This window comes from Podarcis bocagei (genome assembly GCF_964188305.1).
Source record: "Podarcis bocagei genome assembly, chromosome: 8".
NCBI lineage: Eukaryota > Metazoa > Chordata > Lepidosauria > Squamata > Lacertidae > Podarcis > Podarcis bocagei.
Window position 1 is genome coordinate 43,091,773 of NC_138133.1, and position 130,832 is coordinate 43,222,604.

The following is a 130,832-nucleotide window of genomic DNA, read 5'->3' on the forward strand; positions in this document are numbered from 1 at the left end:
ATTTTAATCAAAATGTATTAAGGTCTAATATAACATGGACTAAATTTTTGCTCATGGTCTTTGCCACCCCTTTGCAGGCATCACTGTCTGAACATTTTCTACATGGGCTAGTAAAATAGATTCATCTGACATTATGCAGGCCCAGGCATTGAAAGATACTGAAGCATCACTGTGGCTTAAAACTAAACACTGCACACTGATAATAATGGCTACCAATCAGTTCAGTCTTCTGTGCCAGGTACAGAATGTCACATTGGCTGTGAGAGAACAAGCAAACATACCAGTCTGGGCTACTTGTAAAAGTGATATACACTTATACAGCATTTCTCTAGTGTTAAAATTGTTTTGGAATATGAAGCCAGAAGCTTTAATGTCATGCACCAAATGCCAGCACTTCCCATATTGCTGAGGGGCATTGCAACCCAACCCCCTACCCTTTGTGCTGGACTGGCAGGGGGTTAAAGTGGGTGGAGGTGTCTCTCTGCTTAGCACTCCCAGCCGCTGCCTGTAGACTGCTGAGAGAGTTACTCCACTGACATGAGAATCCCTGTTCTGCCTGCTGAATGGTTGGGAAAGCAGGGTTTGGATTTTACTGCAAGCCTTTGAACCTGTGTAGCAGTCACCTAGAGGAAGTGACAGCCATCACACAGCTACTTGATAAAAGAAGCACTGGGTTGAGAAGCTTTCAATGCTGATTCAAAACATTTAGCACAGGTTCATGTCTTATTCCTTCATTGCCAACAAATTGTCAGTTGACAGACTGGAGGAGACTGAGAATCTAATTCATTCAATGCATTAGTTTCAGGCATCACACCTCTTCCATGACTTGAGCTGCTAGAAATAAGAGAAATGCAGAGAAATGGATTAAACAGGACTAACAATTTGAAATCGATAATTCTTTATCTTCATGCCTAGGTTAGTTGATGTGGTTTTCGCATGAAATTGGCATTCCAATGTAGTGCTTATTGTGATAACCATTTATCAAGATATTATCGTGCACTCCAGTGCTATCGGTTTCTATACATGTCCCAAACATTACCCCACCCAAGAAAAAAGTTATGAGCATGGTGTATGACTGTCTAGAAAATGTACATAAAATAAGCATACAGTGGTACCTAAGGTTAAGTACTTAATTCGTTCCGGAGGTCTGTTCTTAACCTGAAACTGTTCTTAACATGAAGCACCACTTTAGCTAATGGGGCCTCCTGCTGCTGCTGCGCCACCGGAGCATGGTTTCTGTTCTCATCCTGAAGCAAAGTTCTTAACCCAAGGTACTGGGTTAGCGGAGTCTGTAACCTGATGCGTATGTAACCTGAAGCATATGTAACCTGAGGTACCACTGTACAAAAAGGGAATGGATTCAGCAAAGGCTATACACTAAATGTGACTGATTTTGACATGGGCTCCAAATTCTACTGTGGAAAGAAGAGTTATCTAAAATTATGATAAGGGAAATGGAAGGCTTGTCTGAAATTGTAAACCAGTGTTTTGGGCACATTTCAGCTGAGAAATAGCACAGATTTTCACAGAAGGATATACATGCTTGTCCGTTTGAAGAAGATTAGTTCAGTTATTATAGTACCTCTATCTGGTCCTTTCTTTGTCAGAAGTAAAGAAATATAAAATATAGCAGTTAGATCCTGTGCGAGTTTTAAATCAGAAGCAGCTGTCATTTCAGGATATGCTGTGTAAATCAGTTCATATTGCCCAAACCATAGTAACCTTGAGCACAGCATAGGAGAAATATTGGCAGGAATATCTTGTGCCAATAAATAATAAATGGAATAGAAGGCTTCTGGGTGATTGAAAAACAGAGCAAAGAAAATCCTTTTATAGCATATTTTTAAAAGCTCTAACAAATGGATTCTTCCCTCACAACTTTGGCATCTCTGTGTATGTGAACCAAAAGATTTAAACTCACCACCCAGCTTGACTCTGTGCTTGAGGTGGGAAGAGAACAAGGAACTGAAATGGATGGCTTTGATAAATAAATGATACATGAGCAAGTTGGAATTGTAAGCAAGTAGGCTTCATTCCTGAATTGGCAGTGCAAATAAGAGAAGAATATCCTTTAGTTTTCTTCACTGATAACTATGCCACATACCCTGTGATTTTTCCATTACTTTACACTCTCTATGGAGAGCAATGATCACATCAGCAAATTCTCTTTCTCAGTAAGTGAGCAACGTGACTCATCGCATCTATGTTACTACCTGAGCAGGGGGAGAAGAATCAATACAGTGCTTTCTGCTGCCACAGAAGTGTGCATATGAGAGCTCAAACTTAATGGATGTGCTTACCCTGCCAGCAAAATGCATTCTGCATTATTTATTACTGATAGATAATTTGCTAGAACACTTCCTAATGTGCCAGAGATGCATTTATAGTGATGCCTTTGGAGTACAGTTTAAAATGGATTATTAATACATACATCATACACACTTGCTAACCTCTTCATGTAAGTTTGAAAAGAGAAAGAAAGGAAATCTAAATTTAAATTACATCAAACAATATTTGCTACCAGGGAACAACAGTGGGGTTTTTTGTGTGTGATGGTAAATCTTCCATTCTTGCTAGCTATGGGAATGCACAGTGCTGTCTCCTAAGATAATTAAATTACATTATTTGCCGAAAGCAAATCTTGACATCCGAGCATATGAGGTAAGACTCCCTACGGAAGCATGAGCTCAGGGAACCAGCTTTTCTTCAAGATTTTGTATCTCTCTTGACTGATCAGAAATCAGAATAGAGACCTTTTCTTCCCCATCACTAGTTATGTACTTCCCTACTTTGACTGAATAGTAGACCTGGGTGATAGCAGAACCATTCCTACTTTTGAAGAGGTATTAACTGGGAAGGGGCCATGTGTCTGAGGGAGATATGGTGTGGACAGGTGGATGAGCCAGACTCTAGTTCTAATATTATATGTATTTATTTCTTTATTTTAAAATTTGACGTTTCGTCCTTCTTGCTAGATGGTGTTCAGAGCACTGTTTGGTCATGGAATCAGTTTAAATGTTTGCAGATGAAAGGCAGTGGAAGATTGGCAGGTTGGATCCTAGAGGTAGTTAATGAGTCATTGTGTCACCATCTTGAAAGAGATTAATTGGTAGCCCCTCTTTAAAAAGCCTTCTCTGGACCCACTGCTACATGATAACTATGGGCCAGCTGCAAAACTTCCCATTTTGGGCAAGGTGCTCTAGGGAGTGATGCCTGGTCAGCTTCAGGCATTCATGGCGGAGGCCCATTTCAGGCTCCAGGTTGGTACCAAAACAGACTTAGTCACATTGCTTTATGCACTCCTCTGGGAGACAGCAACTTTTGATACCACCAGCATGTTATTTTACCAGTTCTGTCAGTTGAGAATGGGTTGGGGGAGGGTACAATATTGCAGTGATTCTGCTCCTACCTACAAGGCCGGTTCAGAAGGATGGCATTAGAGGACTTCTGCTTGACTCCATGATCCATAGCATATTTCAGGATTCCATTCCTCTCCCCGTGCTAGTCAACATCTATAAGGATCTACAGAGTGAGGTCCATCAGGCGATTTAGAGTTGACCACTGAATATAAAAATAACAATCTCTAAGTGGTTTAGAAAGTAAAGAAACACATATTATGAATAAAAATCCAGAATCAAAATACTGAACAGTGCAATCTTTAAAAAGGCCGGCTTTGACAGGCCATCATAATATGTTTTTTTCTTCAAACCACCAAATATTTACTGATGACTTACTGATGTTTTTAATTATGTTTTTATACATATTTATAGATTGATTATATTGTATTTAATATGTTGTAAGCCACCTTGTTATATTTTATGAAAGAGCAGATTATAAATGTTTAAATAAAAAAATAAATAAATACATAAATACATAAATAAATGATATCTAAAACGCATCATAGTTGACACTTCTAGGATTGAATGGGGAGGGTGCTCCAGATGTTGGGTGCCACTGCAAAAAAGGTCCCTGTCTGCTTTGCTCATTATGTAGGTAGAGTTTCTGAAATAGGACCAGTTGTGTTAAAACCTAGTTTAGGAAGTGACAAAAATTCTGCTGGGTTTGTCTCCACACAGTTTACTGACTAGGGTAAATGCACTGAGCAAAAATTCAGTAGTCCTTTTTCACATTATCTTTGAAACATGTCAATGCCTCTAAAATGTTCTTCCTAAGGCAGCTTCAGAGCACTTATGTGTCTCCTCTCTGCCTGATGGGTTTATTTCCTTTACAATTCAACAAAGGCAAGGGCCTCAAGCTTTCTTACAATTCTTCGTTCACCAGAAAGAAAAGCATTGGCTTATAGCAACCACACAGTAATATCACTCAAATGGTAAGTGGTGATGGTTATTCTGTTTTGAAGTAATTCTAAAAACCATCTTTTCTTACTTATTTATTATCTCTTTAACCTTGACTATGATATGATAGCAGGAAAAGGAGAATGTTTGGAGTCTGGCCAGTGCAACAGATGCAGGATCCTATTAACCTACCTCCTCTAAAGATGGACAATCTGTCAATTCCATATTGGGTTCCTAAAAGAAAGTCTGGCCAAGAGGTGTTTTTTTACATATTGATAATGGTTCATTCCTCTTCTTCCTCTTTCAGGGTGTGTGTGTGTGTGTGATCTGATACAAAAATAGCACGATCCTATGCATTCCTATGTATGTCCTACTTTGTTCAATGAGGCTTACTCCCAAGTATGTATTCATAGACTTTACACCCAAAATTCATAACAAAGGGGAAAAAATTACAATAGCTATTGTCTAAATTATATCTTATATTCATGGGAAAGCCAATAACTAGCAACTATCATGTTTGAAACATTTCTGTTAATTGTGTAGCATCTTTTGAATGCATATTTTCAATCAGTTTGGCAATGCCAACCAACTCCCACTAAAGTTCAATTGAACTCCTTCAATGCAGGAGGTTTAAGATCACCACATTTATTTGTTATTAGTATTCTGGTACCTACCAAAAGGTTTCAAATCAATTTGTAATGTTCAAGCTGTACTGCACCTTCCAGGTATTCAAGCAGAATGTTCAATGGGTTGAAAGATAAAGTGTAATTAATTATCAATACAGGTCTTTCTCTCTCTCTCTCTCTCTCTGTGTGTGTGTGTGTGTGTGTGTAGTTTCAAAAATATTTTTATTTGAGACAATGCTAGTGGTGATGAGAGAGCAACCAATCATTATTTTATTTCTTAGAATATATTTAATTGATAAGGTCTTAAATGTCATTTAAAAATCTTATTTCTCATATGCTCAATAGGGAAATAGTGCTTTTTGTTAGCATCTTTTGCGAACTTCACAATGTGCTCCTACATAAGTCTACTCGGCATTCAGCCCCACTGAGTTCAATGAGACTTGATTCTTATGGCTTGCATGTTACACATGATATAAGCAAGGTCATGCATTCACATCCTTCAAACTCCCTCTTCTCAAATCAGTGTTATGTTGGACCTGGTCAGGATGTTGTCAGCGGCTCCTGGCTGGTTGCCCAGGAAAGTATAAAGACAAGGAAAGGTTTCTTACCGTCCTTTTTTATTCAATATTTACAGAGAGAGGTTATAGAACCCAGCCTCTTGGATAATGGTGTTGTCTTGAGTGGAATCTCCACCCTCCCTCTCTCCCACATCCTCATTCATCACTTCTATGGGTGCTGCTACGTGCCCTCTGTTTTTGAGCTCTTTGCTCTCCTACTTTCAAGGCTCACCGGGTTCTGGGAGATGGAGGGACTGGAATGCATTCCAATGGCACCATTTCAGTCAGCTGTCACTCTGCTGCCTCCTCCTGTCCCATTATTTCCCAGCTTTCCCCCTCATCTGCCTCTGAGCTGTGACCTCCCACAAACTCCTGTTGTAAATCTATACTGTCTTCCTCTTCCTCCTCCCTGGAAGGGTCAGGATGGGGAGGAGGTCTCCACCATTCCTTCTCTGCCCAGTCCCTGACAGACCTCTACATATAACAGGAGGAAGTTACTCAAGGGGGAAAAGGAAAGTTTATGAATTTTTTTGTCAGTCTTCAATATTTTTTTTTGCTGGTCTCTGGATGAAACTGCCATATAGGCACAATTACTTTGAGCTATCCTCAGAATGTCAGCTCTGCAACAACTGAACAAGACTGCATATAAAGCCAATTCTTGTAGTAAGTTTTGCAATGTAAAGAAACCTGTCCTAAGTCCTGGGTATCTGAACTGGTATAGGAGGAATAGGAGAGCATCTGCTTCTAACATAACAAGATGAACCCATTTATTGAACAAGTGGGACAATGCCCACTTCATCAGTCACCCCATTGTGATAGATAATTAAAATGAAGTATTCAAAGCCATGACACAGTTTCCATGAACACCTCCATCTTCCACTATTCACCCAAACCCAGCTGGGTTCTGTAATGTTACCAATATATAGTAGTAGACTCCGTCTCACTAATCCATTCTAGCCCAAATGGCTTACTAATTTCCCAAATTATATTACTACATCCCTGTATTATTATTGTTTAAGAATTTTTTGTCAGCAGAAGAAACACTGCATAAAGAGTGACTGCAATCACAGGGCATAGCTTGTTAAAAGGCATCAAAGCTTAGATTCTATCTATGGTTCTGCTGCTATATTAACATATTTTCCTAAGGCATCAGAGATACTGAAGGAACCAATTTCCAGGAATTGCTTTGAAGACCTCCTTGTTGCAACACCAGACATGAAAGACGAATAGCAGCCCCCACCCCCGGCTCCACTTTCTTTCACACTGTGATCACCATATGTCAGCATACAAAGGACGGTGTGGAAGACGTTCAATTCTGATTTTTTACACAAAAAATGGAATAATAATCATGATGAATTATGATTGGCAACGACTCTTTCAAACCAGAGGCATAAGGAAACAGAAATCTATGATGCTTCTCTGGTGAAGTGGGGAGGGGAAAGCTGTTCACGAGTAGTATAGCTTCTGGTAGAATTGTTGAAAGTAACGTATAATATCCTTTGAACTTGTGGCTATTTTATCTTTAACTGCTTTATTATCAGTATCATTGTTGTTGTTGTTGTCATCGTCGTCGTCATCATCATCATCATCAGATTTCATTGGTCAACCAAAAACAGGTTATAGCCAAAACCAAACAAACAAAAAACAGACAGCTATTATGGGAACATTATAATGCACATCACAGATATATCAAAATGGCAGGAAAGGGTGGAAGACTCAGGGCACAAGACAGGACTCTTGGCCTTTCCTGAGCTGAGAAGCTTTTATTGCAAATACCTTTTACCAGTTTCAAAGTTCTCACTTGTTTATCCTTCAAAAAAGCAAGTAGAAATCTAGAAGGTTTATTTATTGTCATATCCATACCATTTTGTTTCATACTATTTGTATATTTCTCTAGTTCCTCTTTGTATTTGTTGATGTAATGATCTTAGAGATTTAGAATTTCTGGATTATGGGTTAGTTTATGTCCTTTCCTTATGATATCCAATATACAGTAAGAGCTTTATTTTTCTGTTTAGATTTTCTTTGTTGTTTGATTGTATTCAGTATGAGGACCCCTCTCATACATGCTTTAGCTGCATCCCGTATAGTTGGCCACTCTTCTTCTGAAGTAATGTTATGTTGAAAGTATATTTCCAGATGTTGTTTTCCAGTTTCTCTTATTTCTCCATCTCACAAAATTAGGTTATGCAATCTTTATAATTTATTAGTTTGATTCTCTTGTAATTGTAAAGTGATAGCTTTATTTGGTTGTATGACCTCTTTTAATGTTAAGGTGTTCAAAGGATCTAATACATCTCAAGGTTTATTTAATATTTTAGCTGTTTTTTTGCCCCATTTCAATACCTTCTGTTGTAGGTATTCAAGGGTATACAGTACCGGTACCTTTTTTCTAAAAGCACAGAGTCTAGTATATGATTATAGTGTTGTACTGGGGTCTGGAAGACCACAGAACAAATCCCCATTCACTCATGAAACTTACCAGGTGACCTTGATCTACTTACTGCCTTTCATCTCATTCCAGAACAATTATTTTGTTTACCTCAGAAACTACACATGGGAATCATAAACAGTAAAGACAGGCTGAACAGTAAAGCTGAAGTCCCAATTTTAAGTGACACACATACCTCTCCCCCTTTTTGCTGCATATATTTCAGCTTCTGCTGTCTTCCAAGGATGGGAAACCTGAGATCTTGCTGTGGTGCCACCATCCCTGACCATTGGTCTTGCTGGCAACATTCGGAAGACCACAGGTTTCCCCATCCCTGTTTTAGTAGTTAGAATTTATATCATGTTGGAAAATCTTCTTACAGATCCATTGTAATATTGGAATGGAAGAATATGGGACTAGGTTGGCCGCCTCATAGCTGCCTAAGGGGTACTTCTCACTCAGCAGTTGCCAAAGAAATTTCTGTGCATAATGCATTACTCTCCATTAAAATACCTGCTTCTAGGTTGTAATCACACCACCAGCATTTCTATATGCACTAAGTCTAATAACCTTCTCTGCTAGAATTCTCTGTCACTTCTATGAGGTAATAAACTCATTGGAAGTCTGAGGTAATGAATATCAATGTTAAAAAAATGTCACAGGACATTGTCAGATGTGTGCGCAGTTGACATTTTGTAAGCTTTTACAAAAGGATCTCACTGTAATGGCAGCAGATGTTTAACAACTTAATTTACTATCATGGCTAGGTCAAAATGAACTTAGGCAACATTTAAAATAGCTCCCATAAGGTTTGGAGTTAAAGGAGTTTCCTTGGTATTACCTACTTTTATATCAGGATTTCCTCTCTTTTGTGGGAAATGAAAAGTGTTAAAAATCAGAGCTATGTAACACATATCTTCCTACCACACTACTATAGTGAACAGTCTTTTTAATTCCTTAGGCTGCTGCTTAGGGAACCTGCTCATCATTTTCCTTGCTGCCCCTTTCTCAAGACTTTTCTGATTAGAAGAAATGATTCTACTAAATTATTTAGTTCAGCCTATGAAAGAAGCTCTAATTATTTGCTGCTTAAAAGATAAGCTACATAAGTGCCTGGGTGATTAATGCTGACATGCCATAGTGGAAAGCTGCAGTCTATGTGAATAAATAATGTGCGTTTTTGCTTCCTTGGCCTTAAGCTTAATAATTCAGGAATAATGTCACATTATTTTTTTCTATTACAAGCTAATAACTTTGACCTTTGAGATGGCAACAGCTGGTGGGTCAGTTCTTCACACCAAGAATTCAGAAAATCAGGCTGTACATGTGGCAAGTTGGCAATGATATCTGAGGTCACAACTGCATTTTCTTCAGCAGCTGTGATCAAAGAAAGGCCTGCCAGCTCTTGGCATTTTGAATCACACTGCACTATACATTTAAAGCAGTATCATACCACTTTTTAAATAATAATAATAATAATAATAATAATAATAATAATAATAATAGTAATATATTATAACAACATGAAACAAAAACCATTATATCCAGGCAACCTTGCTTCTCATGCAGAAAAAGTAAACAAATGAAACAAAAACAAAAAAGACAAGAAGCTGACATATGAAGAGGGTGGAGTGACAACATAACAGAAACTCTATAGTACCATGAATAAATTAAAATGAAAAATAACATTATTTACACATTCATTCCAGAACTGTAAAAGCAAGGCCCACCTCTCAATGAATTTGTTTTCTTATTATGTATTTCATTGCTTTCATAGGTAAGCTTTCTCATTAAGATAGTTTGGCAAGTTTTCCATAACCAGCCAGTTATGGTAGGATCTTTATTTCCCCATTTTTGTGCAATACACTTGTCTCACTGTTGTTAGCAGTGTAGTAACCAGGCATAAATCAGTATTAATGACTTCTGAATGAACTATCAAAAGGAGAGTTATTTAGGGTTTGTTGGGAGATCATAGCCTGTACAAGAGATTTCCAGTTGGAGCAGCAGCCCAAAATGATTATTATCTGCAAAACTTCAGTTGTATGTGAAAATGCTCAATCTTCATACCCATCACACACAGCCATAACAACCCAACAACATCTAACTATTATCTACATCAGGTTTGTAAAGAGAAAATAAAAATATAACTTATTGGAGGTGAGAAATGATATAACAAAAAAGCAAAGGGAAGTATCATATTGAAAACCTACACCAGTCTATTTATTTGTTTCTATCTAAGCTTCTGCTCAGTCCTTCAGTTTGTAATTCGCCAGCACAATTGCACCCAGTGGACATCAAGCTTTCATAAAGCTGAGACAGAAGTTACCTTAAATCTTTTGCAGAACATATCAATGTTGCAGAACATATCAATCATATTAACAAAGAAAATATATTTGTTGAAACAGAAAAATAACGCTGTCATAATTAAAACGTGAAAGCCCACATGCTTTTAAAGATCTTGGGCGACATATTTGATACTGTTGTGCTCAAGGATTTGACCGCAGGGAACATAACGTTACATTAATGTGGGTTTCAGATCTTTTGAAGCGCTTTCCTTATGCATTTGGCTCCCTCTCTTCTTTTCTTTTCTGGCTCCTTGTGTTCAGCCGGCCTCTTGTATCAGTCATTCCTGCAGTTATGTAAGCAGTTTACTTGACAACCCATGGCAAGCTGCTTATCCTGACACACCTTACTATTTCAGGATGGCTAAGGACTAATCCGATGGCTTGGCTGTGTGCACTGATTTCAGAGAGCAAACATCGCTTCTGGGAGTCATTAACTAGTTATGTGTGACTCTTTCTCTCTCTTAAGGAAGATCGATTATGAATATTCAAAGAAGCCCTAGGCTGCACTCCTTATAATCTGTTTTCCCATTTGTATCTTTCTATATAGGAAAAAGAGAGCTTATGTTTCTGGGATATCAGCTTCATCTTTTTTTAACCTGAGGAAATAAAGAAATGAAATTACATCTCCTGGCCCAATGCATTGGAGTTAATTGCAGAGGAGTGATTACACCACTGCAACTAGTTCTTTCTCTTTAATCTGATTGACTATTTATTTAACAAAATGTATACACCTCAATTGTATCAAAACCTCCAGCAGATAACAATATCTATCAAAAAGACTGCACTATCCAAGGTGCTTATTTCATAATTCTCATCTGAGTTAGAATTATCAAATTACTACTGAAATTCATCAGCTGAATCAACCCGTTTCTTTTGAGATTTGGGTTTGAAAAGACTGGAAATATCTAATGGAATCGATCCTTTCTCACTTATCAAACCATCTGAGACATCTCTGACTGTAAGATTAACAAACTTTTCCAGTACACATTGAGATACTACTGTATTGCTGATTGGGAACATAGTGTACAGCATCATCCCTTGAGCTCAAAAAATCAAAAGAAACGTTGGTATCACAATTAAAGAATTATATGTGTGCCTATTCACAAAAAAAGACACAGAAACTGTAAGTTAGGGCACTTCTCTTAGCTTCTGCACCAACTTAGCACTAAAAATGATCTACAGTCTTCTTGTGTTTCCTTGCAATGTAGCCTCCATACACCACATTTCCCCTTTCTCTTTCAGCCCCTATTGTCTTCCTCTTTATGTTGTCCCTAACAATTAAAAAATGTGGAATACTTGACTAGGGTGCCAAGAGGCACTGAAGGGCAAATACCCAGGAGGCCCCTTTTAAGTGCTCAGAAGTTCTGATGTGGCCTCTGGGAATGCAATAGGAGGCACAGTTGAAAAATGGCTCAAGATCACACAGCACTAGTCATCCTTGCGTTGTCCTAACTGCCCATAAATGCTTTCAGAGCAAAGATACTTGTAAGAAAAGCAAACGTCTGCCAATTCTTACCTGGTATGATACAAGAATGTGTTAAATCTGGCTTTTAAGTCTGGCTTTTAAATTTTGTCTGTTTTGATAGATGGTATCAGCATATGCTCATGATCAAACACTAAATATCAAAGGAAACATAAAAAAAGAAACTGCCACCCTAGTGAACTAGATTTTTTCTTTCTTTTGCAAACAACAAAGAACACTCCCAACATAGTTCTTCATACTCTACAAGTTCAGCTTTTTGGGGGGAGGGGGATGTACATATCCATTTGTTCATATTCAAATTTTTCTATCTTGTTAGGGATGTTTGCTAGCATTCATGTAATAGATGGGAAACAGGTTTAGGAATATCAAGCTTCAAACAAACACCAGCATTTTGTAAATACTGAGGAATTTATTTCCACACCACATGGTCTCAAACAGACTCTTAAAACAAGGCCAGTTACAATTTAGTATGCCCAGAGTTCTCAGTGCTTTCCCTCAAACAAGGGAAGTTTTCAATAAACACTGTACATAGTCAGTTGAACTGTTTGAACAATTATTTAAAAATCTTTTTTTGTACAATCAATGCAAGAATACCAACATTAAAAGTACAGTACAGATAAATTCACAACAATATAACAGGGAAAGAAATTGAGACACGGATGTGACAGTGAGAGTACAGTAGCAGTGTGTACATGCACTAAAGTGCTAGGAACCTAATGACATGCAAATCTTTTGTGTGTGTATGTATCGTACAGCTCACTTCATTAAGACTGTCTGAGGTTCCCCCCGCCCTTTTCTAAACATTTCATTCCATATTCCCTGCATTCCCCTCTAGTTTATTTAAGACAACTCTAGTCAACTAGTTCAATGGCTTTTTCACTACTTAAAAGTTACTGCTTCAGACATGCTAAAGCACCTCTATGAATTTTCTTTTTCAAACTGATAACCAACATAATTAACTTAAAATTCTAATTTTAAAAACAAAAAAAGAGAACCAGAACAAAACCCAAACCTTAACGGTGCTAATATAACAGAAGGCAGTCAGTAGTCGGAGAGCGGGAAAGAGAGAACACATTCAGTTTCCCTTGAAACATAATTCATGTTTTATTTAAAACCTTATCTTTATCTGCATATTTTTTAGATCCTAATATACTGTGTGTAGAAAAGATGGAGGCAAAAATAGTTTTCTGAGCTATGAAAAAAATAAGTTATTACAGGCACATTAACTGTTTCATTCTAGAAACATCTGTTTCTCAGGTACACAAAGCAGCTGCATTCTAGAACATTCTTTAACCTCTGCAACTTGAGCTCTCCTCACTGACAGAGACTGGCCATGGTAATGGTGCTACTATGCAAAAGACAGTGAATTATTCTGTGATAATTCATGCAGGCTTGCATCACTGGTTTGGGTTCTCCAACGGCAGTTCCATGCTTCCATATTCCTCCCCAGTTAACTGAGATAGTGAGGCAGTAGGGGAATGTGAGGCCCATCGGGAAGGTGGGCGTCGATTCGCTGGTCTCTCTGGTCGGGAGAAGCAGGATTCTAAGGATGGAGCAAGTGCGGAACAAGGTAGTTCCTTTTTTGTGAAAAAATGGAGAGGAACAAAATTACCAATTTATATATCACACAATGAAAGTAAGCTAAATCCAAAATCTAAGCATATGTAATTTGGCAAGGAAACCAAAGCAGCAAAAAAACACATTTTTTGTACACAGCTCTTAAATTCTTGACTTTTGCCTGTAACCAATGAAGCAAAATATGAAAGGATGAGGCAAGCATTTAAGTGAACTGATGTCTCTGACCAACATTCACTGACTAGAATTTTGGAAGAAAATAACTGAGATGGCAACTAGAGGAGGCCCAAACAGAGTCCTGCCAGTCTCCTATAATACAAGGCTGGAGGGGGGGGGGGGAGACAAAATTCCAACCCACCCCGTTTTTAATACCAGTTTTATCCCAGTGAGGTTTACTTCTGATATTGGAGTCACCTCAAAGGTTACTTAACAACAACAAAGTGCACCCAGGAAGAAGACTGGTTGAATAGGGGAGATTTCTAACACCTCATCTTGTCTACTTATGCTGCTATTCAAATTGCACCTTCCCAATGAGCTAGAGAGATTTGGACCTGATTCTACACAAAATTCTCTTGCTGTCACATGCAGTCTGGCTCAAAATGTTCACATTCAGAAGTAGTCTACTGTTTAAATATGTTCATAATTATAAACACTGGCTGTAGGCATAACTAAAATACTTGATGTGAGGCAGTTCCATCGTGTGACGTGCCCCCAAGTATCTTTAATACGTTTTCAGTGACGCTGGATGTTACATTTGCTAGTGAGAGGACAATTGGTCAGGTTTGTTCAAGTAATATTCTCTATAAAATTATGATATAATCATCAACTGAAGAACTCTCAGAATAGAAAGCATGATTTCCTCTCAGTGTACTTGGATTTAAAAATAATTTGGACCAAAAAGCAATGGTAGGCAATTGCTAAACAATATTACTGACTTAAAACTGACCTTTATAACTGAACTGAAAGTAGTAAAACAGACAAGCAGCTCCAGCTAACACCGGTCACTGATATCTATTTCCTTGAAGTAAAAAAATGAAAATCATCCCCCAACCTCTGGCTCCACAGTTCTTAATTGGAGCACCCCTCCCCCTTTTGTAATTGCACAAAGAGATCGATCAATCCAAGTAGAAGGAAAGAGTGCCACTTTTAGAAATCAGTCACATGAGGCACTACTTCAGGATGCTTCAAGGCCTTGTCAGCCTTGGCCACAGCCCAAATCAATCTGCAACCCAGGACTACTGAAGGAGAAAAGTTAAAGACCGGAAAAGTAAACTTAATGCAAGGCCTGGTTGCATTTGGAGTACACAGCCTTTAACTGTGATGTTTCACACTGACAGTTTATTTATATTTTAGGACTGATGATGGCAGCTAGTAATTACAGACTTTCCTACAGAATGGAGAATTTTGCGTACAATTTGTACAGAGGTGTAAACTTGCCAAAGCACATAATCAGGTTTCCACTGTGTACCTTTAAGAATCTAAAAACAAAAAGTGCTAAGATTATCAACACATAGAAGAAAAAGGTTCACAATGAGGGTGTAAATCACTAAACAGGTGAGAGAGTGATATGTAAGCTATACAAAAATCCAAATCAAAATGTACCCTGGCAATATACAAAGCTGGAAGTTATATACCACATAGTAAGAGTTATGGAATAAGTTACTGAATAAGAGCCAAAGACACATGTTAAATGGAGTGAGAGATTTACCACACCATGCTATAAAAATGGAACAAAGGCAGTAAAAGACAGGAGGATGCTGAGCCTGGTAACATGATATAAAGCAGACATTGACAGTTAAGTATTTTGCTCCACAATCCCTAGTCGTGTAACTCAGAAATAAGTCCCACAGAATTCAGGGGGGACTTACTCTCAGGTAATTGTGTACAGGAAAGGGCAGAAGAGACAGAAACAGACTGAAACAGGATGCACAAAACACAATGTCATGGAATGAAGAGAGGTTGCACTCGTGTTACTGTCTTCAAGCTACCCTTGAAAAAGCCCTTTCCCTATGGAAGGAAAGGACCACAACACTTTATGGGGGAGGGTGCCTTGAAACTGAATAAAGAGGTGGTATACATTGGATACATATTCTGTATGTATCGGGCCTCTAGCAAGTGCCGAATCTCTTTAGCTCCAGCGCTAGAGACAAAATGTTACCCTTCAAGATCCCATTAAATTGAGAATTCCTAGCATTTTAAATCAGTAATAGAGCTTTTGTACTGGAAAGCTATCAAGAAACATCCAGTAATAAGGTGAAGAATACATTCATGCCAATTGGAAAGAAATTATAAGTCTCCATCTTGTTAAAATATGGTACAATACTAAAACCATGCCCAGTGTCTACCATAAGAAAAGATGGACTGAGACTATGTTTTTCTAGATGTAATTATATGCACAGCTCAGTTGAATTTTGGTTACTCTGACTTATTCTTGCTAAATACATGGCCACATTTATTAATTTATTTCAATGATGTTACTCCTATTTCAGACAACTTTCTATTGCAGCTTTAAGAGAAAGGCAGAATTAGGCCCACATTTATTTCTGAACTCCAATATGTAGAACACACCATTTATAGCTGCTTTCAGTGAATAAAGGACTGGCAGGTTTTGTTTTGCCATACATGGTTATGTTTAAGTCTACTGCTTAGAGTGTCTATAATATGAGACGGGATAAGTAAGATGCTTCAGTGCAACCACTTACTAGTAATGGACAGCACTGGCCTGGTTCACACATAATCCTAAATGCAAATATGCCTCAGTGTGAACAAGCAAATGGGCAGACCCTCAGAGTGGAGATCACAACTGCTTGGCTCCTCTCTAGCTGTTTTGTTGCTGTGCAAAGCTAATCTGTGGTTTGAATAAAACCAGACTTTCTGTTGTTGCTTGGTCAAAGCAATGCAATTTATGCAAGCAACATTTCAACATTTGTCCCGTTTCCATTTGCTTCTTTCACAACACATTTCATCCCACAGGGGAAGCCCACCTTTCTCCCACAGTTGCTATGCCTTTGGCAGGCATAATAGCAAGTGGCTTGAACTGACCCAGTAATCTATCTTGCTCTTCCTATATGCTTTGTTATTTTGAAGTGTTGCATGCTTATTTAGGTCGCAATGCTAAACGTCTTTACTAGGGTAAAACTCCCACTGAAGTTAATGAGATGATGAACTCAGTGAGATATAAAAATGCATAGGATTGTGCCGATACTCAATTTGTGTCTCTTTTTTCTTTTTCTTAAAGCAGGACCCATTTTAAAACAGATGAAAAGCTGTGAGGGGGAAAACTCATGCCATCATCACTTCCAGCCAATCAGTGCTGTGCACAGCCAACTTTTGCTGCAAACACAAAGAATGGTTTTTCATGTGTTTGTGCCTGCGCAGAAGTTTGCATGTCTTGAACATGTAATGAATGTGCACTCCCAGGAGCCCTGCCTCTCAAACTATGTATGTTCAAATACATCTGTAGGACAGACTCGTTCAGTGAGGCAACCATCTCACCTTGCGAAGCTTTCTTCCCATTTCCTTTCCATCTGAGAGAAAAGGAATGACCCACCATGCAATGAAAACTTTTGCAATGACAACGCTATCATGCTGCAATGGCAAATTCTGTATTTATGAAAGTCTGAACGCAACATTAGTCTCGAAACTAGGTATGTAGAGATTCTTTCCATTTTACTCCCAGCCTTCTGTGGGGCTTTTACTGACCTTGTCCTGTGGATTGGTCTTCAGCTGCCACAGCACAAGCAATGGAGCATGTTGCTGCATCTAAAGCATGACCCTAACAAGGCAGCTGCCTCTGCCCTATTTATCTGGAAACTGAAGAATTATATTAACAGGTGCAATAAATGGTGGAGAACGAAAGAACAACAAGTAAAAATACCTTCAAAACTGCACTGTGGGCAGAATCCTATAGCTAGCAAAGCTGCGTTAAAACTAATTTGGTTCAACTTAGTTCCATGGAATGGACCTGGTTGAAGAGGAAACATGCTGGTTTGAGAGTGTTCATGACAGTGACTAATGAATAATATTTGGTGGGAAATGTTTTAGAGGACAGAGCTATATGACTCAAAAGCTTCATTCTCTATTTGGAATCCACTGTCAGCTCATGCCAGTGACAGGGAATGCTGCTGTTTCTTCGGTTTATACTTCTACACCAAGGAAAAGTTGTTGTTTTAAGTAAAGAATTTTGGAAACAAAGGTAGAAAGGACTTACAGCAGTGAGGCAGGCAGGGTTAGGGTCCCCAGGGGGCAGTTAGTAAGACAGTTTGGTTCTGGACATAGACAGACAGAGGGGAAAAAAGAGGAAGTAGGTTGGAAAGAATATTTAAACCAGAGAAATGTAGTCAGCATTGAAGAGCTCTCCATATTTCACTGCTAACATTTATTATGCCACAGCCATAACTGGAGAGGCTATGTGAAAGATGCAAGTAAACTGCTAACATCACACTGAGAAAGCAAATGGGAGACACCCCCAATTTTTAGCATTGTCTTTACATGAGGGTATGGCATTAAAGACTATATCTGATTGGTAAGCATGTATTCCACTTGTTCCAAATGTATTCCAAAGTCCGAATAAGTTTTGAAATTAGAAAGTTTCTGTCTATTTTTTTTAAAGGCAAGGAATGGGTTCATATAGCAAGAATCGGAAAGACTGGGTGACAAATCACATCTAGTGGATATGAATTTGCTGTTTTGTCTTTGCCTTTAAGGAAGGGGAGAAAAAGCAGAAGCAAAAAAAGAGAAAGCATTCTGATGCCATCTGTTCTAGCGCTGGAAACGGTTGTCAGCAGAGAGGGCAGTATGCAGTGAGGGCCACGCAATTAGGAACAGAATATGAAGCATGACACAGCACAGCAGCTACAGTAGCTCTCTTGCCAAATAATGTGGTCTGCTGGACTTTCTTCAGGAGCTCTTCTCTTTCCCAGCTTCTTGAATAACAGAACTATGGCGAATGTATGCAAAGTTCTTGGCAGCTCAAGGAAAAACCAGACATTTTGTTTTTATTGTGACCTGAAGAAGTTTCTTGTATATAGATGCCATGACTTCCTAATCAGATAGACGTTTGGCAGAGGTAGGGTCAGGGCAGATGTAGAGGGCATTTCGAAAACAGCATTTTGAGGATACAAAACTTATCATATTGCCCTGGGACAGAGCAATATATATATATACATATATGAAAAAAAACACCAGTGTGTATTTAACATGTGTATACATAATACACATATGCATGTGAATGCACACAAATATTCTATATTTTAGCAAGTATCACAGAAGGCATCCTAAATGGAAAATTTGAAGAAAACAATTGTAAGAAGCACAAATGAAATAGCAACAAGCTTCTAACTGGCATTCCATGCAGGTATTCAAAAATCAGTGATGCATTATTCCTGCACAGCAGAAATAAATTATTCTTTCAGTATGAGCAGATTGGCTAATTTGGAACAGATACGTAAGGCACTCCCACTGCCAGAATCAAGAAAGGAGCAATACTGACAGGATGCTTTACTTCACATGGCATGCCATTTTAAGTTCAGCCCAGCCACCAAACGAGCAAAAATGCATTTGGAAATCTGAATAGAAGCCATTAGCAAGTAACTTCCTAAACTGACTTGCTCTAAGTGATTATTCCATAAACTTTTCATCGGGCTATCACATTTTAAACGCCCATCCTTTGGACTTGAGCCTTTCAAAGTTCACCATCCCACATATTTGTGGAGCATTACTCAGGGTGCTTCTAGAAAAGCATTTGCTGTGGGAGTGGTTCTCTTCCTGCATACATTTTTGCAGCGTCCCCACAATGTCACCGCCATAAAAATGCCAGCCAGTATCCTCACTCCCCAAATTAATTTGGATTTACCGTTTTTGAGGAAAATCCAGTAAGTTTAAAAAATAATAATTGTTTACAACACATTTACAATATTAAGACCTGTCTGGAAGCACCCTCAGCGAGACTTGTATCTTTTTGTGGAACTATGGAAGTGAGTTCAAACAACATCCAAGCAACGGAAGTCAGTTCCTGTGAAGTAACTGCCATTGTGAAAAGATGATATAACAAGAGTAGTAACACACCACACAATGGCAATATTTCTTTTCCCCTGTATGTGACATTTGGTTATAAAAGTTGCCCACACAACATGTTTGCCTTTATGTAACACTTCTTAATTATTACTTTATGTTAAGAGATTATAAAATGTGTATATTTAAGGTTAACTTCAGTTACTAGTTTTGGAAATTGTAGTGCAATTCTATACATGTCTACTTAGAGTTCAGTGGAGCTTACTCCCAAGTAGGTAGGTACAGGATTGCAAATGCAAATACTGCACTTATTCAAGAATAACAAGAGTTACCATGACATGCCCCTAAGTGAATTCTTTGCTGAACTGGAATTTAAACCTTGACCCAAGACAACTTCTATCCATAAGACCATACTTGATCATCAATAAACCTTTCATAATCATCTTTATACATAATTTTCACATAGGAGAAAAACCATACAACCTTGGGTGAAAATCACATCTATTGTGCTGCTCTGCTTTCAAATACATGTAATCCAAGGTGCAACCCTCACATAGTTTTCAAACATGATGGCACAGGTGAACTATCCAGAAAAATATTAACATCTGGAGCAGCTCAAGGAGCAATACAGCAATGTTGCAGGATACTTATGAAGATTATAGAATACCTAGGGGTTCAAAGATGTAGTAGGAAGATATTTGCTGGGATGCATTATGGACAGTGTATCCTTCCGTAAATCTTCTAAGACCAAAGAAAGAGGCCCTGCTGAAAGTTTCCTCCATCCCAAAAGTAAATTTGTGGGCAAATTTGTTGTAGTCAGTAGCTTCCAAAGCTGTGTCTGGAATTCATCACTAGCTGACCTCCAGAGTGCTACCACCTTCCAGACTTTCAGAAAGGCTCTGAAAACCTATTTGTCTCAGGAGGCTTTGGCTCACAAAACTGGCTAGTTTCAAAGCAATTGTGCATGGATACTCGAGTGTGGCAAATAGTGCCTTTTGTGTATATGAAATCTCCAGTTCCTAAAACAAACTTTCTATGTTCTACTGCATTCAGCAGAACTTACTTTTGATAAATAAACTTGCTTAAAATTGTACTGACATCCATTAAAAATTGTCATGGTGTTACTGTATGAAATACAAGTTAATTAATATTTTAAATTATACCGCATATGAAAACTGCTGTGTTATCTTTCAAATATATTACAATGAAACACTCCTCGATATGATCATCTTATGGCTTGATCCATCATCATGGTGCATTCATTTAAAGACCCATTGCTACTTATATCTCTATTATATACAAATGCCATGTCCCCCCCCCCCAAATGTGTGTGAAGCATAGAAAAGTGTTGCATTAAAGTTCTTCCAAAATGCAGTCTCAAAGAAGCATACATTATACAGTCAATTCCCTTTTGCTTAAAAATGTTTGCACATTTATATTTTAATCAACATTCACAAATAACATTCATCATCTAAAAAGGTTTACTATACAAGGATAAAACTCATTACCTCAATGGACCCTGGTTCAACTTTGTTTATTTCTCCTGTGCTGTTCTCATTGCTAAGACTGGGAGGGCTATATGAAGCTAGCCTTTTCTCCTCCTTTAAGGCATGCTCCATAAGTTTCTTGTTGAGAATTCTGGCAGCATTTTCTGTAAGAGTATATCCTGGAGGAGCTGATAAGTCCTGCCTGATACTTGTCGTTTCAGCTCCTTCATCCTTTTGTAGCTCTGTGCCAAAACGGAGGGGACTGGGTGACCTGCCACGGATACTTGTGCACATGTCTTGCATAGGACCCAGTTCTGACCTGGGTTCTGCTGACCTTGATCGGCTGCTGGACCTGGAGCATTTTTGGAGGGTGTCATGAACCACAGGGGTATGGTCAATGATATTGAATAAACTGGAGAGACCATCATTGATAGTAGTATGAACTGGACTCTCCCTTGTGGTGGTTGATCTGGCCCAAGCAGATTCACTGAACCCTTTCTGAGGTGTGCTTGGTAATGTCCTGTTATTTGGCTGATCTGATTTGGAAAAGGCTTTCTTCTGTAATTTTGGGGAGCCATATTTGGGAGAACAACATGTGCGTTCAAATTTGGCCTGGACCTTTTCAATAGCAGGTGCCACCTGCCTGCTCCTTAAGCTTCTTGATGGTGATGAGACAGGTGTAGTACCCCCTTTTGGTGTCAGACACCTGTGTGGACTGCTTGTGATACTACGCAAAGTTTCTGTCTGTAAGCCCACACTGATAGTTTGAGTGGTCTGTGTGCCCGTAGTTCTCAACCCATTAGTCTGACAAGCTGTGTCTTTGAACTGAAGCTCTGTTGAATTTGAACGTATTGCATTTCTGACAGAATAAGCGACCTCTTTCATGTCATCACTCATGTTTTTGGACATCTCCAGGCTGTGCAAGGACGACGCAAAACCCAAAGTAGTGCAAATAGGACGTTCAATAGGATGAATACCACTCTCCAGGAAATCGTTGTGGTGTTTGGAGAGGTCAGAAGACCATCGCCCAAACACTTCTGAAGAAGCACCTTTTGTCTCGCCCCCATTTCCCTTAACTTTGGTCATAGGGAACAAAAAGTCTGGTTCTGACTGGCTTTTCCCTTCATTGCTAGCTACCACTGAGGTTTCAAACCTGCGAACAACTGGTGGACTATGAAAGACCTTAACTCCCATTTTTTCTGCAACAACATGACTCCTCAGTGGTTGTTTCTGGCAGTGCTCAGGGCTGGTCATGGTATTAGTTGTCATAGTAACACTGGTGGTGAGGTACCATGAAGGTGGTTGGAATGGATCTGGAACTGAATTATTGATTGCCTTCCCAATCTCTGTCCTCTCTGCCCAAGTATCTCCAGGTCTTTCGACAGCTCCACCATTTTTTCTGGTAGTGTTGTAATCCCAAGTTTTGTTGAATTCCTCAATGTATTTCAGATCATCAGGAGACAGAGGAGGTGTTATCTCCTCCTTGCTGCTGGAAGAAGGCAGAGTCTTTTCAGGAAGAAAAGGAGAAATGTCCATCAAACGCTTGAACTCTGACATAGAGGAGACAGACATTGCCCTGAAGAAGGAAGCACATAACGTCAAATTAACAAAATTGACAGGAAGTCTGTATTGAATTTGTTGTATCATTTAGGGTAGTAGTAACCATATAGTGTAAACGTTCTTATTTAAAGCAACTTTAACAAAGTGAAGTTAACCGTCTAGTTTAAGTAACCATACACATAAGCGTCACCACCTGCCAATATCACTATTTTAAAGAAAATGCAATCTGCTTTGTTTTCACTTTATATTTGAATCTCTGTGCTGTTTTGTCCTACACTTAACCACGGCTATTGATGGGTAAACTGAGGAAGAAACTAAATGGCATGCAATATATTAACAAAGGGATTCAAAAAATAAGAAGTCATCATTAAGGGAGGAAATCACATGTGTGACAGCTCTCCATAATATTATGTTACAGAATAGTGGGGAGTTTTATTCACAGTAAAATTCTAGAACTGAACCTCTGGTATCTAGTTTTAAGATCTTGAAGCCAATTTAGGGTAAGTGTGTTAATATAATTCATGTAATTCATTTTGTGCTATGTTTCACCCCACTTTACTCACCTTTGAAGATTTCCCTTGTGCATTTCTTCTTCCTGAAAGCAAAAAAACTGTTAATTTTGAGCCTGCATATATGCCTATATTGGGCGCCTGTGGGCTGTATTTGCATTAACTTTATTCAATATATCAAATTCTTGAAAACCCTTTGAAGGCATATCTGACCCCCTCCATGCTTCCAATACTTGGATAATTAAGAAGGATTTTTTTCTTTATATGCATCTGTGTAAAGTATTCCCAGTTGAACTGACTAGTATAAACAAATAACCCTCACATTGCTAAGACCAGACACACAGATTAATTATCTCTCAATAGAGCACAACTTTTTTTTAGTTCTAATAATTATAAAGACAACTAGTACATATCTCGTATTATATTTGCATGTCTGAAGCTGCTTTTCTATGCTGCTCTCTTTGATATTAGTGACCTTGCAGTGCTGAGATCAGATAAAATCTACTTTTTGACATTATTTCATTATAAATTTACTAGATATCGATAATTAGCATCAACTGAAACTCATTATACCATTGCTGTTAAATGTGTAGGCAGACCATTATGTTAATCATATGGGGAATACCATAACAATTCCTCACAACATGCAGTGTAGGAACAACCTCCCCCTAGTCATAATTTTTATGACTAGGGGGAGGTTTTAAAAAGCCCAGCTTTTAAAAACTTCTATTTTATGGAAAGAGCTTGTTCTACAATTTAAAAAGATAACTGTTTAGAGCCCTATTAAGAAGACACAAATGATAAACAATGGCAAAAATGGAAGTTCTCCATAACCAATTCTAATTTTAATAGCCTAGATCAGGGAACACAGTCCCCCACCAAACCTCTCCTTATCCATGGTAGGGATGTGAGATTGTGGCATCTATATCACAATATATGTAGGGCTGGCCTAAGACATTCTGGCACCTGAGGTGGACCTCAAAATGGTGCCAGGGAAGAAGCAGGTGAGGGAAGAGATACATCAGAAACAAGGCGGGTGGGGGGGGGGAGAGAAAGATCAACATCAGCATCAGCTGCCCCGGTAGATCCTGCTGCCTGAGGTAGTCGCCTCAACTTGCCTCATGGGTGTGTTGGCCCTGGCTATATGCAGCATAATGTTTGAATAGAGTCACTGCAAGAAAGATCCAATATGCATCTGGCTAAATCACCAGAAGGCCCTATATAAACAGCAGTGGAAAGCACCCTTTGACAAAATAGCAGGGATGTGGGATTACAATTGAGCTGACAATACAAAGAGCAATGGACACACCTCATTTGCACAAGTTAAGAACCTTTCTCGTTCCAGTTTCTGAGGCTGCCGTTCATCAGAATCATCTGGAGAATCAAGGGACAGTGTTTCCAGAAAGAGGTTTTCTGTGGCAGTGCACCTGTCACTTTCCTTCAGTTTCGACAGTGATCGATCTTCAAATGGCATGGTGTCTGAATCAGAGTAGGATCTTGACCCCATTGGGTGAGGCACTTGATTTGAAAATGAATGAAGGCTAGTTTCTTTTGAGTCACAAAGAATGTTGTCTCCTCTTTGTGGATTTGCTTTCTGAAGCTGAGAAAGAAATTAATCATACATCAACTGAATACAGAGTAGCTTTCACAGTAGTTGTCTACTTATTTCATCTTATCCCACTTTAGATATAGATATATATGAAACTTAAATATCATATTGATGTTTTCAAATAAAAAGGTAGAAAGATTGATTATTTCCATAAAATCGTTTCAACTCAGATGTTTCAGGATAAGGTAGTTCCTAGTTTGTGTTTCTGATGGCAAGAGCACGCTTACATGGAAACTTCTTGTTCAATGCCTTAGGTTTCAATCCTAAATACATTTAATAGGACAAAATGGGATTTACTTTCATGTAAACATGCACAGGATTGCCCTGTTAGGCTGCATTCAAATGGCAGTATCCTCCAGCTGCTTTAGTGCTATACTTAGGAGGGGAAGGAAATATCAGAGAAGGTTCCAACTTGTCTGTACCATCTGTTCTCAACCCTAATATTTTTATTTGGACTAACACAGATCAGTGCAACAACTAGTGCAGTGCCTGTGTGGATTATAGGTGTCAGGCATAATTATTTTGTTCATGCTGGGAAGAGTAGAAAGCTGTTGGGGACACAGGCACCACATTAAGTGGGATTTTAGCATCTTTCCACCTGGTAGACCCTGCTATCAGCACTTCCCCTGTCTGCTGTGCATGGGGTGAATCTGTGGTCAACACAGACACAGGAAGACTTGCAGGGGTGGCATATGCTGAATCACATTTGAAGTCTATCACTAGTCTTCAATATATGCACATGTTCAAGGATTTGGCAATAAACTGTCTGTGTGTACATAAATATACTAGAACAGCAAAAGGTTCCTCTTCATAATTAAACAGCAAAAAAAAAAAAGAGCTGTGAAATAATTAATCTGAAAACCTAAAAGCGTGCAGTCACCATCAGTACAAAATTAGGCTTGATGTTGTGTCTCAAGAGATAACACTGTAGCAGTGAGCTTGAAAGAGAATATTTGGAAGCCTTGAGAAATGTAGGTCAGCATGCTTCTATTTCCACAATTATCCTAAATGATCTATTTCATGCTTCATAAATCTGGGGATGTTTTGCTTTCCTACATTATGGTTAAAGTAAACAGAAAGAAAAATGGTCAGTGATTATGGTGAATACATATTGATTATGCCACAATCCTCTATTTCTGTTTTTAAATGCTTCAGATTATTTGCCTTCTTGTTTTATGTATATATTGTTGTGATGTCTCCAAACATACAGAGTGCCATGCAAAATACCAGAGATAAGTTAATTGCTTCCACATAAAGTACCATCTAGCTAACTGCTAAGAAGCTATATTGATCCAAAGATGTACAAATTTCTGAAAGTTTCCTAGGTTAAAGAGGAGTGCTGCTGCCTAGGGATTAACATTATGAAAATGAATTTAAATGCAAAAACGTTGTTCTGTTTATAAATTATTTGGTTTGTGAATAGTCATTTCCCCTTCCTCAGTGAACTGAAAGTTTGCTTTATTGAAGCTGGGAGATACAATGTACAGGGTTTCCCCCCCAGTTGGTAGCCTGTCATGAAACAGCTATGCTGATACGGTTACTAAAGAGGTGACTATCTGTCTTGTGAGGTTTTCTGTTATAACAGCTGACAATAGAATTCAGCTTTTATATGATTCAGTAGTATCCAAAAGATCAACCTGAGGTAGGATATTTCATTTGGACTATAAGTAAGGTTCAATGAGACGTAGAGTTTTCAGAGACAGCCTTGCAATTGGTTAGAGGGTTATGGCTCACACATCACAACTACTCACACTAGGAAATCATTCTTGTGAGAGGAAACCACAGAATTAAAAATGAGAAGTGGACTACAATATGCAGATCTTGATTTTTTAAGAAGGAAAAGGAATATAATTTTGTGTTCTGAGAACAAGAAAGCATTGCATTGTAAAGGTCAGAGTGACTCTGCCTTTGTGGGAGAAGTGAAATGACAGGAAATAGCCTTTAACCTTTAACTAATTTCCTATACACTAGTGAGGCTTCTAAAATTAGTTTTGGAAGCATTCTTCCTTAGGTCCCTTGGGCTTCTGTAATTATCTGTTATGAGAAACAATGAAACAGAGTGTTCACCCTGTTTGTACAGTTTTTTGTTTTTTATATAAAGAAAGCCGTATAGTTCCTTTTTAATTTTTGCAATATACCGTAGTTGTGCAGACACATTCCATCATGACCTGACATCTGAATTACCTGCTCTAGCCTTCTCAGCAGTTCCTTCTTTTGCCTCTCCCACTCCTGCCGGTCCTTGCTGAGCTGCTCCAGAAGCTCTACCTTTTCTTTATTCCAGTTCTTCTCACTGTGCTGGATTTGCCACTGCAAGTCCATAACTAATCGGTGACTGTCAGCCAGCAGCTTCTTGTGCTCCTCCCTCTCTCTCTTGAAAGCTGCTTTTGCTTCAAGACCAGTCTCACTCTGTGCTTTTTCGCTCTTCCCTTCCAGCTATAAATGAAACAAAGGTTGTTAGTGTCAACATCTCTTTTGATGGCAGATGTAAAGGCTGGGCTTTGCTACCCAGTTGACAAGGGGATTCTTACAAACATGCCTTAACATTCTGAAGCACAGCTTTGCTCTAAAAGAGGCAGCTATAGTATAATAGTCATACAAGGACTCCATACTTGCCTAATTGCTAGATTAAGGCTGCAAATCCAATTAGACATGTCACCAAAATTTGTAATTCTTTGGCTCTGAATACAACCTCAGCAACTCATTATATTTGTCTTCAATCTAAGGCAAGTATTACAATCCACAGCTTTTCTTGCAGTTCAAGCTATTATCTGAGCTGGAGGATAGCTGTATTATGAATCAGAGTAAGCCTGTGAAGGGGGTGTGGGTGTTCTCCTATTTCTGTATCCAATGCCCTGTTCCTTGTAAAGATGTCATATTGAAATCACAGAATGTTATGCAGCTCTTCCCAGCAGTGGCGTAGCGTGGGTTGTCAGCACCCGGGGCAAGGCAAGTAATTTGCGCCCCCTAACCTGTGGATCTGTGCCCCCTAACCCGTGGATTTGCGCCCCCTAACCCTACCCCCCAGATGTTTCGCCCGGTGCGGCCGGGCCCCCCTGCACCCCCCACGCTACGCCACTGCTTCCCAGCCCTATAAACACATCCTGGGAGCTTCCTTGTTCATTATCAATAATTAGGATTACATTCAGCTAAAATATCTTCCAATTGAACCAATACCATGACTCTGGAGCAGTTTCAAAGAAGTGATCTGTCTGTATCTATGCAACAAAGCTGTGAAGCAGTCATCTCTGTCTGCTGTTCTAGGCATGTGTCATGAATAGCTTGATGGAGATCTTACATAGTCTCCCTATTCTTGGTGTCTATGGTGAAGAACTTGTGCAGGGAAAGAATGAAGAATCCCCATTCACTGGCAATCACCAGTTGCAGACACAACTGCATTTCTACCTAAGCTGCAAGATTGCTATTCATGCCCCCCCACCCACTTAATTTATCATTCATTACATCCAGTAGCTTTCTGACTTTTATCCTCACTGAAATTAGGTAATGCTACCAAACGAATTTTTTGTAGGGCTCTTGTCATTTTTGCTCTCACCACCTGTGCCTGATGTAAAATAATAGCATCAAATAATACATTTGTTATGGCTTAGAACATGCCTGCCACAAACCATCTGCTCTAATTTGTAATACTTTACTGAATAAATGCAATAAAGCACAATTAATAAATTACTCAAACATAAATTTTTTACATTAAATTAAAAATCAAAACCACTTACAACAGGGAGACACAAAACCACAATTTCTAGGACTTAATAAGATTCTACAATTTAATAAGATTAAATAAAAGCAAAATGTTAATACTGTCTACTCCCATTAAATAGCTATTCCAAACAGCATCACATCAGGGAAACCATCTAGAGAATGAGGCACTAGTTATTTGAGTAAGTGCACCTGAATCCATCCTACAATTTGATTAAACAATAATAAGAGCTGGTGGTTCATTCAAAGTTGTTGTTTCAGACATATTTGCAGCTACCTTATTTGTGTTGGACAGCTGGTCCATCTAGCTCAGTGGTCTACACCCACCGGCAGCAGGATTTGAAAATATGGCCTTTCCCTGCCCTACCTGGAAATGCCAAATATTGGACCTAAGGCCTTCTGCATGCAGAGCAGATCCTGTGCTGCTGAGCTACTGCCCTTCCCCAATGGGGACTGTACCTGCTCCAGCTGACACTTCAGTTTAGTCCATTCCACTTCCCAAGCAGCTTTGTCAGTGGCATACTGCTGCTGGAGGCCATGACGTTCTCGTTCATCATCCCGGAGCTCGGATCGGAAGTCATCCAACAGTATTTTTAGGGCATGTAGAAGCCTGCGGTTTTCTCGTGCCTGCAGAAGCAAAAGCTATTTGTAATTTTAATACATTAAACTGTATTTTCAAACATCTCGGGATAAATAAGGGGTGGTTGGGTTTTTGTTGTTCTTGTTTTCTACGTTCTTGTCAAGGTGATTAGCTGCATGAAAAACACCCCTAGCTTCCTACCAAAGAAATAGGAGGAAAAAAGCCTCTGAAGCCTGGCTTGTCTATAGTGCGATTTCCTGGTTTATAAAATAAACAAAACGATTCAGCCCACAACTTTAAGATACCAAGTCAAAGATGTCCATAATATCAAACTTGGCTGCATCCAAAGTGTCTTGGTGCCTGGCACATCCACAGTGGGAACCCACACCCTTATTACTATATTTTCAAAACCTTTTCATCTCATCTTCTCTGGAATGCCTAACCCAGTGATTGCAAATCCAGCACCTAAAATGAGAAATTACCCTGCTGTACTGTTTAAGTGTTTTCATTTGCCCCTCACTGACCACCCCCCAAATCCTGTAGATGCCCATGTCAGTGTGAGAAGGAGAGGCGTACTTGGATAGAGAGAGTGTGTTCATGGGGATAAATGTTCATATGAAGTGTGTGTGTGTGTGTGTGTGTGTGTGTGTGTGTGTAAAATCAATACTGTGATCTCCACCATCAGGACCTGCAAGATGTAGCTGACTTGAGGTTATCTGGGGCCGGGGGAGCAACAATGACTCTAAAGCCTCTAATTTTGTATTATGTCGCCACCACTGCCCGCCACGGCAGTCATGTTGTGTTATGGCAAGTCTCTACGACAGTCATTTTGTGACTGAGGCCCACGGCACTCTCTCAAAATTCAAAATATGCCTGCTGGTTCAAACAGGTTGCTGACCCCTGGATTAAAGGAAGCCTGCACCATAGCTCAGAAGAGAGATGAAAAGAAAGCATAAAAGGATGCTGCTTAACTCCTATGCCTGTGAAAAAATGTTACGGAAGAAAGTACATTTCTATGAAAAGCCATGAAATAGAGTCTATCATTGTGTGTAACAGTACTATGATGTCTGAGAGGCAATTCTCAGTGTGCTCTAAAATCTAGGTTCCTTGTTCAAAAGTCAAATAGGACCTTTGTTTCACTTCTCTCATGAAGCAGGGCTGTTGCTAGATCTTGCCTCTGCAGAGTCACAGAATGATAGAATTGCAGAGTTAGAAGGGATCCTGAGGATTATTTGGCCCAACCCCCTGCAATGCAGGAATATGCTGCTGTCCCATGTGGGGATTGAAGCTTGTATTTATCAACACCATGCTCTAAACAACTGAGCTATCCAGTAGTCACTGCAAGAATACATTCCTCTGAAGGTAAGGACAACTCTGAGGAAAAACAAGGATATGTGCCCTGGTGCTTTGCACTGTGGTGACGCCCTACAAGATAGGCAGAGTGAAAATACACCAAGGCTAGCACCCATGGACATGGGTGGCACTGTGGGTTAAACCACAGAGCCTAGGACTTGGTGATCAGAAGGTCGGCGGTTCGAATCCCCGCGACGGGGTGAGCTCCCGTTGCTCAGTCCCTGCTCCTGCCAACCTAGCAGTTCAAAAGCATGTCAAATTGCAAGTAGATAAATAGGTACTGCTCCGGCGGGAAGGTAAATGGCATTTCCGTGCGCTGCTCTGGTTCGCCAGAAGCAGCTTAGTCATGCTGGCCACATGACCCGGAAGCTGTACGCTGGCTCCCTCAGCCAATAAAGCGAGATGAGCGCCACAACCCCAGAATCAGCCACGACTGGACCTAATGGACAGGGGTCCCTTTACCTTTACCTAGCATCCATGTTTACGTTTTTCTACTTTTGTTGTTTATCCTTTCCATTCACAATGAAACATTCAGCACTGTAGCGGTATGTGAATGAATAAAAAGCAAAAGTTCACATGGAAGCCAGGACTACCCTGCACTGTGCAGGACTATATAGCTTGATGTTTCTTCTGCTTATTAATTTGGACCAATGGGGTGGTGGTAGGTTCTTCCTGAGGTCAAATGATATGGCTTATTTCAAGTCCTGATGAGTCAAAACTTAATGTCTCTGGGCAACCACTGTTGCTCCCCCATCCCTCCCTTCTCTCAAATTGATTCTAAAGAAAATGCCCTTTGTGGGCCAGAAGAGAAGCTTCTGCAGATGTTGAAAGTGTCAGACAGCCTATAAAAAACAACACATGGGCTACCCTAGAGTGGCAGTTACATCCTTTCTTGTTTTTGACCTACTTTCACAGAAATATCATATACTGTAGTCCATTTGTTCAGGAATGCTATTCTGTGTCTTAATAGTCGCTGGATTACTACTGTCAGGACATCCTTTCTATAGGCAAAGGTTCTAGAGACAATGAGTCAGGGAAGTATTGCCCAATTTTATTTCCATAATTAAAAATTGCATTAAAGGACCCCTGACCATTAGGTCCAGTTCTGACCGACTCTGAGGTTCCTGCACTCATCTAGCTTTATTGGCCGAGGGAGCTGGTGTACAGCTTCCGGTCATGTGGCCAGCATGACTAAGCCGCTTCTGGCGAACCAGAGCAGCGCACGGAAACGCCATTTACCTTCCCACCAGAGCGGTACCTATTTATCTACTTGCATTTTGACGTGCTTTCGAACTGCTAGGTTGGCAGGAGCAGGGACCGAGCAATGGGAGCTCACTCCATCGCGGGGATTCAAACCGCCGACCTTCTGATTGGCAAGTCCTAGGCTCTGTGGTTTAATGCAGTGCATTCTGAGTAAATATAGCAACAGCCGCCAATTTTACTAAAAATGATGTTACACCTAAAGCAGTCCGAGAATGGGGAATGGTGACTACTCATTAGGATGCCTGAGAAGGCCTTTTTCATTACAGCCACAAAATTGCAGACCATCTCCCACAAGAAATCCACTAGTTCTGAAAGTATGATCTTTTTATTTTTAACTTTTTTCCAAATTAGCATTTGGTTGCTAAATATATCAGTGCTGTAATTGCTGCTTGTCACTGCTGTTTAAAATAGTTATTTGCTTGTCATTATTGTTTGTTTTTATTTGAGTGCTTTATTGAATTGTATTAGTGTCATTGTATTGATAGTATTTTTTTTTTTACTGCCTTTGGAATATCTTATTAAACAGTGAGTTACTTCCCCTCTAAATACATAATTCTGACTCGTATATTCATCCTGAAATAGAGCCTTTTCAAAGACTTTATATCAAAGAGCACTGGATAAACAGCCAATGATTTTTAAAGGCTCTGCATTGCACCCCAAGTCACTGCTGCTATTTGGGAAACCACACTGCTGATTTAATGTATCTATTGGTATTTCCTGAGGCCCAAATGCTGCCTATGAATCTAGGTCAAGCTCAAAATAGGTAAACCTCTCAATCCACTTGGGGTGGGGGAGAAGATATTAACATTAAGTAGCTTGTTTTAAAAGCACCCATTGCACTAAAAGGGTTTTCTTCCACCATATCTATCTTTCATTAAATAAATTAAAGCATATGTCTCCTTCTTTAATTATTTATATGAAATAAAAAGCCCCCCACACAAATGGTTAGATGGTACATTGCTATGATGCTTAGGTGGTGAGCCTGTAGATATTGCAAACCATCAGACAAATATATATGTTTCTGAGCAATAAGCCATGCTAGGAAATGGAATATTTCATTTAAAGTATCAGTCAGAAAGGCACCAGCAATCATATCATTCCTTTTTATCCTGATTAATAAGTGAAACACATTAACATCACTATGTAATTAGGATCACTGGCATGCTGTGATTAAATGAGTTTTACATATTGCAGAACATGAGGGATTATAACCAACCAAGTTCTACTCAGAGCAAACCCATTGAAATTAATGAACCTAAGTGAGCAGTGTCCATTAACCTGAGTGGGTCTACACTGAGTATGGTTAATGTTGAATACAATTCAAGGGAAGTAAGTATCAGACACAGTAAGCACCTGCCTTGGTACCTGCTTTTGATGCTGCAACAATTCTGCAGTCTGCAGTGGTGGTCCATGGTCCATTATCTCCACGGTGGAATGTTGGGAGTAGTCTGCCAGTCCAAACACTTCCTCCTCTTCCTCTTCGTCCCGTTCATCATGCTTTTGTTCAGGCTGAAAACTGAATTCTGGCAGGGACTCAAGGTGTTCCAACTAAAATAGCAAGTGAATAAAATCAAAGATAACATTGCTGTCTGAATGTTTGGATCCAGAAGTTCCGAACAAGCATGTGTTACACTGCATGTGCAGGGTTTCACATTCCCTTCCATGACTTTATTCCATAAGGAATTATTCATTCCTTAGAAGATAAAGTTGGGATGGGAAGAAGGCTTTGTGCACACATAGCTTTGGTTCAAGCTGTAAATGTGCAATGGCAAATGTATATTTCAGATTCAAGGAAGAAGATCATTACCTATTTTAAACATGCCATTTGTTTAATTTTAATAATATTAAACAGTGTCTAAAACCTTGAAGAGATTTTGCTTTGGCATGGTAATATTAAGTGCAGACTAACTCCATTATGGCCAATATGCATACAATAGGCATTATAAATCATCATTATTAGTGATATGGCCACTACAATAGTGATGGAAATTTTATAGCATATATGGAAGCTTAAAAAATGTAAAATTCCACAGCTCAAACCCTTGTCTCATTCAAAAGGTAACATATTCTTCTCACTTTTGGTAATGTAGATACAGTATCTAGTTTAGTACAAAGCCAACAAATGTGAACAAACATAGCAGACATGATAAACATGTTAGCTACGTGCGAGACTGAATGATTTGGATTCAAAGGGTAATTTCCCCCTCCTGAGGTGGTTTAGTAGAGTAGTCTCAAAGAGCAATATGCTATTCTCTTCCTTCCTATTTTCTATAATGCATTATTTAGGAGCTGCATAAGAAAACAGTTCACTCATGATAGAGCCAAATATTTTGAGGGTGGAAAACAGAATGAATGACAACCACTTCTACTTCCTCACAAAATGCTGTTTTAGGACTCTTCTGTTAGTTTTCAAACAAAGCGCATTTTCATTATTCAGAGCACGTTTTACCTAAAATGCACAATATTGCTATGACCTCCAAACTGATCTGAAACTATTAATAGACTGATTATTGCAAATCTTTTCAGTTCAGTGCCAGGTTCTTGGGACCCTGGGTGTTGGGTGAGGAAGAACGGCCTATAAGGCTATTGATTTGCTTCACAGATTTGTGTCAGACAGGATTGATGTGGAGATAAGTAACAGGTAATTGAGAATAGCTGTACAGCTAGGCCCACACTGCAAATCTCTTTCAAAAAAAATACCAGAGACAGGTAGCTTCAGATTCCACTTCAGGATTTTTCTGCTCTATAATCAATGTGACACTGATCCCAATACTACAGTTCAGGATGCTCTGACACCTGAACTTGAAGCAAGGTTATCTCTTAAAATCTATTTTGTTCCTAGCAGAACTATCCACATCACTTTTCCTTGTAGTTTCACTCCATTAAATGACACGGGACACTTACCTTAAGAACATCCTCTCCTTGCTCCTCCAATTTCTTGCCTTGTCGCCACTGTTTCAGCAACCCTTTCAGTTTGGCATAGAGGAGAAAGGTGTTCTGCTTGAAATGCCTGAGTTCTTGATGCATCAGGTTTTTCTCCTGACTCCAGGTCTTCTCTTCCAATTTGTTCTGCAAAGTTAAGCTTTGCACCTCCAAGTCTTTCCTCCGTAGGCTCTGCAGATGGTCCTCTTCCAGCTTTGAACAGAACAACCATGCACAACATCAACAGGATATCGCCCTTGAGGGTTCATTCTTGTGTGTGTTTTTAAAATCTGGGCAAGATAAACCAAGGTTGCTCATTCTAATTATCATCAGCTAACTGTGTTTGGCAGCGGATCTGATTTTTGAGGAACCTGAAGAACACAGGCTGTAGCCTTAATTTAATTAAGCGTATGTGAATAATCTACTGAGGAAATACACAGCTCATTTACTTTAACAAGCTGCATCAGACTTGTGCAGCATAAACATTTTTATGCTCTATGTTCTCTTCATTGTATCCTTTCAATATGCTCACCATATGACGCTGACCCTGCTATTGAGGTATGTGAATTGCCTTTGCTAAATTTATTTTTGACTAGTCATATTAAGGCACCCAGAACTTCAATAATTATAGCTCCTTCCTCTCCCTTTCTCCTTTCTGAAATATTACTTTCTCTGACTTAAGGAGAGAGAGCTACTTGCCTTCCAGGACCAATGATGCTAAAACAATAAGGGACTCATCATTGGAAGCAGAAGAAATCCTATTGAGGGAGAATATGGCTACTATTGTATGCTATCTGCATATATCCAAATAAATAGCCTGGGAGGACCCAGGCTATTTAACCAACAAATAAAGAAATAAAACAGTCCACAATCTCAGAGTTGCCATAGTTTTAGAATATTTATGCTTCAGTAGGAAAGCATACTTGCCACGCAGTCACATCTACCACTTTCACATCTGTTTTATCTCTGCCAAATATTACCAATGAAACAATGAAAAGAACAAAAGAAAACTACTTTGTGGTAAGTTTCTGTTTGGAAAAAAAGTTATTTAAGTCCTATCCTGACTTCTGATCCTGAAAGATTTACTTTTAACATATATTGATTGAAATAATCATGTACATTTTAGTTGGCTGTAAGCAAGGGGGGGGGGAAATGTAACAGAGGCCAAATCTCCATGTCAATTGATTTAGACCCAATAACGAACCAGATAAATTTAATGCACAAAAATAGTTCTAGAACATACCCTACAAAAAACAATAATACTGTTTTCAGAGGCCATTCCTTTCATTAGATTCCTGGGCTATGTGAGTTTTACAACATTTTCAAGAGGTAGAATTGGGCTATAGAGAGTAGGAAAACTGCAGAACCTTACAGCATACGATATCTATGGATCTAGAAATATCCTTGTAACTTTGAGATTTATCATCTTGGCAATATGACTGAAAGCCAGAATTATAGTTCCTGTTAACACCAATTAATTTTCTCTTAATTGTATTTCCACAAGTCTGCCAATCCACAACAAAACTATCTATGAAACAGTACTGAAACACATTTAAGCAACTTCTAAATTCTTACCACAAACTAAGGAGTTTCTGATAGTCAGAAAAACAGACAAAGGTCTCTTCCAACAACCGCATTATGCATTTACCTGAATTATCTTTTCTGTAAATGTTTCTTGCTCCTCTTGGCGAAGTTTCACCTCTTGCTCAAGTTGAGCCTGAAGCTCCTGAATCGAGATATTCTGTACAGGTAAAACATGGCAGTTCCTGAGCTGATCAGCAGGACAAAAGAGTAAGGTTCTAACAGGTGTGACAGAACTACAGGACAGACATCACTGAGACACACAACTACACAGTGAAAAGACACTTCAAATATGCATTGTGTTCATATTCAGTGAGATCTAATTCCAAATGAATGAAAAATCTGCACACAGATTCCATTGCTGGATCAGGAACTGCACATGTAGACCTGTGCCCTGGGTCCATATTAGGATACACATTAAGACAGAGGGCTTTCAGGCCTTTTCTCATTTGCACTGTTGAGAATAACATGCACATCTCAGACTGTGTACATGTTGTGAAAAACTGTATCTGGATCAGAGACTAGGTATCTACTAGTCTGTGTGTCACTTGAAGGTTATGGAGGTCAACAAAAAGTTACTTATGTTCTTAGGGGCTCTATTTTATTTGATAGTAAAATGTCCAATTGATAAAAAAACAAGATTATCCATACATCTAGATTTTAATTTGCAGAATTTCAAATAGCCAAATTTCTATGTGTCATCAATCACAGCCCAACATCACGTTCGAGCAACAAAGGTAAAAGTATAATTAAATTTAAAATGTTAAATCAAGTATATATTTAAAGGATCCTTCCTGACAGCCTTGGGCAAAATCTGTTCTCAGCCTGGATCCTTGGCTGCTTCAGATGTGTCAATAATTGGGCAGGAGGAGATACAGAAAATGCAACCCCCTCCACATTTCTTGTTTTCCTGCATTTCTGTGTTGCTTGGGCAGACTGATTGTTGTATTCTGATTTTGGAAAATGCCAAAGGGGAAAAAGCTACATACAGCCAACTTGTAAAAATAATAATAATCAGATGATACTAGTGGGCCATATCCAGGGCAGCTCTACTGGTGAAAAGGACTTCTGTGCATGCAACAGAACTTCTGCCTCCTCTCCTCTCCTCTCCATTGCATGCCCTCAAAATTGGCTTTGGACGGCGGGGGACCCTCTGCAGCAGATTTTGAGGGGGGAAGGAAAGGAAAAAGAAGTTTCACTGTGCCAGTGGAATCCTGTGGGGCACAATGACTTAAGATTGGAGAAATATTCAAAAAAACAAATATCAGAGTTCTATTAAACTCATGTTAAAACTAGATTATTGTATTTTTGAGATAGCTGAATATGGTTTGAAAGTAGGATGTCTGCTAGTGGTGTGTACGCTCATTCTACATTGGCTTTGGTCTACAGGTTTTATATCCCCCCACTAAAAAAAAAAACCCAGGTGATGAGGACAAACATGTATGCACAACTGTGAGAAGTGAAACTACTTTTAAATCTCTTTAAAAGTATTGCCTATCTCCAGCTGAAGATCTGTCTTAAGCATGCTTACATGGAGGCAAGCTCCACTGAAAACAATGTCTTGCTTCCAAAGGATGTATCAAAAATATAGAAAGCACAAGTTAATCTACATGAATAAAGGAGCATGCTATACTCACAACACATGAACACTGCTCACCAAAAGTAACTGAAGTACATAAAGCTATGTTAGGGCAACATGTTATGACTATGATGGAGATAACATAAGGTGTACTGTGCTTCCCTATGCAAGTGACTCCTATCATGAGAGTTCTATGTCAGCAAAATGTAAAAGTTTCAAGAAATGAGGCTAATCTGTGAACTGCTTATGCATAAGTTTATTGCATTTTAAATGAAATGTTGTTAGCTTCCTTGAATACAGCTTTAATAGACACAAAGTACATGACTAAAATCTTTTAATTAGTAATTCCCGTCTCTAAAGATTTCTAGAGAGCCTGATCCTCAAGCGCCCTTTAAGCAGAAGGGGAAATATGCATACCAGTCTCCCAGTCTAATAAATAAACAATGAAGAGCTAGTTAATTAGTTAATTAATTAATTAAAGTATTTTGCTGAATTTATATTGTTCTGCTCATTTGGAATGGTTTTTGCGTATTTTATAATTGTAATGATTTTATTTGTTTTATAATTGCATTTTCTGTTGTAGTAACCTGCCCTATAACTTTGTAGTGAAAGGCAGTTTCACTATAAAAAATTTAGAAGATTTTTAAATCTTCTAAATAAAGATATAACACATTATTATTTATTAGCAACAATAACTGGAGGAAACAATATTTCTACTGGCAAGTCTCGGCATCAGTGAGTCTAATATTTGTGGTGTTTACAGTGTATTGTATACACAACATGAATAGAATCTATACTTCCATGGGTGGAGTTCATTTAGAGAAAGTTGGACTGGAAGAGGGTGTGAGTCACAGTAGGTGTGAGGTGGGAAATGATGGCTGAGAATGGCAGATGAAGAGTTGGGATAGTTCTGTAGGGACAGAGAGGAGAGGGAATGAGATGGCAATAAAAATGAAAGTATAATTCTTTTAAAAAAGAAAAATACTATAGGAAGAATGGCGACATACCAGCAGCTCCTAAAGGAAGAACAGGGCCAATTAAAACTGAGACCATATGAAGATGTGACCCAATACTGTACTACATGGTTACAATATCACCAAATTGCACAAATCAGGATAAAGTAATAGGATTTGAAAAAGAAGAATCAAAATTACAAAAAGTATTATTACAAAACTCAAAAAAGAATATATCCAAAATGTATAATTTATTATTAGAATGGGAATTAAAGGATGAAGAAGTAAAAGAAGTTATGATCAAATGGGCATGTGATATAGGATATGTAATTCTGCTGGACCAATGGGAGAAATTATGAAAATATGATATTAAATTCATGGCATGTTATACAATAAGAGAAAATTTTATGAAAATGGTGTACCAATGGTACTTAACTCCGGTAAAACTGGCTAAAATTTACAAATTAAAATCGAATACATGTTGGAGATGTAAAAAAGAAATAGGAACAATGTTTCACATGTGGTGGGAATGCTGACCTATCGAACAATTCTAGAACGAAATTTATGAAGAACTCAAAAAGATGTTTAAAATATCTTTCATTAAAAAACCGGAGGCATTCCTTTTAGGTTTAATTACAAATGATATCCCCGACAATCAAAGGAAAGTATTCCTTTATGCAACAACAGCTGCCAGGATGCTTATAGCAAAAAACTGGAAAGGGAGAAAAATTCCATCAGTGAAAGATTGGCAAATTAAATTTTGTGAATACATAAATCTGGCAAGACTCACAGAATTCATAAGGGGACAATTGGACCAGAAATTATTAAAAGAATGGGGTTGTGCTAAAGAGTATATGAAAAAACATTGTTCTGGAGTAAGTATGTTGGTATGTAATGAATGATGCTTTACAGGGTTAAAGAAAAAAAATGGTGTAAAAAAAAAAGTACAAAGATGGATGTAATCTAACCAGACACAACAATATAGTAAGAGTAAATTTTTTGAGGTCTTAGAACAAAGGAAGGAAGTCAATATGTGTATATGTACGTAATGATATGGTTTTTTTCTGTAGATGTGTGCTTTTCCGTTTTTGTTTAGTTTAGTTTTGTTTCATTTACTTTTTTTTTGCTTTTTCTTTTCTGCTTTTTTCTGTATATTCCGTTCTTTTTTGTTTGTATAGTATTATTTTGGATTCAATGTTTGTAATTTTTGTTATGATTCTGCATTGAAAAAAAGAAAAGGGAAAAAAAGAAAAAGGAAAGTATAGAGACCTAGGATAACTGTAACGGTATGTTAGTTTAGGCTATTAGCACTATTAATATTACTTGTTCCAGATATTATGTTTCCCAGTTAAATATATGTTTACATTTTAATTATCTGTGTTCTGGCCTGGGTGGATACTAAGGTTAGTATATCTCACCCCATATTGTATTGTGTGGATGTATTCACATAAATGGGAGAGGGCCTTCTGAGTGGCTGCTCTCAGACTTTGGAGCTCCCTTCCTGGATAATTTAGACTTGCTCCCTCTCCTTGTTGTCCTTTCACTGGCAGGTGAAGACTTTCTAAACCACTTGAATCCAGACTTAACATAACAGCTGACCGATTGACCCCCTAACCATCAGAGGACAGAGTCTTCTAAGGGATCCCAGGAATTTCACACAAATATAAGGTATGTTTCCTGATTTGTCATGAAAGCTGAATTGCTGAAGCAACGATACATTCTTATAACTCTATTCATCCCTATTATTCCCTTTCTTTCTTTTGAGTAATTATATATTTGATGCAGGTGAGGCGACATTCATCATTATGACCTGGTTACATCAGAGGGAAAAGGGGGGTGGGGAGAGTCACAGCCCCAGAAAAATAAACTCATACAATGCAGACTATTGGATAGCAGAGTCTACCACAGCACTGTTGAACATAATGCAAATGCAGAACAACACAACTCACAGGCATCCCAATCCAGGGAAATGGCTGTTACTTTTACTGGAATCAATATTTTTACATCTCCTACCACATCCATAGCACCAATCCATTATTGGGAAGATATGAGCAGGGAGTAGGGGGATAAGAAAATAGGAAAAACCTGACCTGAGTCTGGCCACACTACACTACTCCCTGCTCTCAATCCACCTAACAACATATCAGCACAGCAGAAGGTTTCTACTCTCGTCCCAATCAGCCAAATGGGAATGCTGTTGCATTTGTAGTTCCTAGATTAGGTTCTAATGCACTGAACTCTATAGATTCATTTTAGAAAACTCAACATTAATTTACAAATATTTCTTTTTACATTTGTTGTTCAATTTCAAAGCTTGCTTACTAAAAAAAAAAGTCCTCCCACTCCTAAATCCATAACAATCTTAAGACAGTCCTTTAACTAGGGCAGTTAACTAGGAAGAAGGATTGGTTTCTATGTTTTCACTGCTGAAAAGTCTTTTCCCAACGCTTTCTGATTATAGAATAACAAGAAAACTTTGGTATGTTTCTTACTCTCCAAAAGCTATAGAATTTTGTAAGTTTGATGCACAGTGAAAATCAAAAGAGATATACATAAAATCAAGAGAGAGACACACAAGAAACTGGTGGAAGGTCACTTGGACTCACAAATTAATGTACATTCAAATAATGATGAAGAGTGTTGCCATTTTGGGTTTGGGGGGGATGGCATCCGTTTTTAGCCCATGTGCAACTATTTTGAAAATTGTATTTCATTGATTCAATTTCAAACATGCACCAAATAATAAAAAAGAAAAGCTAAGAAAGTATTTGGGGAAAGAAAAAGAGATGAGCAGTTCCAATCCCTGTTTGCAAATATAAATAAGTAAACATATTATGCTTTCACTGACATTGTACTGCATACCATGCTCTTATTTTATATTAACGTGATATAGTTTTAGCCTTAAAAAAGTATCAAAATGAATTAAAATGCGCATTTTAAGATAAAGTATCTTCAGAAATGCACAAAATACATATCTGAGTTTAAATTTTCACACGTCCTTTTAAAATAAAAAAACACAATATGAAAACAGGGCCGAACATACTTAAGAGTAATTACATCTAAAATTGATACGAATTTATCTTACCATTCAATATTACTTCATAAATCCAAGTATTATACATAAACTATATTTCATTTAGTTAAAAATAAAGTCCAGATTCTAACTCTAATTTAGAACATTCCACTTTATGAAATATAATAATATGATAAAAGCTAATTTGGTGCCAAGCAAGTCTATACCTGAAACTTTTGCCAAAATGATGACCGGGGATGTTGAACAATATTATGCACCATTTTCTGAATGTGTTTAGAGTTTGAGTATCAAAAATGGTTTTATAATGGGCATTCCAAGACTATTATTTTGTCAGCTTCATGCACACTCTGGCACATATGTAAAGTATTTGTTCTTGCTGTTAGGGTTTTTACTTATGATTGCATAAATGTTTCAAGCTTATCTTGAAAGTGAATTTACAAGATCCACATGCAACCATTTAATTGGTGAAAACATGCAAATACATACACACAATCTAACACAAGAAGGGAATGTCTACACAGATTACCGGTAGCTGATGGTTGTGCAACAATGAAAAGGCTATGGAATGTCTAATGAAATATGCTATTGGAAATAAAACATATATTCATATAATACATTCTATGAAAGTTGAAACCATAAAAGAGGGAAATTCAAAATTTTTAGGTTTCAACTCAGTCCAATGTGATCTTTTATACAGAGAATTCCCTGCAGATACAAAATGAAAGTTAACAAAACAACAACTCTGATTTACAGATACTTGTGTTCTAGACTGTTACTTACAATACAAGCATATTAAATAACAAAACAATATATTCATCCATTTTGACTAAATGTCTTTACTGTTTCTTATTTAGATAAAAGGCATTTGTGCTTTTCTTTGCTACCACTAAGGTAGGGCAAGGGAAAGGAGTTTCTCATTTCACTATACTTTTCTTATGCTTGGTTCACAACATGCTACATGCTGTTTCAGCCCACCGGGCTGAATTGAATCTACCGGTAATGTGTGAAGGCCAACCATTAAGCTTCAACAAAATTCATCCTTGCCCTGTCTAAGCTGCACTTGAGAGACAGAAATTGAAAGCACTTGTATAATGATGAAAGGTGGAACCATGAAAAGCAAGATATTCCCCTTGGTCACAATTCCATCAGATATTTATTGGCAACACCATAAGAAGAAACAGGATACTAAATTAAAGTATTATAGTTTTGAACAGGAAGATTTCTGTTCAAAATCTGTAGGTACTCACTCAACAGTAGAGCAAAACTTTTACTCCATTTCTTATTTTAGAAAACTAAGGCTCAAACTGCATGCCATGAGGAGATTTGTGATATTCTTTTCTGCAGTTTTATTTTTATTTTTAGAATCCCAAAGCCACCTGGGACAGGCTCTATCTAAGCAAAAGATGGACATAAGTAAAAAGGCTGCTTAACTCTGACTTTTCTGGTCCCTTTTTCTAAAGCTAAAAACCACAACCTGCCCAATTTGCTTCCTGTGCAGTGTGAGGAAATTTCTGTTTGAGAAAATACCATCCCAAGGCACACAAACAGAACCAAGTAGCCCTGTTCTTTTGTTCTGTGCTATTTTTCTTCTTGTTACCATTTCACAAAAGTGTTTATGTGACACTCCCTTCAGTTTCAAAAGTAATTTGTCATGCAGAATGGCAGAGGGCTTGTTTAGGAATTCCAAACATCTTAGGGCTTGTGGAACAAGCAACATGCTTGCTCCACATTAATGAACAATGTTATAATAATACTTAGTTCTGTCCCACAAATTAAAGTATTTTCTGAGACAGCAGGTTCACAATTCAAAAGACACAAAGAAAGAGGAAAAAGCAAGGCAGTGAAAGGACAATTTATGAAGTGGGATGACTGGCTATGGATCCAAAAGTGGTTCCTGTGTTCATATTTGATATCTGGAACCTTAAAGTACACTCCCAATTGTTGTTTGGGAGCAAGGATTGCTGTTAGTGCCAATCAGCTGGCATAAAGCCCTGCTGGAGTTGACAGGACTATGGAGTTCCCTGGCCAAAGTGGGGATTGCTGTGATTGGCAACTAGCCTATCAGCACTTGCTAGAAATGCCTCCTTTGCCCGTATAGCTTGAAATCAAGCCACATGGGCAAGAAACATGTTTCCTAGGGAAACACTTGACCTTTGACATCAGGTAACTGACAGGTGGGTAGACTCACTGACCTGTCAAAGTGGCCTGTGAGCCACTCTGGGGGTGGGGAGTTGGGACCTGGCCTGCCAGCTGAGCCCCGTTACCCTACTCCTGCACGAGAGTGTTGTAAATGAAACCCAAATGTAATCTTCTGCAAGGAGAAACATGAGAACTATTACAGAATCCACATCATACAGCACAGTGTATATAAATTCAATAAAGAAGAAGAACTCCTACTCCAGCACTTGCCCAAGGTTTTGTAGTCAGCGCTACTAGCTATTTCCCTTCTGCTTACAGTTCCTCGGAGCCAATAGTTTGTTCATATTAAAGATTTAGAAATGTAGTTCTCTCTCGCACAATAGCAGGGCTCTATTCTATCTGTGAATAATGAGTTGAAATGTTTCAGTAGGAGCTTGTCTCCTCCCCTGTGCTGAACTAGTTGAATGACTAGCTTTAATGAAGAAAATAAGAAGTCTGCTCTTAAGACTTTTTTTAAAAAAAGACAAGTTTCTTTCAAAGCATATACTTAACCCAAGAGCTTACCTACTAATAATACTGTATGCTAATAACTACTGGTGCAGCACAAATAATGGCAGCAATTTAAAGTAACTTAAGACTAGAGGGTGGTTCCAAATTAAAGACAACAGGCTTACATTGTCTGTCATCTAACAATTAATCTACCACAACACTATGTATAAAATAATCTGCAGTGGGAAAACAGACCTAGAAATTTTTTTTTGGGGGGGGCTTCTTTTTAATTTTTTTATCTTCCATCTATTTTTATTTTATTTGCAAAAAGAAATATGTATCATCAATAGCAAGAAAAAATAGCATCAAATCAATAATTTAATTATACTCAAAAAGCAAGTTTAAACCAAACTGAGGTTCACGTCCCCGTATCCATTATTTATATGCCCTATCCAACAAGATGAAAAATCTACAGATTTCCTAAGTGGCCAATGCAAAGACATTTATTCAGAGCAAAGCAGCTAAAAAGTTCCCTTTTGCCATTTTGATCTGGGAGAGCATCAATGGCACATCTACTTGGGGAAGATAACAAAATAGTGCTATCTTCAACATCATTCTTTAACAGTTTACTTCCCATTTTCTATCTTCAATGTATATAATTTTGCTCAGTTAAAATATATTTTGTATCAACAGATTGGCAAATTACTGTGAACTGGGATATCTTCTATATCCCTGCCAATGAAGGAGAAGAGGTAGGATTAATGAATCTAGAATAAATAAATTCATGGGTCTGTTCTCATAGTCACAAATGCAGATTGGAATAACTGATCCACCGTTCAGGGAAAGTTCTGAAGGAGCACTTAATGCAGATTAGTTAAACTTTAACATCTTGAAGCCACTCTTTTTCAGAGTCTTCTGTTACTCCACGTCTTTTATTCTTGTCAAATGCAAGTGGACTATTTTTCCCACAGTCACAAATGATAATCACCATTCCATGCTTTAAAAACACTTTATATGGCTAGTAAAACTCCAGTGCTTTCCCTTCTGACTGAATAAACAATGGGCTTCGTCAAGTGTTAATGCCCTCATAGCTTAGTGCCCATAGTTATGAACCAAACTATGTTAACACAAAATCTAAAATCAACACTCAAAAATAATTTCGCCACATGCAAATAACCGTGGTTTCCCTGTTTTATAATGGCAAAAAAATGGCAAATTAATGCTCTTCCTGGGATCTCTAAACTTTGTGCCATTGTATATAAATTTAATGTCAGCTTATTATAGTACAGTATAAAGTTTGATCAGTTGTTGACGTGGCCTTAGTTTGACAAAACATAGAACTGATTGCAAAACCCCCCCAAAACTCTTATCTCAGGCAAACAGGTGTGTTTTGTACACTTTTGATCCATGGATTAAAGTACAGGTTTTATTACCTGTAAAGGACTACCCTGTAACAAAAAAATCTTATGTCATCTTGCAATATTGTGTCATATACATGTCTGAAATAAATGGGTAACATTTACTTCATATTCGTATTCTCTGGGATAATATTTTTTTAAATACACTGACCAAATTTATTTATAATATCTATGCCCATCTGCATGTTTGCTCATCCATCGGATACTCCCTACTGATGTGGATAGATTCCTCCAAGTTGGTAGGCCCACCACCTGCCTCCTTGATCCGTGCCCGTCTTGGCTGATTAGGGAGTGTCCAGATGTTGCGCGGACCCCCCTGGTTGAAATTATCAATTTGTCCCTTGACACGGGGACATTCCCAGGGGAACTGAAGGAAGCAGTGGTGCGTCCACTCTTAAAGAAAGCTTCATTAGATCCCTTAGACCTATCCAATTACCGCCCAGTTTCAAATCTTCCATACCTGGGTAAGGTAATTGAGAGAGCGGTTGCTGAACAGCTTGGTAGGTTTCTGGAGGAAACATCGGCATTAGATCCATTTCAGTCCGGTTTCCGTCCTGGTTTTGGGACGGAGACGGCTCTGGTTGCCCTAACAGATGATATCCGTAGACAACTGGATCGAGGCGGGTCAGGACTGCTGATCCTTTTAGATTTGTCAGCAGCCTTTGACATGGTCGATCATGATCTTCTGGACCATCGCCTTGCAGACGTGGGGATACAGGGCATAGCCCGTAACTGGTTGTGCTCTTTTATCTCTGGTCGGGGACAGAGGGTGGCACTAGGGAGGGAAATGTCGTCACGCCACTCCTTGGTGTGTGGAGTGCCGCAGGGCGCAATTCTCTCCCCAATGCTTTTTAACATCTTTATGCGCCCCCTTGCCCAGATTATCCGGAGCTTTGGGCTGGGCTGTCATCAATATGCTGATGACACTCAGCTCTATCTACTGATGGATGGCCACACCAACTCGGCCCCTTACACACTGACCAGATGCTTGGAAGCTGTGGCTGGATGGTTTCGTGGGAGCCGATTGAAACTAAATCCTTCGAAGACAGAGGTTCTATGGCTAGGTCGGGATAGCATGGGGATGAGGGACCAACTCCCTTCTCTTGCGGGGGCCCAATTAGTGCCATTGCCTTCCGTTAAGAGTTTGGGTGTAATCCTTGACGCCTCCCTTTCCATGGAGGCGCAAGTCACAGCAACAGCCAAGGCGACATTTTTCCACCTTCGCCGCATCAAGCAGTTGGTCCCTTACCTTTCCCGCCCCGACCTGGCCACAGTGATCCATGCGACAGTCATCTCCAGGCTTGACTACTGTAACTCGCTCTACGCGGGGCTGCCCTTGAAGCTGTCCCAGAAACTCCAGCGGGTACAGAATGCTGCAGCGAGGCTCCTCACAGCGTCTCTGCCATGCGAGCATATTCATCCAGTGCTTTTCAAGCTGCACTGGCTCCCGGTGGAGTACAGGGTCAGATTTAAGGTGCTGCTTTTGACCTTTAAAGCCCTTCACGGCCTAGGACCCTCGTACCTACGGGACCGCCTCGCCTGGTATGCCCCACGGAGAGCCTCAAGGTCCATAAATAACAACACCCTAGTGGTCCCAGGCCCTAAGGAAGTTAGATTGGCTTCAACCAGAGCCAGGGCCTTTTCAGCACTGGCCCCAACTTGGTGGAACGCTCTGTCTCATGAGACCAGGGCCCTGCAGGATCTGATCTCTTTCCGCAGGGCCTGTAAGACAGAGTTGTTCCGCCTGGCCTTTGGATTGGAGCCAATTTGATTCCCTCCGCCCCCTTTTTCTTTTTTCTTTTCCTTCTCCTGCAATGAGGCTCCATTTTAATATTTTAATGTTCCATTATTTTAATGTTGTATTTTATTTTTGTTTTTAAGTTGTAATCACTCATCTTGTTTTTATTATTGCTTGTAAGCCGCTCTGAGCCCGGCCTTGGCTGGGGAGGGCGGGGTATAAATAAAAAATTATTATTATTATTATTATTATAAAGAAGGAATCTGGTACAGAGCTGGCAAGTCTGGGCCCTAAACAGACTGTAAAATAATATGTCTGTTCAACACAGGCCATTAGAACAAACTATTTAGCGTAATACCAACATGCTTCCAAACTCTGCTTATTTCTCATTGCCCTCTTTCATTTCCCTAATTCTGATTATGCCTATTCATTCTGTGCCTGGCTGAACCACAACAAAAGTTAATACATGTTGTGCACAAACATACATGCAAATTGAGGCTTGCTGCATTCTTCTCTCCTCTACATTTCAAATCTTCCTCCCCACCTGCCAATCTAGGCAATGCATCTGACAGACTTGCTGGACTGTGAATCAAACGCTGATTTAATTGTCTTATCTTGCTACTTCCTCCATGCAATCAGCCTTTTTGTAATTTTAAAATGCTGCATGTAAACTTAAGGAATCAAATATACATTCATACCCTCTTTAAAAGGTTTAAAACACTTTAAAACTGCTTTTGGAAGGTGAAGAGAATTGGGTTAGTGGCATCACTGCTTTTCAGTCAGTAAGGACTGGGAACAGTTTCCTGTCAACTCAATCCAGGATGAAAGTCATACATCTAAACAAAATGTAGTGACTGCTATTCTACAGAGATCACTACTCAACATCTGTACATACCCACGATTAAGAATTCAAATTTGGCTGGTTCCAGAACACAGCCAGATGGACTATGATGGAAACTAATGCTTTTGCAACCATTAGCAGTGACAGCTCACAATGTATCATCTATGGATAAATATACAAGTCATCATACTTATGATGCTTATGTATGCAAGCTGATTGTTGTTCTAGAGAATGAAAGTGGTTGATGTATACAACAAGAAATAGTTCTATACTGTCAGGGAACTGACATCGGAGCTAGAGGCAAGGGAAGGCTCTCAAATGATGCTGGAGAAGGGGCCAGCAGCGAGAGAGGCAGCTCAACAGATGGGGAAGCAAATCAGCGCAACACCAGGGATAAAGGGGGGCAGATGGGGGAATCGGCGAGAGGGCTCCAGGACTCTTCACCGGACACCAGTGGGGAGATCACGGGTCCTCCGCTACCCACGCCCTCCCTGCGCAGAAGACTTCCGCGCAGGGAGAGTAGGAGGAGACTTGGTGTCAAACAACTTTTATGTTGGAAAAGGTTTAAGAAACGCCCACTGACGGATTCTGCTAGCGACTGAGGCAGCCACGAAGTGAAGGGCTGTCCAGACAGAAAGGTTTAACCAGGCAACATAGCTAGGAGAGGCGGCAACTTACGCACGAAAAACCCATACTCATTACAGCAATCCGTCAGTCCCTGACGTCGCTCGTGCACAGTGACAGGCAGGGAGCATCATGAGCAAAACCGGAGAAGCTGGCGCCACGGACGGAGCAGCTGGAGTGCAAAATCTGGTGGAGAGGAACCGAGATTTGGAACAGCATGTGGCTCTTCTGACAGCGCGGCTGGACGAAAGGCGGGCTCAGGATGCTCAGGTCAGACCCACCCCCGTAGCAAGGAAGGTACCGGGACTGGTACACAAATTTGGAGGGAAACCCCAGGACTACAGTGCGTTCCGAACTGAAATAGAGTACGCGTTGGAGCTGCAACAGAATGATTTTGCAGACGATGGGGAGAGGGTTGCCTATATTGTCGGACATCTGCAGCATGGGGCCAGAGAATGGATCAGGCCCCTAATGGTGGGTAAACTGTATGCCATGTCGGACAGGGAGATGAAGGAGTTGCGGGAGTTTATTGACAATAACCTGAAAAGAGGTTTCATAAGAGAATCAAAGGCGGTGGGGAGCAGTCCGGTGTTCTTTGTGGACAAAAAAGACACCAATCAACCCAGGCTCGTTGTGGACTATAGGGCCGTCAATTTGGTGTTGGAACCCGTGACCTTCCCAATGCCCAGGATTGACGACATTTTAACACGGGTGAGGCAGGGGAAATTTTTTACCAAGCTTGACCTCAGGGGAGCATACAACTTGATTAGGATGAGGGAGGGGGACGAATGGAAGACCACAATGTTCACACCCCTAGGGGCCTTTGAGTACCTAGTTATGCCTTTTGGATTACAGTCGGGCTCCGCCTGTTTTCAAGCTTTCATGCACCATGTGTTGGGGTCCCTGCTGTACAAGAACTGCGTAGCCTTCTTGGACGACGTCTTAATCTATTCAGACAATGAGGAGCAACACGTCAGAGACGTCAGGGAAGTGCTAAAGAGACTGCAGAAGCACCAGCTGTGGGTCAAGCTGGAAAAATGTCAGTTTCACGCCAGAGAAGTCGAGTTTCTGGGGTACAAGTTGTCAGACAAAGGCCTAGCGATGGACCCAAGCAAGGTGCAGGCAGTGCTGGAATGGAAGGCCCCCAAAACCCGGAAGGACGTGCAGAGGTTCTTAGGGTTCAGCAACTTCTACAGGAAGTTTATCAAGAACTTTGCCCACTTGACAGCGCCCATCACAGATTGTCTCAGTAGCAAAAGGAAGTTTGTCTGGACAGAGGAGGCCCTGCAATCCTTTGAAAGACTGAAGAAGGCGTTCGCTTCAGAAGAGTTGATCTGGAGAAACCCATGAGGCTAGAGACCGACGCGTCTGACAGAGCCATTGGGGCGGTTCTTTTGCAGCCAGGGAGGAGCAAGCAGGAATGGAAACCGTGTGCCTTTTTCTCGAGAAAGCTGAGCAAGTCGGAGCAAAACTATACTGTGTATGACCGCGAACTGCTTGCGATCTATGCGGCGTTTCGTCGGTGGCGACATCTGCTAATAGGGGCACAGCAGAAGATCCAGGTTTGTACAGATCACAAAAACTTGGAATACTGGAGGACTGCACGGGTACTCAACCAGAGACAGATTCGATGGGCACAGGAGTTCTCCAAGTTTTCCTTCGAAATCCGATACGTGCCAGGAGAGGAAAACGTAAGAGCAGATGCTCTCTCCCGGAAGCCGGAGTACATGGAAGGAGAGGGACCGCCGGAGATACGACACGTGATCCCCGAGGACCGATGGGTGTGTGGGGGAACCTTGGTGGGGAGACGAGAACTGGCCGGGCTTACTAGAAACGATGTGTTCGCACAAACTAAAATCCGGGAACTCCGGGATGGAAGAGAAAACCAAGGGGGATTTGAGGAAAAGGAAGGGGTGCTGTACTATAAGGGGGCACTGTATGTACCAGGGGAGACCCTGAGGGGGAAGGTACTCAAGCAGCTCCACGACAACCCCACAGCTGGGCACTTTGGACAGCACAAAACCATGATGCTCGTCACCAGGCAGTTCTGGTGGCCAAGGGTGAGGGAGGATGTACGGGAATATGTACGGAGTTGCGACCGCTGCCAAAGGGCAAAGGGGGAGCGGGCTGCCCCCGCAGGATTACTGGAACCTTTACCCACGCCGGGAAAACCCTGGGAGGTGGTGTCCATTGATTTTATGACCGATTTGCCCAAGTCCCGGGGAAAGACAGCAGTCATGGTAGTAGTCGATCTACTGACAAAGATGTGCCACTTCATAGCTTGTTCACATGCGGTGACCGCTGAGGAGACAGCCAAGTTGTTTGTGGATAACATCTTCAGGTTGCATGGGGCTCCATCGAGGGTAATTTCGGATCGCGGGAAACAATTTACTTCCTGGTTCTGGAGGAAGCTCATGAGCTTGCTGCAGGTAGAGGTGAGCTTCTTGACGGCGAGACATCCGGAAACCAACGGGCAAGCAGAAAGGGCGAACAGTATACTCCAGCAATACCTACGCTGCTAGGTCAGCGAGAGGCAGAACGATTGGGTAGAGAAACTAGCGCTGGCTGAATTTGCGTACAATAACGCGGAACATGTGTCCACGGGAATGAGCCCGTTTATGGCCAATTATGGGTGTCACCCTAGGGCCTTCCCGGGGAGTGGGGAGGAAGGGTGGAGCGTACAGGCGGCAGAGCAGTTTGTGGAAGAAATGGAGGCCCTGCACCAGCAACTTAAGATGAACTTGGAACGGGCCAAGGAAATTTACAAGAGGCAGGCAGACAAGCACCGTAGGGAAGGAGAGACCATACGGGTGGGAGACCGGGTGTGGTTGTCCACCCAAGGGTTACCCTTTAAGGGGGGGTGCAAGAAGTTGCAGCCAAGGTGGCTGGGACTGTTTGAGGTAACAGAGGTGAACCCCGTGGCATTCAAGCTCAAGTTGCCTGACAGCATGAAGATACACCCGGTGTTCCATAGGTCCCTACTCTCACCGTACGGGGGGGGGGGGCGGGAATTCCCGGGACGAGAGGGAGAAGTCACCATGCACCCGCAGATAGAAGAGAGGGAACACCACAACCTGGGCACGGAAATACTCGATTCAAGGTGGCGAGGACGCCAGGTGGAGTACTTGGTAGCTTGGGAGGGCGAACCCGGGTCGGAAAACACGTGGGTTCCCGTGGAGGCAATCAATGACGGGTATCTTGTGGAGGAAATCCACCACTTGTTCCCGGATAAACCCAAACCACTAGCGAGATTCTGGGAGGAGCAATTTGGAACCACAGACGATGAAGAGGATTTTGTGGGGTTTCCTGCCTCCGAAGAGGAGGGAGGAGAGGCTTCGGAGGAGGAAGAATCAGACTAGGAGGCCCGCCCCGCGGGAAGGGATCAGAGCAGGTGGGAAGCGGGTTTTGAATCCTCAGAGGATGGCGACAGCTCCTTCCGGGGGTTCCCCGCATCGTCGGCCGAAGAAAGGGACGAAGTTGGATCAAAAAGTCGGGCTGGGGGTGGAGGGGGTCCTGGGGGGATGTCAGGGAACTGACATCGGAGCCAGAGGCGGAGGGAAGGCTCTCAAGTGATGCTGGAGATGGACCCAGCAGGGAGAGCTCAGCTGGGGAAGGAAATCAGCGCAACACCAGGGATAAAGGGGGGCAGATGGGGGAATCGGCGAGAGGGCTCCAGGACTCTTCGCTGGACACCAGCGGGGAGATCACGGGTCCTCCGCTACCCACGCCTTCCCTGCGCAGAAGACTTCCGCGCAGGGAGAGTAGGAGGAGACTTGGCGTCAAACAACTTTTATGCTGGAAAAGGTTTAAGAAACGCCCACTGATGGATTCTGCTAGCGACTGAGGCAGCCACGAAGTGAAGGGCTGTCCAGACAGGAAAGGTTTAACAAGCCAACTTAGCCAGGAGTGGCGGTAACTTACGCACGAGCAACCCATATTCATTACAATGTCCATAAAATCACAACTATTTATATGCTATCAAGCATGGAAAAAATTACATGGGCTTTCTGAAAGTTTTGTTGGTGAGAAATACAAGGAACATACTACACTGCAACCTTGTAGTGACTATTGCTTGATATAGTGTTGAGGTATATAATTTAACTTCCAATGATTTTTCAAAGCCATCAAGGTGAGCAACACACCAACCACCCACATTTCACACATGGCATTCTGGCTATCTGTTTCTTTCCAGGTCAGTTACAGGTATATCAGGGGTGGCCATTAGGATCACAGAAGTCTAAGAGTGCAGAGGTTTTAAGCAAACATTGTGGGTTGTTGTGGTTGGCTTTAGCTCAAGTTCAAGTCATAATAGCCCATATGAATTATTTCCCACCACTTTGCCTTAGCTTCTGTGACAAGCACTTATTGGTCCCTTTGAGGGCAGCAAGAGCTTTTTAATAGGCTGTGCTAACCTCTAGACTGAAACAACCCTTGTTTCCTGGCCTGTAGAGTTTAAATTCTCCATCAGCTCTGCAGTGTGGTTCGGTGGTGCCTCGTTGATGATGACTCTCTCTCTCGTCTCCATGGTCTTGGCTGCGCTGCCACTCCATCTGATCCCTCAGTTTGGACTGTTAGGTGCATGGGTGGGGTTGATAACACAAAAAAACAAAGGACAGGAGGAAATAAAAGAAAGAAAAATGGGTAAGGTAGACGACTGAAAAAACTACAAGACAAAGAAAAGCATGAACAGAAAAACCAACTTAAATGCAGTGGCATAAGAAAGTGAAGAGAACAGAACTAAAATGAGGATGAGCAAAATAATGGGCTGAAATATCTGAAAAGCAAAAAAGAGAAAGAGAGGGGAAAGAATGCACACTGGTTATGAGGCGCATGCAATGAGGATGCATGAGTCAAACCAACAGCAAGCATACAAGTTATGGAGGATATGGGGATACAAGGCTCTTCCATCCTTACTTGTGCTGTGCAGAAAAGCCATATCCAGTGTGGCAGCTGTGGCAGTATAGACATGAGCCCAGGGGAAACGGGTTACGAAAGGCAGTCCTTCGCTGGCTACAGTGCTTCTTTGCTCACCCCTCGGTTATGTGAGAGAGCTGCAAGCAGGCTTAGCAAGAATATCTTATTTTATTTTGGATTTTTATGTTTAGCAAGACCTTTTGAGAAGACATTTCATTTAAGGAATCAGAATAATAGGAGGGGAAAAGGTAATTTACACATTCATTAGCAAAGCTGCTAATGGCGTATGAAAAGAAAATGTTTTGTGATGGTGCCTCTCAGTAACTTTTTTAAAAAGTTTGACATCAGAACAAAACGGCCATGAATATAGCAGATCAAGGACGGAGAAAATGAAAAGATTCAGATGCCTTTAGCTTCTGTTAGCTTTTTTTGCCACGAGGAACAGCTCTGTAGCAAAGTAGAAGATAAAAACCTAAAAAAAGTTTTATCATTTATACTTCAAAATCATAACAAAGCAGCCATGTGTAAAAATAGCACCAGTGCAGCAGGAAAGAATTAAAAAAAAAAGTGAGGTGACAAACAAGAAGTCCACCTACCTGAAAATCTGAAATTAGCTCCCTTCCCTGGTTACCAATGGGTGAGTCTCGGGATAAAGATGTCATTGTGGAGAGAAAACTAGAGGATTCTGTAAGGTGAGGGAGAGGGGAAAGGTCTTCCATTTGGTCTTTGAGGCCTTCCCCAATACTGTCAACCTTCTCTAGGAAAGTCTGCAGTTCTTTCTGGAAATTTTTCATTCTTGAATTAATATTATCCAAAAGTTCCGGCTCATTCTTACTCTCCGGTTTTCCTTCATCTTTTTCCAGACCTTGCTCAGAGGAAGTACTGCTGGTTATGTGCACTTTTGATTCATATATTAAACTATCCGTGTCAATGATGAGACGGTCAACAGCTCTTTCAAGCCTTTCAGCCTCACGCCTGATGCTGATCAAAGACTCTGTATCCTCTTTGGCCCTTGTTAGTTCAGTGGAACAAAGATCACTAACTTCTGATGGCTTCCCACTCCCAAAACCTGATGTCTTTTCATATACATCTTCTGAGTCACTTTCACCCCCAATGGGTCCCTCTCTCTTTGGTTGAGGTAGATGGCCCTCTTCGTTGTCAAACTCTTTCTTCCCTGCATCACTCTCAGCATCACTGTCCCTAGGGCTTGAAGTCCTCAGGCCTAGATGTGAGGCAAGATCATAGCGCTGTACATTGGATATCAATACACGATTCTCATACTGGAGTTTCATCACTTTCCCACTCAGTTCATTGATTTGAATTCGAGCAGATTTTAACTCTTCTTGTAAGGATCCACTGCACTTGGAAGCATTTTCATCAAGCCAGCCAGACTCTTGTCCAGGCTCAAATTTGAATTTATTTAATTCATTTGTTAACTGCTTATTATGATCTTCAATTTCAGAGATCGATCTCCTCAGCAGTTCTGCCTCTTCTTCTACAAACTGCAAATGACGGCGAAGCTCTGCTGCTGACTCCAGAGAGTCACCATAAGGTGAGGTAGGAATGCTTGAAACATGGTCCTGGCTTAAACATGCTCTCTCATACTGGCATCTCATATCCTCCATCTCAGCCTTAATACCTCTGTTTTCTACCTCCAGCTCCACTAATTTTCTCCCCAGAATGTTAGCTTCCTCTTCTACTAGTTTCAGACGAAGCTTCAGTTCAGCTTCTCTTGTGCTGGGTGGTCCTCCAGCTTCCCCAATAGGGAGTGGACTTTCCACATCTCCATAGATAGACTTGTACTTTTGAAGTTCTTGTTCCAGTTCATCTTTCTCCCTGCCTAGTTTGGCCATCTTCTTACGCATCAATGCTGTTTCTTCTTTGGCAAACTGAAGCTGGCACTTTAAATCAGCGCTGTCTTCCTGCCAAGAAAAATATCCCAAAAATGAAGAGAGAAAGAGGAAATTGTTTAAAATACACACACAATGGCTGTAACTCCATAAAGCAGGTATAGGGAAGATGTGAGTTGTAGCTCAACATCTTTCTCTCTCTCTCTCTCTCTCTCTCTCTCACACACACACACACACACACACACACATTCAATGAACGCACAGCTGGTTAAGTGTGGAAAAATTGCCACCTTATAGATTCTCAGAAAAATAACAGCTACAAATACAAATGTTTCAAAGATTGCACATGTTTTCAGCTACTACAAAATGAACAAATTATTAGTTTCTAAGTTTAGAAGCCCTTCCACAAAAAATTATGCATGCCACCCCAAAGAAGGCCCAAAGTTTGCAAGCAGCAGTGTAATTCTGTACACACTTTTTCTGTGAGCTGCATAACCCTCACTATGTGAGGCTTTAATCCGTCATGCACACTGAAGTGTACATGGCTATCTTCCAGTGTAGGAAATGGTTCAATAAATCATCGCAGCACTGTGTGATACTTAATAAGTATAGAAGTTTTGTTGATTTTATAGGTAAAAGGTAAAGGGACCCCTGGCCATTAGGTCCAGTCACGGACGACTTTGGGGTTGTGGCGCTCATCTCGTTTTATTGGCCGAGGGAGCTGGCGTACAGCTTCCAGGTCATGTGGCTAGCATGACTAAGCCACTTCTGGTGAACCAGAGTAGTGCATGGAAACGCTGTTTACCTTCCTGCCAGAACGGTACCTATTTATCTACTTGCACTTTGACATGCTTTCGAACTGCTAGGTTGGCAGGAGCAGAAACCGAGCAACGGGAGCTCACCCCATTGCGGGGATTCAAACCGCCGACCTTCTGATCAGCAAGCCCTAGGCTCTGTGGTTTAACCCACAGTGCCACCCGCGTCCCTTGATTTTATAGGAGTCCAGTATTATTGCCACTTATAACTGAAAAATCAGCTGCTACAAAATCCAGTATAAAGTATCTTATAGCAAATCCCAGTATGTCTCACATGCCAGAGGTTCCCCACACCTGCTTTAGAAGGTCTGCAGTGACATGTAAGATTGCAGCTTCTGTTTGATCAAAACTAATAAAATAAAATGAGAGATGTCACACACATGTGGAAAAAATGGTGTCCATGGGCAGAGCTGACATTTACTTCCACCTTCAGTAATAAAGTCCCTGTTTGTACATTACATTTATGGGAGCAATGTAGCTCCCATGCATCTCCTAGTGATGTCTGCTCTATTAAAGAGTGCATTGGCAGAGGGAGTTCAAGATTTCTATAAGCATATAGTAATTTAAGGCAGACATATGAAAGGCACTTAGACTCATAGTGATCAACTCCTGCCCAGAAACCTATGTTCCAACTGTGGAAGGACATGTGGATCCAGAATTGGCCTCCATAGTCACTTACGGACACACTGTTAAGACCATATTCATGGAAGACAATCTTACTCAGCCACGAGTGATCTCCCAAGAACTTAGACTTAGATTCCCTATGCATGTTAAAAATTATTGTACCTTAATAGTATAAACCTACACATACATGTCTATTAAAAAGTAAGCCTCGTTAAGTTCAGTGAGACTGACTTCTAGGTAAGTGTGTACAGAATTGCAGTCTGAGGTTAACTTCCTTAACTAAAACTTCTCAAATGGTATATCCCAATTAGTGCAAAAGTAACAAATTATGATAGATGTAAATAAGTGTGTGTGTGTGTGTGTGTTATGTATGCATGTTTGCAGAGAGAAAAACATATGGCAACATCAGTTAACAAAATCAAAATGTTCGACAACATATATCTTATTTCAATTAGAACGATTAGGATTGTTTGTTGACATCTTATGTTAAATCTGGGTAAGGTTAATTTAGCATTTTCCATTTTCCTTTTTTTCATGCACAGAGCCTTAAATATTGTGAGAAATACATAAAGAAATATTAAGTAAGCATATGCTCATTACCAAACGGCATGCTAATTAAGGACCATCTCTGGTAGCAAGGCAGAGCTATTAAATGCTAAGCAGCAGGAAAATAACAGGATTATAGCACAGAATATGCAAATAAAAGTTCCATGCATTGGCTACATTAGAAATTGAAGTTAGCTCATTTGTTACCAGATAAATCTGTAATGTGAACCAATCTTAAAGTGACAGATTAGCTGCTCTGATCTATTAGACAGTCTCGTTTATCAGATATGAACTTCCACTGGTTGTGGGATCCAGTTTCTCTTAGAAATAATCTACAGCAGCCTTCTCCAACTTGATGACCTACAGATGTTTTGAACTACAACTCCCATCACCCCCATCTAGCTATAAGTGCCATAAACTAGGAAAAGCTGTTCTATTGTCTTATCTGTGATCAACACCATCCCTTCCTTGCCATCAGAATGCCCTGCTTTGGAGTTTCATTGGCCCCTGCTGGTGGGAATGCCATCAGAAGGAATACTGCTCACCCAGCTCCATTTGGTCTGCAGAAGGATGAACAGTGGCAGGCTGGTTGAGCTGGTGGTGGTGGGGACATCTACCTAATCCAACCCCATCCCCCAGGCATAAGGTGTGTTTGCATTGTTTTGCCCCTTATATTGGCCCCAACACTAGAACTGTTCATGCAAAATTCAGTCAGTGCATCCACGAGAAGGTCATAACATGCCCATTACCACCTCCTCATCCAACCTCTGTATGTTGATGAGGTCTTCTTCACAGAATCTGGGCACATACAGGGTATAGGCATGTCAGCTAATTTTACACAATGTGTACTCTGCATTTTGAAGAGAGTTCTACATACAGATACATTAGCTGCCAAAGAGCTTGCAATGTACACCAGATGCAAAAATGGGGGGGGGGCAGAAAGAGGAACATGAACAAATTAGGATTGCAGCGCAGAAGCTGTGATGAAATTGAGGGCTTGCTCATACTGCAAAATGTATATAAGTATATATATATATATATATATATATATATATATATATATATATATATGCTTTCGTAGATTTTCACGGGTACAGGAATGCAGGTTTTGGTGTTTTCGGGTATCTTCCCGTGTAAGAGTTGGGGTGTCTAGGCGACGTTTCGACGAGGTCTCACTCGTCATCTTCAGGCTGGTGCTTTCGGCTTCTTGTTACTAGAACAGAGCAGGATCTCAGTGTTTGAGTTCCTATAAATACTGTTGAGGGGGTGTGGTGTATAGCCTCCAACGTTCTGGGCAGAGAGGAAGTTCCCAGGTTATTGTGCCTTTTCTTCTTTTGTTCATTAATTACTTGAGGGATATCTTGAGTGATTTCTTGAGTGATATTCTGAGTACCACTTAGGAGGGTCATTAGGTGTGGATTAGTTGCTAAAGCTTTCGTGTCTTGACCTCTTGAGCTTGTGAAGAGTTTTTCTGAGTTTTTCTGAGAAGAGTTTTTCTGAGAAGATGGCTGTACTGCACTTAGTTGTGCTCTGGCTTGGCTTCGTGTATAGGGGCGAGCTGTGGTTTTGTGCCCTGTGCCAGCCAGATCTGTGTAGGGATTGCAGGGGGGTGCAGCATCCGGAGGTGCCACTATGGTTTGGCTACTGGATGGTATCTGTAATTTATCTGTGGAGAGGGTCTGGGTTTGGGTCTGGTGTGGTTGATTGGAGATGGCGTTCTGTGTGCCTCTGGTTCTGGTGTCGGTTTTTGTGGGGAGGGCTAATTTCCAGATGTCTGGCAGGCGGGACGTGTCGTCACGCTTGTTCATGTTGTGAGGGTGTTTCTCTATCTCGATGGCTTCCATGATTATTCTCTTGTGGTGATGTTCCATGTTAAAGAGCAATTTGGAATCTGCAAAATTAATTTCGTGTCCTGTTTCTTTCATGTGTTGGTAAAGAGAGGAAGTTTTTTCTTCTTTTTTGACGGCATTCTTGTGTTCTGCGATACGTGCATTTATTCGTCTGTTTGTTTGTCCAATGTACGTGGCTGGGCAGACTTTGCAGGGTATTTCATAGACCCCTTGGTTTTCTAACTGGATTTTATCTTTTGGGTTTCTGAGGATATTGGCTATTTTTTGGTTGGTGCAAAAGGCTGTTTTGATATTGTGTTTATGGAGGATTTTGCTAATTTTATCTGTGGTGCCCTTGATATAAGGAAGGAGGGCCATGCCATTGTTTTCTTCTGTGTCATTGTTTTCTTCTGTGTCCGGATGCTGCACCCCCCTGCAATCCCTACACAGATCTGGCTGGCACAGGGCACAAAACCACAGCTCGCCCCTATACACGAAGCCAAGCCAGAGCACAACTAAGTGCAGTACAGCCATCTTCTCAGAAAAACTCTTCTCAGAAAAACTCAGAAAAACTCTTCACAAGCTCAAGAGGTCAAGACACGAAAGCTTTAGCAACTAATCCACACCTAATGACCCTCCTAAGTGGTACTCAGAATATCACTCAAGAAATCACTCAAGATATCCCTCAAGTAATTAATGAACAAAAGAAGAAAAGGCACAATAACCTGGGAACTTCCTCTCTGCCCAGAACGTTGGAGGCTATACACCACACCCCCTCAACAGTATTTATAGGAACTCAAACACTGAGATCCTGCTCTGTTCTAGTAACAAGAAGCCGAAAGCACCAGCCTGAAGATGACGAGTGAGACCTCGTCGAAACGTCGCCTAGACACCCCAACTCTTACACGGGAAGACACCCGAAGACACCAAAACCTACATTCCTGTACCCGTGAAAATCTACGAAAGCATATATATATATATATATATATATATATATATATATATATATATATATATGCTTTCGTAGATTTTCACGGGTACAGGAATGCAGGTTTTGGTGTCTTCGGGTGTCTTCCCGTGTAAGAGTTGGGGTGTCTAGGCGACGTTTCGACGAAAGCACCAGCCTGAAGATGACGAGTGAGACCTCGTCGAAACGTCGCCTAGACACCCCAACTCTTACACGGGAAGACACCCGAAGACACCAAAACCAGCATATATATATATATATCTGTATCTTTGACCAGTAGGTAGACCTGAAGAGAAAGGGATGAAAATCAAATCTTCCAACTCCTGTCACCTCCTCAATGGTCTTTGCCAGGCAGAATATGGCTATGCACTTACTGGGCTGTAAGATGGATGAGATGGCAGCATAGCTGGTGCCCAGGAAATTGGGCAGGTGCCAATAATCCTACCTTGCGCTGAAGAAACAGTTTTCTTTGTGTCCTGACTGCTGCCTGGCACTTTCCAAGAAGCTCCATTCTGCAGCTCTGCTGAACAGAAACTTTTTTTTTCAATAAAACTAAATGCAGAGAAGTATAGCTAACACTCTCTTTGTTTTCACATCATTGGATTTTTTAAACCTAATATTTGATCCAAAAAATTTGAGTACCTTAATGTAAGTGACAACAAACACTTAGGAACTAAGATCCAGACAAGTATATGTATTTATAGAAGGAACAGAAATGCCACTTTCCCTCAGCTGATCATATAATGGGGAACATGTTGTCAATCTTTCAAGGAGGAAAGAAAACTTCATTGACATCACAAGCTTTGAGGCTCCAAGTTAAGACATCTTTTCTGGCCTCTGTTTGCTTAACAGCTCTGTTGTATGGCTGGCTCTCAGTTGTTTGAAAGTAACTTTATTGTATTTGGAAAAGGGCAAATGTAGGTGGAAAATATAGTCCAGATACAGTCTGCAGTGAGCGGTAACATGGAGACTCACAGCATCTTTATCTGCCTGTCATTGTCTTCAGCTTCCATTGGCAACAGTCAGATTAATCATACAGGTGCATGAAACTTGTGCATACAGAGGCGTATTAATTTGAGATTTGATAGTTGAAACACAACCACTGATTGGAAATCTAATGCATGTGCCCAATCTATATAACAACTAATTGTATAAAAACTGGGGGGTGGGGTTTCTTTACAGGATAGGAGTAGAATTCTAAACAAGAGTACTGAGGAAATCCACACTTTAGGAATTTAATAAAAATTGAATGCAAGCGAGGCAAGTGGATGGCTTTAACTTTTCTATTTTAATCCGGTGGAAAGAAACAGGTATCTTGCTATCACATGCTGTTCAGCTCTCATGAAAAAACAATGCCTCAAACTCTGAGAGAATAACACACTATGTGTTGTTTCAATGTGTGAAGTGCCAAGATGCTCATTAGCACAAAAACCTTGGCACCAAGGATAAATTTAGTGAATGTCCCTGAGCTCTCTTTGCTCCAAATACTTTGAGACAAGGTGCTTTATTTTCCATAAGAAAAGTTTCAGCTTTTGTCTAGAGAGATGATAGAAGTGGGGGTGGGGGTGGGAATCAAAGGTGCGTATTATATAAAAACTACAAGCAATTCTGAATTGTAAGTTGATTTTAAGGAGGTTCTGACAACTTTAGCATTTCAAAAAATTGTAAATCCTGCTTACCTTTCCCCTGTGAGGTGTCAGTTGTAGCATGGCATGACACCTCTTCTCTGGCTCCTTAACAACTGGCAGGAGAACTCCCATCCTTTCCCACTAATCGTGGGATTTAAATTTAGCCTGCCTGTGAATCTGGCCATGTCCTTGGCTGCATGTCCTTGGGAGGGGGGCAGACCCAACTGGGGTCTCCCTTGTGTGTGGGGGGGTCTTCACTCAGGTCCATTCCTTGGACATAAAAGAGGTTTGTCTCTTTTTCTGCGCGCAGCTCAATTGAATAATGATCTCCCACCCTCTCTCCCTTTTTCGGCAGAGTTTCAGGTGGGTCCGCGGGAACACTTTGCTATGCAAGGTGAGGGATTTTTCCTCCAGGCAAACTGGACCCGTCTGGGTTTTTTGATTACCTTATAGCAACCGTCACACCTTTTGGCAGATAAAGCATTGTGGGGGAACCTTAATCAAGCGGGGGGAGGGTGGAGTCAGAAGTCTTAGCCTCTCCCTACTCTAAGCTAACAGGGTGTCACACTGAATGGATCCTAGGGAGGTCTTTCTGTCCAAATGCCTGGATGGGGGCTGAGGGCCATAGCACTTCCTAGGGTGGCAATCCTGAGGGATTGCTCCTATTTGATGTATGACATAAGTCAATCCTAACTCAGTATCAACCCCAAATTGTAACCAGCCAGCAGATGTATTGGATGATTGAGTGTACTCAGTGCCAAAGCCTAAGCCTACGTACACCTGTAATCAATAAAAGTTGTGGCTTGTTTGATGCCAGATCGTTGTACTGTGGCTATTTTGCTTCTCATCCTCCACGCTTTAGGGGTAGCAGGCTCACTGCGCCTGGGCACACAGAGGAACAGCACCAATTTGCTCGGTCAATCTTCATGTGGACTTTATAAAACATATACTTGGTTGGAAACAGGTACCTGAGCAAATGCCTTCTTTTCTTTGTGAATATCCCTGCTGCCTCTTCTCTTCAGGGAGCTCTAAGGAACACACAATTGAGACCTAATTAATAACACAAAGTTTTAGGGAGAGGTCATCAAAGTGAATCAATGCAGTGGATCAGCATTAAGTTCTCTAGTGCAGTCATGACATTTTATTTCAACCCCTGAAACCTGAAAAGCTTTTTCTCTCTCTTTCTCCCTCACAAGCCTTTGACATTAACAAGGAGTTTAAACATTGTACCAGGGATTGCCAACCCAGCACAGGCGGGCACCATGGCACCTGTGAAGCCTTCTGTGCTGCCCCTGGAATAAACCCCAACCCCCAGATACTCAGCTTTCATTTAAAAAAAAAGTTGGTGTCGGATTCAGCTAAACAGTTGCACTAGCAGGAGCTTTCCCTGCTAGTCTGTTACAACCTTTCAACATTTCTCTCTCTCTCTCTCTCTCTCTCTCTCTCTCTCTCTCTCTCTCTCTCTCTCACACACACACACACACACACACACGATTTTTTTTATTGCAGACACCCATATATATGAGAGGGAGAGATGGACATGTGTTTAAGGGGGGAATGTATGAATGTGTGGTCTATGAAAGAGAGGGAGAGATGCATGTGTGTCTGTGCTCTGTATCTTGTATGCAAAAAAGTGAGTGTGGTGTAGCCATTTTGTATATTTTTCCTGTTACTGGATAATGCTCCCTGTTGTTATAGGTGTGCATGTAGGAGAAATCAATTGTTTGAGCTCCCCAGTCAGGACCAGATTGAGGTAGCTAATGTCGCATGGCAAGCATTGTCCCACGGGATAGGGAAACAAGAATGACTATGACTCTAATTTTGTGTTATGCTTTCAATTCAAACTCATAATGAGCAGAATACAACAGCTCTGCCTCTAATGGTAGCTATTTTGTTCACTTGTGCCCACAGCACTTTCTCAAAATTCAAAATTTTGCCCTCTGGTCCAAAACGATTGGTGACCTCTGTTGTAATTTAAGACCCGTAGCCAACGCTTCTCAGAGTAGCATCAAATTAAATTAATAAATATGATTAAATAAGTTCCATTAATTTCAATGGATCATCTATGTGTAGGAATTAATTGGATATAACACTGTGTTTTTGCTTAAATAAGTACATTGTGAATGTGGTAATAATAAGCATGATTTGAGTTGAGAGGGGAGGTGACAGACAGAAGCCCACATGCTTCTGAATGAGTCTAACTGATATGTTGCATGGATTTTGCAATAACCCTAAACATAGTGTGTGTTTGTTTGTGTATGTAAATAAAAGCATCATACAGGTCCACTAAAGAATTCAGGAATTGTGACATTTGCTTGGTTCACACAACACGAGAAGCCAAACTCATGGTTAGTGAGAAGACAGCTTAACAAGGAGTCCACATATGGATGGTAAGCTAAACTAAACCTTTGCTCAGTGGAGCATGGCAACAAAAAGGACCAGGGAGGAAAGAAGTGTTTGTGAGATCTTCTCCAGGAGACTGCACATTTTTGCAGTGCCAGAAAGCCATAAATTGGCTTACCATGTTGTTCACACCAGGTCAATATATTGAACTATGGCGGCATTCCCAATTACCTGGGAATAAATTTCATTGAACTTAATGGGAATTACTTTTGAGTAGGTGGGCATAAGATTGCACTGCAAATAGGCTTGTTTTTGTAAATATATTCTTACTCAAATATGCAAAGATTAGTAGAAACATCTGTAATGTCTGGCCATTAGCTGTAAATGAGATTGTTGCAGTTTTCTTCCTGTCTGTCTGCTTTTTCTAAAGCAAAAATATATTCGAATTAGTTTTAAAATGATCAATTGACATCCCCCCCCCCAGCTATTGGATGATTTTAGCTGCTCAAATGCTGTGGGGTTACAATTAATCCCATTTCCCCTGTGTTCTGACCATCATAGCTATTTACAGTTCACTCATATACAGCAGCATATGCTCAAAATACTCTACAATTTATTTTTATTCTTTGCATGTTCAAAATGTTAATCTGCTTTTAAGATTACTGTGATTTGTTATTGCTGTATGTTGCAAACCCTGTCCAAGAGAAGAAGTGTTTTTTGAACACCATACTATTTAGAAACATAATACGTTTTGCAATATTGTGCTAGAAAATTCAGAGTAGGTCGCAAATGGGATTTATACTAGGATGACCATTACTTATTTCTCAGCTTCCATACATAAAAGACTCACAAATATATTTTACCCAGAAAATAAACTGCTTAATGCAATATGAAGCACAATCCAGAATCACATCCAAGACCTTTAAGCACATTGGTAAGGGAGGAGTAGCTGCTATAGGCCTTATTTTAACAGCAATTCTTTTTTGTAGTCCTTCATCTATTTTATTTTACTACTCTGCAGCTAGGCTCTTAAATGATTACATTGCTCTACACATTGTTAGACTTTAATACAGTACACCGTAATTAATAACTTTGCTAAATATATAATCAATACCTTAGGCTACATTTATAGTCAACAGTTTTGGCTAATGCTAAATACAATCTTCATACATGCTAGCGTTCTCATTTAGGCCTTAGGAAAATATTTTTAGCAGCCAATTTAGTAACATGACTTCTCTGAAATCTAGCTCCCAATACCCAGTAATAACAGGAAGTATGGGGCTACATCTGCATTATATATTTTAAACACTATTATGCCACTTTAACAGTGGTATAATCCCCCAAAGAATCCTGGGAACTGTAGTTTTTTAGACAAATCCTATTGCCCTTGGAGAGCTATAATTTCCAAGAATCCCCGGGAAGATGGATTGATTGTTAAGCCACACTGAAAAAGTAGCCTCATAACCTCGTTTGTTCTAATTGCATCGTAAGTCCAGAGGGTGGCCAAAATCTCCATGGGCTAAGTAAAAGTGGTGGGAATTTCGTGGGAGTTTCCAGATCAAGCACCTGGTACCTAATTTAAAAACCTCCTACAGTTAAATCCTCATATATAAGAATCTTTTCCCTTATCTAACAATAAAATGTTAAACTTCAACCGTATGCATATCAAAAAGATGGACTGCCACATCATATTTTTCATTTATCACAGAGCCCATTGTCATGTGCTAGCAGCAAGGCCAACACAATGTGATGGTAACAAAGGGACCAAGTGCATCCCAATTTAGGGATTGTTTTTTTTTATAAGATATTTATTAAGATTTTCAAAGTATTACAAAATAAAAATAAAAAAGTACGAAAATACAAAATAAAAATGGTTAAAAACAACTCATTCTTTCCATTACTTATTTTTCATTAGCTTATTTCCCGGACCTCCTCACGCCTCCCTTTTTTGTATTCCAGTTCAGTTTGTTGGTTCAGCAAATCCTTACCCTCTTTGTTTATCCTAGTCTTTAATCTTAAGCTATTGTAACGTCAAATTTTTACCTATTAATAATCCATTTTTCATATTCCCTTATAGTATTACAGCTGAAAACCACTTAATTTCTATCCAACATCATTCTAACATTCATTAATTTTACAATATTTCTGTAGATAGTCTTTAAATTTCTTCCAATCTTCTTCCACCGACTCTTCTCCCTGGTCTCGGATTCTGCCAGTCATTTCCCCCAATTTAGGGATTGTTAACACTTGGTAGAGTAGTGCAGCCATAAGCACATTCACAGCTGCACCACTGGTACCAGCTAAGGAAAAGTGTGAGGGGTGCTCCTTCCCTATGTTGGCTCCCAGGCTGGTGAAGCAGAGAGGCCTGGGCCATTTAGGTAACAAAGAAGTGGCTCTATGCCAGCCAGCAAATGGGTAGGCCTCCTTCCCTCAACTCACTGGTAGTTAGAAAGACAAAGGAGTCTTCCTCTGATGGAAAACAACCATCCACTGAAGACTGAGTCTTCAATGGAGATTCAGTCCACTGTGCACAGTCAGTCTGTGAACATCTCCAGTCTGGATACCTCTCTATTTCATTCAGTGAAATTTCTGTAACATCTGACTCTCTTCAAATCATCACAGAAAACGTTAATTTGGCAAATGGTATGAGGTATATTCCATTTTATTACACATCCTGTATTACATTGCAAACCACATTTTATACCTCTTTAATGTGTGAAGGAAACAAAATTACTGACATGGTATTTTCCTTCCTCCTCCATCCAGTTCGGTTAAAATCATGATCTCATATTGATGTGCAATGGGAAGTGTGTCATACTGAGTGCTGCTCCTCTCTTAAATGAAGCAGATGCAAAAATGTGAATTCTCTATAGAGCGCCTGTTCTTTCAGTTCCAACTTTACGGGCATACTTGCTGTAGTTCTTCCTGTTCCGTGGCTTTGCTTCAAGTTCACACATCAAAAGAGGAAATCAAAACCCATGGGCTATTATGGAACTTTAAGTGGCTTTCAAAGAATTGCCTGATTCCAAGATGAGGTGTATGTTGCACTATCAAGTTAATGCAAATGCCATTGCTGTTGCCTACTTCCTTTCCTCCCCCACCACTCTGATATCTCCCTCAGCAGAGCTACCATTACATAAAGGACAATCGTTGGAGCCGGTGACCTTCAACAGATCCTTTATAGTCTGCCCACAGAAAGCTCATTGCACAGGAAAACAAAGCAGCCTGAAATCCAGATCCTGTATACTCATGCTTACAATAGACAAGTGCCAGGCAAAAACTGATAATGGTTAAGGCTTTCTACATGTAGAATCCTTACATATGAAGTAAGTTCACATCAACCAGTCTGACCGCAGGATGTATTAATGCAAAAGGAGCAATGGCTAGCATTGTGATTTACCGTATATACTGCACAGGACCTTGCAAATCCAACTTTTCATCCCTCTTCTTAATAATCTTGTAAAATAGGCTGTAATTATTAGTATTCCCAATTGCTCTGATCTATTTATTTGCACTTACCCACTGTTTATTTTGATCTCCTCATTCTGTAATGTGGACTATAATCAATTATGCAAATTTGTTATAAAAATAAAATTCAGAAAAAAACAGGCAGTATTGTTTATTTAATATTTCTCCAAGAAATTCAGAGTGGCAGCTGTTTTTATTTCAAAACTGAACATATTGTACCATCACTTTCATAAATCCTTTTAGGTGTAGTACCCTCTAAAAGTTTCTTGTAATAGGATATTCTAGATGCTAATGTGCTATGCCAAAAATCTTTGCCTATTCCTCTAATGATGTAATTTGCAGTCTCTTCCAAGTTCAGAGTTAGTAGATTCGAAAAACATTTCTTTAAAAAATGATACTCTTGATGTAATTTTCAAATTGTTCATATGATATTCAATATGACTTTCTGAGTTCAAGCTCCAGGATCAAAAGGACCTCTACTTTCTATGAAGTATTAGGTAAAATTCTAAGGAGCTGAGAGATTAAACAGGCAGCAACACAATCCCCTCTGCACTGGACATGCCCCAGATAACCTTTATAATCTACTCTTGCCCATCTATCTGCTTACAGTTGTAAAGCACTGTTTACTGCAATAGTGCTTCTGTTGTCTTTCCCATTCTCTCTCTCTCCTATTCCTCATTCTGCCCAAATCTCATAATACAAATGATCAGAATATAAACAGTCACAACTTTCTTACAATGGCATTATTAATAAATCTCAGAAAAGGGGTTTTGAATACTGGTTGGCAGTCTTCAATTATGTTTTACTCAGAGTAGACTTATTGAAATTAATGAACTTAACTTAGTAATGTTCATTCATATCAGTGGGTTTACTCTGAGTAAATCTTACTGAAACAAAAAAGAATATTGATCAACCTAATAATGTAAGATCTATTGGGTGTTATCTGAGGTGCATCCCATAGTCCATTTTCTTTTACAAACATGGAACAACAATGTAAAGAAATGTGTTGAGTTATAGAAATATTCTGTAAAGCAGATATAAAACTGTTCCTATGTATTAATTTAATTGAAAGCATAATAGAAAATAAAACAATAATACCAACAAATCACACAATAACATGTACCAGCAATTTGATACCTTTGGCCACAAGTAAACAGCACTGAAATGTGTGATCACTTCTTTAATTGTCAATAAGAGAAGCTATAACGTTACTCAGTTGCAGTCAGAAGCGGCAAAATAACAAGCAGTTAAAGAATTCAACAGTGCAAGCTTTGTCCCCTAAGGAGAGCTGCTGGATAGGATTATGATTAGCCAGGGGCGTCTCTCGCCCAGGCTCTGATGCGTTCTCCCGGTGGGAGAGAGGAGCTCTGCTACTGGAGGGCCCTGCTGCACCCTCTGAAGGCATGGGAATTGGAGAAGTTACCACCTGCAGTCTTCTCACCAACAGTAAACAGAATAGTGTTCCAAAAGGGGCCATTACTGGAGCAGGCCATTCGATCCATTCTTGCTATGCTCCCCTTAGAGGGAGCTAGTACTGGACAAAAGAAGGCAAAGGAAACCTGCCCACAGGTTTCAGCTCTACGAATGCAAGCAGCCTGGTTTCAGATGTTTCCCAGCTCCACATAGGAATGCTCAGTAAATTTCCTACAATGGTGAAAAAGAAAAGTCTAGGCATCAGAAGCAGGTCTCAATGTGCCACAATGGCTTATACTTAGGTAAGTGCACCTAAGATTGCAGGCTTTATTTATTTATGTGACTTATTACCTGTTTTACATTAAAATAAATTCCAGGGTGGGGTTCAAGATAAAAATATGTAAGACAATAAAGTAAAGCAATATGCAAAACAAAAAACAACAACAGTCTAGTTATGTTAAAAATAATGACGCAAATTTTCAGTCTTCCAGAGGCAAAGCATGAACTGGAATTTTTTTACCTAGGAATGCCCGGTCAGGCCAAAAAGACACCAGACGTAGAGTGCACTTTAAGTAAGTCTACATATGAATTAGATTAGAGGTGGAAAAGACATGTAGTCATCTTTCCTTGGCACCATTATATTTTAATATTTTATTATATTCTTGAGTGCTTTGCCAGTCCATCTTTTAACTGCTTCAGGCAATCCATCTTTCATTACTTCCTTCCAAACTTGCTTCTAAAAAACGAGCCCATGGTTTTAAGTGTACAAATCTGTGCAGGTCTAACAATTGCATTTTCCCATCTCTCTTTTCCCAGCATACTCCAACACAGATAGATTACAGCCAAGTTAAAATTCCATATGTTAACATGATCACTGCTATGAAAGCAACAGAAATAGTCAAGGGTCCGATAGCAGAACATACCACTGGAGTCAGCCCGTACTTTAAGAAATACTGTATTTTTTGCTCCATAAGACACACTTTTCTCCTCCTAAAAAGTAAGGGGAAATGTCTGTGCGTCTTATGGAGCGAATGTGTGGTCGATTGCTGGCTCCCTTTCTGGCCCCGCCCCCTTGCCCAGGCCTCCATTGTTGAATGTTCTGCACACGGAGGCTGTTTGTTTCCCCAACGACATGTGACTGGCTGATTAGATTATCTGTCTGGAAAGTGTAGAAACGGCTCCCTTTCCTTTCCTAAAGAAGCTACAGAACTGCGAGTTGAACCCCATAAAAACAGGATTTTTCCCCTTTGCAAAGTAAGCTCAACAACTTTAAGCTGATCCTCAAAAAAATGGGCTTTTCCCCTTTGCAAAAGGAGCTGCACAACTGTGAGCTGACCCCCCCCCAAAAAAAATGGGGCTTTCCCCCTTTCCTCCTCTAAAAACTAGGTGCGTCTTATGGTCAGGTGCGTCTTATGGAGCGAAAAAATACAGTAACCCCAATAAGTCAACCCCAGAGGACAGTGTACATTTGTCAATATCATAATGCTGTTATCCAAATATTTGGTGCAACCACATTTGGAATATTGTGCACAGTGCTGGTTACCTCGCCTGAAAAGGGATATTGGATAGTTAGGAAAAGTTCAGAAAAGGGCAACGAAAATGAACAAGGGGGTGGAGTGAAGAAAGGTTGCAGCATTTGGGACTTTTCAGTTTAGAGAAGAGGTGACTAAGAAGCGACATGATAAAATAGTACAAACTTATGCATGGGGATAGACACAAAAGGTTTTCTCCCTCCCTCCCTCAGAGCACTAGAACACACGGACATCTAAATAAGCTGAAAGTTGGAAGGTTCAGGACAGATAAAAGGACAGATAAAAGAAAACACTTCTTCACACATTACTATAAACTATAGAACTCGCTATCACAGGAGGCAGTGATGACATCCAATGTGGATGGCTTGAAAATAGGGTTAACAGCTACTAGCCATCATGCTGATGCTTTACTTCCACTTGTCACAGAAATTGACAGAAGGTGGACGGTGATCCACTGACAGACGTTTGATCAATTTCCAGCAGACGAAGTGTGCAAGTGATACTTGCAAAGAACCCTAGACTTGGTGGCCCTTGGTCTTGACCTAGAAAGGCTCTTATGTTCTTAAACACTTTAAAACACATAGATTGTCCATGGAAATTCTAGCAAAAGGAAGACAGGCTCAGGGGTGGGAAAAGCTTAGTGCCAGAGAGTGCATTCTTTGCATGCAAAAAGGCCCTGGTTCACTCCCCAGCACTCCAGGCAAGGCTGGAAAAGACTGTCTGAAACTCAAGATGACAAAACATTTTGTGTGTGTGTGTGTGTGTGTACACACACCCACACCCCTTCCACTTAAACTCACAGGCTCCCCAAGCTGCTTTTGGTTAAAAAGAACAACAACCAGAAGTGATCACATGCTATGTCTAGTCTGCACTAAGTGATGAGGGAGGAAACCCCAGTTACAGATCTTGCTGTTGCTTCCTCCACTCTGGAGCTTGTGTCCACAGAAAGTGCAGAGAGACAAGCGGCTCTTGCTTCAGTTTGCTTTGTGATGCAAATGCAAAACTTGTGTTGACAAGAATGGTCATTTGCATCACAAATGCCTCTGCTCCACATTCTCTTATGCTTTAACCTTCCATGAGCCATTACCATAAATAGTGGAAGAGATGCACAAAAACTATTCTACCCTCAAGTATGAAAGCACTCTAGGAGTTGCCCTGAGAACCAAATTAGGCGAGGCATGAGATATTTGTGACAGGATCTCCTGACATTTTTTTTCTAAAAACAGTGGGTCAAAGGAAAGCAGAGGAGCACATAAATAGCCCTCCAATATGCTAGCCATCTTAAGAAAAAGATATGAAGCAAAACACGCAGGTACCCAAGCAATTTCTGTGAAATGAGTCAGCCTGGCTGCCAATGTTTTTAGCCAATGGGTGAACTAAATGGGTGACTGAGACATAAGTTGTTGGACCCTGGCTACAAGAATCCCTAGCATCCTAAAGAGCTATTTCTACCTTCCTTTTAGTGCATCTTTCCTGCTTCTATCTTATTTTCTAATTCTTGGATAAACCTATTTGTTGCTCTGTTTGTTTTGTTTTGCTGCCTGCCAGCCACATGGAGCAGTTGGCAGCCAGCTACTTGAGAAGCTTTTTAAATATATGTGTCTTGCAGAAGGAGAATATTTTTGCTTGGTACCTAACGGTATGTCCCTTAGCATTCCACAAGCAGGGAGCCACCACAGAAAAGGTCTCTTCTCTTGTTGCCACCCTCTGTACCTCTGGTGGAGGAAACTACATAACAAACATCTTACAAGGGCTCTAAGCAACCCCAGAGCATAAATAATACCACTAAAATTTCTGTACTTTTCTTTTGTAAGCAATGGGGAGGAGTTAATGCTGAATATAAATCACTATTCATGACACACTACTTATCAGGAAACAATACACTGCCCAGCAAGGCAACAAATCACCATGCAGCATTTTCTTTAAACTGTACTGAAACAATAAACTGGAATGCATTTGTCATTATATTTCTTTTGTGCTGTGCTAGGTAATTCTTTCTATTGAAAGCCAATTGTTTTGTGAACTGTTGATTATTTCTACATTTAAAAAGAGGGGTACAGGGATCAGCCAACCTCTTTTCTGGAAATATATTTTGCCTGCACACGTGCAGTTTTGTGTACTCAGTTTTACTGCAGTACGTTTATCTGCAGTAAATTTATTTGTATTTTTGTACTGTTATGAAATTAATGAAAAGTTGCTGCAGGTTAAAAATGTGAGTACATTCTGCTAGCTGGGTTCTTATGCTTATAGCACATGCTGATATTGCTAGGATTTCTGGCAACTTTCAGGCTTGAAGCATTATTTCTTTATGGTCTGTACTTGCGGTGTATGGGGTGTTAGGGGATGGGTAGTACCTCTGGTGGGGGACATGTCATGCTCCGTCTGGTTTAGTTTGTTCACTTTTGGTCCCTGCCCTGCACTTGAATCTCCCCTGTGGTTCCTAGAAGTTGTCAGTATGCAACTGCAGCCACACCCAGGAACAGCTTCAACTGGCCGGCTAAACCAGGTGAGGGTAGCCAATGGGTCTCAAGCTCTCAGTGAGTTAGGGACATCCCCTGCAGACTCTGGTGGATTGAGCCCAATGAGGCCAATAGTGGGTCCTACAGACAAGAAGGTGGTTTCTGTAGGTGCTGTAGAGGGAAGTGAGGGGCAGATGGGGCTTGTCAGGCTGGGAAGGTAGTCTATCTAGGAGAAGGAAAACTCTGACCCTAAATCACTTCTGCCTTGAGAGATATCTTCAGGAGAAGAAAAGGCTAAGGAGTAAACCCTACAGAAATCCAGAGTGGAGTTCCTGAGACGGTTGGATGATGCCTTGTATGCCTCCTTCCAGCAACTCCAGCAGCCAAATGTATTGCTCTGCTTTCCTTTGGGCCACATCAGCAAGACTGAGAGGGGGGTATTGCCATCTGGGCAGCCCAGGACCTACACACACACACACACACACACACACACACTGCTCAGGCTTGTTCCCCAAGGAGGTCACTCTGGTGATGCTAATGAAGGGGTTTGACTTCACCCCCAGAGGTGCACCCCATTGTTTCTCAAGACAGATGGGTGCCCCCTCCAAAAAAGTGTATTTGGTTCTCTTTGTCATTATTTTTTTAAAAAACCCAAACAACTGACATTTCCTAGTCCTATTGATATGATACAAAGAGCCTACACATTGCATCTATCCCAGTTAGGACAACCTCTGTTTCCCAAAATGTTCATGGCACCAGAAAATTGATGGAAGCCCAATATGATCTAATGCAGCAGCCACTAACTCATAAAGAAAAGAGATATGCCATGCTGGGTTTGCTCTACAGTTCCTTACTCCTGTATATTTATGATGAAAAGAGTTCTAAAACTGCTGAGCAGCCTCAAACACATTGCATGTGCAGCAAAGTTACTGTACACAAGCCAGAAAATGCAGTTCCAGGTGCCTTGCAGCCAAATCCCTAATAAAGAAAATAAAAACTGCAAACCAAAGTATTCATACATTAGGACAGGGGTCACCAGTGTGGCACTAATAGCCACATGGAGGTTTACCCTCAGGCTTGGAAGTATTTACATACTGAATTAGGTCAATAGGCACAAGGTCTCCAGACAAACTGGAATAAGGTCATTATGTTTCATACCCTGAAACCTGTTGTTGTTGTTGTTATTTAGTCGTTTAGTCGTGTCCTACTCTTCATGACACCATGGACCAGAGCACGCCAGCCACTCCTGTCTTCCACTGCATCCCGCAGTTTGGTCAAACTCATGCTGGTAGCTTCAAGAACACTGTCCAACCATCTCGTCCTCTGTTGTCCCCTTCTCCTTGTGCCCTCCATCTTTCCCAACATCAGGGTCTTTTCCAGGGAGTCTTCTCTTCTCATGAGGTGGCCAAAGTATTGGAGCCTCAGCTTCACGATCTGTCCTTCCAGTGAGCGCTCAGGGCTGATTTCCTTAAGAATGGATAGGTTTGATCTTCTTGCAGTCCATGGGACTCTCAAGAGTCTCCTCCAGCACCATAATTCAAAAGCTTCAATTCTTCGGCAATCAGCCTTCTTTATGGTCCAGCTCTCACTTCCATACATCACTACTGGGAAAACCATAGCTTTAACTATATGGACCTTTGTCGGCAAGGTGATGTCTCTGCTTTTTAAGATACTGTCTAGGTTTCTCATTGCTTTCCTCCCAAGAAGCAGGCGTCTTTTAATTCCGTGACTGCTGTCACCATCTGCAATGATCATGGAGCCCAAGAAAGTAAAATCTCTCACTGCCTCCATTTCTTCCCCTTCTATTTGCCAGGAGGTGATGGGACCAGTGGCCATGATCTTAATTTTTTTGATGTTGAGCTTCAGACCATATTTTGCGCTCTCCTCTTTCACCCTCATTAAAAGGTTCTTTAATTCCTCCTCACTTTCTGCCATCAAGGTTGTGTCATCTGCATATCTGAGGTTGTTGATATTTCTTCCAGCAATCTTAATTCCGGCTTGGGATTCATCTAGTCCAGCCTTTCGCATGATGAATTCTGCATATAAGTTAAATAAGCAGGGAGACAATATACAGCCTTATCGTACTCCTTTCCCAATGTTGAACCAATCAGTTATTCCATATCCAGTTCTAACTGTAGCTTCTTGTCCCACATAGAGATTTATCAGGAGACAGATGAGGTGATCAGGCACTCCCATTTCTTTAAGAGCTTGCCATAGTTTGCTGTGGATGACACAGTCAAATGCTTTTGTGTAGTCAATGAAGCAGAAGTAGATGTTTTTCTGGAACTCTTTAGCTTTCTCCATAATCCAGCGCATGTTTGCAATTTGGTCTCTGGTTCCTCTACCCCTTCTAAATCCAGCTTGCACTTCTGGGAGTTCTTGATCCACATACCGCTTAAGCCTGCCTTGTAGAATTTTAAGTATAACCTTGATAGCATGTGAAATTAGCATAATTGTACAGTAGTTGGAGCATTCTTTGGCACTGTCCTTCTTTGGGATTGGGATGTAGACTGATCTTCTCCGATCCTCTGGCCACTGCTGAGTTTTCCAAACTTGCTGGCATATTGAATATAGCACCTTAACAGCATCATCTTTTAAAATTTTAAATAGTTCAGCTGGAATATCATCACTTCCACTAGCCTTGTTATTAGCAGTGCTTTCTAAGGCCCATTTGACTTCACTCTCCAGGATGTCTGGCTCAAGGTCAGCAACCACACTACCTGGGGTGTACGAGACCTCCATATCTTTCTGGTATAATTCCTCTGTGCATTCTTGCCACCTCTTCTTGATGTCTTCTGCTTCTGTTAGGTCCTTTCCACTTTTGTCCTTTATTATGGTAATCTTTGTACAAAATGTTCCTTTCTTACCTCCAATTTTCTTGAACAGATCTCTGGTTTTTCCCATTCTGTTGTTTTCCTCTATTTCTTTGCATTACTCCAGGTAAAATGGTGAATAATATACAAACTAAAATATGAAGTTTTTGAGCATCCGTTTTGTGAAGAGCTTTCATTAACCCCTAGTGTACCATAACAGTAAACAGAAACGATATATTTTTCAGGGACAATAACAATTTTTTCCACATAGAGCAAATACCAATCACTACAATTATAATTAGTTGTTATAATCAGATGGGAGTCTCAGTACCCAAACTTCAAATTAGGAAAGGCAGATAATCTCATCCCCAGATAATATGGGGAAAGCGTTCTCTTATTCCAGTTTTTTCCCCAAGGCACCTCCATTTTTCTTGTTCTTTGTCTTTTTATTTCTTATTTTCCTAACCTTCCTGGCCTCTTGTCTCCCTCTTTATCTATTATTTTTTCCCCTCCCCTCCCCTCCTTTCCTTTCTCTTTCTTTGGCTTACTAAAAGTTTGGGGGCTTGAGCAGTTGGGGGGGGGAAAGCTTAGAATAAACTCTGCACCTGCTACTGCTGATGTTTGGTCCCAGTCAATTATCCTGCATCCCCAGCTGTCATGTTAACATTATTCAGCCTCTGGTCACATTCATAGCAACAAATTTATCAGCCAGAGAGCTGGCAACTAACATATTAAGACTCCAGCACCTACAAATGATCAGTATAATAGTGGTAACAGAGAGTTCAAATCTTCTTCCTTGGTTGCCATTTTTGTTATACTGTACACACATGTGTATTCATTCCCCTTATTGAGCCTCTAATATTATTCACAAACACCCTACCTGAAAACACCTACAGTATCTGAAATAAGCTAATGATCTCCTGTACGGCACTGATGAAAGCACATAATCTTGGCCTGACCTATAAAATGGACATCACAACAGACTTTCTATCTAATACTTAAAGGACATGGGTGAATAGCAAATGAATGCAAAGTGACCTGAAGATTAAATGTTCTATGTAATATATTGTAGATAGCACAGCTATAACTGCAGCTGCCTGAAAATTATTCAGTTAGCATTGAGGCTGCTACTTTATTTCTTGTAATTACATAAATCCATATTTGACAACATAAGATGTGGTTTTAAAAATTGAATCTAATAGTTAATAGCTCAGAATGACTTTGGTCCCCCGCCCTTTGACTATACAGAACTACTATGTAAAAAGCCACAATATATTAATATATTATCTCAAGATGTTGGAAAAAAGTAAATGGAACAAGTTCCTTAAGGAACAACCTTGGATCCTATTTAATGCCATATTTTCATTAGTGATACTGGAGAGAGAAATAAAAATGTACTGATGGGATTGTAAAAATAGAAATGGATTAAGAAATGATGAAGGTATAGCAGATGACCTCACCAACTGGAATTCAATATTTATATTCTTAAAAGCTGGGGGGGGGGTATTAAATGGAACCTTAGTCAACCACAATTACTATGAACCAATAAGTACTGTGACTGCAAATAATGCCTGTGCATTTCTTGGACTATTAAGAATGACATTTCTATGAAAGATAGGAAATAAAAAACCACTGTGAAAGACACCAGTAAGATTTCATTTAGTACACTCAGTTCAGTTGGGTCTCTCAGGTTCAAAATGATGCTTGTGGATACAAGGATGCTTGTACACTCATATATTGGCTACTAAGCAAACTAGACAATTCCTTGCACTCAAGAGAATGCCACTCTGAAGGTTCACCATAACATCATGAGCAGAGGGTGGAAGAAAGTGGACTTCTTGTTTCCAAAAAGGATCTATTGCTAGAACATCTGGAAACCTTACTAATATTATTTACTACTACATTGAATACCTGCAATTTACACCTACAATGAGGTGAGTGTGGGACAGGCAACAGATAATAGTCAATATAGCATTTCAAAATTTTCTGAGGACACCACGAGACCCTTAAAAGTAGAATCACACAATTGGAGTCCCACCCCCTGCAACGCAGGGCACTCAACTAAATAATACATGACAGATGGCCATCCATCGTCTGATTAAAAACCTCCAAGGAAGGAGACTCTACAACCTCTCGTGGGAGTCTGTTCCACTGTTGAACAGCTCTGTTAGAAAGTTCTTTCTGATGTTTGTCAGAATCCTCTTTCTTGTAACTTGAATCCATTGGTTCAGGTCTAACCTCCAGAACAGGAGAAAACAAGCTTTCTCCATCTTCCATGTCACAGCCCTTTAGAGAGTTGAAAATGGCAATAATATCTCCTCTCAGTCTCCTCTTACCCAGGATAAACATACCCAATTCCCCCAACCATTTATCATACTTGGTTTCCAAACCCTTTATCATCTTGGTCACCCTAATCTGCATACATTCCAACTTGTCAATATCTCTCCTAAATTGTGGTGCCCAGAACTGGACACAGTACTCCAGGTGTGGTCTGACTATGGCAGAATAGAGCAGGACTTTGATTTCCCTTGATTGGGACACTATACTTCTGTTGCTGCAGTCTAGAATAGCATTGGGGTTTTTTGCTGCTGCATCACACTGTTGACTCATATTAAGCTTGCAGTCTACTAATACCCCTGGATCTTTTTCACATGCACTTCTGGCAAATCAGTGTCCTCCACCTTATATTGATGCTGGACTGCCCAGTAACAGAAAGAATATTTCACCATGACCAAAATTGTTACTCTAATTGTTTGATCAGAGAAATCAACATTTGTTTATATCTGTGAAAGTAACAATTTGAGGGCTGAGCCTTCCCCATTCCTAGAATGTGTTGCCAGCATCGAATACTAGAAGAGGTTTGGCTCCCGCTCTTTGTTTTTTTCCACATGAGTGAATGACTGATATTTTCTTGAATGGAAGGTCCCTCTAGTTCAGCATTCTGTGAATGTGAGATTCCCTGTGCAGGCCCATAACGCATTGCTGCAGGTGTTACTTTCTGCAGGAGTGATTGGGTTGTATCCAATTAGTGTGCCTTCACTGACAGAAGACTCTGATTCACCAGAGCCTTCTATCAATCCAATGGAACAGGACTCCATGGTGATTTTTCCTTCCAGAATTTCCCACACATTCCCTCCTTAGTGGGATATACTTTAAGAACAAAGTAGGAAGAGCGGAGCTGCAGGGGGAACACGAAAAGGCATCTCAGTGCCTGTTCTGCTTATGGATGGCTGCAGCAGTGGAAGAATATCAGATGGATTCAACTCAATATGGAACTAGAGATAGTAGTTATTTCAGATGAAAAAAATTGGGGCAGATTAGACTTTGTGCTAAATGGGCATTTCATGAAGATGATCTGAGGAAAGTGACTACTGGTACTTTTAAAAAATAAGAAATTAAAAGCAACACTTACCACCTAAGGAAGTGCAGGCTTGAGTTAAAGAACATAAAATAATCTATATGCAAATTATCTAATGTTAAAGACTTTGTTGGAGGATTATATTGATTCATTGAGAATTATAATGAAACAAAAAATTGGACAAATGGTGCAAATTAGAGATATCATGGATGGGTAAAAGTTGCTGCAGTAAAAGTAAGCCACTTGCCTAAATGTATATTTCTTTTCTTTTTTTAATAACTAGCAATGAAACTACTGAAGAAGCTTAATGCAATTCACTCCCTGATAAATAGTTTCAAATGGAATAAACCTCCAAGCTAAAAATAAGTATAACACAACAAAATGATAAGAAAGGGAAACTATCTTTTCCAAACATGACAAAATATTATCATGCAGCAACTCTAACTGCACTAGGTCATTGCTCTAGAGATAATAATCTCTGTTGGGACTTGGCAGTTCAATCCTATTAAGAGAATGGATTCTAGAAGATAAGATAGAATCTAGTGATAAAGCCTATTTTTGTTGTGGCACTGTAGCGCAGGTCTAGGATTTTTCTAGACATTGCACCCATCACAGCCTCTGTTCCTTGGTCCATTTCACACAATAATACAAAATAAAATGAGATTGTCTATGTAATGTTCAGGATTGTGTCTTCTGGTTCTACCTAAAAGCTTCTGATTGCTGAGCTCCAGAGCTGTAGCCAGGCCCCCAAACTCTTATCTACATGCTAAGATTAGGGTTGATGCTGAGACTAGGGCTACAGGCACACAGCAGTGTATTCCATTTTCATGTTTCCCTGTTAATTTTAGCATTGTATTGATGTGAAAGCCATTCCCTGAATGACGGTGCAATACCGTACAGTGAAACTATAGTGGAACAGAGTACAATGGTACCTCAGGTTACGAACTTAATTCGTTCTGGAGGTCTGTTCTTAACCTGAAACCATTCTTAACCTGAGGCGTGCTTTCGCTAATGGGGCCTCCCGCTGCTGCTGGCTCGCGATTTCTGTTCACATCCTGGGGCAAAGTCTGTAACCCGTGGTACTACTTCTGGGTTAGTAGTGTTTCTAACCCGAAGCATTTGTAATCCGAGGTGTTTGTAACCTGGGGTATCACTGTACAGGTTTAGCATTTATTTCCATATTTGCAAATGGATTAGGGGGGATTTGCTCATGGAAATGTGCACTAAAGTTGCATGACATTCCACTCTAGTTCCATAAGTGGCTTTTAAGCCGTGTGAAAGCACAAATATAACGTGGAACTTAGTTGTGGGTAAGTTGTGACCGGGGGGGGGGGAGTAGTATAGGGGAAATTCTAGGCCCTGTTGCTTTTATTCCTGATGCTTTTGTTTAATTTACGCCATGTGTTCACAGATTACGTCATACCATGCCTCTCCAACAGTACATTTTCTTGACACTTTTTTTCCAGTGAAATAGGATTCTTTTTCAAAGTTCTCTAGCATACTTATATTCAGTTTGGCAGGACATAATTACTGCAGGCTTGATCTAATCACCATCTCTCTGTCTTCTATTCAGTAACATTTTCTACTTCAAGCCTACATCCTGTTGTTTAACTGGCTGCATTCTCACACAACATCAAAATACAAGTGGTGGCAGTGTGTGGATTTATAAAAGCAATGTCTAAAAATTGTCACAGTTTTTCACAGATATCTTATTTAGAAGAGCGAAAATGGGGAAATATGTGCCAGTTAATAAACAGGGTGCCATGCTGGTTCTAAGACTAAAAAACCCCTGAATATTTGAGCGTAGAGTCAGTGCAGATAATATGTTGGCTGCATCCTTACTGTCCACACAGCTAGCTGGATGTGTGATTGGAGGGTTGTTGGTTTTTTAGGAGGACTTGTGGGGAGTGTTGCTCACCTCATCAGTTTTTATTTATATGAAGCCAGAAAGAAAAAGAAGAAGCAAACATGCCATAAGGTATACCTCCCTCCCCACCTTATAACATGTTAATAAATATTAATATAGTTCTACAGTGGTACCTCGGGTTACATACACTTCAGGTTACAGACTCCGCTAACCCAGAAATAGTGCTTCAGGTAAAGAACTTTGCTTCAGGATGAGAACAGAAATCGTGCTCCGGCGGCACGGCAGCAGCAGGAGGCCCCATTAGCTAAAGTGGTGCTTCAGGTTAAGAACAGTTTCAGGTTAAGTACGGACCTCCGGAACGAATTAAGTACTTAACCCAAGGTACCACTGTACTTGCCTTTAACGTATTGCCATCTAAACAAGACCAGAATGTATTATATTAATTACTGAATTGCTGTATAGACTATACAATATATAATGAAAACAGCAACTAGTAAAAAAAAAAAAAGTCTTCTGTGTGTGTCAGGGAGAATTCGGAGGAGCAAGTGATAGAAGAGGCAGAGAAGGGATGCTGTGGAGCCCTTCAACCGCCCAGAGACAGAGGAAGCGGAAGAGAGGACAGAGAGGAGGAAGGGCTCAGGGATGCGCGGGAATCGAAGGAAGCCACTCCCCAAATCTGACTCAACGGGTTCGGACGCGTAATCCTGAACTGTACCTGTTTCTTGTACATATGTAATAAAAACTGTAAATACTGAGCTGACCTTGCTGGGGTGTTAATACGAAGGGGAGACACCACCTTTACAGTGTGGCATCACGATACCCATATTTGCTGATTCACCAGTGAACGCCTGTCTTTCAGTCTTCTTTCATTTGTGTATATGATAAAAGGCCGCCAAATGGCATAGAAAGTGGTTGGTTTCACAGATGCTTTTCAATACTTTAGCATCATGAGTTTTGAGCCAAGGAATTGTGAAGCTTGGCGACACTTATAGAAAAGAGAGAGCCAATTTTCTCAACTATCATTACATCTGCAATATATTGTTAAGTGATGTCTTCATATTGTAAAGTTCTAGGATTTTGTGTCTGATTGTGTGACACAAGTCAACATTTTTACACAGAGGCACTTGACAGAATAACCCAAAAGAAGATAAGCTCACATTTTGAGGAACTCATCTGTAATCTTAATTGAATTTTATGTATATATATTAAAAAAAGAATACTGCAGTTCTGTAAATGTCTTATTCTGTGAAGCTCATACTGAGGTAACTGAGTACCGGATTGTAGCCTAAATCATTGAAAGAATGTGTCAATTTCCCCTTTTTATAATTACAGTATGCTAAAAAAAGGAAATTGTGTGTGACAGGGAACTGCAACATTGTGTGTTAATTGAATTCATGGATTTTGTATCTCAAACTCAATTTCATTTGCCTAAAGCAGAAAACAGTGTCTTAAGAATATGCTTCCTGAGGAGAAAGCAATTATTGAGGAATAGGTTCCCTTATCACATTCTTAATGTGCGTGCTAAAAGCAGAGAGAGAAATAACAGTTCCGACATACAATTTCATGTATGTACTGTCATACATAGAAAACAGGGATCACACTATATTTATTATGTGTATACATAATGACCACTGAAATAGTGCTTCTATTGACCCATCAGTTTTATCATGTCTGCAATAAGACGTCTCCTGTATGAAATCAGTAACAGAAAATGGATCGTGCTCATTTTTAAAAAATGTCAAAAGAATGGCACATTGCCCACATACACAAATCTGCAAATGTAGAATTAGGCCTGCTTGTGGGCTGACAATAAGGTACAGTTGTTCTCTGTAGGAGAGACCATTTCCTTTCCGCCCCCCATAGAATGCCATGGTAGTTTGAAGTAAGGAACAAGTGGTTCAAGCAGTGCTTCCTTTCTGCAAGAACCAAAAGTACAGCATCCCAATCCCCACAGTAGTCAACTGGATGCCTCCATGACGCCCACAAACAGGACTTTCCTGCTGTTCTTCCCCCAGCATTTGGCACTTGGAGGTATACAGTCTCTGAATCTGGAGGCTACACACAGCCATCATGGCTAGCGGCCACTGAATATTAATTCAATTTTTAATTCAAAAAATTTAGACACGTCGGCAGTAAGATTGAACGCATTATCAACAAGAAAAGGAAGGCCTTTCAGATCTGGCAAAGAGATAGAAACTGCGCCACTAAGAAAAAAACTTATGTCAATGCTAAGGCTGAGGTTCAAGGAAGAACCAGAGAACTAAAGAACACCTGGTGGATAAAAAAAAAGCTCAAGAGATCCAGCACTCTTTAAATCCAGCTTCTTTAAAGTCACAAAGACCTTCTATGGGTCTATGGGCCAGTAAACTATGATATAGTTTCTTCTAAAAAACAAGGAAACTACTGTATTGCATTGCGCTGGAAAGAACATTACCAGCATCTCCTTAACCGCAGCTTCCCCATAGCTGCTGTCACAAATCCCACAAAAACAAATTAGAGATAAGTTTGCAGGATCTCCAAATCTAGGAGAGTTGTGTACAGCTATTAACCAAACCAAAGACAACAAAGCCAGCAGACCTGCCGAAGTCTTCAAAGAGGGCGGAATTGAACTTACAAGCTCATAAAAAAAAAATGAGAGAGAGAGTCCCAGCAGACTTCAAGGATGCTAAAATCATCAATATTTTTTTAAAAAAGGTGACAGAACGGACTGCGGAAATTATTAAGAGATCTCTTTATTAGCTGCGGCTGGCAAAATTCTTGCAAGGATCTTAGCAACCCGTCTCCTAACTATATCCGAGGATATCCTTCCTGAATCCCAAAATGGTTTTTTACCTTCTAGGGGGATTTTCCCCTTCTAGGGGGATTTTCACTGCTTGACAGCTCCCTAGCCAGACACTTCAGCTCACCAGTGATTGGCTGGCGAGCCCTGCAAGTGAGTCTTCTGGCTGTTGGTGTGGTAAGAGGAGACAGATGTGCACCCTCCCACTGCACCAAAGGCTGAAGAAAAGAGGCCAGTCCAGCCATGGCCATGCTAGGGCCACAAATGCAGCTCCCAACGAATCTGATGAGAATGAGCATTAACACAAGGACATTTTAATGGCAGTTCTGAGCAGGCCCCACTCAAAGGAATGGAGTCTGTAGATGTCTTTTTTAGGTTATTTCCCACGATTTTGCTAAGTGAAAAATAAGCCATAAGGTTACAAACTTTCCCATGATGACACTTTTCAAGTCATTAACTTTGGAATACTGCCAAGGAAGCCATGGAACTCTTATTTTAGTGAGCCTATTGCAGGTTCAGTGCTTTAAGGCAGTGTTTCCCAAACGTTTTTGGGCAACGGCACACCTGTGTACTAAAAAAAAATCTCGCGGCACACCACCATTAAAGCCCCGCCCCGTGACGTCAGCGCGCAGCGTCACGCCGGGAGGGACGCACAAAAGTGAAAGTTTTTTTCCCTCGGCAGCTCCTCTCAGCTGCGCTCAATCCGCCTCGGAGCGCAGGAGCGATGCCTCTCTCTGGCTCTCCCTCCGCGCAGGCTGAGGGAGGGAGGGAGGGGCGCGTGTGACCCGTCTCTGCTGGGAGACCAAACCCAGCGAGACAGAGTCGCGCGGAGGCGCCCAGGCAGCGCTGCCGGCTGCGAGGAGGAGCGCCAGGCAGCAGCAGGAGGCGCGGCCTCTCCTCGCCGCCCCCGCCCCGCCTCTCGCCGCCCGACTCGCCCGCCTCCCTCCAGGCATCTCGCGGCACACCAGCCGGTGTCTCACGGCACACTCGTGTGCCGGGGAACACCGGTTGGGAAACACTGCTTTAAGGGGTGACATGGGACAGGCAGGCTGAGCCTACAAACAATGATGAATGTGTGAGGCTCTGCATGAGTACAGTTTTATGTACACTAATTTGTAAATAAAAATCACATTTATCCTACGCAACACCAAGATTAGAAAAAAATATTTTCTCTCAAAGCCACAAATGATTGGTAACCCAGCTGCCTTATTATACTTCCTCCTTTTTGTATTATGTCTTTCTTCATAATTTTTTAATACTTCAAATACATTTACCTATTTACCTGGGCTGGTTTTTGCTAGATACTTTTACCAGAAAAGCTAACCACAATATTTTTAAATTAATAATTTTTTCAGTATTTTCATATTTTAATTTGACTTCCTCAGAAAAGCACTTCAAAGCCACGCTTGTCAACCAATGTCATTATGATGTCAGGTGACTGACAGGTGGGTGACCTTATCCACCTGTCAAACGTGGCTCATGGAAGCTTGAGAAGATGAAGATATTTGTTTGCCAGTCTGAAAAGGGTCCTCAACCCTTATGGTAAAGCTGTAAAAGCATTATAACTGACAGTGTTCAAAGCATTGTCTCTGGGAAAGCTACATGAAACCAATCCTGGAATTGCTTTTTGACATGTGCATATAACATATAGAAAAATTACCATGTGACCTGCATGGAATTACCCTCAAAGGGAATGAACAACTCCATGAATCCTTTGTATACAAAATAAAAATAAAAATGGTTCTAACTTCATTAAAGACACTTTCCCCACCTGGTCTACCTCCAGATGTTTCGGACCACAACTGCCATCATCCCTGACCACTGGCAATGCTGACTGAGGCCGATGGAATTTTTAGTCCAAAGCATCTCCAAGGTTCTTGTTGAAGAAAACTGAATTAAAGTGATATTGAGGAGTCTATCTTTAAAACATATCCCTACTTTTTCAGGAAGAGGAGGACAACTTTTTAATTTGATTTTTCTTTTTGGCTGAGCAAAACAAACAGTGGTATAGCTGAATATAAGAAGCTGCCTTATAATAAGTCAGACCACTGTTCTATCAAGCTCAGTATCAAGCACAGACTGGCAGCAGTGGCGTAGCGTGTGTTCTCAGCACCCGGGGCAAGGCAAGTAATTTGCGCCCCCTAACCCGGGGCAAGGCAAGTAATTTGCGCCCCCTAACCCGTGGATTTTAGCACTCGAGTCTCTTCCGCGCGCCCCCAGATGTTGCGCCAGGTGCAGCAGGCCCCCCTGCACCCCCACGCTACGCCACTGCTCCCACCACAAGTCTTCAGGACAGCCATCCGAAGGCTGGCGCGGGGAGAAGGTCTCTCCGTCCCACCGCCAGGCTTCGGAGCAGCCTTCCGAAGGCTGGTGCGGGGAGAAGGTCTCTCCGCCCCACCGCCAGGCTTTGGAGCAGCCTTCCGAAGGCTGGTGCGGGGAGAAGGTCTCTCCGCCCCACCGCCAGGCTTTGGAGCAGCCTTCCGAAGGCTGGTGCGGGGAGAAGGTCTCTCCGCCCCACCGCCAGGCTTCGGAGCAGCCTTCTGAAGGCTGGAGCGGGGAGAAGGTCTCTCCGCCCCACCGCCAGGCTTCGGAGCAGCCATCCGAAGGCTGGCGCGGGGAGAAGGTCTCTCCGCCCCACCGCCAGGCTTCGGAGCATCCTTCCGAAGGCTGGCGGCGGGAGGAGGTCTCTCCGCCCCACCGGCAGCCTTCGGAGGAGGTCCGAAGACAGTGGGGTTCCTGCTTCCTCAAGGAGGGCCGGCCAAACGCGCCCCCCCCAAATGTTGCGCCCGGTGCGGCTGGCACCCCTGGCACCCCCCACGCTACGCCACTGACTGGCAGTATCTCGCTAGTGTTTCATACAGGAATCTTCCCCAGCCCTACCTGGAGATCCCAGGGATTGGACAGGGCCTTTTGCACATGAAGTGAAGCATGTGCTCTACCTCAGATCTAAAGCCTTAACCTGCCTCTCCCTTCCAATGGCCTCAAAGCTGTAGTTTAGCAACAAAACACCCCTGAAATGCAGCTGGTGAAGTTCATGACAGAGTGGAGATTTAAATCTGGATCATGTCCAAATCTAACACACTAGTCTAGGCTCCCTCAAACTCAGCCCTCCAGATGTTTTGAGACAACAATTCCCATCATCCCTGACCACTGGTCCTGCTAGCTAGGAATCATGGGAAGTGTAGGCCAAAAACATCAGGAGGGCCGAGATTGAGGAAGCCTGAGCTAGCCAACAGAAGGCATGCTGATCCACAATATAAACCAAGGAAACACTGGTTATCACACTTTGTTTGGAACTGGTATGCCAGCCCCCCCGTTTATAAATGCCCACATGTCTCAGCTGTTCTACTGAGGCTTTCCTGACCTCCGCTTCATCTGTGTTGCAAGTTATTATCTACCTCTCTTCACCTTTGTCTTGTCTGTCTTCTATTGCAAAGGCTTTTCAACAGCAGCGACTGTCTCACTTCTGTGCTATGTAAAACGCCCAACACTAAACAATAAGTAGCAGGGAGAACTTCATGAAGTTTAGGAATATAAAAAACACCATATTGGATAACCAGTCCACACCTCATATTTTTCAGATGAGGATGTCAGTATATTACAATATGCACAATGAGATAATGTTTGTCTGTAGGCAAACTCCCTCCTAAACTTGAGCGCTTAGATACTGACTTTAAAGTCTGAGTCATAAGGGCTTATATCACTTCCAAAACATTTGCAATGTGGAAATTACAATCCAATGGAAGCAGGGAGGAAAAGTAGAGCTGCTATTATTTTGAGAAATTGCCTTACTTTTTCAATTCTGGGTTGCTTTTTGAACAGCATGTGCTTAGTTTAGGGTTGCCATATGTGGAATTTCCAGGACATACCCAGAATACTGTGGTCGAAAGCAGTGTCTGGGTGGAAATAAGCAGAATCCGGACCTATGGCAAGCCACGTTGGCAGTTCTGTTTTAACTGATTTTCGTAAATCCTGGAACCTCCAGTAAGTCCACATATTGCTAAGAGGTCTTTGCTCTTATCAGCCATGACATACAGACCCAAGTGTATTTCCTATGTAAGGGTTTACAGATAAGTTATGGCAGTCATGCACAAGCGACTACTTTCTCAGAAGATTGGAAGTAAACAAAAAGCATCCTTCTTCATTTCCTGAATAAGGACAAGATAATGTTATTAGAACTGTTATTAGCAATGTGACAAGGAGTCACAAGAAAACTCTTCACATCTTCGAGACATAAGACATGGACAGGAAATGGAGAACACGGTCAAGCCACATTCAGAACTACAGGCTTCTCACTGCAGAAGTACTCCTGAGACTGCAGACATGGAGTTACAGCTAAAATAGAAAAATGTTTGAGGAAAGGAGGAGAGAGAAAATAACAGCCTTGCTAGATTTTTCTGCTTTCAAGCAGTTGCCTGCGATGTTCTCATCCCCCTCTGCAGAGTAGAACTTTTGTGGGTTCCTTTATGCTTGGCTGACATCTATTAATGTCCTCTCAGCCACCCCTCTCAATCGTTTCCCTTGCTTGCTCATCCACCATGCAAATCCTTTGTACTAAAGGCTACCTTACAGACATGCACCAAAGTTACAACCAGTAGAAAAAGCATCTGGTTTAAAAGGGAAATGAAAATGAATGGAAGTGACAATAACAAATGGTACAAATGCAGTTCTAACAAGTGAACAATGAAGCAATTAATGAAAAGAATGGAGTAACAAAATGACTTTTTTATGCACACATCTAATTGAATTAAGCTTCGTGTTTATCATTCATTATGTAATATTGACACATAATTTCCATTTCATTAAAATAAAAGGAAATCTATCGGGCTTATACTGTTTAGAACCACAGACATTATGCCTTTAAACTCTTAGCATTTCTAGCAAGATACACGAATGGTTTTCCAAGACTGACTTACAAGTTTCACATGTGATACAAAAAGGAGAATGTCTGAAAGCAAATCCAAGTAGTTATTGCCTGTAAGTGACAACTGAATCAAATTTCTCCCCCGTCCCTACTCTTTCCATTGGTGGAAAGGACGGATATGCAGGGCAGGCTCTTACTGGAAAAGGGGGGCGGGGACAGCCAATGTCCACTGATTCACTGTAGCCCCCAATACCACCTCCCACAACGTTCTAGAGAGTCCCATAATGGAACAGTTTTTCAAGAGGCTGCAGGATGACAGAGGGTTTAGTGAAGATTGGCTCCAACCTTTCCTCATATGGAAGCATTCCATGAGTGGAGTTCCACTCATGGGAACTCCACAAATATCAATATAGGTGCTAAAAGAATGACTTTGCATTTGCTTTCAACCATCTGGTATGGAAAACCCCCTAAGAAGTTTGATATGAGCACCTTTAGCCATTCCATTATAAAGTATTCATTTCTTTATAAATCTGGCATCCAAACATATAATGTGGGAGTAGAAAATGCTTAAGAGACTCCGGCAGCTAAGAATGCCAAGTATTTGTTGCCAACTGTGCCTACCCCCTCCCCAAATAAAGGGATCCAGCAGACACACTTTTATGTTTATAAAAACATACACTCTCCCCCTCATGTTATTATTTCAGTAACAGAAAAGCTGGTAATAGCTGGTACATACTTTTAAGGCTTTGTGCTGACCTACTGCTTTTCATTCAAGGTAACAAGAAGAGGGAAACAATATTCTGCTGCATTTGAAAAACGTGCAAGAAAGCAGAATCAGGCTTATACAGTTGATAATAATATTTTTTAAATTATTGGAGAGGTAGCAGTTCTCACCACCTTTGACTCAAATCAAAATCATTTTCCCATGAAAAATCTTTTCCAGATGCTTCAGGGATGCAACTGTGTAGAAATGTGAAATAAAAGCAATCGCCCCCTCACTTGCTAAAGTTCACTAACTGTGAGAACAAGCCTTTAACAAAAAATGCGCTGCTAAAAACATTGTAAAGCAGATTCCTGAACTGTTGCCTCTGGGTCCTCCGTCCCGTCCCCGTCCTCCTTTGGATCGTCAGTTTGAAATGTCCGTGTGGTCTTCAGGTTCCCAGGGCTGGTTTCAGCTAATTAGTCCTAATAACAGAAGCCCATGTAAGGGCTTCTGCTAGTGCAATGAGACTTCCTTATTCTCCCCCCACTGCCCCTCAAATTGGCTTAAGGGAAGGTTCAGGAGAACCCTAGAACAACATACATAGAGGGAAAAGGGGAGCGTTTAATCTGGCAAGCTGAAGCAAAGCAACATAAAAATGTGATATATATACTTCAACACTAAGAAATAATTTTCAAAGACATATTATTAACAATATTAAAACTAAGTTTGTGTTGCAAGATAAAAGTCATGTCGTATAGAAGACAGGGCAGCTGTATTTGTTTAGAATGACAGCTTACAAAAGCAACAAGTGGTGGTACCATGTTGCACACAGGCAACATCCATCTTCATTAAACTGATTAGTAAAGAGGTTTGTTCTATGGGAACAACACTCCTTCTGTCTGAAGCACTGCTGTTCTAAAAGGAAAAACCTCACACAGGGCTTAGTGCTGCAGCTGGAAAGAGGTGAAAACAAGAGTTTCTACTGTAGCCTCCGATTCCTCAAGACTCTTCACACCCCTTTCTTTTGGTTAATATGACCCGGAGAAAAGTCAACAATGTTCCACGATGGAAAGTTATTTACTGTGTGTGTGCATTAATGGTGAGATGAAGTGGAGTGGTGAGCTGCTCAATTTAGATTAAACTTCACTGCTTGTGTTCATCATATTTCACTTCTAAATTGATAATACATAAAAGCATTTACAACAGTTTCTAACCACATAGATTTTTATGCCGCTCTCCTGCTGACCCTTACACTTTCATATCCCCTCCCCCATAAAAGTGGGATCATCAGCTGCTCAATACGGCTGTTGCACATAAAATAAATCCTCCTTTCTTACTAGTTACACAATCTCATTCATTTCTTGCTAAACTGTTTTATAACATTCATGTCAAATCATTCTGCAGCTGCTACCCAATTCCTAATCCTCCCCATGCTTTGTCTCTTTCAACAGGGCTACCCTTTCCAAAGCAGCTTGAACTCTGCCATTGCACTGTTTGCCTTTTTCTCTTTGCTGGCTCAAAGTTTCCAGGCCAGACAAAGAATACACCAACACACACCCTAGGCAGCTGCAAAAAAATATAGCAGCTTTACTGAGGAAACAGAAACAAGCTCCAGATATTTTCAATGCTTTTGTGGAATGCCGAGTAGGAATAGCCCACTTCCACTTTTCATTGGCCAGCAGTATTTGAAGAATGGATTATTGTCAACAATATTCTGTCTCCAACATTATCAGGTTTAACTTGCAACTGTTAGATCCAAATCCAGAATCCCTGAGCATAATTGAGGAGCTAAACTATACAATGGATATATCGTTCTGCCTGGACACTGAGGTCCAGCGCCGAGGGCCTTCTGGTGGTTCCCTCACTGCGAGAAGCCAAGTTACAGGGAACCAGGCAGAGGGCCTTCTCGGTAGTGGCACCCGCCCTGTGGAATGCCCTCCCACCAGATGTCGAAGAGAAAAATAACTACCAAACTTTTAGAAGATATCTGAAGGCAGCCCTGTTTAGGGAAGCTTTTAATGTTTAATAGATTACTGTATTTTAGTGTTTTGTTGGAAGCCGCCCAGAGTGGCTGGGGAAACCCAGCCAGATGGGCGGGGTATAAATAATAAATAATAAATTATTATTATTATCCTTATGGGGTTGATATTTAGAGCATAGGGAATCGCAACAAAGGCATTCATAGACTCCCTAGAAAGTAAAACCCAGTTTACAGATTATTTTCTCTCTGCTGGAGTCTTCTCTTTTATAGGATTTATCTTTTGCATATTCCATCTTCCCATATCAGTGAGAAATTCATAGGCAGTGCTATACAGTTTTATTTTCTTTTGAATGAACTATCACTAGAGATTTCTGGTGCCTTTTTATTTTGATTTCACAAATGAACGCACGGAGCATGAAAGAACAGACCAGAACTCCAACAGTACCCTAAAACCAACCTGGGTCTTTACAGTACCCCAGTACCATGCCTCCTTCTTGTAAATCAAACCAAAGCTGATCTGTATCTTCTATAGCAACATTCCCACCCACACTTGAGCATGCATGGTGTGTCTTGGTTGTACTTACTACCATTCAATATGCTCTATTTAGATACACCATCCAGATTAGTAGCAAAATTTTGCTGATCGATACTCCCCCTCTCAGAAGGGGTGTAACTGACTGATTAAAGAGTGGAAAGTCAAGTGCCTGAAGTGGGAAGTTGTACAATTTAATGTAAACTGTGAGGGGGAATATGCTGATGGAAGTAAAAGGTACCATGTCCTAGCTATGCTCTTTCCTAGCTATGCTCATTTGGAACCACGCAGTAGGATTTTCCTTCCAATAATTAAAATGGCTCTCAGCCATAAGTTGAATTTTGGAGATCAGTTACTCCCAGAATGAACAGCTGCCTTCTCTAACCTGGTGCTCTCCAGATGTTTTGGGCTACATCATCTATCCATGCTTTTTAACATCTACATGCAGCTGCTGGGAGAGATCATCAGGGGGTTTGGGCTGGGTGTTCATCAGTATGCGGATGATACCCAGCTCTACCTCTCTTTCAAATCAGAACAAGTGAAGGCGGTGAAGGTCCTGTGTGAGTTTCTGGAGGTGGTTGGAGGATGGATGGTGGCTAACAGATTAAGGTTGAATCCTGACAAGACAGAAGTACTGTTTTGGGGGGACAAGAGGCGGGCAGGTGTGGAGGACTCCCTGGTCCTGAATGGGGTAACTGTGCCCCTGAAGGACCAGGTGCGAAGCCTTGGAGTCATTTTGGACTCACAGCTGTCCATGGAAGTGCAGGTCAATTCTGTGTCCAGTGCAGCTGTTTACCAGCTCCATCTGGTACGCAGGCTGAGACCCTACCAGCCCGTGGACTGTCTCTCCAGAGTGGTGCATGCTCTAGTTATCTCTCACTTGGACTACTGCAATGCGCTCTACGTGGGGCTACCTTTGAAGGTGACCCGGAAACTGCAACTAATCCAGAATGCGGCAGCTAGACTGGTGACTGAAAACAGCCGCCGAGACCACATAACAGACCTACATTGGTTCCCAGTACGTTTCTGGGCACAATTCAAAGTGTTGGTGCTGACCTTTAAAGCCCTAAACGGCCTTGGTCCAGTATACCTGAAGGAGCATCTCCACCCCCATCGTTCTGCCCGGACACTGAGATCCAGCGCCGAGAGCCTTCTGGCAGTTCCCTCGCTGTGAGAAGCCAAGTTACAGGGAACCAGGCAGAGGGCCTTCTTGGTAGTGGCACCCGCCCTGTGGAACGCTCTCCCACCAGATGTCAAAGAGAAAAACAACTACCAGACTTTTAGAAGACATCTGAAGGCAGCCCTGCTTAGGGAAGCTTTTAACGTTTAATAGACTACTGTATTTTAATATTCTGTGGGAAGCCACCCAGAGTGGCTGGGGAAACCCAGCCAGATGGGCAGGGTATAAATAAATTGTTGTTGTTGTTATCCCATTCCTGACCACTGGCCATGCTGGTTGATGGACCCTCTGGAGCAGGCTTTGGGAGCACACAGGGAGAGGAGAGGAGAGTCCTGTTATAAGAGCACAATGCGGCTCATGTAGTATATACTGCACAATATTTTTTTTAGAAAAATGAACGAATTGCAAAATGTCGAGTAATTCTGATCACCAAATTCTCATCAGCAAACAGTTACTTGACATCTTGCTTGCCAATTTGTGTTCTCATAAACCTTCTGGTCACAGAATAGAATGCGTTCATCTGTTGGTGAGCTCTGGTGTGCCAACAATATTCAACCATGCAGGCAGCAACTGAGAAATAGCCAGAAGCAATATTCCAGAATTGAGATTATCTGCATGGGTAAAAATGCACCAAGAGGAGAGCTGTTTGAAACAAAGTTCAGAGATGGAATTCAGAGCAGCTTGTGTGCAGAGCACACCCAAAAAGAGCTAGAGAGCCTGGAAATAGAGAAGACCTCAGATCACCTTGAAGTGTTAGTGGAATAAACCTTGGAAGGACCCCTTCTTCCTTCCCTTACTACACAGTCAACTAATTCCACTGCATACTGAAAAGGAATTGTTGAATCCTGTGCAAGGTTTCTTGATATCCCATAGCAGGATGCACATTGAAGGGTCCAAATCTACACTGGCACAAATGAAAGAAGGGGTAGTTCAGAACAAAACAAATAAAACAAAAACCAACAAGTGTAAGTATCTCCAACTGACTTGGTAAAAATGCAGGAGAGGGAGCGGGGATAACTGTGGTGTGCTATTTGTTGTTACACTGTATTTTCTTTTCCTTCCTTTGTAAAATTATGTAAATCAAATAAAAATATTTTTTTGGGGGGAGGAAACAACTCACCTCCCTTTTCAGAAGGCAGAAGAACAACCCTTCTTGTTGACACAACCCTACCTATCACAGGATTGCTGTAGGTATGCATTTTTTCTTTACTTAATAAACTTTGTATACTGTTTAATCATAAAAACTTCTAAACTGTTTTCATCAAAAATATACATTATTGATTTTTATTACAATACTGATGTGTATCAGTGACTAAACACATAGTAACTTTGAGAGGAATGAATCACCTTTTTATTATAAAAGAAGTATTGGGGCAAATCTATCAAGAGCACCTCTGCATATACTATATACAGCAAAAGTTGAAGGGTTTCTTAATTATTATTATAAAAACATTACGGAATAGTCCTTGAAAGGAATCTTTCTCTGATCCCTCTAAGGCTACAAAATATTAGCTTTCATCCCTGCATGCCTAACATGGTTATTTCACAGCTCTGCATCTCTGAAATAATCCTGGAGGGAAATAGCATCTTTCAATTACAGTGAGTTCCCGATTATCCGGAAACAGTTTATCTGATTTTCAGATTATCTGTGCCCGAAGGTCAGGAACTGGCTGCAAAAATGAGGGTGAAAAGCCCAGCCTCTCTAAAACCTGAGAGAAGTAGGTTGGCTAATGCCAAGTGATGGTTCAGGACTACTTTCATTTGCTGCTCTCCCCTTACAATTGTGGATGTGTCGGGCACTGGGTTAACTAGGCCATTCTTGTATGTAATCACACATTGTACATTATATGTTCTGCAGAACACATGACTTTGAAAGAAAGAACAAATTTAGTCAAAGTTTTACAATCCCTCTCTCAATAATTCCAACAACAACCCAATGGTGGGAAGAAGTACAGTGGTACCTTGGGTTACATATGCTTCAGGTTACAGACTCCGCTAACCCAGAAATATTACCTTGGGTTAAGAAATTTGCTTCAGGATGAGAACAGAAATCGTGCTCCGGCGGCGCGGGAGGCCCCATTAGCTAAAGTGGTGCTTCAGGTTAAGAACAGTTTCAGGTTAAGAATGGACCTCCAGAACGAATTAAATACTTAACCCGAGGTACCACTGTACAGTCATTTTTCTTATCCACAAGTTTACAGTACCATGCACAGGAACAGATTCATGTGGCTACTTTCTGCTCCAGCACGTGACAATGAATTGCTAATTACTATAGAACAAGAATGAGGGCTGGAAATGCCACGTAAATAGACTCTGCACAATAGGTTCACAACGTTAATTCTGTTCCTGATACCATATGTCAGGCACGTCCAACTCCCAAGAGACTGCGATCTACTCCCAGTATAAAAAAAACCTGGCAGTGATATACCCATTGTCATTGGAGGGAGGAGGAGCGTGCGTGGGGTGAGTGGATTGGCCAGAGTTGTTTAGCTTTTTGGGGGGGAAGGATGGCCCAGAGGTCTTCAGTTTTTATTTGTTAAACTTCATTTAATCCCACAATCGGCAAGGGTCCCGCGATCGACTAGGATCAGCTGGGGATCTACCAGTAGATCACGATCTACTGGCTGGACATGCCTGCCATATGTAATTAAAAGTGATTTTTATTATGAAAATATTTTGTAAGCCAATTGGAGAACCTCTCAGGACCATAAAGTGGTATATAAGAATTCTCAAGAAACATAAGATACAAATTCCTTGTTTACTGTATCTAAACCTAGCGGCTCTACAGCTCACTGCACATCACTCCCCACAGAGTTTTCTCCATGTCAATAAGTCATTGTGCTGTCGGAAACCGACAGATTGTGCTTGAACAGTTTTCTGGATCCAACTCCAAGACTACCATCTGGAAACTAAGTAGAAGTACAGCCAGTCATGTCACAATGAACATATTGAATTAAGAAAGCTTCACTGTTTTTCAGTTTAACCATGGACATAATTCAACTCACTATTATTTTTTTAACATTTAAAGCCCCAAACAGTCCAGAGTAAATGTATTTGGAATACTGATTTCTTCCCATACAAACCAGCCCAGCAGCTGAGCTAATTATGGGAAGCCTGTCCTTACGTTTCACCACCTTCAGAGGATAAGTAGTGATCTATCAGGGCTACCTCAGCAGTTGGACTTCAACTGTGAAACTCCTTCCCTTGGTAGATGTGCCCAACACGTACTTTATTATTTTATGAGTTGCCAGATGAAGGCTCTCATCTCCACCTGAGCTTTCTCTTCATTCCAGTTACAGATAGGTAGCCGTGTTGGTCTGCCATAGTCAAAATAAAAAAATTCCTTCCAGTAGCACCTTAAAGACCAACTAAGTTAGTTCTTGGTATGAGCTTTCGTGTGCATGCACACTTCTTCAGTTACCTTTTTTCTCTTCATTGTATTAGTTACTAGGTAATAATGTAAATGTGATTGCTTATTCTGTTATTGTTCTGCTCAGTCAAGCTTTTATAGTTTCATCCATCTATATGTCTAGTTTTCATTTGCTCCTTATTGTTTTTATTGTTGCATTTTTTGCGCTAGATATTTTTACCTTTTGTGAGCAACCTTCAGTGTCACAGCAGGCACAAATGTGCCATGCCAATATAACAACTAAAATAAAGACTGAATAACACTGGTTTCTGTACTGTGTCACTCACCTTCTTTGACAAATGCCTTTGGAAATCAAATATGTAAGTACTATATTTCAGTTCCTCCATTCCCTGGTTTTATATAAGTGCTTCATTTTACAGACTCACATATCTTGCTGTTTACTTTTTTTTTACATTTTATTACTAAGTGAATACAACAATTCTTCTTGTTTTTTCTGTCATACAAGCTGCACAAAGTGTGGTTAATAATAAATATCTTGCCATGGTACAGTAGGCAAACAGTTGACAAAGACATAGAATCATAGAATTTTGGAGTTGGAAGAGACCACAAGGTTCATCTAGTCCAACCCCCTGCAATGCAGGGATGTTTTGCCCAATGTGGGGCTTGAACCCATGAACCTGAGATCAAGAGGCTCATGCTCTGCCAGCTGAGCTATCAATATGGATTTCATCTGAACCTGCCCTTTATCAAGATCTTCATCAGATGCCTTGTTAAGAATATCCCCACCTTTGAATGTGACATAGGAGGTGACATGATACAGGGCCTTTTCAGTTGTGGTGCCTGAATTATTAAGGGGCTCCCTCTGTCCATAATCATTTTTAATGAATGTCAGCTGAGTTCAGTGCTGTTTATAGAAAATTTTAAGTGTATTTTTACTGGTGTTATAAATATTTGTTCTGCTGTTCTTATGTCTTTTAAAAAGCTTTATTGTGTTGACTGTTTTTAACTGCTGACTCTCCTGTTGTTGGTTTGTTTATTTGGCTTATTATATAGGTTTTAATTATGTTGTACATTCCCTGGAAGTTAAAGTTTAGAGGCAGGATTTTTTTTCAAATAAACTAAGTAAGCATATTCAGGTCTATTGATCAAGAGCTTCAGCAAAACCCAGCTTTTCTTTAACCATAATGCACAAAGAAATTAAGTATGTTTTGCCCAATTTATAGAATAGAAGACCTGAACATGCTACTTCTCTTAAGTATTGTTTGAAAGATTAAAATAAATAAGTCACGGCTAGTTTTTGAGTGTGTCTAAATGTCCCATGACAATCTGGTTTTAAAACAACCCAAGACTGTATTTGCCAAAACGATCTGTGCTGGCACAAGAGGAAGGATGCTACACCATACAAGACCATGTAATGACAAGAAACTGTGCTTGGATTTCATTTTCTTTCATCCAGTCATGCAATCATCCCTTTGTACAATTTAATTTAATTATAATAGTTATTTAGATACCAAATAAAAGAACAAGTACTCTATGGCTGGATGTACAATGTAAATAATTTTCTAATACAAACTCTTACTTGTACATAAAGCCAGTTCTCTACTGCTTGGCAGCATCCCCCACCCCACCCCAGATTTCAATGAGGTATTAAACAGAAGCTTAGCTATACATGTCTCAATTAACATCTCTGATTTAAATCCTCCAGATGTATTCAGTCCTCCCACAGGAACATTAAATATGACGAATAACTTTCAAATGTGAGAAAAGCAAGCATTATAGAAACAAATTCCTACATAGTAAGGACAACCCATTCACACAACGCACTAACGGCATCAATAATCTGCCTAGTGGTTGGGAGAAATAAGATCTCACATGAAGCCAAGAAGCATGTAGCCCTCTGATACACCAGAGGATCTCTGAGTCAGAAACAATGGATTTCTAGAATATAGAGGCTATTGGACAAAGCAAAAAACCAAGTTGGGGGATGCTGTCACTCACAGGTATAAAGTGACAGGTGTTTTGTTGGCTGGAATTATATTATCAGTGAGTTTTGTTTCAAATGCATTTCAGATTTCTTTTACTAGCAAGCCTCTCATTAGTTATCTCTCATCAGTTGCTACTTACCTCTTTCAATCTATCCAGCTCATTTTGCAGTGCCTGTTTCGATATTTCCATCTCAATGATTTGTTGACGAAGGATTTCATTCTCATCCTCTGCTTTAACTCGTTTCTCTTCCACATTCTCCAGTTCATGGTGCAGCCTAACGGATACATCTTTGGCTACCTATTCAAAAAAGAGTACAGTATACAAACATATCTTGTAGTAGCAACAGCAGTAGCAGTCTTAAAAACATTTTCCATTAACAAAATTGAAAATATAAATGCATAATAACTTAAGGTGTAAAAGCTTTCCTGACACCAGCTCCCTCGGCTAGTAAAGCGAAATGAGCACCGCAACCCCAGAGTTGTCCACGACTGGACTTAACTGTCAGGGGTCCTTTACCTTTTTTATCATTAACTAAGTCTATGTTATAATACTAGCATACAATTTTAGGGTATTATAGCATTAAATAACAAATCATTTCATTAATTAGATTAAGCATACCTAAAACTCTATCTCCCCCCCTTTTTATATGTATATAAATCTCTTTTTTACAGATCAAGTGTACATACTGAAGACAGAAAGTCTTCTGAAAACCAAGTTGCACACATGATTAGCACAATTTGGAGAATTAGGGAATTTTCAGTTTAGGCAGTGGGAAACATGGCTCAGTTTGGATGCATCTATTGTGTATACATCTTAAATCAGTCCCCTACTTCAGAATGTGAGTGAAGCCTGTTTGATTGCTCCTGAACAGCCAAGGCTCCTTTCAGGTGAAAAGTTAGTATTTCATTGGGAGGGTTTCATAGCCTACACCTCCTCATAAAATGCTAGGTTTCCAAATGCAGGGAATATTCAAAGCATATAATTTAGAGTTGGGAGGAATATAGAGTTGAATGTCATCTAGTCCAATTTCCTGCTTAACATAGAAATTTTGTAACTGACAGGTGGCCTCTACTTAAATACCTCTTGTGAAGAAGAACCCAACACCCCCCCAAGGCAGTCTCTGTTCCACTGTCATACAACTATTACCATCAGGAAGTTTATCCTGACATTTTAGCCAAAATCTGCTTTCTAACAATTTCCACCTGTTAGTTATAGTCCTGCCCTTTGGATCAGAGGACATGTCTGTTCCATCTTCTGAGAGGCTTCCCTTCAGATATTTTACAGCTCTTTCTCCCCCTTAATGTTCTCTTCTCCAGCTGAACATACCCAGCGCTTTCAACCATTCAACATGGGGCTTGATTTCCAAAATCCCTCACCATCCCAGTCACCCTCCTATGGATGCGCCCTAGCTGATTCCTATATGTCTTCTTATAGCAAGTGTGATTCTCCTATGTGCACTCTGAAATGCCTTGGTCCTTACTGCCTGACAGTGGGGTTCCTGAGAAGTGAGACAGATAGTTCTTCAGGACAAGGTCTGCTATGCTTCACACAGGAGATTGGAGGATGGATGGCGGCTAACAGATTGAGGTTGAATCCTGACAACACAGAAGTACTGTTTTTGGGGAACAGGGGGCGGGCGGGTGTGGGGCTACCTTTGAAGGTGACCCAGAAACTGCAATTAATCCAGAATGCGGCAGCTAGACTGGTGACTGAAAGCAGCCGCCGAGACCACATAACACCGGTTCTGAGAGATCTGCATTGGCTCCCAGTACGTTTCTGAGCACAATTCAAAGTGTCGGTGCTGACCTTTAAAGCCCTAAACGGCCTCGGTCCTGTATACCTGAAGGAGTGTCTCCATCCCCATCATTCAGCCCGGACACTGAGATCCAGCACCGAGGGCCTTCTGGCGGTACCCTCATTGCGAGAAGTGAGGTTACAGGGAACCAGACAGAGGGCCTTCTCGGTAGTGGCGCCCACCCTGTGGAACACCCTCCCTTCAGATGTGAAGGAAATAAGCAGCAATCCTATCTTTAAAAGACATCTTAAGACAGCCCTGTTCAGGGAAGTTTTTAATATTTAACGCTGTACTGTTTTTAACACTTGATTGGGAGCTGCCCAGAGTGGCTGGGGAAACTCAGTCAGATGGGCGAGGTATAAATAATAAATTATTATTATTATTATTATATGACCAGCAAAAACTTCCATTAGTCTTTAGATCTGCCTGTGCCAGATTGCTTTCACAGAAACCATTCCCCCCACCAAATACTCAGACACAGCTGTGAAATGTGACAGGCTTTTACCAATTACTTATCAAGGATTTTATTGAAGGCAATGTAGCAGCCAATTGCACATGGGACTCTGACTTGCCTATAGCAGATAGCATGTGCAGAGCTCCATGACTAACTTGGATGTCTTTATGCATAAAGCCTTCACTCACCTTTAGATCTTGCTCTAAGCTTCTAATTAACTCCCCATCCACTTGACCCGTCTGTGCAACTTTCAAGCTTTTCTGTTCTGCTTTCCTGAGACGATACTGCAAAATGCGACAGTTCTTGTTTGCACGGTCCAGCTCTCGCCGAAGTTCCTGAAGTTGGTAAACATCTTCTTCAAGGTAGCTGTCACGCATCTCTTCCATTTCAGCCCGCAGTTCATCGAGCTCATCCTGCCATGACCCAAAACACTATCATATATCAAAAAAGTGATTCTGCTCCCTCCCCATCAAGACACACATCAAGATATGATAGGAGTAATCCAGCACTCACAACTGCTGCACAGTGCCTATTTGCTGTGCAACAGACAAGGAGAATCCTGTTGAAATGATCTTACAAGCAACATCAAGCTCATGTTGATCTTGCAAACTAATACCAGTTGTAACTTACCTCTTCAGAAATAATAGGAACAGCAAAAGTTATATATCAAAGCTGTAAAATCAGTTCATATGAAGTTGAAACTCCTTGTTTATTGTGCTGCTATGTTTCCTTACGGGATGCGGGTGGTGCTGTGGGTTAAACCACAGAGCCTAGGACTTGCCGATCAGAAGGTCGGCGGTTCGAATCCCCGTGACGGGGTGAGCTCCTGTCGCTCAGTCCCTGCTCCTGCCAACCTAGCAGTTCAAAAGCACATCAAAGTGCAAGTAGATAAATAGGTACCGCTCCAGCGGGAAAGTAAACAGCGTTTCCGTGTGCTGCTCTGGTTCGCCAGAAGCGGCTTAGTCATGCTGGCCACATGACCTGGAAGCTGTACGCCGGCTCCCTCGGCCAATAAAGCGAGATGAGCACCGCAACCCCAGAGTCGGCCACGACTGGACCTAATGGTCAGAGGTTCCTTTACCTTTTTATGTTTCCTTACACCAGTGATGGCCAAACTTGGCCCTCCAGCTGTTTTGGGACTACAACTCCCACCATCCCTGACCACTGGTCCTGTTAGCTAGGGATTCTGGGAGTTGTAGTCCCAAAACAACTGGAGGGCCAGGTTTGGCCATCACTGCCTTACACAAACACACATACAAGCTTCCAAATTTGAAACTAAAATACTATGCTTTTAGATTGGGAAGAGTGGTAAGGAAGGACAGATCTAGAGATTGTTTGATCATCTTGAGATCCAGGCAAGAAAGAGACAAAATACTAGGCCTACATTTTGAAAAATCACTGGTAATTCAAGGCAACAGAGCAGAAATCTACAGAGACATACCGAAACAACTTTTGGATCTTAGAGCTACATACACAGAACTAGCAAGACTATTGAGAGGCAACTCAATTTCCTATAGGTGGGAGTTCCCCCAAGGACTATCTTTTAACTTCAAAGGAAAGAAAGTTAAAATTAGAACAGCAGAAGACCAACAAAAGTTTTTGAACGATCACGGAGAGGACCTTCAGAAGGGAGCAGCAGCAGCTTGGCCACCACCTCCGCCTGTACCTGCACCAACACCTGTACCCTCGGGATCAGAGGAAAAGGAAGAGACGCCACTATAAGACCAACAGAATGATCCAGGATGTCTCTGCAGCTACTTAGTTGGAACATTAATGGCGGAAATTCCCCAGAAAAAAGAAGAAGAATCTTTCATATATTGAAAAAGGAACAATTGGACATTATTTGTTTGCAAGAAACTCATGTGACTAGGCTCCATAGGAAAGTGTTAATTAATAAAAGATTAGGCCAAGAATTCATTTCATCGGACAGAGTCAAGAAAAGAGGAGTGGTGATTTATGCAAAGGAGAGCCTGTCACCTAAATTTTTATTTAAAGATGAGCAAGGAAGAATTATGGCAATTGAAATACAGACACAAGGAGAAAAATTTTTGATATTAGGAATTTATGCACCAAATGAGGGGAAATCAGAATTTTATAAGAAGCTGCATGAGACAATGCTGGACTATCTAGACTACACCAACATCATTATGATGGGAGATATGAATGGGGTGGTCTCTACAAATATGGACAAGTCACAAAATCAAAATTTAACAAAAGATGGCAGACTGCCTAAAACTTTTTTTGAACTAACTGACAGTATGGATTTGATTGACATTTGGAGGACAAAGAACCCCCTAGGTAAAGAAGGAACATTCTTTTCTGAGGCCCACCTGTCATGGACAAGAATCGACCAAATATGGACAACTAGAGGGCTGGCACCTAAGACTAGAAAAGTGGAAATCTGCCCAAAAACTTGCTCTGACCATAATGCAATGAAAGTGGAATTGAGACTCACTCCAATCGGTTCTTTCCGATGGAAAATGAATGACACCCTACTAAGAGATCAGGAGACTGTGAAGGCCCAAAAATTTTTAAAAGATTATTTCGAAATAAACTTGAACACTTTGGTGGAAAAGAGAACAATCTGGGATGCAAGTAAAGCAGTTATGAGAGGGTTTCTGATACAACAGAACACGATTAAGAAAAGACTTTGGAATGGGAAAAAGGATAAGATTTTAGAGAAGATAAGAGATGGAGAGGAAAAATTGAGATTAAAACCAAAATCAAAAGAGGTTTTGAGAGAAATTAAATACCATCAAGCACAATATGCGAAATTGATAAATCAAGAAGTTGAATGGAAAATTAAGCAGATGAAGCAAAGATCATTTGAATCAGCGAACAAGTGTGGAAAACTGCTAGCATGGCAGTTGAAAAAAAGACAAAAATTGAACTTTGTTACCAATTTAGAGGTCGAAGGAAAAAACATTCAGAAACCAGAAGAAATTAGAAAGTGCTTCCAGAGATATTTCAAAAAACTATATACGCAAGGGCCGCAGGAAGAGACTGAGATAGACCAATTTTTGAAAATTAATGGACTATCAAAGCTATCTCAGGAAAAGAGAACAATCCTGAATTACAGAATAACACAACAAGAAATTGAGGGTGCCATTCAGAATATGCAACTAGGTAAATCTCCAGGCCCAGATGGACTTACCTCCAAGTACTACAAGATATTGAAAGACTTCTTGATACAACCACTAATGGAGGTTTGCAACCAGATTATGGAGGGGAAGAAGGCACCGGAATCGTGGAAAGAAGCTTTCATCACATTGATACCTAAACAGGAATCTGAAAAGACTCAACTTAAGAACTACCGTCCCATCTCACTCCTTAATGTGGATTACAAAATTTTTGCAGACATTTTTGCAAGTAGATTTAAAAAAGTGCTAAATGAAGTAATTCATAAAGACCAAGCAGGCTTTCTCCCAGGTAGACATTTGTTTGACAACACTAGGAATATTATTGATATTTTGGAACTTTTGCAAACCAATATTAACACGAAAGCAGTGTTAATTTTTATTGATGCGGAGAAGGCCTTTGACAACATTTCCTCGAAATTCATGAAGAAAAATTTGGAAGGGATGGGAGTGGGACGGGGGTTTCAAAATAGTATAGAGGCAATCTATTCAGAGCAAAAAGCTAAACTGATAGTGAACAATGTGGTGACAGAAGAGTTTAAAATTGAAAAAGGAACACGACAGGAGTGCCCCTTATCCCCTCTGTTATTTATCTCAGTCCTGGAGGTACTTTTGAACATGATTAGGGAGGACCGATTGGTGCAAGGAATGCAGGTCGGAGTGAAACAGTACAAACTGAAAGCTTTTGCAGATGATTTGGTTTTAACATTACAGGAGCCAGAATCTAGTACAAAAAGAGTCTTAGAATTGATTCATGAGTTTGGTCGGGTGGTGGGATTTAAGTTGAATAAGCAAAAAACCAAGGTTTTGGGGGAAAAATTGACATCTTTAGAAACGGATGGGTTTCAGAAGGAGACAGAGTTAAATGTGGTCAAAAAAGTGAAATACCTATGGGTAAACTTGTCTGTTAAAAATTTGAACTTATTTAAAGACAATTATGAAAAATGTTGGTCAGAAATCAAAAAGGATTTAGAAATTTGGTCAAGATTGAAACTTTCCTTGTTGGGTCGAATTGCAGCTATAAAAATGAATGTATTGCCGAAGATGTTGTTTTTGTTTCAAACCCTACAGATCGTGGACAGAGTGGAATGTTTTGGAAAATGGCAGAAAGATATTTCTAAGTTTGTCTGGCAGGGCAAAAAGCCCAGGATAAAATTTAAAATTCTAACCGATGCAAAGGAAAGAGGGGGGTTTGCCCTGCCGGACTTAAGGTTATATTATGAAGCTGCAGCTTTCTGCTGGATGAAGGATTGGTTTCTTTTAGAAAACACTGATGTCCTAGATCTGGAAGGGTTCAATAATGCTTTTGGATGGCATGCATATCTGTGGTATGACAAGGTAAAGGTTCACAAAATGTTCAAAAACCATATTGTCAGAAAAGCAATATTTATTGTCTGGACCAAATATAAAGACTTATTAGAAAATAAGACCCCAAGATGGTTATCACCAATGGAGGCCAAGGCCCGAAAAAGACTCAATATGGAGGCCGGTTGGCCGAAATATTGGGAGATAATAGAAAAAATTGGAGACAATTGGAGATTGCAGAGCTTGGACAAATTAAAGAATAAGGTGCGAGATTGGTTACATTATGCTCAAATTCAAGAGGTTTTTAAAATGGACAAAAAAATAGGATTCCAGGTGGAAAAATCGAAGTTAGAGACAGAATTGCTGGAACCAAAGACCAAGGTACTTTCGAGAATGTATAACTTGCTGCTTAAATGGAACACTCAGGATGAGACAGTCAAATCAGCCATGATAAAATGGGCGCAGGATATTGGGCATAACATTATTTTTGAGGACTGGGAAAGGTTATGGACCACCGGAATGAAATTCATGGCATGTAATGCCTTGAAGGAAAATATTATGAAAATGATATATAGGTGGTACATGACCCCAGTCAAGCTTGCAAAAATATATCACCTGTCTGATAACAAATGTTGGAAATGTAAAGAGGCTGAAGGGACAGTCTTTCACCTCTGGTGGACATGTCCAAAAGTGAAGGCCTTCTGGGAAATGATCTATAATGAGTTAAAAAAGGTATTTAAGTATACCTTTCCTAAGAAACCGGAGGCCTTCCTCTTGGGCATTGTCGGCCAGAAAGTGTTAAAGAAGGATAGAACTTTTTTTATGTATGCAACCACAGCAGCAAGAATACTCATTGCAAAATATTGGAAGACACAAGATTTGCCCACACTGGAAGAGTGGCAGACGCAATTGATGGACTACATGGAACTGGCTGAAATGACTGGCAGAATCCGAGACTTGGGAGAAGAAACAATGGAAGAGGACTGGAAAAAATTTAAGGACTATTTACAAAAATATTATAAGTTATATGAATGTTAAGAATTTGCATGATTTGGAAAATCTAGCTTCAGCAATCAGGATTTGGAGATAGAGGAATCTAAGTTATAAGTATGAAAGGGTTAAAGTTCAAAGTAATATTATATCTAATTTAAGGTATAAGTAAATTGATAATAAGTATCTTAAACTCAAAATATAATATTTGAAAAGTACAAAGGAATGCATGAAACAAGGTAATAATTTGCTGATATTTTTATTGTAAAGAATGCAGGGTGAGGGAGATGTGGGGAAGTCCGGTTGGTTATGAAAAAATGTCTTGGAATGTTGGATTTCTTTTTTCTTTTTTCTGCTTTCTGTTACTTCTTTCTTATATCTGACTTTATATCTGTACCTGAAAAATGTAATAAAAATATTAAAAAAAAAATAAAAATAAAATACTATGCTTTCTAAGAATTTTTTTTTTGCTAAAGTTTGCAATACAGTACATTTCTTCTAGAAAAGAATATCCTTTTTAAAAAAAACTCATTCCTATTAATCTAATCTGTATATACCTGAATCTCTCAAGCTAAAACCTTTATAAGCAGGTCTTAAGGCTCAGTGGATAGGCCATAAACTTGCTGGAGGATGACTCCTGGGACACCAACTATTCTATTATTAACCTAGCTCTGTGTTTAAAAAGAAAACGGATGATGGAAAGCAGCAATAAGATTAGTTCTCACATAAAGGCTTCCAACAAAGATTTAGATACCTTCAATTTGCAGTTTATTGGCCTCTTTAAAAAGGAGCAAAACGAAGCAGTTCTGCCTACTGGATATTTTTCAAGTACACGTCTACACCTATAATTCTTTAAGGATAGCATAGGTGCCAACTATAGGGGGCCCTGGAGGCCTGGGCACCCCACAGCACAGGTTCTTACATGACTTCTGGTTTGTACCGGAAGTCGCATCAGAAGCCAGACGCGACCCCCGAGGAAACATCAGGACGCAACTTCTGGTACAAACCGGAAGTTATGTCGTAGGTCTCGCGAGACCTCATACGTGATCTCCAAGGTGCCGCAAGACCTCAGAAATGCCGCTGCAGTGCGTTGATGTAATGTTATGTCATGATGTCATGACACTGTTACATCACGGGTGCAATTAGGGACCCATAATCTGTGGCCTAAGTTGGCGCCCCTGCAGGATAGCATTGTGTGTGTGTGTGCGTGTGTGCGTGCTATACACACACATAGGTTTTCACAGTGCTTTTTCCTGGGGGTGCTCAGGGGTACGCATACCGCTAAACATTTTGTGAATCTTTGTACTTTTGTCCATTTACTGTATTTATTTTTCTCAATTTGAACTATAAAACAGTAATTTTCTTGAATCAAAATGAGAGTACCCCTAAACATTTTTTTTTGGGGGGGGGAAGCACTGGGTTTGCACAAGTGGACTAAAGAACTCTGGCACAACAAATCCACTTTTAAAAAAACCACTGAGACAGAAGGGGGCAGGGAACTGTCCTTTCCATTAGCACAGTACTTTTAATGCGATAATCAAGAAAGTTGTGCTTGGTGAATGCTTAAACACTCTCAGTAATATTTAAACACCTATCCTTCGAGTGGCTGTAAATTTATAGACTCCCATAGTAACTCAAATAAGGTCTGGTGTAAACCCTTAAATACAGGAGGAATAATTAGCTTTGGCAGTGGGTGCATATGGTTGCTCAGCATCAGTGCAAATAAACAGAAAGTGAAATTAGGTCACTTTTATTTATGTTATTACAGTAGGTGTCAAACTTTGGGATCTATGTTTGGAAATGTCGTTAAGAGTCATTTTCCACTCACAAGCATTCTTCACAGAGCGTGGTGTCTATGACATCAAGATCATCAAAAGATCCCCCTTCAGGATAGTAAGTAAGATCCACATTATGTCTGAGATCCTGAATCCACTTGGCAAACACAGAGTGCAACACAACCCTATGCCTGTTACTCAATAATAAAGCCCAACCAGCTTAGTGAGGCTTAGTCCCTGGTGCTTAGGGGTGGCAGCCCCAGTCCCTCTGAAGCCTAACTGAGCTAGGACTGCCATCTAAATGCTTAGTACTTTGCGACAATCAACCTGCCCATAATGTGAGTGCACAGCTGCCATTCTATTTAATCAGGCTGGGGCTGGGCTGCCCTTCAAGCCCTATTGAACTGAATGGAAACTGCTGAGCAGCAATGCTTGGCAAATTCTTTGCTGTGTTTCCTTGATAAACCCACTGAACCAAGGTCTGCTCAAAGATATTGTGGGAAGGGCAGAAAGAGTGAGGCAAAGTATCCTTACTATTTAATAACAGTCAAACCAGATGGAAGCTTAAAACTAGAAGATCTGTCATGCCTAACACACACACTACTGTTGCAGCACCGCACACACAGTTATTTATGCTCTTTTGTTTTGCAGTGACCTTATTATTAACAAGATTCACCACACTTATGTCAACGTAAACAGAAAAACCAACATGTAAATCTACACTATGGTGAAAATAAACATGCGGTGGGGAAAGTGTGTTGAGATTGTGCCTGCTTTTGAAAAATGCAAAGCTTATAAAAATTCATGAGAGTGACTGTTGTAAAAAAAGAAAGAAAGGCACTGCTGTGATGCAGAAGATGCTGTTCATTTCTGCTACTTAAGTGGCTTCAAAGGGTTTGAACCAGTGGCAGCTTCAGCCAGAGCTTATATATTTCTTTTCTTCTCTTTTTAAAGAAGACTTAGTACTATACATTTGCCCTAGGAAACTTTTGAATACTAATCTCTCCATTCTTTAAATTACTCTAATGTTTTTAATCTCGGGGGGGGGGATCCAAAATAACTATACACATCAATATTCTCATGCTCATGTCACCATTTGTACCAGTTACAACGTTTATGGTTAGAAGCATATTTATTTATTATGGATCTTCAGGCTTTTTGGTAATATTGTTTTTGTACAATGAAACCCTCTGAAAGGTCATGCATGTAAAGCCAATAAAAAAAAAAAACCAGAGCTCTTAAGAGTGTCAATGTGTTTTCAAATTGCTCCCAGTTTTAAACAGTTGGGTGTGTGTGTGTGTGTGTGTATATATATATATATATATATATATATATATATATATATATATATTCACTCTGCTTCCTCTGGACAATGCCATGTTTCAGCAGAGCCACAGCTGTGGCTAAGAAGATAGACCCACAGACATTGTTTACCAGGCTGAATTCTCACTCTAGCAGCTGACTGCCCCAGCATTTGCAGATTGTCGATGTTATTCTGATGCCTAAGGTTAGATTTATCTCCTTTTCCTCATGACTAATACATTTAAGATGCAAGAGAATGGCAAACCCTTCCTAAAGAAGTAAGGCATAGCCTTTGATATATATGTTTTTAAATAATCACCATCAATTCTAGATATTCTTACTGTGGAAAAAACAAAAAAAGACTCTACAATACAGTATACACCAGGTAATATCCACCGTTAGCCACATTCATCAATAAACCCATTGAAATGAATGCATCTACTCTAACTTAGTTGGCTATCACTCAGGATCTTATCTACACTTTGGCAAAAAGGTATATAAATTCAACAAATAAATTTAATAAAATGTATTTGACATTTTATATGATATTTGGTGATTTCATGGGAAATTTCATATTCTTTATAGCAGAGGTGAGAAACCTCCCCTACTCAATCTGTCAGGGACCATGTGCAAGCAGTGTTATGGGGCCAAAACCAAAAGTGGGTGGGGCCAGGGACACCCCACTCTCTCTCCCCTTCTCACCCACACATACCCACCCATTCAAATGCATGTCCATTCATGCAATTCTTCCTCCCCAGCTGCCTCTCTTCCTTGCCAACATGCAGAGCAGCTAGTCATAGTGGGTGGAAGAGGGAGTGGCACAAGAGGGAGCACAGTCTAAACAGTGAGGCCCCAGAGACTGCGTCACATCCATGGGCCAGAGGTTTCCCACCCTGTTTTACAGGATGTTAGGAAGCCTTGGATACCATTCATATGATATGCCTAAAACTTCTGCTGCATAAATAAAGTCTTGGGGAAAGTGACAAGAGTTGAAGGAGACAGCTACTGTGTCATTTTGGACCAGATGAATAATGGTCCAACTAGATATGTCAGGTGCAGCCAATGCTGTTCTTCACAAGCATGAACTGGACTTTTTCCATGTCTTAATTGTTCTTGATTGGAGGGGCAGTGTCTAATTTCAATACAGAATATGAGGCTGAGGGGAGCTGAACTCTTTGCCCTCCCACCACCTTATTTCACTTGGCAGAAAAGTTTCTCAAAGTGATGGAATGCACTGATGCAAAATGAAGGACCACAGTTTAGGGAAAGGACTGTAGCTCAGTGGTGCAGCATCTGCCTTGCATGCAGCAGGTCCCAGGTTCAATCTTTGGTATGCCCAGGCAGGTCTGGGAATGTTCCTTGCCTGAAACCCTGGAAAGCCATTGCCAGCCAGAGTAGACAATATTGAGCCCCATAGCAGCTTCCTATTCTCCTATGAAGAAACGTTCATCTCTCATCCATTTGTATGTGTTACATTACAAATCAAACCCCTTACTTTAAATGCAAATGGGGCTGAGAAGGCTACCCTACCCCGTCTAGGCCTGCAGTAAACTAATCCAACCTTATAAAACAACTGCCAGACTGATGCCCAGCACTACCATACCATGTTGCTTCTATAAATAACAACTCCCTTTTTCAGCTTAATCTTTACCTGCATTTAATCCACTCTTTTGGGTCCAGTTCTAACATATTCCCTCTCCAGGCAAAATTCACATAGTCTCTGTAAATAAAAGGCTACAAACTGAAGCATTTGTTAATCTAAACCCCAAATACTATATTCACAAGAAGGGAAGACAAATGGTACAGTATTTGTGGTTACTCAATCATCTCAGTTTCTTTTATTTATAGATCTTTCTGAATGTAGCTTCAGTAGTGTGCCAAAAGATCATATTGTAAATACAAACCCTTGTAGAAGTTCCAGCACATAAAAATTCATGCAGCAGCATTTTGAACAGTGACTTCTATTTATGGATGGGAAGACTTAACATAAGAGAAATAATTTTAAGCAGCATCTTTATAAAAACATTTTTTAGGATGGCTGTTCTTTATCCTAGGGGCCTGCTTAATGTGTTAAGGGAACAATCCTAAATATGGGAAGCTGGCATAAAGTACGCCAGATCCAAACTCTGTTCAGGAGTGTGGCTGCTGTCAGCCTAAGCCTGGAAAATAAGCCTTTAAAATTGAGTTTGACTTATTCCACCCTTTTTTGCCACCATGTTTTCTGCTGGGTTGCCAGGTCATGTGACCAAGCTAAATGGAGTTAGGATCCCTCTGCCCAGTCCTGCCACTCTTCCCTACTTGTTAAGGTTCATGCCAGGGTAAGCTCCACTGGTCTCATTATAGTCCTTGCTGAGCCAGGATGAGGAAGTTATGCCCATGGATCTCTGGCTGAGTGAGGGTTGAGGAGCTAGAGAGCCTGGCTGAGCAGGGAACTTGATGGCTGACCTGATGCCACATCTTCACTCATTCTGGCAGATCTCAGCTTAGTCACTTACTAACAGGATTTGTTATGGAACAAATACATGAATAAGATAACAAATTCTTTGAACCCCAAATTAGGGAAGGGAGAGATCTCATTTTAACTGATAAAGGAAGTGGGGTGCTTTGTTTTTTATCCGTTCAAACTTGGTGATGAAAAGAAGCTTGCTCTCCCCTGCTATATTTTCACCCTTACAAAGGCTAAATTAAACAAAAACCTACACACCATAGCATAGACCATACAGTTGGCTAAAATAGATGGGTCTGGCTATACTTTTTCCCAAAAGAAAAGTGAGGATGGGTGAAATGCCACCCACTTCTTTTTAGACAAATAGAGCCTGGCCTAACCATCCTACTTCCCTTTCCTACTTTGAAACCATCCAACCCCCTACAAAACCACTCCATTTTGTGCACTGCACCAAGTCACTAAGTGGTACTCAAACTCAGAATACTGGGAGGGCGCATGGCTGCTTACTGTGGTATGGTATCACTTTAAATGCATAGTGTGGATGGGGTCTGTATTATAGCCCACAGCAGGCATAGACAACATGGTGCCCTGCAGATGTTAATGGACTACAATTCCCAACAACTCCTGCAGGCAGCCATGTTGGCTACCCCTGGTCTCTTGAACATTCCAGGTTTCTTTGAAAAATACAAGTTGTAGTCAGGTAACGATGGGAGCAAAAATGCCTGATCTCTTCTTTAAGGCCATGCTAAAGAACAGAGCAAGGGGGGAGGAAGTGTGGTCAAGGCTCACACAAGCCTTTTGATTTAAAACCCCACACTTCATGTTCTCTCATCCCCTACCCTGACAAAGTTATTCCCACATGTCTCCAAGGGACTCTCCCCACAATCAGTTTTGTGCATTAAATACACTTTTGTTTCCTATACAGTGCACACAGCAAGGCTGACTATTGAACTTCCCTTACAGGGATATCACATTTCCCCTAACAAAGAAACCATTATATTTTGGAGCTGGGGAAATGCTATCTCCCCCCCGCCCCCGCCAGGCGGTATATTTGTTTCTTGTGCAATTCTGGCACCTGTGGGATGATCTTTGTGTTCTGGTGGATATGCTTCTGATACAAACTGCCGTTCCACGTACCCACACTATTTTGTGATCTGTTTTAAAACATACAGTACTTCTGATTTTTATTTTTATTTTTTAAAGATCTCTGTAGGCTCCCCCACAATCCAATTTAACTCATCTAGCTTCTTCTTCTTTTAGCTGGCAAATCTGCTATGAAGTTGCATATATACATATACCTGTATAAGTACACATATACCTGTACAAGTTTTTCAAAATTCTTGGGAACATTTGCCTTTCCTTGCTCCTGTTCTAGAGCACACATTTAATCTTTTTTAAAAAATGTAAATGTGAGAGAATGTCAATAAACTGCTGCATTTCCCCCACCCTATTTTGTGTGCATGTGATAGCATACTGCTGGCATTGAGAAGACTTGCAGCTAACTTGTAGTGTTGAAGCAATGATTCTTCAACATCAACTTCGTTGGACTGGTCATGTTGTGCGGATGCCTGGTGATTGTCTTCCAAAGCAACTACCGTATTCTATTCTGAACTTAAAAATGAAAAGCGTAATGCTAGTGGTCAACAAAAGAGGTTTAAAGACTGTCTCAAGGCAAATCTTAAAAAATGTAGTATAAACACTGACAACTGGGAAACACTGGCCTGCGAGCGCTCCAGTTGGAGAACAGCCTTTACCAAAGGTGTCATGGGCTTTGAAGGCACTCGAACTCAGGACGCAAGGGAGAAACGTGCTAAGAGGAAGGCATGCTTGGCAAATCCACACCGTGATCAACTCCCGCCCGGAAACCAATGTCCCCCCTGTGGAAGGACGTGTGGATCCAGAATTGGCCTCCACAGTCACTTACAGACTCATGTTAAAACTGTGTTTATGGAAGACAATCTTACTCGGCTACGAGTGAGTGATCAACGAAGAAGAAGAAGACAGTTGAGACACACTGCAACTGATTATGCAGACAGGATGGGCAGTTCCTTTCTACTAAACCCCCCTGTGTCTTTATCAGCTGCCCAGCAGACAGAAATCTAGCACAGAAAGACTGCCTATCAATTTCCATGGCAGGAAAAGCCTCTGCTAATTTCGCCCCCTGCCACAGCTGTTAAACACCTACCATAAAAAATGTTGACAACCCTGCATTCAGAGAGCTCTCCATGTGTGATCTCTCACCTGTCATTTCTCTCACAAACAAACTATACTTATATATACTGAATATCAAAACAACTATTTAACTTCTATCTTCGTTCTATTTTTTACCATTTCATTTTGTTATGGGGAGGGAATGTTATTGAAAGCAGGTATTTTATATATCAGTTATCAGAGAGATTAGAATACTGTAAGCCAGGGGTCTGCAAACTTTTTCAGACCTTGTGGGGGGGCCAGACTATATTTTGGGGAAAAAAATATGAACAAATTCCTACGCCCCACAAATAACCCAGGAATGCATTTTAAATAAAAGGACACATTCTACTCATGTAAAAACTGGATTTAGAAAGCGATTGGGCCGGATCTGGCCCCAGGCCTTTGTTTGCCTACCCCTGCTCTAAGCCATAACCAGCTTTTAGAACACTAGCATTTTAACCAACCAGCTTGCCAGTCAGACTTCTACAGAGAAAAAATTACATATGTTACTGCGTTAGATCATCAAACTACTAGTGGAAGGTCAAATATCTACATGCTTCTACTATGCTGTCTTATGTCTTTAAGAATATTTTAACAATAAAAACAAAAACTATGAAGCTCAAAGGCAACTCAATCCTCATTTTAAATTGGAAGCAAGTTCCACTTACGCCAACTTTCCAAGTTGCATTACAGTTTTTGGAAAACCACTATGCCAAATGTAAGTTGAAAAAACAATTGTATGATTTGCAACTTATTTACATAACTGAAATCTAACAGAATGCAACATATAGTGGCTTGTAAACAAAGTAAAATATAAAAGTGGGAAACAATTGTTCACAGATTCCAAGAATAAAACATCTATTCTTCCTTATGGATTGTGATTGTGCTTCAGCAGGCTGAATGAGGCTACAGTCATAGACAAACTTCCTTGGAAGTAAATGCCACTGAACCTATTTGGATTTCCTTCCAGACAAACATGCATAGGAACAAACTGCATAAGATTCTTCTCAGAAACTTTCCTACTAAAATGATTTTTTCCCTACGGAATATCACATACTACACACAAACCTGCTTCATGAGTACCATACTTTCCCAAAGATTTAAATCCAAAGTCCTACACTACTTTAAAGTGGGCAGCATCCAACTACTATAAAGAGGAGCTGAAAGGAATTTGGAAAGGAAATTGATGTCAGTACTGTGGTACCTCGGGTTACATACGCTTCAGGTTACATATACTTCAGGTTACAGACTCTGCTAACGCAGAAATAGTGCTTCAGGTTAAGAACTTTGCTTCAGGACAAGAACAGAAATCGTGCTCCGGCGGCACGGCAGCAGCAGGAGGCCCCATTAGCTAAAGTGGTGCTTCAGGTTAAGAACAGTTTCAGGTTAAGAACGGACCTCTGGAACGAATTAAGTACTTAACCCGAGGTACCACTGTAGTATCTAATTCACAAACATCTCGCACAACATCCAAGCATAAATAACTAACTGCTTCTCTCATACACATCCTGGAGGTGAAAAGACTGGCATCCTCCTTCTCCAAGAGCCACACTCCCTTCCAGCCACACAAACATTTTTGGAACCGTCTCTACAGAACTGGTGTCTCTCTTGTGGAATTAAAGTGCCCTGATAGAAGAAGGAATGTCCAGCCCCCTTCGAGGGAGCTGCAAGGTTCTAATCTGGAACCCAGCACAGCAGCACCATTCTGAAGAGCCCACATGCCTAAATGGAAAGAAGAACCAACACAGAGTCTCGCTTAAAAGGCTAACTTTAAGGGGTCACAAGACTCTTTGGGTTGTTTTTGCTGCAGGGGACTTATACACCGCCACCCCTCTGAACGTAAAGAAGTTTGACATTACTGTGCTTCAACTGCAGGACACAAAACGAGCGCATATTTCTGCAGCCATGAGACATGGCGTTTGTATGTCTTTTATAAGAACACCCGTTAGCAGAAAAACTTCAGGAACCACCAAGTTGAACCCCGTTTGCTCTGGAGAAGATGGGGTGAAAGAGGGCATCCATATCTCTCCTCCTCGCTAGAAACTACTGCCTCTAGAGTCTAGACCAGCACACCACTGTTATTACAGCCTATAATAGCTCAAACTGGGAAGGAAACTTCCCAGCCGTCCAGTCCGGCTTGTCAATGCTCCTTGGCCCAAGGAATCCCCTCCCTCATCGCCAAGAAACTGCCCTTGTTCCAGATGGACGACCCCACCCCCCACCCCAGTCGGTGTCTGGAGTATCTGCTACTTTTGCGAAGTTGCCCCCAGGTCAGCCAAGCGCTGCCTTTCCTCGGCGCCTCCCCGCCTCCCCGCCCCGCTGGCTGCCCCCTCAGGCCCTCCTCCTCCCTCTTCCCGCCCTTTACCTTGAGGTAATCGTTCTCGGAGCGCAGCTCTTCGATCTCCCTCAGCAGCTCCTCCTCGTCGACCACCAGCTGCCTCTCGCAGGAGGGAAGCACCACCAGCGGGGCTTTGCCGCCCAGCCTCAGGTTCCCCGCAGGCGGCGCGCTTTTGGCGGGCGCCGCTTTCTCCGGGGCTCTCCCCCAGTTCGCCTCGTCGCCCGGCGGCTGCTCCACGTTGGCGGCTCCCGAGGGAGCCGGGGAGGCAGGTGGCGCTGCTGACGGCCCTTTGCTGGCGGCGTCCGAAGAAGGCAAGGCAGGCTGAGGGGCGACGCCTGGCCCCGGGGGCAGTGCAGAGGGCGCTGGCTGCGGCTGCTCGCGTTCCCGGTCGCTGGAGCCGGTGCCGGACTCCGCGTCGCTGCTGGCGGCCTGAGCCAGCCTCTGCTCGTCGGAGAGCGGCTCGGACGGGCAGTCGGACAGGTCGGAGCTGCTGTCCGTGTGGCTGATCCTGGCGCCGGGTCCGCTGCCCAGCCCAGCGGCCGGGACCAGGGAGCCCGGCGGGGCCAAGGAGGCGCATCGCTTGCCCTTCCTGCCTTTGCTGGGGTCGCTCCCGGGCTGCCTCCCGCCGGCCTTGGCGCCCGCCTGATCCTGGGCCCGGGCTGCCTTCTTGCTCGAGAGGGCGGATTTGGCGCTGCCCGCCTTGCCAGGCGCGCCGGCAGCGAGGCAAGCCGCCGCCGCCTTGGCGCCCTGGGCGCAGCTCCTCCGGGAGAGGCGGCTCTGCGTGGCCAGCAGCCCCGGCGAGTGCGGGCGGGCTCCCACCTGCGGGGACTGCGGCTTGCCGGAGAGGCTGGGGGATTTGGGGGGCACCGGCGGGGGCTTGGCGGAAGCTGCCCGGGCGTGGAGGTCCTTGAGGAAAGGTCTGGCCGGGGAAGGCGCTCGGTGGAGCCTCTTCTTCTCGGCGAAGGAGTGGTGCGGGCTCTGCGGCGACGGCGGCGGCTTCAGAGCCTCGCCGAGGCTGGTGCCGTTCAAAGTCTCCATGGTCCCGGCTGCCCGAGAAGACGCCGGGGAGGGGCGGACACTTGCGGCTCCTCGAGCTCTTGCGGAGCGCAGGAGTGTGAGTGGCGGAGGCGACAGTCCTCCCGGCAGAGCCCCGCAGCAACAGCGCCTTCCTCTAGTTTTCGCCTTTGCTCTCTCATCACTCCTGCTTCCACCTCGCCCACCACAAAGCTCACACTTTTTCCTCGGTCTGATTCAGCGAGACGGGCTGCTCTCCTCCACCCCTCGGTCAGAAAACACAAACACACACAAAGCACAATCGGTGGCAATCTCCCCCCCCCCCCCAGCTCTTTCCAATCCGCTCGATGCAGCTCACGGTAACGTTGCAGCCTGCAACATCGACTCCTTTTTCATTATGTCCGACGCAGACAAGTGTTTTCCGGATTCCTTCTCCGCTTCGCCAGCTTCGCAAACCGAGACCGTCATTCATTCATCATTCCCGAGCCACCCTCTCCTCGCCGTCCCTCGCTTTCGTCGCCACTGCACCTCCCGATCTCCCCAAGCCAGCTCTTTGCTCCTCGCCTTAGCTCCTGAAATAGAGAAAACTGCAAACGCTGCTGTCTCCCGTACTGACGCTGCCCCTCTGTGCGCATGATCCTCCCCTTCTGTCACCCAGCCAAGCTGCTCTCAGCGCGAGCCACTTTTTCCTAGAGCTCTCTCTTTCTGCATGCGTATTTATTGAGGCTCCTCGGCCAGTTTCAGCCTATGATAAACCTGGATTGCGCGGAGGAGGGGGCAAGAGATGATGGAAACTTAATTCTGTAGCCATTGGGGTGTATTGTTGCAACCTATACACTTTCCTAATGTTTATACCTTGGCAAAAACAAGCCCTTTGGTACTGGGGCTGCAGCCGCAGCAGCAATAGCAATAAATCTGTTCTGCTACCTCTGCTTGCCTGTAGCACAGGCTGGCATCAGAACAGGTTTTATTGCCCGGAAGATAAGCAACTCTTGTCCAGAGGATGAGCACTAAGAAAATCTCCAGTAGACTGATGTTGACTGCAATCCCCAAACTGATATCCTTTGCACTTAAACTTGATAAAGCTGTTTCGGTGAGCTGGAATGCCTAGAACTGCAAGTCAAATAGGTTTGGGCCTATTCATCATCATTTTTAGAACCATTAAAATATGAGAAATAGAATGGTTAAAAGCAGAACACAATACAAGATTATCAAATCTTTTTTTTTTAAATCCACCCTGCTCCAAAAATATGTCTAACCCCAAAAGGAAGGGGGAAAAGACCATTTTGGAATCCTATCGCTGTGATCTGAGCTAGGTAAGTAGACAACTTCCCCATTCATTTCCGTGGGACCTTCTCAGCATACAGAGTTCCATGATTCACCAGAGTGTTCAGGATAACTATATGAAAATGAAAGAAACAAAGGATTACAACTAAACTTTACTCAAAGTAGACCCATTTATATTAATGGGCCAATGTTAGATATGTTGGTTAATTTCAATGGGTCTACTCTGAATAGGACTCGCATTGGATACAAACCATGGGGTGGTATTCAACTACATTTTACCCAGTGCAAACCCATTGAAATGAATGAGCATATCTATGGTTAATTTCAATAGACCTATTATCAGTGAAACTTAATTGAATACCACCCACCATTTTAATTTTTCCCCCAAAAGGTTACATTAAGTGAGCATTGAAAATATTCTGTTAGTCATTGAGAGTATTCTTCTACCACTCTTATCAGGAATTCAGAAGGGTAGTTCAAGCAAGAGATCTTTTAATTAAAACTAGGCCAGCCAATGAAAAATTCAAAAAGTTCGGGGAGGAGGGCAGAATCATGCTGAATGTTGTTTATTATGGTAGAAAAGCTTCTTGCAAGTAAATAAAGAGTGAAAGCATAGGAAATAAGGTAAAAATGAAGAACAATACACTTCAAGCAATATAGTTCAGTTATGGGCCTTTAGACAAGTGCCATGGTGGTCACAGTTCTTAAGTGACAATGATTGTCATCTCTAATCCTTCACCCCCAGAGGCACACTCCATTGTCCCTTGAGGCAGGCGGATGCCAACAGCAACAACAACTATTCAATGGCACTTAATCATGATCAATATTTCTAGAACTGCCGCAGTAATTTATGCAATGTGTAGAAATAGGAAAAACAGAAGATGAGAGTCTTAATAGCACCTGATTAAGCTGGGAGATAAAAAAACCTCTATTATTACAAAATCAAGGTGGTCTCATGAAAGATGATCCCCATCACCATCGTTGAAATGTGGGAGAATCTGATAATCTCACACAATACAGAGTGGGCTTATCATTGGATAACACCTTACTGAGGTCAATAGCTAAAATGCTAGTGTCACTCAAATGTCATAAGACATGTTTGCACTGGGTCTTATATTGATACACAAATAATTTCACCAGCCTTGTTCCTACCTTTGGAAGGAGTCTTGTGGCTTGGCAGTTTGCAAATACAGTGGTACCTCGGGTTAAGAACTTAATTTGTTCTGGATGTCCATTCTTAACCCGAGGTACCACTTTAGCTAATGGGGCCTCCCGCTGCTGCTGTCGTGCCACCGCACAATTTCTGTTCTCATCCTGAAGTAAAGTTCTTAACCTGAGGTACTATTTTTGGGTTAGCGGAGTCTATAACCTGAAGCGTCTATAACCTGAAGTGTCTGTAACCCGAGGTACCACTGTAGTGAAGTAAGTGTGTGGTATGGTTATTTGAAAAGAATGAAAGAAAGAAAGAAAATAAATAAATAAATGTAAGATGCTTTGCCTGTTAGAATAAGTAGTACAAATGTGTTTCTGTTTGATTTTGTAGCACACTAGCAGGATATTATAGCCTAGGTAAATTGGCAGGGCCCTACTATAGGCAGGGTATGGTAGAATGTCTCCAGCAGCAAATTTTGGGGTACAGATTGCAAACATTCAAAATATCTATTCCCCTGTCTATCCCAGGAATGAGATCTCTAGGACAGCTAATAATCACAATAAAGTGAATCACAATAGCACTGGGACTCTATTCCAGTATAGCTGTGGTCAGCGGCTACATATCAGGCTTTGGAGGAGACTTTAAAGACTCATTTGTTTCATTCCCCTTTCCTGTGTATTTTTTTTCTTTTTTGGACCCGCTTTTTTGAACCTGTAGGAGCCTGTTGTGTCAGGATTGAACTATTATGTACTGTATGTGGGAAGATTGGAATTTGCTGCCAAGGAGTGTGGTGGAGTCTCCTACTTTGGAGGTCTTTAAGCAGAGGCTTGACAACCATATGTCAGGAGTGCTCTGATGGTGTTTCCTGCTTGGCAGGGGGTTGGACTCGATGGCCCTTGTGGTCTCTTCCAACTCTATGATTCTATGATTCTAAGATTGTTATGTGCTGAAGATGGTTCAGAAGCTGCAATGGTGCAAAATGCTGGAGGACACTACTGTCTGGGCCACGTATTACATTAGTTCTTAAAGACCTACACAGGGATACCTGTTTGCTTCTGAGTCCAACTGAAGGTGCCCAGATTGACATAAAGTGCCCTAAACAACTTGGGCCCCGAACTTCCTCCCTGCTGGGAACAGGACAGAAAACAAAGCTCTCTCTAATGACTACAGTGCACCAGCCAGTTCATACAGAAGTAGATGATCCTTCAGGTACCCTGGTCCCAAACCATTTAGGGCTTTATAATATAGTGCCAATACTTCGAATTGGGCCTGGAAATATATCAGGAACCAGCAAAGGTGATTCAGTAGTGTGCAGCCAAGGTCAGGCTTTTGCTCTAAGCCTACCTGTTGCATTCTGAACTAACAGAAATTCCAAGATACTTTTCAGAGTCAGCCTCATATGAAGCTGATTTCAGTACTCCATTGCATGTTAGCAAGGTCTTTCTTCTTTAGGAAATGATGCAGCTGGTACACCAGCCTTAGCTTTCCAAAAGCATGCCTTGCCCCAGCCACCACCTGTTTGTCTACGAACTTCAGCATGTTAGCCAACACCCAATCATTCATGGATACTCAGGACCTCAACAGCTTCCCTGTAGTGAAATGAAAGCGAGAAAGAGAGTTGAGTATCATCTGCATATTGGTAACACAAAACCCCGATTCTCCAACTGACCTCTCCACGGGTCAGTGTTAAACAACATGGGGAACAAGGTGGATTCATGTGAGGATCTCATTGTGAAGAGGAGCTGCCCCTCACAACCATCTTCTGAAATCTACCTTCAGGAACTAAAGTCAGTCATATTTTTTATTACTATAGTTTTGCCACCACCAATTCTATTTGTACTTTCTGCTTCAGGCACCAAAATGTCCTGAACATCTCTAGTATGCACTTACTACACATTTTCCTCCAAGGTGCTCTGGGTGAATGCATGGTTCTTTGACCCATAGTTCTTTCACCCTCACAACAACCCTGTGGGGGTAGGTTGGGCTAAGATGCACCTCTCTCTCTCACTTTCTCAGATAAGTAAGTTAGGGTTTGTTTTCAGCAAGGATTGTGCTTTTTTAATGCACCAGGGGTAATTAGTAGCTTTCTCCTGCTCCTGCCCTCTCCCAAAGCTTTAGGATGTGGTACATCATATCTAACAAACAAAGAGTGTAACCAGAGTTAGGCTGAGAAAGAATGACTCATTCAAGACGAGCCATTGGGCTTCATGGCTGAGCAAGGGTTTCGACCAGAGGGACAAGGCTTGTGAAGGGGATGCTAATGAATTCATTATGATTGTTAGACTTGGTAGCATCTGCATTGTTCTGCTGGTGTATGATTATGTGCATGTGTTATTCTATAAAGCCTGTAAGTGCTAAGCCATTCTGCAAAACAAAGGTTGGTGTTATTTTGTATGCAATAAAATGGGTCTCTGCAGTGCTTTGCAGGAACCGCTTAATCAAATCCCCAAAACAACACTTTGCATTTATTTGTTTGTGGAACATCTAAGGCAGGGGGGAGGTTGCTTAGTGACAGTCTCAGCTGTTACAATACCATTCAGAAGGCTTCCTAACCCCCCCCCCATCCCAGCTCAGTTCCATTTTTGCTTTCTGTTCACCACTGAGGAAAATATCTTATGAGACTACAGTATTACATTTTAAAGGAACTTGAATGTCCAGTAGATACCTAAAAGAGCATGCATTACTTTCTGTCCTGCACTCTTAGTATACTGGTCCACAGTCTGTAGCTATTAATGGTTACCATGGCTCCCGCCAAACCATGGCTCTCAAAGGAAGCATTTCACAATTTTACCATCTTCCCAGTGAGATGAAAAAAAGGAAGAAGCTTGCAGCAGTTAGAAAATATCATTTTTTCAGTAGGGAACCAACCAATACACCATAAAAGTCTTCTGGATATGATCCCAGAATGATGACAGTGGATGCTGGACTAAACACAGGAGAAATAGTGAGGGAATGTTGCTTCCAGGTCAGTCATTAAAACTGAAAGGATGTTGTAATTCTATCTTTATAAGCAAGCAGGGAAGGAATTGGCACAAACAGGGATCTTATATTGCCCAAAAGACTCTTGCAATGAGGTCAAAGTTGGAACCAGGGAAAGAACAGGGGGAGTAACTACATCATTTTTTCCTTCAGTGGTACATACTGTGTGTGTGTGTGTGTATATATATATATATATTTGCTTTCGTAAGACACCAAAACATATATATATATATATATATATATATATATATATATATAATTTATTAAATTTCTATACCACCCTTTATTCCGTAGATCTCAGGGCAGTTCACAACATTAAAACACAAGATAAAAAACACAACTAGTAATGTGGCATCCCTAATTATGAAAAATTGTGACTACTGCGAGCATGGTGGGAATTAGGTCCATTTCTGGTTTCTGTGTGCATTGAACATTAACATTGTTTTTTACTGCAGGATTCTTCTGTGGATGCTTTAGAGAAAATATGGGTTGGTTTGCCATTTTGGAGGTTTACTGATCTTGCAGTCAGCTGATGGGCAGGTGAGAAAGAAGTGCTTTGCCAGCCCTGTATTTGGCACTTCCCAAAGCACTGAGCATAAGGTTGGCAAAACCCTTTGTGCTAAGGAAAGGAAGTTTTCTTGCACGGACAAAAGTGTTTGCAGAACTGTTTTGTTGGCTACCACCTACACTGTCCAGAAGTAACAACATCTAAAGCAATTCACCTATAACTCCAGTTGTTTTATCCCGGTCTACTTCTGCCTTGACTTAAGTAAAAAAAGAGAAGAGTCAAATGTATAAATCAGCCTATAAGAAAATTGTAATTAGAGAATTAAATCTGATATATGGAAACATTACAGTTTTTTAATAGAAATCTTCCTGGTTAGTTCATGACATGTCTGCTACTTGGTTATATTTGGAGTTTGTTATGGCTTCCAGACATAGAACCTGACAGTAACAGTGATACTCAAGACATGTCTTATCCTGCTCAATATCTCAGTTTCTACCAATCTTATACAAACATAGCATCAGTATGAAATATAACAATAGATATTCGAAGAAGCAATTGTACTGATGATGATATATCAGAAATAGATTTTACATGATTTTTACATCTTATGTACAATATTATTTACATCAGCTTACATAAAAGCTCCCAAGTCCAGCTTTGATATATGTCTAATTTAAATGTCATACATAGGGATGATTTTAGCTACTCTTCTCTCAGAAGAATTGGCTGGGTATACTCTCAGGGTCACAGGCTGTGTTATTATGCATTCATATAAATTTTAATGCAATTGAAGCTCTGTTTAATGGTCCTTGACTAAAGCCCCTAGGAATGGCTAAAATGTAAACAACCATAACTGTAATTTAATCAGAGGGCAACCCACTACCACCACCACACGATTTCTGTGACCTACAAAGCAGCTAGTACCTACTTTTTTCACTTTTTTCACTTTGAAGAAAGCAAGCTAACTATATTCCTTTGTTAAGTTGCTACTATACGTGACTTCAGGTTGCTGCCAGTTGACTGAAGGTTTTGTACTTCTTGATTAGCTTGCTTTAACTAAATCAATTAAGAAATTAAAGCTTAGTAATTTGATATCAAAGAGGATACAATACTTTGCATGAATAAAAGACAAACATGCATTACACAGAATAATTTTACATATATTGATTAAAATTTAAAACGAGGCATACATTCCAGAGAATGAATTTAGACAACCTAGTCATCTATGGGTGCTGGCACATTTGGCAGCCTGTGTACACATAACCCTAATTTTTAAAACATTTGGCTGCTGCTGATTACTTTATGAATCACCTTATGCCCAGAGATCTCAAAGTAAATTGATAGATATAGAACTAACAACAATAAGGCCCCCCTGAACCATGCTTTTAAAGCAGTATATTAACATTTGAAACAGTCAGGGGCCATGGCTTTCCCAAAAGAATCCTGGGGAACTGTACTTGGCTACAGGTGCTGAGTGATGTCTGGCAACCCCTGTTTCCCTATTCTCCTCACAGAGCTACTGGGAAGATACTTTCAGCCTTTATACATATACAATTCTTATTCAGCATGTTTTGCCTGAGAGCAATGACTTCATATATTTATTTGCAAATAACATATCTGAAATAAAACACTTCCATTTATAACAGATTGCCGTTGACAAACCAACGGAGACATATTGTGATCAACCGATAGCTTTGGAAGCAAGAAGAGAGTGTGTTAAGTAATTAATAGAGATGTTAAAAACATTCCCACCCCCATGGCACTGTATTCATGCTAGCATCATATTGTACCAGATGTGTAACATCTCATCTGTCACTGGGTGCCTGTTCAAGAGAGGGACTCCGGCCAATGTTCTGTTTTCCTAGGAAAAAGCTCTTGAGTTTTAATGAAATTGGTTTTGCTGCTTTAAAGGAAAAAACAGTCTCCCAGTATCCAAATATTCTCTATCACGTACTGAGGTCTGCTCACCACTGCAGATTCTTCAGATTAAGCAGTTCTGGCCAAATGCTGTTGGGTCACTTCAGTAGCAGTGAAGGTTTATTGTCCTGGGCTGGAAACTAAATTGCCCTAAATTCCCCTTTTCTTTTAACAACAGATCCCTTTCCATGGCTTGTATTCAATTTAGTGTTATGGTAACTATCCTTTAAATACAAGGATTTATGCTTGTGCAATGACACTTTCTCCTACATAGGACATATAAGCCCATATAACAAGCTACTTTTGAAACTTCCCATGATTTTGAAATCAGTTCACACTGCATGTGCATGAGGCTCCTTTGTCAGGAAGACAAGCCTAAAGTCCCCACCCTGTGGTGCTTACAGAGCTAGTTTCAGAGTTTTTTTTGGATTCAGGCTTTGCTCCACGCATCTACTCTTTTCCTACCTCCTTTCAGGAGGATATGATTTCTGCTAGTAACCTTGCATTTGACTGTTTGATGCAATGCGGTGATTGCTGTGGTCTCCACGTGGGGTGAAAGTTTCACATGTGGCACAGCCTTGTACCTGTAAATAAGGATATAATACAACACTGGTTACCCATGTAACACCATAACTGTTGACATGGCCTTGGTATGCTAAGCTAACCCAATATGTCACAATTACACAGCACTGTGGATCAGCAATGTCATAATTGCGTAGCCATCATCGCCAGATGTGGCACACTGTTGATGTGTAAAGGTGTTGTGAAACACAGACTTGCGTGGAAGGGTTGGTAGTTGTGATGAGACAGGACTGGAGACAATTTAGAAATTTATAGAGAGAGACCATTATATCAGCACATACTTAGAAGCTAGTTTTCACGTTAAGATTACAACTGATATGTAGTATTAGTAGGATAAACTTTGGCCACTTGCCAAGAACAGCAAGCGGCCATTGTCACATCAGCACTAGTCACTTGGTGGGTTGTTGTAGTTTTGTGTCTCTCTAGCATTAAACTAGGATTGCTATTGTTACATTGAGGTACATTAAAGAGATGGTGCTTTTGTGTTTTTGCATGTTAAAAAGTTTAATACGTGCATTAAAAGGTGCTTTTATAAATGACTTTTTAAAAGAAAGACATAAAGATGCTTATTGCTTAACAGAAGACAGAAGCTGTGATGTTTCTGGCAGCTGAAGATTCACAAGAAGGTGCCAAGATATGCAGAGTGAACATGCCGTGTGGTGAGGTATACATTATGGGTTGACATAATTCCAGCCTTTAATTCCACATCTAGCACTTCTGTAGGATGTTTTCAAAGCTGGCCTGAAGCAATTTTCTGTCTGAGGCAAAGGACTAGTTTGGTGGCCCCTTCCAATTCCACAAACAAATGCCAGCTGGACTGGCAGCTGAATCAGACTTTAATACTGGTGACAGGACAGACCTCTGAGGGCAGCAAGCTATCTTAAGGGCACAGAAGGCAAGCTATGCATGGCACACACCTTGTCACCATTCTCCACTACCAGCACCTGACACCTGAAGCATCTGTGTCACTTTGTCTAATGGCAGGGTCAGCCTGAAGCTGAGAGGATTTTAATTGTGCTTTGTTGTTCCATTCTGCTTTTAGAAACTGCCTTGCCTTTTGTTTCTTCATGTGCAAATCTCCTTTGACATTTGTGTAGTTCAAAGAGCAGCCCCCCATCACAAACTATATAGTAAATTTGCTTTCTAAAAAGTTCAACTTCAATGCTCCTTTTTACCTCAGGCACCACCTGTGCCATCAACCAACTGTAGTTCTCATGTCTTCAATATTTGTATAATGGTGACCAGCTTAGCTGGTTTCATTGCTTTTGTCAGTGAAGCTTTGGGGTGGAAGCAGCCGCTCCTGTAGTACCCTTTTCTAATGACATAGTTATTAATGTGGCCAAATCTCCTTTAATTTAGCAGTTTGTATTTCCAGGTGATCTGTAGCATTTCTTCAGCAGCTGAAATGTATTCTTCAGTAGCTAAGATTCATTTGTGAGGTAAACATATGTCTGAAATGCCACAGGAGAGGAAAAATCTTGAGGAGATTCCAGATTCTTCTCTCGCTCCTGACCTCATTGCAGTGGGTAGAAAATAAACCAGAGGCTGGCATTTTGTTGCAGACAAACCAGTGTTCATAGCTGGTTCCCCCCCAACAAACTACAAGTGTTAAGTCAAGAACAAAAGTATCCCTATTCATTTATTGCAGATCTTTAGGAAAATGTTTAGGAACAGAACCTTTAGGAGCTTGTATAAAATGTGTTTCTTCTACTCTTCCGGTAAAAACTAAATACATGCAGTCTTAAATTAGTCTCTCAGGAGCGTTAAATGAGTCTCTCAGGCAGTGGATGACTGGATTGAAACCCATAAGAAATTGTAGTTACTGGATGGTGGTAAACTTTAAATGAACATATAATTATGGGAAAGCGAATAACAGCCTATAGTCTGGCCACTGATCAACTGATAACACCTACCTATTTATTCAAACTTATTTCAAGGTTAAGTTGGAAAATTTTCTCCAGCTTACACATGCAAATTATGAGGTAGGTGGGATGTTATTCCCAATGATGTGAAAAAAGAAAAAAAGATGAAAGGGTGTTAGCCGCTTCTCTCTTTAATTATTCATTTTTAGCACAGTTACTAATTGGTAGCAACACCTTTCCTTGCCACCTGCCACTTGCTCACAGAAAACATTTCTTCCTGGTTTTGCTGAGATGTGAAGTGTATCCCACTTCAGATCTTCCTTGAGAGAACAATATTTCTCAGGTATCTATTTTAAAAATTACTATTATGAAATTTAACACAATTTACAGACGTGTGCAGACACCACAACTATATCTGCAATATACAAGCCCTGCAAGAAAATATTCTAAAAAATAATCAGAAATGTATATGGTCTTTTTTCACACAGTTTCTGTGAACCTTGGCTCCTTTAGAATTGGCCATAAGTGACTCACTCCAGCATAGTAGCTGCCCTAAGGGAACAAATTTGGACTCCTTTGTTTGGCCCCTGAAAATAATTTATTGTGGTGGGTTTGCTTGCAATGTGTTGATACTGTATCTTTAATTGAGGTAGCCTAACTTCTGTTCAGTTCAGTTTTGGAGCAGCCAGAACTCCAGAGTCTTGTATAAACTTGACTAATAATCTTTTTGGGGAGATAAACTTACCCGACTGTTCCTTGTTTTGTTCATGGAACAACATTGTTCTTTGCATATAAAGGTAATGGCTCAGTTATATAATAATAACCAGTGCTTTTTTCTAAAAATAATGTTTGGGGTACTCTCATTTTGACTCAAGAAAATCACCATTTTATAGTTCAAATTGTGAAAAATAAATACAATAGATAGACAAAAGTAAAAAGATTCACAAAATGTTTAGCGGTATGCGTATCCCTGCGTCCCCCCAGAAAAAGCACTGATAATAATAATTTTATTATTTGTACCCCACCCATCTGACTGGTTTGCCCCAGCCACTCTGGGCAGCTTCCAGCATATACAAAAAAACATAATAAAAAATTAAACATAAAATTTTTTCCTGTACAATCTTTTAAATTAAGATTGTTCACATGTTGTATTCAAATTATGTGTCGTGTTTTTTTTTAAATCATATATCTACATATATACAGTCAAATCCATTATTCCACATGATGCAAATGGATTTATTTAAAACTCATAAAGAAAACACCAGCTAATGTGTTTGAGAAACATACTTTGAAAGTTATTTGGAGACATGATGTTCAGCTGTGTTTGTGTAAAACTTGTAGCACTATTATATACTGATGATAACATAATATGTTGATATATAAAATTATGTCAAAGCATTGCTTAGTGGAAACAAGCAAGTTAGGAAAGTTTAAAAAAAAAATCAACAGATTTCTCAGGCATTCCCCCCCCCCCCATCCTTCCTTATTTAATGAAACCATTGTGGTTAACTACAGCTGTGTCTTCCAGCTCTGCTCTTAATATGGGCATGCAGTAATAAATAGGGAAGGGGAGTGGAGGAGCACATCAAATATTTACTTACATATGCTATGCAGCATGCTAGGCATAGACAGTTGGTGACATAGAAATGCACAGGCTCAAATCACTTGCCACATTAGGCCCCAGCTGTCAGACCTGGGACACACAGTTAAAGGCATAAGATTGTGGTCAGGTTCTCAGCCTGGATCTGAACGTTGGCAATATGAAATAATTGTTGGAAGGATGCCCCCACCCCTGCCCTGATGTCTGGTTAAATCTAGTAAGAGAAGTGGGCAGCAGGGAGAATGTTATCTTGAGAAATGATGCAAATATCATTACAAATTTGCATTTGGTACTTGCAGAAAATGTACATGATAGAGGGGCTCAAATTGTGCCTAAAACAGCAAACATGAAACAGCTAAAGGAATAACCATCTAAATGTGCCTCTGCTGGCTGAATTTTTTGTTATTCGTTTTCCACCTTCTGCTTGTGAGCAGTGATTTTGTGAAAGACCATTAAAAAGTGAACATTAAGCTTGAGTTTCTCCTTTCAGAAACCCCCCTCCTCCTCTTCGTCTTTAAACAGCTTTAGATTCTATAATGTGGAGCTTCCCCTACTTTCCTGTATAGCACACAATAGACAAAGTGTCCTACATAATCAGTTCCACCAGATAATTCAGTGCTCTGTCTTTGTGAGTCACACTGCATGAAGAAACTAGAGCTGTTGACTGGAACTTATGCCTTTCTGTTACACAAGAGCTGAGTGAGGTTCTTCTCACTCACAAAATTCATGCTAGCAGGGAACTAATATATGTATATCCATGCAACATGCCTGTAGGACTACATTTGTAAGTGCATCCTGCTGTAGAATGTGACATGCAATGACTGAAGGTGTGGTATGTAATGATTGCTTATTTTGTCACAAATCTGTTTAAATTGCTACATTTTCAAAACAGAGATGTTTTCATTTTAATATTTTGCCAGATATAGTACAGAGGATGTGCAGAGCAATGCTATTATGAGTGGTCAAGCACATAGGAAATCCTGCAGAGTTGCTGACAATACTGAGCTAAAGGGACCAAACAATAGCAAGAAGAGGCTGGTGTCTCTCTGTTTCATTATTCTACATAACAAATGTGAAGTTCTACACAGTCAATTTGCCACAAAGCTTATCAGAGCCCAGAACCTTATCAGAGACCTTCTTGGCTGTGAGTCCTGGAAAACCTGCTCCCAGCCTTGCAGGACATTTCCCACCTGGTTTGGGAGACTGGGAGACTGACTCCAGCTACAAAAACTGAGGCTGCTGAACAGATTATTGGGCTAGGGTATTTTCTAGTGGTTTTTGTTGAAAGTGGAGGTTGTTTTTTAAAAAAAAATATTTCTTTTGGACCTTAATATTTATGTGGAAATTGTTCAATTTGGTTGTGTACTTTTTGACATTTTGTTTAGTATTTATGAGTACTTTTGTTATGCCTGTAGTCGTGAATTTTTTTAATATGTTGGAAGCCACATTGAGCATGGTTTTAACTTTGGAAAGGTGGCATACAAATAAAATGATGGTTGGATAATGGACTGAGAACCTATTTTCATTGATAGGGTTCAGATCTAGAATATAAGAAAAAAAATATCCTTGACAATATATAGAGTGCCTTAACCAGATATCAAACATCTGGGATTAAATGGAATGAATTCTAAAACATACAATGTACAGTGTTGGCTCT

The 130,832-nt window shown here is 41.0% G+C and overlaps 1 protein-coding gene and 1 long non-coding RNA gene across 10 annotated transcripts; one reads left to right on the top strand and one right to left on the bottom strand.

Annotated features, from left to right (window-relative positions):
* Nucleotides 1-12,126: 12,126 nt before the first annotated feature.
* MTCL1 (microtubule crosslinking factor 1) lies at nt 12,127-116,997 on the bottom strand. Of its 9 annotated transcripts, XM_081205530.1 has the most exons (17): nt 116,301-116,997; nt 100,976-101,200; nt 98,677-98,835; nt 62,859-62,918; nt 60,708-60,785; nt 54,228-55,553; nt 53,130-53,285; nt 35,970-36,092; nt 34,304-34,534; nt 32,765-32,947; nt 28,663-28,830; nt 26,674-26,922; nt 24,190-24,480; nt 22,935-22,966; nt 20,833-22,387; nt 17,523-17,580; nt 13,208-13,314 (listed from the first exon to the last, which is right to left on the bottom strand). In XM_081205530.1, the coding sequence occupies exons 2-16, from the start codon at nt 101,171-101,173 to the stop codon at nt 17,542-17,544; spliced, it is 4,848 nt and encodes a 1,615-aa protein (XP_081061656.1). In that variant the 5' UTR covers nt 101,174-101,200; nt 116,301-116,997; the 3' UTR covers nt 13,208-13,314; nt 17,523-17,541. The 9 variants fall into 9 exon arrangements, with proteins under 9 accessions (XP_081061652.1, XP_081061650.1, XP_081061651.1 ...); XM_081205526.1 differs by lacking the exon at nt 17,523-17,580 and having other exon boundaries at nt 12,127-13,314; nt 35,970-36,062; nt 60,708-60,782; nt 116,301-116,996; XM_081205524.1 differs by lacking the exon at nt 17,523-17,580 and having other exon boundaries at nt 12,127-13,314; nt 60,708-60,782; nt 116,301-116,996.
* LOC308593359 lies at nt 15,209-20,423 on the top strand. Its single transcript, XR_014010912.1, has 2 exons — nt 15,209-16,959; nt 18,019-20,423. It is a non-coding gene; the product is annotated as an uncharacterized lncRNA (long non-coding RNA).
* Nucleotides 116,998-130,832: the final 13,835 nt, after the last annotated feature.

Coding starts and splice junctions, on each gene's coding strand:
- MTCL1 (XM_081205523.1), bottom strand. CDS start 101,173: ATGGAAGAGATGCGTGACAGCTACCTTGAAGAAGATGTTTACCAACTT. Junction 32,948..34,303: donor AAGGAGAGGATGTTCTTAAG/GTAAGTGTCCCG, acceptor TTGCTATTTTAG/TTGGAACACCTTGAGTCCCT. Junction 22,388..22,934: donor CACAAGGGAAATCTTCAAAG/GTGAGTAAAGTG, acceptor TTCCTTCTTCAG/GGCAATGTCTGTCTCCTCTA.